Raw genomic sequence first — 117217 nt, forward strand, 5'->3', positions numbered from 1 at the left:
ATATGGAGGCATTTGTGGGGGAATGGAGGGAGCTGCCGTATGCCACATCAGTCCATTGGTCCACCTAGCTCAGTACTATTGACAATGATTGGCAGTGGCTCTCCAGGAAGGAGTCCTTCCCAAACCTACCAGGAGAAGACAGAGATTGCACCTGGGGTCTTCTGTGTGTGAGCATTTCCCACCCACCCCTCCTCCAACATTCTCCTGCACACCAGCTCCGCTTTTGTGTGTGGTGCATGAAGGTCAGACTGGAGAGTTTGTGTTCCACATGTGACGGTCATTGAGCACCAACCAGACTGTCAGGGGCAGAGCTTGTTTACACGCATGCCCTGACCCATTTTCAGCCCTTGTCAGATACACCAGACAACTTGTCAAATATACTGAAGTTAGAAGCAATAATGCTTCTGAATACCAGTTGCTGGAAATGCTCTTCTGCTTACAGGTTTCCCACAGGGAACTCTGGGAACAGGATGCTGGACTAGATGGGCCACTGGCCAGATCCAGCAGACTGGATGCACAAGACTTTTCTGTCCTACTCAACCAACAATGGACTAATAAATCACTTCTAGGAATATGGTAAAATGACTGTGTCAGGCTGGAAAACCAAAAGCGACTGGCTGGAAGAGCTGAAAGTGACAAAATGAAATTCAGCCTAGACAAATCTAAAGTTATGCATTTAGGCACACATACATAAATAACAATCATATGCACAGGCATACGATAGCCACATATGTACATGGATTGCTGTTTGGACGTACCAAAAAGATCTCAAGTTTGCAATCAAACACAAGCTGAAAGTGAGCCAGATGTTCTGTGAAATGGCTGCAAAATAAAAATAAAAAATAAAGCTAATGTGTTTTCAAGCTGCATTAATACAGCCATAGCTTCCAAGTCACAAAGCAAGTAATCATTCCACTTTACGGAATCTAGTCACATCTCACTTGGCGTATTATGGGAAGTTCTGCACAACATGTGAAACAGGTTCAGAAGGAGGGTGATGATGGTGGTCAGGGGCATGGGGAATAAGCCCTATCAGGAAAGGCTGAAGGACTGAGTGTGCTTCACCTGGAAGAGACATTACCCTCGTAATCCCTGTAAGCTTCTATTATTTAAAACAAAAGCAACAAAAAAGTGACAGAAAGGAGCAGAGCAACAAACGTGAACTTTACAAAGTGCAATAGACTCAAACCAGTGACAGTAGACAAGGAGACGCATTTGCACCCTACATTTGAATTAGTATCATACCCAGGGCCTTTTTTTCAGTTGGAACTCTCTGGAAGTCAGTTCTGGCACCTCTCAGGTAGGCACCATTGCTATTCCAAGAGAACAAAGGAGGTGTTCATGGTGAGTTCAAGCACCTCTTTTTCTAGGAAAAGAAAGCACTGATCATACCACTTTAGACGTCACAGCTTTCTCCAAAGAATTATGGGAAATGCAGTTTTCTCACTCTCTCTCCAGAAACTAATTCTGTCTCATCTCTTACACACAGGCCACATTCACACCATACATTTATGATTCCACTTTAAACAATCATGGCTTCCCACAATGAATTCTGGGAGCTTTACTTTGTTCAGGTTGCTGCAAGTATCGAATACCTCCTTCACAACAGGCTGAGAGTCAAATGTGTCCCTTTCCTTTGCACTGTTTGCATATCCTTCTGTGAAGGCTTGGAATCTCTTTTCACACTTTAAATGCCATCTCTAAAAAAGGGTGTAGAAATTGTGTGGCCAATATTTTCCCACTGCCTAAAACATTCTCTCCTGTCCTATAGAGCATTCACTATATATAAGTTTTAAATAGGACAGGATTTGGGACACTCTCACACAAGCTCTGGGAGGCTCCTGCAAAATCTTTCAGGGCCATTTGAGTTCTCGCAGGAGCCTCCCAAAGCCCTGTAAAAAGTCTGAGAGCTTGGAAGCTCTTTTTGAGTCAGGAAAACCTTGTGCAAAAAGAGCTTCTAAGCTGTCTGCCTTCTGTGCATTCAGTTTGTATGATTTCAGACATCAACTACCTAAAGGTTTTGTATTAATTTTAAAAGCCCTGAAGAGTTCAGGTCCAAGGTGTCTCAGGGGTTGCCTGAGTCCTTCTATCCAAGCTCAGTCACTGTGATCACCTGCAGGAACGTTGTTGGTCATTCCCAGAGTTGGTGAGGCTTACTTGACAACAATGAGAAACTGACCCTTTGGTGTCATTTGCCCAGTACTGTGGAACACCTTGCCAATAGAGATTAAGTGGGCCTTCTGTGCCAACTTTTAAATGCCTGATGAAAACTTTTTTTAAGAGTGTATCTCCCACAATGATTTGTTGATGCTTGCCTTTAACATTTTTTTGCTGTTTTAATGCTTTTATTATATGGTTTCTATCATTTTAATGTTGTAAACGGCTTTGATATGTTAGGCGAATTAGTGGTGTATTAATATTAGTAAAATGTTATTATTTATTAAATTTTTATACCACCCTTCATCTGAGGATCACAGGGCGGTTTACAATATAGCAACACAAAAATACATACCATAACAACAAACTAAAACAATACACACACACACACACACACACACACACACACCAGTTTAAAAGGCCAAAAATTATTTAATTAGCCAAAGGCCTGGGAGAAGAGGAATGGTTATCCTGGTGCCTATAGATACTTAATGAAGGCACCAGGTGAGTGTCCCTGGACACTTGTAGGATGCTATAGAAGTGGGAAGCCACCACAGAGATTAGCAATTGGCCAGTAGCTACTTAGGTTTTGAAAAACCAGCAAGGACTTCCTGAAGAGTGGTTTTAATACAGCCTGCTTCATGCAGGCAGGGACTACCCACTCTCTCAATGAGACATCAATCACTTCTCCGGCCCAGGTAGCTAACTTTCCCTGCTAGTTTTTGTCAGACAAGGGGGGCAAAGGTCCAGAGCACAAGTGCCCCGACTGATCCACATTCTTGAGGCTTATTAGCGGAAACTCATCCAACATAACAGGACTAGACAGTGTTCCAGACACCTCAAGATTTGTCTGCTTTCGGGATCCCTTTCAGCTCTACTATTGTTTGATTATATGACCTTCAAGTCTGCCCTGATGCTGCACCAAGTATCCAGGTGGCCACGGCTGGATGAGACCAATTCCAGCCTGTTCACCCACCCAAGTCTCAGTGATACAGACCAGACCAGTCTCCTCATCCATAATGAGATCATGGATGAGGGAGGTCTTACTCAGAGCCATCCTGGCATTCAACAAGAGCCATATACCTGAAGGCTGGCTGATAGGACAACTGCAATTCTCCAGGGTACTGTCTGCCCCTTACCTGGCCTGCCCCACTTCTTACACCTTACCTCCCCCTACCTGAACCACTGCAATTCAGTGCCCCCTGCTCACCTGAACTCCTCTACTCCCAGATACATCTCCCTCAATAGTACTGGGGTGAAGTGAATATATTGTTTTCCTCCTCTTACTGTTTCCATCAGGTCCTGCTGTGTTATTTGGTTTTCAACATTAGATTCTAGTCTGGGTTGAAAAACTTCCTTTGGAGGAAGCATCTAAAATGGTGTGCAGCTATTTCTACTCAGGAAGGTTCCTTGGTATACTTACCTGACTTCTTATCTAGAGGTGGGAGCTCTGCTGTCCATATGCTTTTATTCTAGAGATCTTCAGGTTTTGAGCCTGGATTTGCAGAATGTCACCAAGCCCAGGTCCAAATCACTGCACATCTAGTTTGTTGGAAGGGTTGCACTGGCCACACAGACATGGGTGGTTGTGGGGGGGGGTATAAATGCAGGGCGAAGTGACAAAGTGGCCAGAACAGGTGTCCCTGTTCAAAACGATTGTTGTGGGATCTCGCCTTAAAATGGAGCAGTATGCTGGGGCAGAAAGAGAAAATTGTGCTCCATTGGGAAAGCTTAGCGGTCCTCAACCTGTGGGCCCCCAGATGTTGTTGGACTACAACTCCCTTCATCCCTGAGCTCTGGCCTTGCTAGCTAGGGGTGATGGGAGTTGTAATTCAACAACAACTGGGGACCCACAGGTTGAGAAAGGTTGTAAGGCTTAGAATATCTGCATATCTCTTGGTGGTACCAAAGGTATGACCAATTGCATTATTAGAAAAACTGGTTAAAGAAGTAAGGGCATTAGCAAGGACATGGGACTGATGACTTCCTTGAAGTCTCATATCCTTCCATTACATTTTCAATCAAACATGGTATTCACAAGTCACATTTACAATTATTGTGTGGAGTATTTCCTTGATTCTCTGTTCCGATATTAGGAAGCACAGAGAGGAGTTTACCGAGATGTTAAAAGAGAGGGAGAGAGGGAGAAAGAGAAAGAGAAAGAGAAAGAGAAAGAGAAAGAAAAAAGAGAGAGAGAGAGAGAGAGAGAGAGAGAGAGAGAGAGAAAGAAAGAAAGAAAGAAAGAAAGAAAGAAAGAAAGAAAGAAAGAAAGAAAGAAAAAGAAAATGGCATTCCCACTCAATGATCAGTCAATCTGGGGACCCCTCCTCTGACAGTATGAATGTGGGGGAGGGTTCCAAGATTGACAGGGAAAGGCAAAATAAAAAGGAAAGAAATCTTTTGGTTTTTATTTTTTATTTTTATGAGCACATGAAAGAAGGAAAGGTAAGGCCTGTAAAGGAACCCCCCCACTGCCCCTAGGGAAAACTTGTAGGGAAGAAAAAAAAACAAAAAACACCCAGACAGTCTCAAATACACCGAATACACCAGATTTAGGAGGAAAAACAATAGAAAAAGAAAAACCACGCATAAAATGTTCACATATAGGGAATTCCACCAGAGGGGGGTGGGAGCAACACAACGAACGCAACCGCAGTCAGGGTTTAGGTCTGGAGGGTGGGACGCCTCCTCCTACTTGAAGAAGCTCTGAAGACCCTGCCACCGAGCCCAGAGGGAGGCTTCATCCTGTCCACAAAATGCCTTCCAATCAAATCTAGAAAATGTAGCATTTGCCAGCCTAATCGATCAAAGAGCTGCAGTAGGATAGCTGGGTTTATAACTCATGAAACATGAGTTCTTTGCAGGGTTTAAGGATGGCCCCCGGGGAGAGGAGGGCACATGCATAGTGGGCAAAAATTCAGCATGCTCACCCTTTTCTAGTGGGAGTTTCAGAGAAGGTATAATAGCTGACATAATAGAAGTTTATAAAATTATGCACGGCATAGAGATTTTCTCCCTGCCTCGTAACACTAGAACTTGTGGACACCCAATGAAGCTGAACGTTAGACGATTCAGGACAGAGAAAAGAAAGGACTTTCAGTTATGGATCCCACAAGAGGCAGCAATGGCCACTAACCTATATGGCTTCAAAGGATCATTAGACAATTCATGGAGGAGATGGCCATTGATAGCCTATGATGGCAGCAATGCTTCTGAATGCCAGTTGCTGGGAACCACAGATGAAAAGGTTCTTGTGTTTGGGTGCTACTTGTAGTTTCCCCCCAGGCATCAGGGTGGCCAGTGTGAGAACAGGATGCTGGACAAGATGGGCCACTGGCCTGACCCAGCAGGGCTCCTCTGATGTTCTTGTGCATGTGCCCCTTCAATTCTGGGTCTCAAGCATTGCTGTCATTTGGGGTTTCTCTTAAATCTGAAGCAGAGCTCTTCAGTTGTCATTATGCCTCATTAGAGCACTGGAACCATTAAACCGAAAGAGCCAAGAACTCTTGGGGTTCAAGCGCACTATAAAAGGAACTTTAGCAGCTGCCATCCTCCCCGCACCTCCTGCACCCCCCCAAGAGAATCAGGATACCCTTCTCTGCCTGCAGACCAGTTAAAAGCAGCTTGTTCTGGTCTCTATGACACTGGGTTCTAGGCACATTCAACACAAGGCCAGACTTCCCAGCATTTCTGCCACGTTGTTTGCAAAATGTTACTAAGTTAAATTTATCATTGGCCACTGGGCCAAAGCTATCAGAACCACCAGCAAAAGGTGATTAGATTTCCTTCAGCACCCGAGACCTGCAGCTCTTGATTCATTTTAAGCTCTGGACCAGAGTGGAAAACGTCTTTCAGCCCAACGGCCTTATTTCCTTCTGGGCAACTTTCTGGGGCCTACATATCACTGGCGGGAGGGCTACAGGAGGAAATCGGCAGAGCAACAAATGTGAACTTTACAAAGTGCAGCAGGCTTGTTCCCTTACAGGCAAGAAAAAGGCACAAAAGCAAGAGTTCAAGGGTACGTTCCATTCAGTCAAAAAACCCCAAGGGGGGATAAGCTGGCTGGTGCAGGGTGTGGTTTGGCTAAAGTTCAGAGGGCCATAGAGGCCTATGTGATCATATTTGGTCCCTGGGCCCAAGGCTCCACATTCCTGCTCTAGACAATGCCAGTATGAAAACCCAGTACCCGCTGTACATTGCTACCCACCCCATGGCACCGAACTGCGAGTTTCTTCCTGAGGTTCCAGTACTTGTGCCCCCCTCCCCCAAAAAACAGATCATGTGGCAAGGCTGATTACATGCTATTTGCTTCAGATCAGTATTCCTCCAAGATATGGTGGTATGATTAGGTGGAAAGATTCATGCAATAGATCTTATCCACCTGGTTGCAATATGCATGTGTTCCGCACCACGAAAGCAGCAGGTAAGTGGTTGTGGATGTTTGTGAAAGCAAAACCGAGTTTCCCCATTTCCGGTACTAGTTTTTAATACAGCTTATATTTTAAAGGGTTTTTAAATCATTTTTAAAAATCTGGCTAAACCTCCAAAGATTAGAGAAGCAGCAAGATGTACAGGCGGTGTACAGTGTACACTGGTACAGTGTACAGGGTGTGCAGGATCAGAGAAATGGTGTTGCTGGATCCAGCTCAGCTAAAAGCATAAGTGTATAGTATTAATCCTTCCTCTCTCACACACAAAATTCACAATGGCATCTCTCTCTACCTGTCTTTTTGAATCCAGCAAAACTTTTGTGACCGTGAATATGAATGGAAACACTTGGGATACCTTTGTCTTGTTAGGATGGATATTTGTTATTTTTTTAAATTGGTGTTCGAATAGCAAAAGTTGAGTTCCATGAACTGTTTCTATGAACTGAATTGAAGGTTCTCCACAGCAATTAAAACTAGTTATCTGGTAAACCTGCAAAGGAAAAGCTGCTCAAACTGAGCTTTACAGGGAGCTGTTGGAATAGATGAACTAACAAGATCATAATCCATATTCAGGTGCATCTCACAGTACAGTGGTACCTTGGTTCTCGAACAGTTTAGTTGTCGAACAAATCGGCCCTTGAACGCCACAAACCTGGAAGCGTTCCAGTTTGCGAATGTTTTTCGGAAGCCAAGCATCCAACACAGGGTTCCAGGAGTTGAACTGACTCCCGGAACTGATTAAGTTTGAGAACCAAGTACCTCTAGTTACGAACATAATTCATTCCGGAGGTCCATTCTTAACCTGAAACTGTTCTTAACTAGAGGTGTGCTTTCACTAATGGGGCCTCTTGCTGCTGCTGCTGCGCCACCAGCACACAATTTCCGTTGTCATCCTGGGGCAAAGTTCTCAACTCGAGGTAACTCTTCCAGGTTAGCGGAGTTTGTAACCTGAAGCATTTGTAACCTGAGGTACCACTGTATAGAAAATGCAGCTTTTGGGAAGTACATTTGGCCATGATGTATATGGGTCATAAATATTAGTGTTTCAGGAACATTACTATTCAGACAAAGTTTATGGTTTATCAAAATCTAGGGGTCTCTCAAATCTCCAGATCTGGCACTGGTTAGCTATATCAAGAGCTCCACTTGTCATGTTAGCAAAGCAGCACAACAGAAATTAATCCATTTTGGTCACTTTATTAAATCAGATATTAAATAGCTTTAACTACCAAACAGCACTTCGAATGGTGAAAACACAGATAGCGTATTGCCATACTTGAATGCTTCTCCTTAGAAACACGTTTCCAGTCCTTAATATATATTTTACAAAACAGCCTTATAAGAAGTGACATATTTTCTACAGTACTCTTATGATATTTAATACACAACTGAAAAACTGTCTTAAAAACAAAATAAAAACATAGGCCAAGTCTTAACAGCTGTATGATTTCAGCAGCCAAAGCTGGTCAAGGGACTGAAACATTACTATGCAACTGGGACAAAAACATGTACAATATCACAATACTAAGCAAAAACGCTTTACATCCAAAGGAATAAACAGGTTACAAAAGGTGGAGAATTTAGCAGGCAAAACTGTATTACGAGCAACAAGTTATCATCTTATATAAGCTATTTCAACTAGGTAAACATTTAAAACAAATATAAAAATGAGTTTTTTTAATAACTGATGACATTTCTGTCATTAAATGTTGGTTAAAACGTGACGCTATACTAAAAAGCACGTTATTATGCAGCTATATGCCAAGTGAGAAATATGTATGAAAAGTGGTCCAAGTTTTAGTTCAATGCTTCTTGTCTCCAAGACATCCTCATCCACACCAGTTGCCTTTTTTCTGTTGTTGTTGAGGTTGAGAAAAAGTGTTGTCTTTAAAAAGTTGGTGAAAACTTTAGTCTCCTGAGTTGATGTAAAAATGCCACTCAGATTCCCAGCTCTATTTTACAAAATGTAGGAATATCCTGGGCAGCTACCATTTGCCTTCAAGCATTTGTCTAGGAATCTTTATTTTCACTTCCTCTGAAGCAAATATAGCAATCTTTGAGCACTTCCCTTCTCACCAAATTAAAGAAATGAATCATACCACTAGCTGAACAAGGGCTCAGGATGTCTTCCCATTATTAAAAGAGCTGAAAACAGCAACTTATGGTTAAATCTGCTGCAATGATCAAGCTGTGCTCCTATTACCAACCAAAGCATTTTCACTGCAAAATTGAATCTTTCCCAAAATTAACATTGCCTGGGTGCTGACTGATTCACTCAGATAGGAGAAATAAAACGTAACCATTCTTCTAGAATGATTCATAAAACCAAACTTTTATTATTATTATATATTTATTTATACCCTGCCTTTTTCTCTGACAGGGACTCAAAGCACATTATAGATAAAAAATAAGAAATTTTAGACTACAAATTAGCAACTCTTGCTTTTTCAGTGGTGTGAATCCTACCTAGCGTTTATAAATCTCCAAAATAACCCTACTCTTTACTTGCTCCTTCTCCAATGCCTCATATGCACCTGTCATTTAATTTTATGCCTGCGTTCCAATAGCTGTATTTTCTTCTGGAGACATCAGCTAGACTAATGCGAGAAAAAGATTTAGTGGGTCTTCATAAGCCCAGAAAACAGACAACTATTCCACTTTCATGTTGTAAAAGTAGCTGTTAATGAAGCATAATTATTTGGAAATTTACTTCTCCCTCCAGCACAGAAACAAACAAACAAAAAACAAAACAAAAAAACCCAAGCTGTTTCTTCCACTTTCATATTTATATTTTTTAAAGGGGGGAAATAGGGTGGGAAAGGAATACAGGGTAAAATGAAATTCTTATCTATAAAACAAGGAATTATTTCACAACTCTTGACAGTACTGCAAACTGTGAAAGCACATTCCTTCATGTGGTTAAAGAGCAAATGGTTCTAGCCATTTCAAAACTGCTTACTGAAGACAGGCTCAATCCCAACCACTGCCACCATATTTGAGCGCCAAAGTACCAGGAGTATATTTCTCTTAGCCCGTCCACAACCATCCTACTGCCGGCAACAGGATGAGACCCTAGCACCAGTATAAAGGAGTCAAAAAAATGTGCTTTGTATCGGAACGAGCACATGGTGGAAGTATACTGGTGAAGGATAAAAAATTATTGATATTATTCCATCACATACATGAAATAAAAGTGGCAGAAGGCTAGAGGAAACAGCAACTTCTCAGGCTTTAACTTAAGGCTGCAGAGAGTTTCTAAAAAAACCTGCACGACTTGGAAGTTCAAAAGCAGTAGTATTTAAAAATATTGCACTCAGTTCTGTTTTAAGATCATTTTTAAATCTTATGGTTTTTTCCCCATCACAAATTCTAAGATTAGAATAAATTTCCGTGTCAGTTCTGTCTTTACACTTTATATTTTGTGAAAGATTATAAAAAGTTCCATAATTTGAGGAATCAACTTTAACCAAGAACTCAGCTGTGCACCTTTGTGTGTGAGACAACCAAAATATACAGATCTGTGTTACTTCACTAAGTTTCTCCCATTTAATGGCTGTTTTTATGGCTATTAACAGCAAGCATAGGAGTTTAAACAGGAAACCTGTACAGCCCCTAATGTTATGGAAAGGACCTGTTTTCACTGAAAACAACTGGATATCTCCTGTACTCAACACATGTAAGAAGATTCTAGGCAACACCACTAAATATCGGGGAGGGGGCTTATGTCTTATTAAAACAAAGTGAATAATTACAATGGAACGTGCCGATTAAGCTGGGGGGGGGGGCGGGCGGCGGAAATCATTCAAACTATTTAAACAGTTGAGTTCTGTTAAGCCATTGATTCCTAAAAAAATAAAAAAGTTCTCTCTCACTCTGTGATTTTAACAATCCTTAAAAACTTTTAGTGCAAAATAATCACATTGGTTTCCCTTGGGATGGTCCTGGGCCTTTGCCGCTCATTGGAAGAGGAGCCCGCTGCAAGGGGGGTGGGTGCTGCATTGCACCAGCAACAGATTGATACATCCCTCTCATATCTATCTGTTGGAAGTTGGAAGGATTCATAATCAAACCCGGCTTTGGCATCATTGCATGACTCATGGCTGCTTGCTGAGCCACATGCTGCGCTGCTTGCTGGTAGGTCAGCTGCTGTGGCTGCTGCTGGCTGTACTGCTGATGGAGTCTTCTGCTCATCAGAATCCTCTGAACACAACCGATTAGCTGTGGAGGGAAAAGTGGAGCTGTTATAAGGGCATGACCTGTCTCAATAATGCCTTTCCCTTCAGCCACAGTATCCCTGACAAATTGATTTTAACCTGAAACTTGATACTTGTTGCACCGCTACCACCATCACTAATGTGGCGGCATTTTCAAGCTAGTGACTGGAGGCACCAGTTAGCAATACCATTTCGGACCACAGTCCCCTAATGACTCACTCATTGTGTTGCAAGCAACCTTTATCTTGGTTGCCATCGGGGCAAGCACTCTCTGTGAAATTGCTCCCATCTATCAGTTACAACATTCTCTCCTCTAGTACCATTTTCCATCTCTCTACCCCACCCCCCGTCCAGCAACCTGAAAATTCTTATGTGAATGACCAAGTAAGTATTTTGTGGCAAACACCACACGAGAAAATACTTCCAGTCTGACAGTACGCCTCGGAAAAAGTTTCAGATTTCATAATATAACATGAAAAACCCTGCAAGACTTTACATAACACGCATGTTAATTCCTTAGTGTTAAGAAGCACTGATTTCCAGCCAAAAGTATTTGGTTAGCAAGGAGGTAAACTTGAAAAGAATATCAATAATGTCTGGTGAAGGACTACTTCAGTTCTGCTCATTCAAGATTGTTTATATCTATTTCTAAAGAAATTGATTTTTCTTTCAGAAGTGCTATGAATTATATTGACTTTATACTGATCATCAAGATCTGCATAGCACTTTTAAAATAAAATACAGAGAATGAAACAAATTTCCTTGTTGCAGTAGTATTTACATAGAATTATTATTATTATTATTATTATTATTATTATTATTATTATTATTATTATTATTATTCCACCATTCATCACTAGATCTCAGGCTGGTTCAAAGCATAAAAATACAAGAAAAAACACAAAATACATAAAAAAGAAGAAAAAGCACAATATCCTCCACCCCCCTACCCCAAGGGCTCAACAGATTACAGTGGTATCTCTGGTTGTGAACGGGATCTGTTCCGGAGGCCTGTTCACAACCTGAAAAGAACGCAACCCGTGTCTGCGCATCGGCGAGTCACGATTCACCGCTTCTGCACATGCATGTGATGTCATTTTGCGCATCTGCAGGAAGTAACCTGTTCCGTTATTTCTGGGTTGCCACGGGACACAACCTGAAAACACGCAACCTGAAGCAAAAGTAACATGAGGTAAGACTATCTCTGAAATTCTTACAACAGCCTTGTTAAGGTAGGGCAGCAAAACTATCTTCATATTACAGGTGGGAGGGTGGATGGAGGATGAAAGCAAGTCCCCCCCCCCCAACACTAAGCAGTGATACATGCCATCTATAAATTAGCTTATGTGGGTTGATACTGATTTTAAAAGGTTTTTTTGCCCGCAGATTGCTCCAGTCAGCTTCTTCAATTTTAGTGTCTAGGTCAGTTTCCCAAAGTTGTTTAGTAGCTGAGCATCACTCAGTGGCCAGAACACTGAGTATTTTATGTAGTGTCAGCAGAATTTTTTTGGGAATGCTGAGTTGTATTTAGAAATATTTTTTCAGAAGATGCCATGATGTGAGTGCTTGGCATTTAATTGCTTGGTTTGAAATAAAATGTATATAACCTGATGTATGAATAGCTAATTCACATTGTACCCTCTCATTTTTTCCATAATTTGGTCTGCTGTAATAGAGTTAGCCTTTTTATAGAGATTAGCCAAAGTATATAGGCCTTTTACTTTTTTTCACATCAACTTGGGTTTGTTTTTGTAGGTGAGTACATGGAAGGATGCAATGCAATTGGGATTAGCGGTGATACAGGTGGGGCTAATTTGAAGACCCAGTATCATTAGATTTTCTTTTCTGTTGTTATAACTAGCTCTCATTCTTGAGCCATATAAAGTTCCTCTTCTCTTTAAAACTAAAAAAATAATAATAATCTTTTCAGTACTACATATGGTTAAAACTCACTTGAACAGTACCTGCGCATGACATCTTTTTTTCTGCAGCAGGACTTCTTGGCAAGGTGATAAACACCCAGCTCTCACCAAGCTAAATCTAAGCTGCTAAAAAAGAGCTTGTGCAGATTAGGAGCAAGAAAGGCAAGCTGCATCACACTATGTAAATTACAGCTCAAGCAACTGCAGGGATGCCTCTAACCTGCAAGTGAGACCTAGGGATGTGTAAGATTGATATCCACAATGCTAATAAAGGTCTTGTAAGCACTTGGGGTGGGATAAATCAGTTAATAGCTCCCCTTTTCAAATGTGCTTCTACATTACTGCCCTGTTTGTTTTTTCCATGTGTCTACCTGACTCAAGAAGTGTTTGTGAGTCTTACCATCTGCTGCTTTGTCAGGACATCATTGTAGATGGCCTCCCGGCGCTTAACATCCAACTCCTGGGTTGCTTGTCGGCTTAGAGCTAAAGACTGGACCTGGGACTCTGTGAGCGTCAGATTCTCCTTCCACTGAAAGTGAGAACACAACAGGGGGTTTTAGCAGTAGTACTTATAGAGCCTCAATTTGTCCTGAAATGTGTCAACAGAGAGTTTTTGCCTTGAGAATACAGCAACTCAGTTTTTAAAAAATGGTCTAAAATAAATCTGCTGAGACACTGCAACAGACTGCTCTGGCTGAAGACAGGCATAATATGGGTCACTGGGATTTTTCCTTCATGTGCAGGTTTTGTCTATCCACATATTCTTCATCTCTACCGGAGTGTCTTGTTTGGTAGTAATGCTGTAGAGAGGGAGGGGTGGTGCTTGTTCCAGTTCAACAGCTGCAGAAGGGCTGCTTGGAGGTCAGGGGCACCCACCTTGGACAAGACATGTGAGAACAGGTGAGAGCAAGGTGTCCCAAAGGTCTTGGATATCAGGTGGAGAAGGCAAACTGAAAGACGGGAGGAGAAGTAATGGTTCTCTGGGTAATCTACCATTTCCTCGAGGATTATGCCTGCTGAATGTACCAGGGCTACAATTCTAAAGAGGATCTAGGGTTCTAAAGCGCTCTGTTAGGTACATCTCTGACCTTAGCATGCCCAACAGATACGTGGAATTTTCCTCTTTGAATGACAGCTGGTAGACTGGGGAGAGGGAAGGGAAGAAGGGAGAGAGTACAAATTGCAAAGGGATAAGGACTATTTGGAAATGCAGATAGAGAAGTATCTGGTATTCTGCAGAAATGTAAACAGACAGTTATTTTATTAAGCTGCTCATAAAAAGAAGCATTCATAAAAATTAAAGTAGATCATGCTGATACAAAATTATGCAAATACAGTTTCAGTTCATAATATAATATAAATCCTAAATCTTTTACAAATTGAAAATGGCATATCTTGCTTGGCTGCTGACAGGATGCTGATTTAGTAAAATTTTAGCACAAACCTTATTTATGAAGTCCCCCCCCACAAAATCTATAGATGTCATCCATTAAAATAAGTGCCAGAGTTGACAATCATTGTCTGCAACAATCTTAACATAACCTCATGTACAACCCACAACCTGCAACTCCAAAACACTTAAAACATCCACTGATTTTGACTGATGGATTAGAAGTATGTGCTTACATCTCCAAAGAAAAAAATAGAACTTAACTATGGCTGTATTGTGTTCAGATGTCATTCATCCCATTTAACACTTAACTGAATACTATGCGATATTATAACAGAAATCAGTTTAGAAGAGTTTATTTGGCCAAGACAATAAAGAAACAAATTAATGGAGTCATCCTACATAGGCCTTCCTGAAAGAAAGCTCCTCCATATACAGAAGGGGTAGGCAACCTAAGGCCTGTGGGCCGGATGCGGACCAAATGCCTTCTAAATCTGGCCCACAAATGGTCCGGGAATTAGCGTGTTTTTATATGAGTAGAATGTGTACTTTTATTTAAAATGCACCTCTGGGTTATTTGTGGGGCATAAGGATCCATTCATTTGCCCCCCAAAATATAGTCCAGCCAACCACATGGTCTGAGGGACGGAGGCCGGCCCATGGCTGAAAAAGGTTCCTGACCCCAGAGATACAGTATAGTTTATGAGTAAATTACCATAGGACTGGGCTTTTTAAATGCCTGAAACAGATTTCTTCCTCACAGCACTGCAGCCAATTGATTAATCTGCAATCTCAGTATTACTGAAGGAAGGGGGGGAAACATACTGCAAGCTATAATCAGCATTTAATGCAGTTCTCTGAAATGTATGCAACCTCAGAGCAAAAATGGCTCTTATCAGCAGTGAGTTTACTTACTATACTGGAAATGATGTCTTCAAGGGGTTGAATTCTTGCTCCAGTAACATTGTTGGTAGCTTCCAAAACTTTTTCTCTGCCTTGATTAATGAGGTCCTGAAAGAAAATTATGATTAAGAGTTGCTGAATAACTATAGATTAAGATATCTACAAATATAGTGAAATTCCATTCCTACCTAGCTTCTTTATAATGCTTCCATATGATACAACTACCATGTCCAATCATATACATGTCCAATCACATGTTGGGCTACTGAATGGAAAATAATTTCAAACACTACTGTGTTTCTCACGTAAACAATTTAATTGTGAGAGGCAACTCTGCTCCTCTGGTTTTTATTTAACTACATTAAGGAGTAATTTTCACAAAACAGCCTAGAAACAAGCATCTTACAAGTCAATGCACACAGCACTTTCATTGTGAAGCGAAAGAAATAGGTTCATGGTCGGGCACAATAATATGACTATGTAAGGCATCCTCAGCATGAAGCAACTATCATGTTAATGGTATTTGAAACTTTCCAGCCTACCTCAAGCTGCTGGTTGCTCATAGCAGACAATGCTGCCAAATTGAAAGGAATATATGGAGCCTGAGCATTAAAGTTGGTGGGGAACATGTTTGCCCCCACTGGCATGTTGAAACGCATCGTCAGGCCCTGAAAAAACAGAGGTAGCTCTTCTGAGTATTCAAAGCTGAAGGTTTGAGAATATATGACTGGTACTCACCTGAATGATCACTGCAGATGGTGACAGCAGTCACGAAATTAAAAGACACCTACTTCTTGGGAGAAAAGCAATGACAAACCTAGACAGCATCTTAAAAAGCAGAGACATCACCTTGCCAACAAAGGTCCGTATAGTTAAAACTATGGTTTTCCCAGTAGTGATGAATGGAAGTGAGAGCTGGACCATAAAGAAGGCGGATTGCCGAAGAATTGATGCTTTTGAATTATAAGATTACTACTAGGTTGGACTCTGGCGCCATCCCATTGAAGAATGTAGGAGTGTAGTTTAGGAAATAGGCTGCTACCTTCCTCAGTTCTGCAGACTCACCAAGCACAAGTAGACATCAGTCATCACAATATGCTTATTTCAATAAACCAAACCAAAATTTTGGGAGGGCTTTCTAGTAATTGGAGGGGCAAGGAGATGTTTGGTCTTTTACAGATAGCAATGGATAACACTTATTTTTCTGGAAATACAGTGTGCAGTTTTGTTTAAGCCCCAAACCAAATGTGTGAAATCATAGTAAATGCTTTAACAAGGCACTGAAATGATATATTCAGAACTGGGGCATGAAGAATTCCTGATTTTTGCTTATATTTATTTTAACTGTGTCTTCCTTCTTGTGTGGTTTATATGAAGCAGTGCTTCACTGCCAATCCAGTCAATAAGAAATTAGTTGTACTGGGGTAGGGCAGTGAAAACAATAAGAGCTCTTCACATTTAACAACCAAACTCTACAAGGATTCCTCTAGCAAATGCATTTTTTGATCACAGGCCAAATCCATCTACTAAAGTCTGTCTATACTGGAAACTCAAGGCTCCTGTTTTCTGAGGTATACTCCTTGCCCAAACATACTGAAGATGCAGAACAATTGTCTGAGTCACAGAACGAAATTGCTCTAAATGGCTTAAGGCATCCTACCTTCTTTTCAGCTTCATATTCATCCCAAGCCGCCTTCCTCTCCTCTTCAGTCAATTCTTCTTCCTCTTTGTGGTCCAAGAGGGAATCATGTTCATGATAGCCCACTATATGTTCTTTGCAGATCTGGAGGATTTCAGCTAGAATTGTATCCTGGTAAATAAAAATGCCAGAACATTCAGTAAGCACATATAAAAATTCTTTAATGGCAAGTGGCGGGTCCTGATGCATGCTTCTCATCAGGGGATATTAAAGCAGCGGAAGGAGGAAAGTTTGTTTCCTCCGCAGTCTCATTTCTATGGCCTAATCAAGCTTTTGGTGAAATTTAGCTTTTGAAGTCCAATTTGGTTCTCCCCGGGCAGGGAATTCAGTTTTTAACTGTGCAAATGCACTCCTGCCCACCGCAAAGACCTGGGCATCCAGCCTTAAAGCTGATTCCAGGAGCACACCCAAACTGTGAACCTGTTTCAGGGGGGAGGTGTTACAGGGCTAACAGGACAGATAGGCACCTCATCTTCAGGTGAGACATAACCTCCACTTTTAAGTCACAAAGCCCCAAACACATCCATAGAATAAAACTGATCACAAAGCGTATCAGTAACAGGGAAGAACAAAAAAGTAGAGTAGCAAAACTATATGTAGATGGAAGTTGAAAAAAGGCCAGATTCAAAAATTAAATTAGCACAAAGGAGCTCTCTTCCATGCTACGTAAGAGGACTTAAAATGGCTGGAGAATTCTCAGACATGCATTTGCCTTCGTTCCTATGGTAACAATACTGTTGAATACAGTGCAATTTAATCCATATATACCATGCCAACAGAGTCATCAAAATGTGGTTTAAATTATACGCAACTGGGTAGATCTGCATTTCTTTGTCTGAAATGCAACTTGTATTCAATAAAGGTCAAGGCTTGAAAGGTAAAAACTTTATAAACTATTTATTGATGGTCTCCCACAATTCAAAGTGCATGTTTAATGAAGGAATTTGTGTGAAGATTTATTTCAAAAATGTAAAATATCTTTGCTAGAAGATACAGCTCTCTATATTGATGTTACAAATGGCTTTTATACAGTATCATACAAAATCTCCCCAGCTGCTTTTCAAATCTGTACATTAAAAAATTCTAAGTTTCAATATAAAGACAGCTTGAGCAAAAGCAACAACATGTGTAGAAAAGTAAGAACCACGAAAGTATCTCACTAACAACTTCAGCTTTGGGACGCAATGTATGTCCATCTTTTAAAGCCAATTTCTAAAAAGTTGCCCCCCAAAATCATCTCTATTTTCCAACTTATTTCCTCCCAAAATAAAACTTTGAATTTTTTCATAAAGATGATATCCCAAGAAAGTTTTCAAGTTGTGTTCTTTCAATTTTCCTTTAAGCACAGGATAAAGATGTTTACTTTTTCATTAGTTTTTTCAGTTGAGATATCATTTTAGATGCTTCTCAACTAGTGAGTTCATGAACCAATCTGAAAGTTGTCCAATAATTTCAAGCTCATAATCTTAAGAAGCACACTGCAACATCTCTTTCTATTTAACACAGGGTTAGGCAACGAAACCAACCTGCCAAATATTCAATCTTCAAATTGATGAGTGAAACTTGTTGGGTGCAATACTATCAGAGAATGTAACATTAATTATGTAAGTTATGTAATTTCACCACAGCAGATAACAAGATGAATAATGAATTTTGGCAACAAATACCATTTAGAATGGAAAGTTATGCCTTCTCAACATCTCTACTCAGCAGTACTTTAAAAAAAACCTCAACAACCACCCACCAACATCTATACTGTTCAGTACTATACCACATTCAGCAATATCTGGTTTCTTTATCGCACACTGTGGTGTAACATCAGTACTTATGGAACTAAGCATGGAAACAAACTAAGGAGAGCTGAAGGGGGTGGGGACTAGGAGTTGTGACCTTTTATATTCAATTTACTTTTACCAAAGTGACCAATTAAGGGCCAAAATAGTGAATCTAAAAGGCTGAACTTTTTGTTCTTGTATAGATAGAAAAAATGTATGCACTGATTATTTTTTTTAAAAAAAAAATTGGAACCCTAACCTGCAATTCTGGAAGCTTCACCAGAAGTTAAGCAGCATAGGAAATTTGTAAAATAAGGTAAAAACACAACAAACTGCTGGCAGAGCTTCAGGTGTGGCTGCATTGTTCTAATCATTAGGACTGCTTGGTAATGTAGTATTAAGTGCAACAAAGTGAACCATCACTAGATATTATGGGAGTCGTGAGTCAGAATTCGTCAGGGCATTCTATTCAAGGAGCAATCTCCCAGGACTCAAAAATTAGCAGGCAATAAAAGCCAGCAAGAGTTCCAAGGAATGTACAATATGGACTGGAACTGGGACATTGTTAGGTAGCTCTCTTGGTCAGGCAGCAATAAATCAAAGTGAATGAAATGAAGTATTTAAGAGTTCCTAATGTACAACTGAGGACTCAGGTGTTAAAAAAGGAAACTTGGCAGAGAAAGCCAAGCCAGCTAAATAAATCCTCCAGGAAATGAATCCTCATACACATCTGAGAGCATTATTAAGCCATTATGAAACTAAGAAGCTGGATGCTCTGCAATCCCACGAATAAGGCAAGAGCGCAACCCTTCACACTTTGAGGCACTTGTCAAGGGAGTGACTTGCAAAAACCACTTCTGCGAATTAAACTGTTATGTGGAAAGCAGTCCAGGGATTAGCAGCAGAATGATGACTCTATTTCATTATTTTTCTCAGGTCACGCCTTTTATTCTGGTGTAGATTTTGTAATGCTAACCCATCCCCCGTTTCCTACTTCAACTTCACAGTGCCAAATTTGCAAGTGAAATGCCTGGACTTGGGAAATGCAATGTAGAAAGAGGCCCTGATTTGTCCGATCTCTCCTACTCTCTGGTTCATCCAATCTTGCCCCCTTCCTCCCTGCTTGGTTTATGCCAGAAAATGGCTGCTATCTACTATCAAACAAGCAAGAAAATAATGAAGTGAGCAAACTCCTGGCGTTCTGAATTTATAGTGAGGATTAGGCATAATTCTTTTCACATAGCGAGCAAGTGGATCGGGACCTGCATGCACTGCTCAAGACAGACAGAAGGGCTAAAAAGATCCTTGGTTTCATTCTGCATGACAATTCATATTTACTCCCTGCTCCCCCCACAAAAAGGCACATACCTAAATATTTTGGTATTGTAGGTGCTAACTGTACATATTGACTTACTTTTGGTAACATAGGTGTATCCCTTTTTTTCTTCTTTTCTGAATTAGGATCATCCAACAAGTCTGGCTCAAAAGTATACAGCTCAGTGAGTTCATTCATGGTAAAGTGGCGTTCAACCTGTTGCTGATCAACCACCCGGAAAGATAGTGACTGTTTAGTTACTTGACGATCGTAGATCTTGTCTTCCATTGTTCCCTTCAAAACAAAAATACATTACAATTTATGTCCACACGCACATTTGAGAGACCCCAACCACCAACCCAGAGTTCCCTCAAGCTCTCTGCCACTGTTTTGCAACACACACACACACACACACACACACACACACACACACACACACACCCTACTGCTGATGATACCCAATGAAGCTGGTTGGCAGTAGTTTCAAGGTGAAAGAAAACACTTTAACTCACTTGATGCAAAAATATGCCATTCAAACCTTATTGAATGCAAGCAAGGTAGCAAGTAAGTAAATAATAAAAAAATATTTAAAAAATCGGAATTCATTGCAACGAAACATGTGGCGACGGCTGCTGGTTCAGATGTCTTTAAAGGGGGAATATGACAAATGCATGGATAATTGGATGGAACCTCTGTCTTCAGAGGTACTGCACCACTGAGTTGCTGAAGGACAACTTTTGTATGTGTGTGCTAAAATTTCTGAGAATGTCAAGTCACACAGTTTGAAAGAATATACAGTGGTACCTCGGTTTACGAACTTAATCTGTTCTGGAGGTCCGTTCTTAAACCGAGGGGCTCTTTCCCTAATGAGGCCTCCCACCACCAGTGCCCTTCCACCTTTTGGATTCCGTTCTTAGATCGAGGTAAAGTTTTCAAACCAAGACACTATTTCCGGTTTTGTGGAGTTTATAAACCGAATAGTTCGTAAACAGGGCTGTTCTTAAACTGAGGTACCACTGTACATGGTTGGTATGGTTGATTTTTAGAGCTTCATGATTTCTTCTGGAAACTTGCTTCAATTTCTTAAGCCTAAAACTACACTGAAGCTAACAAATATGAGAAGACAAAAAATAAGGATGAATCTAGTCATACTACACTATTTTCTAGAATTTATTGTTGAACTTATCTAGAACTATACACACATCACATGGAAAGCATTTAATTCAAACCTACCTGAGCCAAGAAGCGGTACACAAACACTGGTTTATTTTGCCCAAAGCGATAAACCCTGAAAATACTCTGGATATCATACGATGGATTCCAAGAAGCATCAAAAATAATTACTCTATTTGCAGCCACCAGGTTTATTCCAAGGGATCCTGCTTTAGTAGAGATAATAAACAAACGGCCTCTGCAAAAAGGAAAGTAAATTTTAATTCCTCTCACAATCATTCCTAATTAATTTAAACAGATACTTCCCTCCCCTCCCCAAATCAAAGGAATATTCATGAGTGACAAAACAAGATGGTGGTTGTTTAAAAATGTGATATTATTGTGTTTTATTTTTGCAATATTTATAGTGTGTAGTGTTTTTCATCTACTGGGAAATTCTCATGCCCATACACAACCTTGTACCTTATTTCACATTGGCCCATAAGTTAAATTTGTTGCATAAGTGAAAACAACACTTGGCAGTTACTGTAGTAAATGCCACTTTGAAGTCATAGTAAACCATGAGAGCAAGACGGAGCAGATGTGCCCATAAGGAGCTCCGAATCACCAAGCCATGTCCCAAGATATCTGAACAGTTTGCCAAACTAAAAAGCAAACAAAATTTTAACAGGCTGCGGTGATTGTTGGTTATACTGCTGAAGCAATCTACATTCTGTGGAAGACAGTTATGAATATACATCAAAAAGTTTGAGTGGAACACTTGAAATCTTGGAAAACTATATTTAGTGAAACAGACTATGTGCACACAATACTAAACTCGTTTATCTGGGGTTTCTTTCCTTTTCTTTTATCTGTATTTTATTTTGATGTTATGTCACTTTAAGGCAATTCTTTTTTGTATAAAACACCTAACAAATGCAATAAGAAACAAACATTGGGGGTGGTGTTAGTGCCGCATAGGTAAGCCTGATCAAAACTGAGCAAAGCATGGGGGTTGAACGCTCCCAGTCTCCCTGCGAAACTGCAAGTTACAATAAGGATTACATAAGGATTTATTTATTTGTTAGTTCAGCACTCACATGCAGAGGAATACTAGAGAGATTTACCTTACTATGGTCAAAAATTGTCTAAATCCACACATGTGTTGTGAACAGCAAGTTTGTCACATCAAAGGGCAGGACATGTGTCAGCACAAACCTATAATCAACTAACTCAACAGGAAGCCTTTAACAAAGCGACAGAAGCCCTTTCTTAAATGAAATCCAAACATCAAATGCATTTCTTCTCATTAAGAGAGGAAGTAACTAATTATGCCAGCAGCAGGGACCAAAGCAAGGCCAGAAAAACAAGGACAGGAACTGAGTGGGTTAAAACAGGCCACAACTTTATTGATGGCAGATGGAACAGCAACCCCAAGTCTCAGAGTGCTGGACTGCTGCTGTTGCTAAGATGGCTATTAGGGAAGGACAGTTACTAAGAAAGTCGACAGTGTATGCTGCTCCACCCACTGTTGTCAACTAGAGTGTGTGGCAGGAATATCAGTCCCCAAATTGAACTGGTCCTTACCCCAAGGCCCCCAAAAGAGGGAGAGGAAGTCAAAAGGCACTGAACAATGCCTAGGATGGATCCCCAATAAAAGACCCAGGAGTTAATAAGAGGGGTGGGCAGGGAATTATGTCTTAGGTCTACTCCAAACCAACCACGCACCACTAGCCAATGACAGGCTGGCTCAGAACAGTCACATGGACTCTGGGTGTAGTAGAATGGCCTAGCCCAACTGGGTCTTCCTGCTCTCCCACCTTCTGCGTGGTCTGGTCCCAAAGGAGATTCTTGCCAAAGTCAGAATATGTATTAACTCTTCAAAATATTTTATTGAAATTAACTGTTTTTAAAATGTGCTTTAATCTAGTTTTTAGCTTATTGTCGATTTTAATTATTGTTTGAAGGTTACAATTTTTTTACAGGTAAATTGTTCTTTTTGTAAAGCATGTTGAGGGTTGCTTTTTTAAAAAAAAATCAAGCGCTATATAAATTTTATGAAATAAATAAAGCAAGTATGACTTGCTGCAGTTAAAGATTTGTAATTCAATATTAAACCTACTTACATATAAGTTAATTCCCATTATTTTTATTTCCTGACAATGCAACACAGGCTTTTTCCTGGGCAAGTGAATATAGGACTGCAGTCTGTGGCATTTATAAACTAGCTTGGGGAAACAAAGTGCCCCAGCACCAACGACTGCTTCACAGGGCTCATTTCCTAGATGCATTACAATGGTTGGAAAAGATATACTTTTATCACTTATATAAATTTACAAGCAGAAAAGAGTGTGGGTTTCTTTTACCTGACATTCGTTACATCATTAAATTCTTCAGCCCACTTCTTTCTTGATTGTGCTGTTGTAGAGCCATCTAAACGATAATAATCTATATTTCTGAACCATTTCCCTTCACCTGGGAATTAAAAAAAAACAAATTATTATATATCAATTGAATAAGACATAGGGGCAAGTCTTATGCTTACCGACCCCCATAGTTCTTCCTCTTTAGCTTCCCTGCTGAGCAGCATAATCCAAATCTTTTGCCCACACTGTATCCCTGGAAGATGTGTTTACAAAGTCCAGTAAGATATATTTTCACAATCTAAGGAATTCACATTTATGGAGGGGATAGAAAGGCAAACTGTTCAAATTTGACTGACCCTATTTTGGAGAATAGGAGTCAGATGAAACCTACTGGAAGATAAGCAGGATTAGGAAAACATTTATTATGAATGAACTTAGTAAATAATGATATGGTTTACAAATTCAAATGTGAGCTGCTTGCATGATATGCATGCTTCAAACAAACGAAGTTGTGATGGAAAGCTTAGCTAGACCAGAGTTTAGTGGTGCAGTGCAGCAGAATTTCACCACGGTGCTTAGCTGGAGCCTCTCTCTGATTGGCTGTGGGTACAGCTAGCCACAGAGGGGTTGAGCTAGCACTTTGGGAACAGAAAAGCAGTTTGAGGCGAGAGCTGCAGTTCTTGGCATTCAGCTTGATAGGAGTATACTTCCTGAACATCCACTCTGAGGAAAGTATCTGCAGCCAAAGAAGAATAACTGGGAAGCTCGATTGGGGACAGGAAAAGGAGAGCTGTTACAGAACACTCTATATCTCAATACAGTAAGAAGGGAAGAGAACGTTTAGAGAAAGAGAAGAATCCCAAACCAGTTAGGAGAGGTATGGGGATCGCTTGATCTGTTATACTGCTAGAGGAGCCTCTGGGTTGTGATTTATAGAAGACTGGGAAAGTGACAGAAAGTACCACCTTGGAGCCCAAGTATTAAGACCTAAGCTATAACACTCAAACAGTTATCTTAATAAGCTGAAATCAAAAGAAGCTGTGTGTTTACCACCTTGTTTAGAAGCCTATAACACACACAGTTTCTTGAAAGAATCCTATCTCCTAATACATCTTTTGTTTTACCAATTTTGTTCTGTAAAATCAAAACCTTTCTCCTGTTGAACTTCCTTAAGTCTCCAAGTACCAGAGTTTTTTGTTTAAAACCCAAAAATTAAACAGTACAGTGGTACCTCGGTTTACCTGGGACGCAGGTGGCGCTGTGGGTAAAAGCCTCAGCGCCTAGGGCTTGCCGATCGAAAGGTCGGCGGTTCGAATCCCTGCAGCGGGGTGCGCTCCCGTAGTTCGGTCCCAGCGCCTGCCAACCTAGCAGTTCGAAAGCACCTTCAGGTGCAAGTAGATAAATAGGGACCGCTTACTGGTGGGAAGGTAAACGGCGTTTCCGTGTGCGGCTCTGGCTCGCCAGAGCAGCGATGTCACGCTGGCCACGTGACCCGGAAGTGTCTCCGGACAGCGCTGGCCCCCGGCCTCTTGAGTGAGATGGGCGCACAACCCCAGAGTCTGTCAAGACTGGCCTGTACGGGCAGGGGTACCTTTACCTTTACCTCGGTTTAAGGACAGCCCTGTTTTCGAACTATTCCGTTTACAAACTCCACAAAACCAGAAGTAGTGTCCTGGTTTGTGAAGTTTACCTCGGTCTAAAAATGGAAGCCGAATGGTAGAAAGGCAGCAGCGGCAGGAGGCCTCATTAGGGAAAGCGCGCCTCAGTATAAGAATAGATTCGGTTTAAGAATGGACTTCCGGAAGGGATTAAGTTCGTGAACCGAGGTACAATTGTAAACTGAGGTACCACTGTAGTTAAAAAATGACTTGTCTCACAATTCTTCTAGTTCTGCAAATCTTGCATTTCTACACTTGCCTTTATATATAATAGGTTTGTCTTCTTCTTTGTCCCGGTTTGCCAACTCCAGAAAATCTTCTATCAAATCCAGTGATATCAGAGACTGGCTGAACACTAAGCTGAAAGTTGAGAAAAAGAGAAATAGTTACTAGTTTTCAATTTAACTAGCACACCAATTTGCCTCACCACTCTTAGTATCATTGATACACTTTATGGATACAAACCAGAATGTTAATCTAAATCTGCCAATTCTAAAAAGCCAAGTCTGCTTAAAACACAAATGCTTTGGAATCTTTCCAGAATGACTCTTACACTTTATCCCCGAGCTCCTCAGCCATGCGAAGAATTTCAAAAAGAAGCACCATCTTTCCAGAATGCTCCAACACTTCAGCATCTGCATCAGTGACAAAATCCTTGTACCAATCTGGAGCTGGGCTGCCTGGGTTGGAAGCAGTTTTACCTACGGGAAAATACAAAAATCAAACAAACACCTTAATATATGTATCTTAAGACATTTTTCAGGGTTTTTTTTTACTGTGGTAGATTTTATGCTGCTTTTATCCTGTTTTAAATGCCTGTAGCAGTAATGCTGTATGTTTTGCATCATGTATTTATGTCTGCTTTATTGACATATTTTCCATAAGGCATAAATCAGTAAGCAATACTTTTTCAGCCTTGACTACAAGAAATGCATTTCAAAAAAGCAAAAGGGAAGCATCTTCAATGTTGGTTTTAACTCAAAATTGCTTACCAACTATGTTTTCTAAAATAGTTAACACAATATCTGGATAGCTTACACAACTGTCATTTCCTCTGAAACATGAATCATTTACAACATTTGAAACTCAAATTACAGCAAGGGCTTAAAACTCTTCAGGAGAAGGCAATATTCCCCGAGCCCTGCTAGCTTGTGCTGGCGGGGGGGGGGGGGGGGCTTGCACACTTCTCTCCAACACTTTTTCCACCACTCTCCCACTGTTCACAACTGATGTTAGGGGGTGGTGCACTACCCATCCTAAACCCCCAGAGGGCTCTTTTCAAGGAACTCAAAGGCTAAGATATCCCTATGCCAAATTCATATAATCACAGAATTGTAGAATTGGAAGGGTCCTGAGGGTCATCTAGTCAAACCCCCACAATGCAGGAATCTCAACAAAAGCATTCAAGATAGATGGCCATCCAACCTCTGCTTAAAAACCTCAATTGAGGGAGACAAGGGAGTCCATTCCACTATCTAAAAGCTCTTACTCTCACAAAGTTCTTCCTGGTGGTTTAATCGGAATCTCCTTTCTTGCAACTTGAAGCATTGCTTTGGGTCCTACCCTCTAGAGCAGGAGAAAACAAGCTTGGTCCATCTTCCATGTGACAGCCCTTTAGAAGTTTGAAGATAGCTATCATATCTCCTCTTAGCCTCTTCTTTTCCAGGTGAAACATACCCAACTCCCTCAACTGTTTCTCTTAAGGCTTGGTTTCCAGACCCTTGATCATCTTGGTCTCCCATTTCTCAGCATACATTCTAGCCTTTTAAAATTGTGGTGTCCAGAATTGGGACACAGTACCCCAGGTGTAGTCTGACCAAGGCAGAAGAGAATAGTATTATTTCTTCCCTTGATCTGGCTGCTGTACTTCTGTTGATGCAGCCAAAACAGCATTAGCTTTTTTTGCTGCTGCATCACACTGACTCATGTTCAGCTCGTTACCTACTGAGACCTGTAGAACATTTCCACATGCCACTACTGGCAAGCCAAATGTCCCCCATTTTATAATTTTAAAGCTGGTTTTTCCTACCTAAGTATAGAACCTTACATTTGCCCCTGTTGAAAATTATTTTGTTAGTTTGGACCTAGTCTCCAATCTGTTAAGATCATATTGAATCCCAATTCTGTCTTCTGTGCCCCTCACAGTTTGATGTTCTCTGCAAATTGGATGCTGCATCATACTGTTGACTCATGTTAAGCATGACTTGTTTTTTGAGAAACACATGCTGGGTCTTAGTAACCACAGCATCCTTTTCTAAGTGCTCACAGAGTGAGCATTTAATCATCTGTTGTATAACCTTTTCTGGTTTCAACTTCAAGCTCATCAATAGAAACTTGGGTCCTTTCTTCCCCTTTTAGGACATTTGCTTATCCCCAGTCTGCAGTCTGGCCATAAATAGACAGGCTCTACAAGCTCTACAAGAGTTAATCTACAAGCTCCTTTAGTACCATTGGGTCAGCTCATCAGACCCTGGAGATCTGAATTCATTTAAAGTAGCTAGCTGTTTCCTTACCAGCTATTTCCTAGCTTGGGAGGAGGTCTGCTATTTAAAATTTAGTGAGGGAAAGGTTTAACTGTTGCACTCAAGAGTTAGCTGTGGTGCCTTTTGGACTGTGGAACTATTTTGATGCGAAACTTTAGATCTGAATTGAATTAAAATTGGAAAATACTGGAGGTCCATTAGCTATCTGCATTCCTTTCACTGTGATGACTTCCAACTCATACACAAATACATCTACAAATTTATAACCTGCTACAAGATTCCAGGGCTGACTTTATTTATGTTACCTACATTCTTTAGGCAGTGGCTTTAATTTTGTGGCTTTAATTTTACTTCAGTCGTGTGTTACTTATTGTTAATTTTCTTGGGGGGGGGGAATCTTGAAAACTTTGATATGGTTACTAATTGCAGCATGCTCTTCCACAGAATTCTTTCATTGTATTATCTTAGTGGTAGTCCAAAACACTGACTTGCTAAAAATAAGATATACACAATAAGATGATCAAGAAATAAGGCACAAATATACCTAATGCTCTCCAAATTAAAGGTAAGAAGCCTGGGTGAATTTTTTTTTGCCTGATGTATGAAAACCGATAAGAATGGCACCCTTGAGGAAAGCATTCCACATGTAAAGAGTCACCACTGAAAAGGCCAGTTCTCTTGTTGCTATGCTCCATACCTCCCTTGTATGGAATGCAAAGGGCATATGGAATACAGCAATCAAGTAACTTCTTAAGGCCCTGGATAGTGTGGGGAGATGAAACAGAGTTCATATAAGTGAGAGCTCTAGACCTTCCAGCTACTTTTAAGACAGAATTGTTTGTAATGCTCCCAACCTAATACATCTCTCCAGCCTGACTGGCAGACTGAGTTCAACAGAATGCACTTCCTAGAAAGTAGGCCTTAGATTGCAGTCCTTGATCACAATCCTAAAAGCATATGCATGGGCCATAACGCCCCCCCCCCCAAAAAAAAAACCTTCCCAGACTTGTTTTTCACTGAACTGTCCCTATCTATCCTCATTATCTGCTTGGCTCCCTGGTACCTGCAATCATTGGTACCTGCTACAGACTGCTTTTTGTCATTTGGATGCTTTGATTACATCTTCAATTTTAATGCACTTCCAGTCTCAAAGCCAAACTAGAAGGGATTCTGGCTGATCTGAAAAATTAAACATATATCTGTCCCAAGCATATACTAAATACTAACTCTAATGAGGAAAGGGGTGCAAAGGAGGGGGGATGTATGCAACTTTTCCCTACCCACCAGCCCTTCCCATACAATCTGTCACCTTTAGACATTTTTCTCCTTAGAGAAGCTGCAATTATCAAATGTTAGTTCAGCTGGGAGAGGAGCTGCAAGGGACAGTTCTGCAATCCTCTTCTCAAGCAGTCCTTTTGGAAATTTACAAAATTGCTTTAATGCCGTCTTAACACATTCTACTTCAGGTTGCCTTTAAAAAATATTCAAAGTTACAGCTGGTGAAAAATCAGGTGACCCAACTAATCTCTGGTGTCAGCTTTTTGGACCTTATGACACTACATTCCTGTTTAATTTTCACTGGTTTCCAGTTTATTTCCAGGCCCAATTCAAAATGCTACTTAATACCAATAAAATTCTTAGATGGATGGAACCCAGAAATTTGAAGGACCTTTTGTTCCTGCATGAACAAGTCTACAAACTGCATTCACCCTTAGAAGCTTTGCTATGTGTTTTGCTACTGAGAATATGGGGTGCAATGTTTTCAGTCATCGCACCAAAACCTCCCAAGAGAAATCAGAATGATTTCCCCATTAATTGCTTTCAGGAAGGTAGTAAAAACATATCTCTTCCACCTTTGGTTTATTTTACTTTAACAGATTCATAAGCTGCCTTTCAAAAACCATTCACCCCCCAGAAACAGAAACTACTACTGGCTTGTTTTAACCCTCTCTGATTTTGTATGATTTACAATTTATTTTGATTGTGTTGATTTAATCTAAGCTTTGTGGGGCCTTCTGAGAGCTGAAAGGCAGTGTTTAAAATGCAGGATGAATCACAGGTGTATGGATGAAAGGAAGATCATTATGGGCCTGCACTGGAAGTGTTTCAAGTTTTGTAAATTACTTGGAAGCATAACTTACATCAAGCTAATAATATTTTTACTGAGGGAGGGCTTTACCCAGAAAGGTGTCGTATAAGTACTTTCTGATTGACTGATTTACTTTGTTTAAAACAGTTTTTAAACACTTCAGGTTACAAACACTTCAGGTTACAGGCTCCGCTAACCCAAAAGTAGTACCTCAGAGGTTAAGATCTTTACTTCAGGATAAGAACAGAAATCGTGTGCCGGCAGCACAGCAGCAGCGGGAGGCCCCATTAACTAAAGTGGTACCTCAGGTTAAGAACTGTTTCAGGTTAAGAACGGACCTCCGGAACGAATTAAGTACATAACCAGAGATACCACTGTATAATAAGCTGATATTTTGAGTGAGCTTCAGAGTAGGACACCCAACATTATCGTTTCTACTCAAGTCCTGCATGGTGAATTTCCTCTGCAATGGTGTCTAAATTTTGAAATTTAGCTGAAATCCCTCATTACCTTCATCTGACTTTGCAATGGTTGGAGGATTGTTTATTGGTTCTTCTGTGTTTCCTTCTCCACCTCCACGAGATCTTGAATTCCAGACTTTAATCACTTCAACATCATTATCACTTCCACTTTCACTGCTGCTACTCTCCTTTTTTTTACCCTTCGATTTTTTCTTCCTATAAGCATAACATTTGATGCTCATTATTATAAAAACAAAAACTTGCAAAGTTAGGGTGGGTTTTTTTGGGAGGGGATTGTATGTTGTTGTTGTTAAAAAATGCAATTCTACAACAAACACAAATTTCACCAACTCAGAGTAAATACATTTACAGTTTATGTGGAACGGTTCAACTTACTTGATCTCTTCCTCAGAGCTTAAGCTCACTGATGTTTCTTCAGAATCAGAAGCTATGAATTCATCAAGACTATCTTCATCAAAATAGCCCTGAACAAAACACCAAATTGCATATTTTTAGAAGAGAAGTTTAGCTGTCCTTGCTTAAGCGTTTAGAACATCTGTTCACTCATCTGAACAATACCAGGGTGAGCAAGGGACTATTTTGGTAATGACAAAACACATAGGAAAAATGGTTAACAGTTACAACTAAAATATATTTTAAAAAAAATAACTAGCTGTCATACCGAAAATAAATTTCAATTATTTCAGTGAAACTGTCTAGGACTTGGCATGTCTCACTGAAGCTTTCAATAGAGATGTGATTTACCTTATTTTCTTTGCTAATATAGTCCAGCTGCAAGCACCAAGGATGAGTCCAAATTCTGCTTAACATCTGGAAATCCTGGAAGAGCTTAGCTCCAGCTTTGCCTCTTCCACCTTCACTGCTGTTGCCGACACCTGACAATAGAGTTCAGAAGTTAAACTAAAATATTCATACTTGAAGTTAGCCAAATTAGCATTTGCTTCTTAAGAATACATCTCTCCTGCCCTCCTCTCTCTCTCACACAAACTTCTTCCACAGATACAACATCTCTTGTAGCAGAGGAAGTTATTTAAATGACTGAATCAACATTTTCTTCTGCATAAATTCTTAAAATTTTGTAATTCCTGCTGTTCCTCATATTTGATAATCTGTAACAACATATCTACACACATGCTGTTTAATTTCTTGTTTCTAAATTCCAGTTTCTGGAAACCATGCTGGGTGGGTGGGTCTTGCACTTCGGTCTTGCTTGCAAGATTCTCACAGACATCTGGTTGGCCACTGCGAGAGCAGGGCTCATTAGTAGGACTAGAAGGCCTACTGCCCTGATCCAGAAAGCTCTTTTTACTATCTTAACTAAATGCCAGCTTTATTTCTATGGACTTAAACCTGGTTTTAAAAATATAAAACTGAATACTATATCCCTAACTGATGTTTGTCTGGGCTGCAAATTATAAGAAAGTCTATAAACATGGTGTTTTTAAGTATCAGGAATGTTAAAATTATTGGACCTTAACATTTTAAGCTGTGGTCTATAATTGTTATTCAGTAATGATCAGAGAAGTATAGCTTTTCTGGATATTAAGCAGCAATATTGATGAGATATAAATCTAATTCAGACAGCAACACAAATGTCTATTTAACAATTCCGTGAGTGGCAGAGATTATGGAAATAAACCCAAAGAAATAATGAATGAACTTATCTACAGTGCCTCAAAAATTTCCAGAATTTCTGAGTATGTAAATGCTATATGTAAATACTTTAGCTTGTGCGACATTCAGTATATTGGTGGTATTTTCCCCCAACATCTTAAAACAGTAACAATTCCTTCTGAATGGTGCATATTGGTGTACTTGGGCTTGCCACTCCTCCTCACACTGCTCACCAACCCTGCCAGCCCACACACCCTTATTGCCAGCCCCTCCATTTACATCTGGCCAAGAGGGTTTGAAATTAGCAGGGTGTCAGGAGCATTTTGCGTCTATAGATTCTCCATTTGTGAGCACCCCCAAAAGACTGGGTGCCATTTTTTTGCGCCTGGCTGACACTCAAGGATTGCTGACATGTATGTGCTTTGAAGCCTCAAAGTATATGTTAAGGATAGACGATATGTAAAGGAATATAACAAAAAAAGAGTAGAGAGCTTGGGAAACTGGAGTATGGTACCAATTTTTTATTGTCAGCAGCAAATTAAACATGTATTAACCATTTCTACTAAAAATGTGATATTAACAATGTGTCACTTATGTGAATTGCTTATCAGTTCACACTTATCACAATAATAAATACAAAGTGTTGCTGTCCCCCCAGTGGCAACTAGACATTCTGTTTTGGCACCCACAACCCAGGTCCCAGAAGCCATTTGGTTCCTAGCTTTTCTATCGCAGTTTCTAACACTGCTGGCCAACCCTGCTCCCACTACACTTCATCCAATCCTCCCTCACTTAACATCTCAACTCCTCCCTTTACACCTTGCCCTACAAAAACATTCCCTTCACAGCTTGTCCAAAAATTCAAGCTCCCTTTCACAGCTCATTCCCACAATATCCTTCCCCCCCCATTCCCTCACAGCATGTCCCACTTTGCTCACACTTTGCTCAGCCCAACTTCCCCCATAGCTTTTTCAATCCCCCTCCTCTCATGCCCTTAAAAGTTCACTCAAGCCCAACCCTGAATCACTTTAGAGCTTGTCCCATTCCTGCCCCCCCCCCCGCCTCTGCAACCTTGCTGGCAGAGGGAGAGGGGGAATGGAGAAAGATTTCCTCTCCTTCATTCTGCACTCTCCCATCAGTGGCAGAAACAGTGCAGGAAGACTACCAGTCTTGGATACATTCATACTCAATCACCAGCACAACAATAAAGGAGTCCAAATATAATATAGAAATATACTCTACTTTCCATATGAATGAAAGTTCAGTATGATCTAAGGCAGCCCTTAAACAGAGAATTCTCCAAGCCCAATAAACTGAAAAGGACCTTGGAGACAATCTAGTTCAATGCTCTTCCCAATATAGTTAATCCTGACCTAGAGTATTCCTAACAGATGGCTGTCCAGCCTCTGCTTGAAGACCTCTAGCCAGGAAAGTCCCACAATTTCTCTAGCTCATTGGTTCCATTGCCAAGCTACTTTTACTGACAAGACATATTGTCAGAGTTGCTCCCCGATCCTAGCTCACAGAGGATCACGCTAGCCAGCGATCATTAAGTAAAAGTCTTTATTGAGTTACAGTTCCCATTCTCAAGCTGCTGCGTGCAACTCTACGTCTTATGGTTAGATCGGCGAAGCTCTGTCTGGGTCCCCGCCTCCTGTACACCAACTTAATATCCTAGCCCTGCTCCACCTTTTCCGCCTGACTGTTCTCCTCTGGGTCCCTCTGCCCCCCGGGGTCTCCTCCCTCCGGGACTCCTCCGACGCCGACCCCCCGGACCCTTCTGTCTCCTTGCGCCGGGCTTTAGGACCTGGCTCCCTCTCCGGGCTGCCTACTGCGTCACTTCCCTGTGCATTTGAACTTGGCGCGCACGCCCAACCTTCCACTTTCCGTCTGACCGTTTCTTCGCTCCCTGATGGAGGTGTGGCCACTCCTGACTCGTGCCCTCCCTCCTGTTGTGAGCTGCCAGCGCTTGATCCCTGGCCCCCTTCCTCTTCCCTGCTCTCTGGCGGTGACGCTGGTCCCGATCTCCAACTGCTCCCCTCTGAGCCCCCTTTGGCCCTTTCCTCCTGGGGTGTCCCCCTAGGCTCCCCCCTTGCCCTGGCCACTGGTGCTCCTTTCTGTGAATCTTCTGATTCACTGGAAAGACTCAGAGATCTCGGGTCGTCGTCATCACTCATCTTTTCTTCTGCCTCCTCCTCCTCGCTCTCTGTTTCCTCCCTTGCCCTTGCCTCTGCTCCTGAACCCCTGACACATATATTCTCACATTCAACTAAAATCTATTCTCCTATAACCTAAGCCAATTAGACCTAGTCCTGTCCTCTGGGGCAGAAGATCAAGGTTCTCCTGTGCGAGAGCCCTCAGTCTTCTCTTCTCCAGGCTAAACCCAGTTGTTTTTCATACCTTGACCACCTTTCACTGCCTTGTGGGATTTGATTGTGCAATCCTGGATTACACACATTCAATTTTTTGCTAATAGGCATTATCAAAATGCGCTGCCCACGTGGGCTACCTATGGGTCCAGCAAGTAAGTGCAAATCCACTTCCACACCACACACCGTCAACAAGATCCCATGGGTCAGCTCCTTGTTGGCATTAAAATCTGATGACAATAACTGACTTAAACTTTCAAAGCAGCCTTTCCCCTGAATGCCGGCTGAACACACAAGCTGCAGCATTTCACATGCAGGGTCTAATCTTTGAGGCTAGTATAGAAATTTAACAAAACTGTCACAGCAAAAAGTCTCTGGACAGTTAGACCTGCATCCACACATAGAGCTCAAGGATGCAATGGAATCAAATAAAATAAAGCCCAAAGTGATAATGGATCATCACTTACCTGTTAGATTATCCAAGTAGAACTGATACAGTTTACACTGAAGAGGAGTCATTCTAACAGCCAGAACATATTCATATTTTGGTGGCAGGAACTTTGTTAATGCTGTATAATCTTTCCTCTGTAAATTGGAAGAATTTTTTTAATGTGCCATAGAATATTAGTACAATTAACAAACCAACTAAACATTGGACAGCTCCAAAATCTAAACTACAGAAAACAAAACTTGGTGAAAGACATTTATAATGTAGGAATCCACAATCCAGAATTCAAATGTTTATCACATTTTTTTTTTTGCTGGCAGCCATGTGTCCGACCTTGCGGCCCCCGTGACCCCTGTCCCTCCTGGCTTACTAAATCCAGCAGACTTGTTCGGTGCAGAGTGTGATGAACACTTTGCTAGTGAAGGGGTGGTCCCTGCTGCACTGAAAGAGGCAGTAGTGCAACTGCTCCTAAACATATCAGCCCTGGACCGTTTGGATTGGAACAGCTATTGGCCAGTTTCCAATACCCCCACCCCCCATTTTAGAGAACGTGGTGGATAGCGCTGTGGTGGGGCAGCTGGAGGCATTCTTGGAGAACACAGATTATTTAGCTCCATTCCAATCTGGGTTCAGGCCTGGCCACGAGACTGTGTCACCCTTGTTTGCCCTGATGAATGATGTCTGCTCCATAACATCTGGATCAGGAAAGGCAGTGCAGTCCCTTGGCAATTACCTGGACACAGGAGTGAAATGGATGAGGGAAAACAAGCTGAGCTTGAATCCTGGCAATATGGAGGAACTATGGGCAAGCAGCTCCTCTGAGAAATTGATCAGTTGCCTACCCTGGATGAAGTTACACTCTCCCTGAAGTTCAGTTTTGAAGTGCTTCTGACTCTGGAGGTTCAGATAACCTCAGTGACTATAAGTTCCTTTTACCAACTGCAGTTGGTTCAACAGCTACAGTCATTCCCGGACCTGGCTACAGTAGTTAAGGCATTGGTTACTTCCAAGACTAGATAACTGAAGTGCTCTACGTTGGACTTCTCTTGCACTTGATCTGGAAACTGCAGTTAGTGCAGAATGCTGCAGCATGACTGATGACAGGAGTGAGGCCTTGTCAGGATAGAACATCTGTGCTCAGAGATCAGCACTGAATGTAGCTTTGCTACCAGAGCAAGTTCAAGGTGCTATTATTAGGATATAAAACCCCCTAATAACTGGGGGCAGTTTAAGTATGAAATTATCCCACCTCACATGTGCCCACTTTGATTGGCAGAACTGGCACTACTACAGCTGCCACATAATACCTGTTCCACAATTTTAAGAACTCACCAATCATATAGTGTAGCAACACCTGCACTTTGGAACTCCCTGCCCACTGAACCCTTTTCGGTGCCTGCTAAAAACTTTCTTGTTTAGACAAGCCTACACAGTTGCACTGAGGTAATTTTAATCTGTTCTGGTATTTTAACTTTTGTATGTACAGTATTTAAAATATTGTTATTTTTACTCAATTTTCTTTTTGTAAACTCTTTGAGGTTTTCTACAATCAATCAGTGTATAAATTTTATGAAATAGTAAAAAATTGTAATTATTTTGTTTTAGGCAATGAAACACATTGTAATTACATCAATTTCCTCTCAGATTGTAACACATCCCTTTCCTCTCAGAATGTTTTACTATTGATTCTGTAAATCATAAAGCTGTATTCTATACTCCTTTATAAGCAACTGTATCAACTTATAGTAATTTTTCTTCTTTTTTCTGCAAATTCCTATTGTCATTAAAGAACTGAAAGAAGTGTATCTTTGGTCAATACAAATAAACAGAATTCAAAAGCTGTTAAAAGTTAAGTAATCTTTAACTCTCAGATTGCAAGGCAATAAAAAACAAAGATTCACATACCTGAACGCATCCATTTAACATTTCATACAAGATGTGGGCACGTTTTTTCATCACCCTGACATCAGCCAGGGTAGAGTCCGCACACTGACCATTCTGGATGGGATTTATAAATCGATTTCGGAACTCCTTAATTGACCCAAGCAAATTCTCCTTGATAAAGTTAACCATGCAGTGATCTAAGGAACCACAAATTAAACTTTAGATATAGGTTTCTACGCCAAAATAGCTCCCATGAAATATTTTTTAAATGCACTATGTCATTTCCTATTTGGCAAGCAAGTTCAAAAGAAAACTGTTTAAAGGGGCACTGCAATCTTGTACTCTGCATACATTAATACTTCTGGAAGCCCTGGAGGGTCCAGCTAGGACTCTACTCTCTGCCTACTGCAAAGCTCTTCCAGGCATCCAGTTCAGTCACACCATTTATGAGGTGACACACTCCAGTCCCTTCCTTTCAAGACCTCTAGTCTACATATTGCAGAAGCAGGAGTTGTGTATACAAGGGAGAGCACACTCTGTGGGACAAATAGAGTAAATGTGCGTGAGCATGCATACTGGGACCCAACAGAAGATCATTTGTATCCTGCCCTTCCATGGCACAGGATTGTAGCCTTGCCTGCTTTGCAGACTACTTCAACCCTGGTAAGTATACAATGCTTGCATACACTTATTAAATAACATGAAGTCAATTGCTAAACAAAGACAGGGAATAAACGTAAGAAAAGTTCTCTCAGGCATATTTGATAATTTGATAAATGTGGTAACACTGTGCAGGTAATAACAGCTGAAGCACAGGCACATGTTTTAAAAAAACACCATGCACTGTATCCAACAAAGCTTTGCCGAAAGTAGACCCAGTAAGTTTACTGGACCTAAATTAGTAAAGTTTAATAATTTCAATGGATCTACTCTGAGTGTGAATGACAAAGGAAATAACTGAATACACCTGAGGATTACAAGTGAAGAAGAAAATCAAGGCTTCAGGAATACTCATTTCCTCATATTAACAAGGCTTTTAAATTTTATTTTACTGAAATCACATATATAAAATAGATGTTTACTGAAATCACATATATAAAATAGATGTTCAGGCAGGAAAGAAAAAACTGAGGGGACTGCACCTGGCTCCCAGAGTTCTTTGCTCCCCTGCCTCCATCATGTGTTGAGGGATGATACCCAACCCATTCATGTCATCAGCAACCAACTCAAATTGTACTTACATTCTATGAGGTTGTTTTGCAATGGAGTTCCTGTAAGAATGATCCTCCTCCTGGATCTTATAGAATTCATAGCTTTAGAAACAGCAGAAGCTTCATTTTTCAGTATGTGTCCTTCATCACATATGACAAAGTCAGGGCCTGGTTTAAAAAAGGGCGGGGGGAGATCCTACTTTGAATCTTGCTGATACCAAGAAGAAATACTTGACAGGCTTCTTACAAACATGCAGCTTAACTGCCACTTCTACTCTGAACCAGAGGTAACTACACCTACAAAAGGGAAGCATATGTGTAGTCTTTTGATGTGGCAAAACATTCACTCATGAGAGTCCAGATGGAAGAGGGAAGTTCTCTATCTGCCCTGTACTGCCATGGCACCTCTGTACTCAAAGTAAGATCTTGCAAGGAATTGCTCATGTGCAACAGCTTTTCAATGTGCATAATGTGACCCTCCTGAACGTGGTAGAAGATTACTGGGTATTTCATACTAGCTATGATTTTCCTTGGCATTTTCTCAAATAGAAAACTAGAGGATTACCTTTGGTAGTTTTTAATGCCTATAGGCCAGAAAGGCAAGATAAACATGATAATCACAAATTTAATAGATATATGCAAGAAACAACATCACTTGATCCAACAGCTTATTGAACATTATGTGTTGGTCCACGGATTACAAAACACAGCATTCTGTAGCAATTCCCTTGAAAAATGTCCCAAGAAATTAACCATGCAGATTCTCTCTAGCAGTATTTCTCAATATGCATTTATAATTCCAGGCTATGCCACCATCTACTGGAACCTAGAAATAAAGTCAATCTTGAATATAATCCTGTAAAAATGATTGTTCTCCATAATTAATTTTCAGCGATATCCGAGTCAAGTTAGCAAGATGGGCAACACCTTCTACAAAACTATGTCTTGCAGTTAACCATTTCTCCAAGCTGAAAGAAAATGCCACCTGGCAGATCTATTCAGTACATTACCCTTACCCTACAGGTACATGTTAGTAGAAGGGCAGTCATTAGGTGACAAGGCAGCCTTTCAAGTATTGGAGGGAGGGTAGACAAATATACGGGGGAAACTGAAGCAAAAATGAAAACAAGGCAACAATTCCTACATACTCAGGGGACTCCCTTGGTACACAGGAATGCATATAGATACAATGACTACTCACATACCATGATGGAAAATGCAAATTAAGAGATTACGATGAGATCAAAGACCACTTTCAGAGTTGGTCACATTAATGACAACTATATGAAACACATAAAAAAGACAGCAAGAAAGGATTCAGTTACACAAGATCTTGGTTTCAAATGGAAGTGACCGAAGGGAAAGTGAAATTACTGAAGGCCGCATACAGCATATTATTAGAATGGGAGACGAAAGATGAAGAGGTAAAATCAGTTATGATTAAATGGGCACAAGATGTAGGTCACAACATTATGATGGAAGATTGCAGAAAATTATGGAAAACTGATTTAAAATTTACAGATTGTTCCCTACTGAAGGGGAATTACATGAAGATGGTGTACAGATGGTACACGACACCAGTGCAGTTAGGGGAAATGTACAAAACTAGTTCAAATATATGTTGGAAGTGTAAGGAAAAGGAAGGGACATTTTATCATATGTGGTGGGATTCTAATGTATTTTAAAAATTTGGGAAATGATATACAACGAATTGAAGAAAATATTCCATTTAACATTTGTTAAAAAAACCTGAAGCATTTTTGCTAGGGACTGTAGAGAAAGATCTGCCCCAAAAGCTGGAAAACATCTTCATGTACAGTGGTGCCCCGCAAGACGAATGCCTCACAAGATGGAAAACTCGCTAGACGAAAGAGTTTTCCGTTTTGGAGGTGCTTCGCAAAACGAATTTCCTATGGGCTTGCTTCGCGAGACGACAATGTCTTGCGAGTTCCTGCTGGTTTTTTTCCCTTCCCCCTCCCCTTTTTTCTAAGCCACTAAGCTGCTTATCAACTGATCTGATCAGCAGATAAGCCACTAAAAGCCGTTAATAGCGTTAATCCGCTAATCCTTCAATGGGCTTGCTTCGCAAGACGAAAAAACTACTAGACGAAGAGAATCACAGAACGGATTCTTTTCGTCTTGCGAGGCACCACTGTATACGACAACGGCAGCAAGAGTTCTAATAGCACAAGGATGGAAGACTGAAGAAACCCCAACTAAAGAATCATGGCAAGAAAAATTGATGGACTATGCAGAACTGGCAAAATTGACATATAAGCTACGGGACAAGGATAACTGTGACTTTAAAGATGAATGGGAACCCTTTACAAAGTATTTGAAGACACAACAAAGCGAACTGGACTCCTTGGCTGGCTTTGAATAAACATTCACAAACCTTTCTATTGAGGATAATCAGCTAAATAGTTTGAGGATCTATACAACTGTGTAACATGCAGAAAACAGCATTCTTAGAGAAACCAAAGACTGGAACTGAGGGAAGCCAGGGGGTGGGGGTGGGTGGGTTTTGTGTGGGATGGTGGTGGGAGGGAGGAAAAATGGGGGGGGGAATAAGGATGAAATGTTTCTGGATAATATGTTTTGTTCTAATTTTGAATAAAAAAGTTTAAAAAATATATACCATATTTTTCGCTCTATAAGATGCACCAGACCACAAGATGCACCTAGTTTTTGGAGGAGGAACACAAGAAAAAAAATATTCTGAATCTCAGAAGCCAGAACAGCAAGAGGGATAGCTGCGCAGCGAAAGCAGCAATCCCTCTTGCTGTTCTGGCTTCTGGGATAGCTGCGCAGCCTGCATTCGCTCCATAAGACGCACACACATTTCCCCTTACTTTTTAGGAGGGAAAAAGTGAGTCTTATAGAGCAAAAAATACTGTAGTCACAGAAAAAGTAAGGATTGAATACAACAGACTACAGAGAAAAATTTCAATCCTCAATCTAAGATACTATGCAGAAACATCATCATAATACAGAAATAAACAACGAATCATATATAAACAATTGACAAAATAGGAAACCCCAAATGTATTGCTGCAGCATTTCACACATCACCATTGTTCCAGGAATTAATATGAAACCCCAAAACAGTCTGATAAGAAGATTGTGTGCTTCCAAGACATATGACATATTGAGGTATCCATTGAGAAGAAAGAGGGGAGGAGAATGGGAGGAAGCTGAGAATATGTGGCCTCTTCCAACTCCTATCAACTTAAAGTAAATGATCCTGGATGATGAGGCTAGAGTTGGGGAGTTGCATGCCATGAGGTACAAAAAACTTCCCTTCCTGAACTATACAAAAAGAAAAAACACCTTTCCCCACTCTCCAGAACCCCCAAATACCAGCATTTTATTGCAGAAGGGGTGGGAGTGTAGAAAAGAGGAGAAGGGAGACCACCTCCTCTCCTCTTTTCTGAGATTTCATTTCATGTGTAGTCTGAAGCAGGTTTCAATGCTTCTGTTCTGGCATGGTTGAAATTCCTCTGGGGAAGCTGGAGAACACTGCAGAGTTGTGTTTGTGTGTGGAACTCCAACTGCTAGAGGGACCCACTTTACACATACCTGCTTCCAAATATGTAATGGACGAAACTACCTATCCATCAATGTCCCCTGCAACAGAGGAAGCATCAAAGCGATCTGATCACTATGACCAGTTCACATAAAACAATTTGCATAATATTCTGGCTTACCTGGATCAACCAGTGCTTTGATAAATATTTCCTTGAGTTTCCTGCTCTTCACATTTCTCCCTTGTGCAAGGTTACGGTACATCTCATAGCCTATGATCATTACACCCCCTTCATCCTGCCATCTTTGGAGCAGATAGCTTCTCTCTTGAGGGCGTTTCACTGTTGCTAGTTCACAGACCTTGTGAAAACAGACAAAAACCCTGAATTTCCACCCCCAACCAAACATGCCATTAATGTACTTGCAGAATGTTAAATACTGAAAATGCTCATACTCAATGGATAAACTTCTCACACATTTAACACAAATGTTATTGTTTGCATTTCTTAATTATGTAATTTTTCATGATTGAAACTGAATGTACCCTGAAGTCCATGCATACATACATACCTCAAGTTTCTCATCGTCTTCTAAGCCTTCTTGCCATTTCTCAAATTCATTCAACCAATTCAGGGCTGTGTTCAGCGGACAAACAACAAGAGCTGTCCTGAAATCCATCTTGTCGCACAACAGAATAGTATGAAGAAAACTAACTACCTTCAAGAGAGAGAAAGTCAAACAAATCACCTTTAATATATGTCTTCACATTTTTATAAAGAAAAAAGCAGCTACAAATATGCTTTTTTAAAAATGTGGCGACTAACATGGGGCAAAACTAGTAGATTTTCATAATGAATTATTTATTAGGGGTTTGTGTGTGAATCAAAGCCTTTCTCCTTGTATTAAGCTTCCTGCATGTATTTGCTATGCAACCAACTAATTTTGATTTCTTCCAATATAGCTGTTTAGTGGATCATCTCTCTCTAGGTAGTTAAATTAACTGCCAGATGTTTGTGTGTGAAAAGGGGCTTGTGTGTAGCATGTTAATCCATTTCAAGATGTACAACTTTAGTGTAGGAAAACCCAAGGAAACTCTGGCACTTAAAGGTATACTTTGTTTGTATTCAGGTTGGGGGGGGGAATGCTACCCAGAGAGGCAAAAGATACCCCCTCAAACACGCAGCCTTCCAAACTTCTGACTGTAGAACAACACATGTATAGCCTTTTACTCATTTATTAGGTGCAGTCCTGATATTTTCCTATTATGTTTTCTCCCCTGCAAGGTTACAGCATTTTCCCAGTACAGAATGCATTGTTATACCTGAAAAAATGCAGTATTTCCCTAAGATAGCACATCTACTGCTTTGAGACTTTAAGGAACAAAATTTCACAAGCATCACAGGGAGCCAACCATCGATCATGCTATAAGCTGTGATGGGCATGTGCATGCCCATGATATTTTGTGAGCAATTTCTCAATTTTCTTTTTTAGTTTTTTATTATTGTTTTAGGGGCTAGGTATTCAATGACTGTAACACTACAACAAAGGAACATTCTTCCAGTAATCAACACAGCTACACTATGCTTCTGCCACTGTTCTTTTTTGAAAGAAGTAACATCATGTGCGCACGCACGCACAGTGTTAGAAACTCAGATATATGAGCTAGGTGCCAAATTAAGGTTACAGTCCCAAAATGGAATGTGTAATTGCCATTTTTGGGTAAGACAACTATAAGGTCTTACTTTTCAAATGATGGACTGACTGTGATTGATTCTCAGTTAAACATCTGGCTAGTTCAGATGACCACCTTGAGCTAGGTTAAGAACTTTGAAAACTTAAAGAAAAGTCGCTTGATCCAGGGACAGTCCACTTATATGTTGGCCTATTCCTACCTCTTTTCTTAATGATGACTGCCCCTGCTCAGGCTGCACAGAAAAAGTGTTCTGGTTCTTGAAATTCATTCTGATTGTGCAGATAAAATACAGAATTCTACAGGATGTGGTATTAGTGCGTGCAAACAGTCAAGATGCAATAATCCCAAGGCATGCACCTCCTAATGGTGGAGATATCAGGTGCCATCCTGGCACCTCGGCATCGTCACTTGATCACAAGTGGTCAATAGCCAGGTGCAAAATGAACCTAGCTAATTTCAAACTGTGTGTGTGTGTGTGTGTGTTTAAAGTCATGGTATGTATACATTCCCATACTGAAGAGGGAATGAACCACAGCTGCCAACGTTTCCCTTTTCTTTAAGGGAAATTCCCTTATTCCGAATAGGATTCCTCGCAAGAAAAGGGAAAAGTTGACAGCTATGGAATGAACTGCAACACAGATGCAATATGTGACTGTAGTATAAACAAAATGTTGGATCAGCACAGGGGAAGCTAAAGTTCAAATTCCCAGATCAACTATCAAGCTCACTGGATGATTTGGGGACAAGCTGTCTTCTCAGTCTTACCTACCTGACACAATTGTTCAGAGGATAAAATTGGATACCCACCCTTCAGGGAAAGTGTTTGAGCCCCTTGGAGGAAGAGTGGTATCAAGATGTAATAAAATCTCTCCTCCCTGCACCAAGCTATTCTCCCTACAACGACTACAAATAAACTGGATATTGTATTATTGCCTTAAGATGGAAACTATAACAATAAGGCTAAAAAAGGCAATGGGAATACACACACAAATAGTCGGGAGAAGGCTTTTACATTTACATGATGCTCCAGCTTTAACCAAAGCTAAAATGAGCAAGTTCTATCCCTGCCAACAAATCCTTGAAACATACCTGCAAGGTCTTTCCCAGACCCATACAGTGGGCAAGAATGCATCCAGAGCCTGCAGATTTCCTTGTTTTTTTCACAGATTCACAACAGCAATCCCACATAAACTGTACACCTAGAAGTAATATTTTCAAAAGATCCTTATAGAAATTTTAAATACTACTACTTATTTTTTTAAAAAATCAGAAATAAACAAGCACTATTTCTTGTTTTGGCTTATAATGGCCGTCACAGAACACGGCAACATCTCTCTAACCCTACCAGTTAAAAAGGTAAACTCATGGAAACCCAGAGTTTTGGGGGCAAAGCTCCTGCCAAAGTTTCTTACCATCAACTTGATGTGGCTTCAGCTTTGTAACTATGTCACGATGAACTTGTACTATAGGTTCTTTGGTTTCTTCATCTTCATCTAAAACCAGCTTAGTTGTAATTGGACATTTCATTGGTGTATCTTCTAGTTCTATCACCTGGAAAGATTTTTGTATGCAATTAATTCAAGCTGTTACAGAAACAACAAAACTACTCAGAGCTAACACCAGAATAAATATTGTGAAGCCTTACTTTTTCAGTTGCAAGAAAATGGATTTATCCCAAGATATGAAACAATTACTCTGTATTTGACAGGGAGCATTCCATGCCAAGTCAACAAATGAGGCTTGCATCATAGTCACGGACTTCATTGGAAAACTGCAAATTGGTGCTTCATATGTGTGTGGGGACAGTGTTGGAAAATGGAGGCACTCTGGTCAAAAGAAATGAGCTAAAGCATAAATAATAGTTAAGCTAGAAATGAAAGTGCCCTGGGTTAAATCTATATCCTGTTTCTGGGGAATGCAGTAATGCTTGCTTCTAACCTGAAACAGTTGGATCTTTGAATAATTTGTTCCATGCAACAACAGGAGATTCTCTTAATCACAAGCTAGGAGACGTAATAAATAACAAGATGAAAGATAAAGAAAAATTATTAAAAGATAATCCAAAAAGAACTCTCTTAAGAGAATCTAGTATTTTTGTTTTTTAAAGACAGTCTTTAAAAGAATCTTTAAAAAACAATTCCAGTAGCACCTTAAAGACCAACTAAGTATAAGCTTTCTAGGTATGAGCTTTCGTGTGTATACACACTCCTTCAGATACTCTGAAGCAGAGGTTGCTACCTCAAATACTCTGAAGCAGAGGTTGCTATGAGGTTGCTAGCAGATGCTTGTGGCTGTGCTTGGCTTTACATAGATTTAAAGCTTGAGAAACAAGTATCAGCACAAAAGTAGATTATGCTAACTGCAAGTTAGAAAAACAAAGGAAGACAGGGAAGGCTTAGAGGGGTCAGAGAGGTGTAGTGGAAAGTCCCTTCAAAATATATAGTAAAGGTGGCTTATAACCACTGCATTAAGGTGGGACAAATTAGGGTGGGGACGCTTTGCAAATGGGTGACACCGGAACTGTGGGTATGTGAGTAACCTGTAATTGGGGTCTCTTGTATTCACCCTGAAGTGAATGTGACACAATTCTTGCACAAGAACAAATCCTTCTTTGCTTCGTTACCTGTTGCCTAGTTATTAGTCTCTGCGAGATAAGGAACCTCAGAAGTTCCACATTGTGAGACTGCCCCAAAACTTTGGAAGGCATTTTGGACTAGACAAAATTATCAACCAAATCCTCGATTGACATCCAGTCTTAGCACTCTTCTCGATTGGAAGTGGTAATAATAATGGAGTTCAATATAGAGAATTACTAGCAATGTTACCGGCTGCTGCCCAGCTGGAACTAGCTAGTCATTGGAAGGGGTTTTCTATGCCCACAGAGAAAGAAGGTGGGGAGGGGGAACAATATAATATGAACTCTTGTCCCAACACAGGCAAGTGGTTAAGGTGCTTTACAATAAAGCAGAGTGTAAATTTTATGAAATAAATAAAAATTAAGTGATATGGGCCAATTTTGATGTTACATGGTTTCTCTTCATTAGGTATACAGTGGTGCCCCGCAAGACGAATGCCTCGCAAGATGGAAAACCCGCTAGAGACGAAAGGGTTTTCTGTTTTTGAGCTGCTTCGCAAGACGATTTTCCCTATGGGCTTGCTTTGCAAGACGAAAACGTCTTGCGAGTGTTCCGATTTTTTTCCGCTCCCCCCCCCTTTTTCTAATCCGCTAAGCCGCTAGTAGCCTTTTAGCCGCTAAGCCGCTAAGCCTTTAATAGCCGCTAAACCGCTAATAGCGCTAATCCGCTAATAGGGTTGCTTCGCAAGACGAAAAAACCGCTAGACGAAGAGACTCGCGGAATGGATTAATTTCGTCTTGCGAGGCACCACTGTATCAATAAAGCTCATAGTCTCCCTGGGCTACCAGTGTCCCAAACAACATGACATTACCTCTAATAATGAGAATGACAACAGTAGTACTTTTTATGGTTATTTACATTTCATTCAGCAGACAAGTTGTTATCTTCATACAAAGTTTTGTGATTTTGTATGTATACATTTTGTGTAAAAATTTCTAATGTACCTCAACAAAAATTCATTAAAAAGAACTGCAATAATTTTGAAGCGTTCATTGTTGAGGGCAAGGGCTATAGTTCAGTGGAATAACACATGATGTGCATGTCTATGTTGCTGTGTTCAACCCCAGTACTCCACGTAGGTCTGGGTGAGATTTCTGTCTGAAACCTTAATGAGCTGCTACCAATCAGTGTAGAAAACACTGAGTTAGATACACCAACAACCTTAACAGTTCCATGTTTTTACAAAGGATTGGATAATCAATAGTAATTTTTCTTAAAGTTGTTAAATACATTCAACAAGTGTTTTCTGAACATTACTGTACTTTTCACACATGGGTACTATCCAGCTTGTGTTGCCCCATTGACAGAAGGCATCCATGAGCAAAACAGGGAAGGAGGCTATTTGGGAGGATTCATCTGGTCTGGAGGACAGCTGAAAACTGTCCTCCAAAGGAACACAGGAAGCTACTTGAGATCAATTGCTGCTGGGCCATCTAGTTCAGTATAGTTAACACTAACTAGCACTGGCTGTTCAGAGTTTCAGACAGGTTTTCCTAGCCCTACCTGGAGGTATACCTATTGTTTAAAATATCAACTAGAATGGGCTTGGGTAAATAAAAATATCGTAAGCATGTGTCTGAAAGAGTAGATTGTTGGTAAGAGTAATAATAATAAATGAATACGTTTAAAATGTTTGTAACATTTTACATTTCCCAGGAAATGCTACTGCACACTGAAGTTTTCTATTATAATTCCCTCTTAGTGCTTTCAAGGTACTACCAGCACCTGGTAGGATTATTAAGATTCCCCAGCACCAAAGTGTTCAAAGCTAACAACAAACAGACTAATCCCTGATGCCCTTTGTATATAATTAGCAAACTTACTTCTCTTAGCTTCTCCCTCTCACGTTCCCTTTCCGCAATGCGCCGTCTTCTCTCTTCCTCTTCTTTCAGAGCATTTTGAGTTTCTCTTCTGAGCTTATCATCTTTAAGTATCTTCCGTATTTTTTTCCTGCCTTTCCCAGGAGATTTTGAATCATCGTTATCATCATCATCAGAATTACTCTGTCAAAATCAGAAGAAAATACTGGTTGAAAGTCTTCCATATTTTCATGCACGTTGATGAGTGTTGTAATAAAAAGGAAACAATGAATAGTCTTGTAAATAAAGACACTAATATGGATCTAGCTACTTACTATTATTTTAAATGGTGCCAAGTATTAGTAGTATACAATACACGGCAACCGTAGCTGAATAAAGTGCATGAGAAAAGAAGTTTTCAAAACTGAATGGCTAGTTTGTCACAATTGTATTTACTTATTCGTGTGAGCACTTACCAAACAAGGATGCCCTTAGTGTATTTCAGAAGCACCCTAAATACCACAAAGTTGCAACACAAACTGTTTTTGAAGGTCCTCCTGTTTAAAAAGTGGCTTGCCATGCAGTGTAGGACAAAAAGGAGGGAATCGAAAGTAAGACGTGCAACAGTGGCAAACTACAATTTATTCTGAGTACAGCAATTGCAACGTGTTGCAGTAATAAACTCTTCCTGGGGCATATTTAATTCTTTCAGAAGCTCCACCAAAAAAATACTACCATATGGCAGTTGTATCAAAGCATATTCTATTAGATACTACTAATTGAATCCAACCATTTGTCTTACCTGAATGGGTGTAGCTCACTACCTATTGTCCAAGGCAGAAAACAGGGTTCAAGGCTGCTTCCTGCCCTCATTCAATCCATTTTCTGACGAGAATGACACAGAGCCAGAGCAGATGATTAACAAAATGAATACTGGAAGAAGAGAAGTCAACTCATGCACAAACAAACTTGAACCAATAGACAAGAGAAATGGACCTTGGCAAAGGAAAGAGCCTACATAGATTTGCAGCCCACCCATAGAAGGGGGTGGGGGGTAGTGGTGGTGTGACATCCATGAAATTGACTATTCAGGTGAGACCAATAGTCCACTTTCTATGGGTGGCAAGCCATCACATGGAATGTACCAAAAGAGATATTCTCAATAGTTGGGGGGGGGGGGCAGCAGCGGATGTATGAATTAGATCTGCAGAAGCACCTGTTGTAAAAACTAGCCACCCAAGAGAAGCATCTGCATATGCAAATTTATCCATTTTGTAATGCTGGGCAAAAGATTTTGAAGTAACCCATGCCGTGGCCTTGCATATGTCCTGAAGCAAGGCACTGGTCGCAAAGGCCACCACAACCAAAGCTGATCTAGTAGAATGGGCTATGATATTTGAAAGCACAGGTAAATTAGAAGACTCGTAGCCAAAAGAAATACAGGCTTTCAGCCAACAAGTTATTGCAGTTCGAGAGACCTTCTTGCCCAAGGATTGTGGATGAAAGGAGACAATATTTTATGCAGTTAATATACACCTCAACTGAAGGTCCACTGGACAGTGAGGGAGTACCATTCCTTCTAAAGATCAAGGGGATGACTTAGATTTGAACAGAAAGAAGGCAAAAAACAGCAGTAAGTAATTCCCCTTGCAAATGAAGGCTGGGTCGGTTCAGAGAACCACAGTCTTTGAAGACACAGAGGCGCCAGTCAGTAGACAGGGGTCCCAGGTTGGAAACACACAGAGCTGATGTGATGGTGATGAGGAAGAGCACCTTAAAGGAAAGAATTCCTAGAGGAACAGTGTGAGGCTCAAAGAAAGCCACTTGCAGCACTTTGTGAAGACTCCTAAGATGGAAAGCAGTGTGCTACAGGAGGCAAGAACAGGGAGGCATCTTTCAAGAAGAATTTCAACAATGGATGGGCACTAAATGAATTATACCTTCAAACCAGCACCACTCATGCTCTGGTTTACCACATGCTCTGGTATCTTCTATTGGTCAATGGGATGCTGGAATAGAAGTCACCACCTATGCAGTCCAGAATGCTTTAGATGGCACCACTCAAATGCTAGGCTGTCAGGTCAAAATAGCACCAGCAGTACTGAGGCCATTCCAATCACAGCTACCTGAGAGTCTGGGCCAGAAGTGGAAGAGGAGGAAAGGCAAACAATAATCAGGAGGTGGGGGCTAGGTAGACTGGGCACTGATGCCCAGAGCCCCTTCTGCTTGCTACCTTGCACTGAACTTTGGCAGCTGAGGCTTCTGAGGTGTGGCAAGCAGATGCAGTTGTTCTAAAAACTCACCCTGGCAATGGACACCCCCCCCAACCTTAAGAGACTAGCATCTGGCATCCCGAAATGGGACCCCTTTGTTGAGATGTTGAATGGAGGTCTACCAATAGTGAGAGGCAAACTGATAGAGGAACTTAAAGGAGCTTGTGCTGAGAGTTGGGAGCGTAGAGCTGGTATGACCATTGGTTTTACCAAGTGTGGTGAAGAGCCCAAGACATGACCGGGATGGTTGACAGAAAGAGGCCTTGAGCTAGCAGCTAGGCTGCTTCAAACAAAGTGAGAAAAAAATAGTGAGAAATTCAGCCAGGGGGAGGGAGAAAAACCACAGAATAAAGGTGAACTTTAAAAAAAAACATATGATCAAGGGAATAAAAAGCTAAGACAGAGTGGTGGAGGAAAGCTTAAAAACAGTAACACACTCACCCAATTTAGAAAAACTCACAATGGGTCCACCCCAAGATGAAGGCAGGGAATGGACTGAATGAGGGCAGGAAGCAGCCTTGAACTCAACTCTATAATCATTTATTTCCTTGGATAATAGGTGGCGAAGCAACACCCATGTGATGGCCTGTCACCCATGGAAAACACCAAAATTATAAGAAAGCCTTATAAGAAGCTGAAACAGTAGGGGGAATGTGAGGAATGGTGTTTCTACATTGAGGGTGAAGCTCAGTCATTTTTGCCACTGCCAGGAAATACATTGATAAATTCAATGTTGTTACATATACAGCAAAGAAATATTACTTTTTTATGCTGTTACTTCTGTCATTATTTTGTTATTTTAGTCTTCCTGTTAATATGAAAGTGTTCCTGAGGTTTTAGATTTTGTGATATATTTCTGTTCTCCTTGGTGTAAGCTGCTTTGAGCAACTCTTTTTTCTTTTTGTGTTTGGAAAAGCAGCATATAAATAAAGTCATGGTAATTTATTTCACAAGAATAATAAAGAGAGGCCAGGATCCAAAGAGATTCTTAGGATCATGCAAAGGACTTAACAGCATCTTACAGAATGACAGTTCTGACTCCCTCACTCACCTTGAAGAGCTGACCCATCCCTCTGCCATACTAAACTTTTTTTAGAAACTCTCTTCAGGTTTAAATGGAGTTTGCCTTTTACTGTGGGGAGAGGCGCTATTTGACATGTGCACTCTAAATCCTCAAGGCCACAGAACTTATTTCTGTGCAATACCTTGTTCTCACTGGATGAATCCTCCTGGACTTTTATGCGTCTTCTTTTCTTCTTCTGCTTGTAACTTCGCTGATTTTCTTCTAATTCAGCTTTCTTGGCAGATCTGAAACATTGAAGAGGATTCACAGATCTTCTGTTCATGGATTTTCTGCTCAATTACTACTAAACCAACAGATCTAAAACTGAACTTAACAGTGGAAATGTCATTTTCACTTCCTCTGACAGAAGATTAAATATATGATGCATCAGTTTGAACACAAACTGTAGCGGTTGTTTCTGCTACTTGTTATTAACTAATTAACGCCTCTAATTTCAACTGCACCAACATTTCATAATGAAGCACTATGATGATGGCCTCTTTTCCTATGCTCTACTCAAAAACTAATGACTCAGATAACCAGGAATGCACTCCTGCTTAAGGAATTAAGAAACTGGTAGTTGCAACAAACTTGAAATTAATGACCCCTTAATAATGTTTATAACACAATGAACTGTTTTGGTATAAGAACATAAGAACAGCCCTGCTGGATCAGGTCAAAGCCCCATCTAGTTTAGCACTCTGTTCTCACAGTGACTAACCACATGTACCAATGGGAAGCCACAGGGATGTGGGTGACACTGTGGTCTAAACCACTGAGCCTCTTGGGCTTGTCAATCGGAAGATCAGCAGTTTGAATTTGCGAAATAGGGGGAGCTCCTGTTGCTCTGTCCCAGCTCCTGCCAACCTAGCTGTTCAAAAGCACAGCAGTGCAAGTAGATAAATAGGTACCACTGTGGCAGGAAGGTAAACAGTTTATCTGTTTGCTCTGGCTTCCATCAGTGTCCCGCTGCACCAGAAGTGGTTTAGTCCTGCTGGCCACATGACCCGGAAAGATGAGTGCCGTAACCCCATAGTTGCCTTTGACTGGACTTAACCATCCAGGGGTACTTTACCTTTACCCTTTTCCAATGGAAAGCCAGCAGGCAAAACACGAGCACTACAGAACTGCAACACCAGCACTTTATATTCACCTGCAATTGCCAGCACCTGTGATACCCTGCACTTGGTATTCAAATCCATGCTGCCTCCAGCAGTAGAGGTAGAACATACTATGCTAAACTTGTGGTAAAGTATTCATATTAATGAACTCCTTGTTGACTAATTGTTGACCTAATATTATGTATCGCAGTAGAGGAACATTGGTCTGAAGAGATTTAAGGGTTGTCTGTTTTACAACTTAAGCTGAAGATATATTAATTTTTTAGAATTGATAAACTGCTTACAACTCTTTAAAATCTGCAACATAAAAACATTATGCAGGATCATTATAAGCAATATGGACAGTAAAAACAGTAGAACTGCAGTATACAGTAAAATAGTAGTATAAAGGCAAATAAAAACAATGTCTGATCCATTTCTGATGGTTTATTAGCTAAGCCTCACGTGAAGTTTGATGCACTGGCTTCGGGATTTCCTATCGACCATTGCCTGGACTATGGACCAGTTCTGTTCTATTTTGGGGTGGAGTGGGGGATTTCCTGTGTCAGTTTCACTTTGTTTGCATTTTGTCCAGAAAGGCATGTTATTTTATATGCATTTTGGAACCTTTCTGAGCGAAGGCCTACATCAGGGGTCAGCAACCCACGGCTCCAGAGCCGCATGTGGCTCTTTTACACCTTTGCCGTGGCTCCGGGGCGGATACTAGTGAGGGGAGGAGACGCATTGTGTGCCCCGACACTCCCCACTGTGGCGGGCGCTGTACTGGCTGTGACGTCGCATGGGGGCGATGCGTGCGTTAGTCACGCACCGTCCCGACGTCACCTTCCCGCCCGCCCGCCTGCTACATTGTAAGGGGCATGTACGCTGGTCACTGTTTTGAAGGGGAGTGAAGAACACACACACACACACACAAAGGTAACTTGTTAATTTAACGTTTATTTCTATGAGGAGGAGTAATTCTGAGGGGTCAAACAAAGAAATAATAAAAAGTGACAAAAAAGTTATTTTTAAAATGATGAGTTTTGCGGCTCCCAGGTTTTTTTTCTTCGGAAACTGGTCCAAGTGGCTCTTTTTGTCTTAAAGATGCAGACCCCTGGCCTACATCAAAAATCTGTAGATGTTTAAAAACAGAAAAACGGCATGCTAGTTTGGGAAGTGCAAACCAGGTTGGTTTACTTTAAAACATGGACTGAATGAGTTATCCTTCAGTTTTCACATCTTCCCCCACCCCAGAAAGAAAGATATGCAATACAGTTCTTGGCTGAAAATCAAACTCTCAAGAGCCTATTTTTAGAGTGAAGTACCTTGTTCTAGGACGCTGATCATCTTCAGATTCACTGACTTCTTCACTGACTCCAGATTCATTTGCTTCCGAATTATCTGAATCCTCACTGCTTACTTTAAGGTTAAACAAAAAATGGTATCATAATTGCTGCATCAGTATCAAAGCACTTGTAGTTAAGTACTTGACCATCATTTATCAACATTTTAATAGAAAGCCACTAGAAGTACAGTTGACTCACATCTTGAATGCAATTAATTTGCAAATTTTCAACTTTTTTTGTTTTGGTCCAGGAACCAAGAGAATTCAGTTTGTGGCAAAGGGCAAACAGGAGAGAGGGTAATAAGAGAGATTTCAATCCTTTCACCAACCACAGTTACCCACTCCCTGCTACTAACATTGCAACTGCTGAAATACTCAGCTTCACGCAAGCCAGCCCACAGCTGAGAGCAGGAGTAATCTTGTAACCTCTGCACCTGACATGTACATCTCTGGAGTGTGGAACCAGTTAAAAGCAGAGACTGGACCACTGCTACATTTTGACTGTATTAGTGTTTTTTAATTGTTTTAACTGTCTTCAGTTCATGTGGGGTTTGTCCAGATAAGACTGAGCAACTTGTTGGTGGGTGGTTCCCTAGACTAGATGGATGGGGTGTTGACTGCTCTTGATGAGGTTACACACCCTCTGATGCAGCTTGGGGATACTTATGGATCCACTGTTGTCACTTGTGGCACAGGTTGCCTCAGTGGGGCGGCATGCCTTCCAACAGTTTCAGCTGGTGGCTCAGCTGTGCCCCTCTCTAAACAGGAGTAGCCTAACTTCTGTTGCCTAGGCTCTGGTAACCTCTAGGTTAGATTAAATTAGTTATATGTAGAGCTGCCTCTGAAGGTGGTTTGGAAATTTCAGCTAGCGCAGAATTCAGTGACCAGATTGCTCACCAAAGCAAGATGGTTTGGGCATATATTGCCTGGAAAGTACTGGTTTCAACTTACACAGGCTTCAGCAGCTCAGGACCATTATACCTCAAGGACTGCCTCTCTCCATATGAACCCTTAGATCATAATTTAAGACCTTTCTTTGTGTGCCTCCTGCACAAAAGGAGTATTCCACAGAACTGAGCTGATGACACAAAATGGTCAGTTTCTCATTTTTGCCAAATAAGCCTCACCAACTCAGGGAATGACAAACAACAGTACTGCAGATGATCACAGCGACTGAGCTGGGACATAAGGACTCAGGGAACCCTTGAGGCACCTTGGACCTAAACTCTTCAGGGCTTTAAAAATTAATACAAAACCTTTAGGTAGGTGATGTCTGGCCAGTTGAAATCACACAAATCAAATGCATGGAAGGTGGAGAGCTGAAAAGCTCTTTTTGCACAGGCTTCTCCAGCCACAAAGAGCTTTTAAGCTTTCAGATTTGCTTACCAGGCTCTGGGAGGCTCTTCTAAGAACTCAAATGGCCCTGAGAGATTTCGCAGGAACCTTCCAGAGCCTGGGCCTTACTTCAGGGGGTAGGACTCATTCAGTGTGCCGGCTCCAGAAGGTAAGGGTGGCCGTGTGGGTATGTTCAATGGGGTTCTTTTTAACTATATGTAATTTTGACTACGTCCCCAGAATGTACCCACCCCCCCACACAAGTTGCGAGTCAACTGTAGAAATATGTCCAATATTACAAAAAATAACAAAAAGAGAAAAGTAGAACCTGTGCCACCTGCTGATCACACACTGGCATGTTTCAGAAGAAACACTTATTTCATTATTTAAATATGGGTGAAGAATAATGAGGGTTTAGGACTTCTGAATTTCTAACAAAAAACAGGGGAAAGGGGCTAAGAAAAGTACAGAAGATACTGCTGGTATTTACCTGTAAGGTATTTCAGAGGTACTAGGACACTACCAAGTGGGTATTACGATCCTCCACTTGCCTGAAGGCAGTTCATTTTTTCCTACCTTCAAGCAAGTGAAGGATGGTGGCATCCTAGTGCTTCCTGAGTAAAGATATAAAGCTGTTTGAACAGGTATATTATTTTCAGTGCTATCCAAAATAAAACTTATGCTAAAACAGTTCAGCAGAATTAGGCAGAATAATGAAATGTAATTATCTTATTTGCATAAAAATAAAACAAACAGTAGTAGACAATACCTGACTTTGGTAAACTTCTTTTAATTGTGAAGAAATGGAAGAAAATAAACAGAGAAAGTGACACCGGATGCAAAACACCAGTGCAGTCTCAATCTGCTTGCATTCATGCCCTCTAAATACTTATTAAGGCCAGAATCCAAAGAGCTTACTTAACAGTGAAATCCTAGAAATGTCTACTCAGATGTTAGGCCCAACAAGGCTGCAACACCATACACACCTACCTGGGAGTACGCTCTATTGATAACGAGACATACTTCCAAGTAGATATACATAGGATTGCACGGTATGTGTGTCTGTTGCCTGGCACGTATCCAGTGGGATTTCCTCTTCCACAGTAATCTCCCATCCCAAACAAAGAACACAAGTCAAGAGCCTCCTGGGGATGCGGAAGCTAGTTCTAAAACAGGAAGATAATTTAAAGTTCTAAATTAAGATTAGAATAAACATTTGGGGAAAGGTGAGAACTCCCTAAATCTATGTATTTATCATTTCAAGACATACAATGTTCTTAAGTTCGCATGCTGAATCATCATGATTTCAACTATCAAGTAGCAGCTGATTCAACAGAATTCTAAACTCACTGCTCAATTATTTTTTTATAATGACCAGGACGCAGAAGTAATTCCACAAGGTCAAGGGGTTTTAAGCTTCTGCATGTTCAACAACAACAATCTGTTTCACATGGCACTTGTGAGATCAGATAAAACTGGCCATATTCAGGGTGATATGGTTGTAGTTTGGGTAAGTGATATGGACTGCCATTTTTGTTTTTATGTTTTATACTGTAATGGTCATCGGCCTCAAGCAATAATAATTTGTCTCAATGTCATGGCTAAACAATTTTGGAACTAAGGAAAAGAAGTTTGTGAATCATTAGATCTGCTGTTCAAAGTAAACAATTCTCACTGGGCATTCCCAAAACCTTGGGAAAACAAAAATGCTCTAAAAATACTGGCCTTTCTCTCCGAACCCAATACACAACTAAATTATCCCTTTCCTGAATTGTTTGACATTCTGCATCATCCTACCTGATTTCATCTACTCTAATCAATGTGAGACCCCTTGGAGATATGCTATTATCAGTGAGGGATTGGCACACACATCTTAGAGGTTTCTGCTGCATCTACCCCACTACTCCATGCTCATTTGTCCAATAGTACTGGTATTCTATTGTTGTACTTTATTGATATACTTCAATGAGACTGTAAACAACTTTGAAAGACCATTTCCTGAAAAGTGGTAAATAAGCCTTTCATGTGAATAAATAAGCATTTTTAATTCTTGCTTCAAGAACTGCCAGAGTATGGATTATCAGCTATTTGACAGATGCATTCCAATAAAGTAGCAATAAGAATTGTACCACTATCTTCAAGGACCAATATGTTAGCAAAATAATGGCTGCCTATACAGCCCCTGATATGTAGACACACACCACACATTTTAGATTTTGTACCTTTCCTTCTGTTCCTGCGTTTAACTTCTTTTGCCTCTTTAGCTTTTTCCTTTTTCTCTTCCTCAGACTCTCCATCACTCGTGGTCAACTTATGTCTTAACAAGCGGTGTCTGTATCTGGGTTTCTTAGCCCCATCAGCATCTGAATCAGAGTCAGACTCATCTTCCTGTTCATTCTCTCCTGTCACAAAAAGGGGGGGAACCAACATAAAGCTTCTCCCATACATTTTTTTTCCAGCTCGTATCAGTATCAAAGGGAGGTAATGACAATACATACCATCTACATTATGAAGGATCTGAGCTTAGCTTAGCAGTTATTATTTTATTATTATTTATTAAATCTATTCACTAAGAAGAACACATTTCAGTTCTTTTTAATATGTGAATGATATTGTGCAAATAATTAAGTATTCAAGTTATATTTAAGAGTGTCATAGGATTGAAGGCATTATATGAACGCTTCAGCACAACCTTACACTGTGAGCAGATGGCTATAATAGCTATCTGCTCACAACTAGCTGCCATATGAGTTCAATTAGAGCTTCTTCTGGTCTAAAATGAGGTGCTGATACTCATATATTGATGAAAGTGCTGTGGGTACCAGCACAAAATGGCTGCCACATGTTCAGGAAAAAAGGGAGTGTCAGTACTTACCGTTAAGTACAGTGAGAAATACAGTTCTAAGTTCTATGTTTGGTCAATTTACATATTTTGTTTAAAAGGTGCTTTGCTGATTGATTAGTCACTTACTAAATATTTTGAAATGACAATGAATTTGAAAATAACAGTCCCTCTATATGGTAGAATGCCCACCCAGGTCACAAATCACATTTTAGTACTCTTATTGTACTACTATGTGGTGCTCACCATTGTCACCTCTTTTTTCATAATGCTTTCCTTTCCTCTTTTTCTCTTCATCAGATTCTTCATCAGAAGAAGTTTCATCCTCTGAGGAAAGATTGGCTTTGATTTCTTCTAAAAGCATTTTCTTGGCAATTCTTTGAAGTAAAACAAAAAAGGTGTATTCCATTGGTTCAGCAATAAAAATCAGTAAATGCCAAAGTAAATGCATAATAACCAAGCAAGATTAATGGTTGAAAACAAACCTGAACAGAGAATTTTAAGAACTGAGCAAGAGTAAAGCTGGAAATGGTAGAGTAATTTGGTGGATTAACCTGCTTGTGGAAGAAAAGGCTGATTTTCCCCCTAATAATGTCAAACAGCCTTGCAATTTCAGAAGTATTTATTTTGCTGACTTGGTACCATGACATGGTACCATGGTACCATGACATGGCCTCCTTTCAGTGTCACCCTCTCGTGAGTCATAATCATAGCTGCACAGCAATATCTAACTGAATATTAGATTCCCGCATCAATCTTGGTAGCCTCCAAAATATCACAAGAAATCCGTATCTCTGAAGGGCAGAAAACCACATCCCAAGAAAGCATTTTTTTATTATAGCACTGGCCTATCCCTGAATCTCCTTACAGATTTAGCAGTTTATAAAAAAAGACTGTATTTCTATGGCCACCAAATGCAAAAGTGAGTCGCATGCATTATAAAAAATAAAGTGCATTCAAGCAGAATTTAGTTACTGAGTTCTTGATAAGGATTTGTGAATCACCTTTAAAAAATAACTATCCCACATCCCTTGACCAATCAAGTGAGCTTTATTCACTCATTTACTTACTCATTTATTCATTTGTTTGTTTGTTTGCATACCTATGGAATGACTTTAATTTATTTATTTATTTACTTATTTATTTATTATGTACTTATTTACTCACCTATTTATTCACTTATTTGCTAAAAGGTAAAGGTACCCCTGCCCAAACGGGCCAGTCTTGGCAGACTCTGGGGTTTGTGCGCCCATCTCACTCAAGAGGCCGGGGGCCAGCGCTGTCCGGAGACACTTCCGGGTCACGTGGCCAGCATGACAAAGCTGCATCTGGCGAGCCAGCGCAGCACACGGAACGCCGTTTACCTTCCCGCTGGTAAGCGGTACCTATTTATCTACTTGCACCCGGGGGTGCTTTCGAACTGCTAGGTTGGCAGGCGCTGGGACCGAGCAGCGGGAGCGCACCCCGCCGCGGGGATTCGAACTGCCGACCTTTCGATCGGCAAGCCCTAGGCGCTGAGGCTTTAACCCACAGCGCCACCCGCGTCCCTTCACTTATTTGCTATTAGCTTATTATTAAGCTAACATTTACTTCCTATTATTCATTTATTTATATATATATATAAAATTTTTAACTTAGTTAACTTATTTACTTGCCTACTTGTTTGTTTGTCTGTTTGTTTGTTTGTTTGTTTGTTTGTTTACAAGAAGAGACAAACCATCTCCCTCACAGTAGGATGGCTTTGGTGGATGTAGGGAACAATTCTGAAAGCAACAAGTCTGAAGCCAGCCAAATTAGTCCACTAGATCCCAATTCTTTTCAGGCCACCACCCCCATGGTTCCATAAACTCGTTTCCAGTGCCCCCTACCCTATAAAAAGCAGAATTCAGAATAAGGGTCTTGCACAACCCACTAAGGAAGATATTAACACAATAAAATTCAAAATGGTAAAAACTGCACATTTATTCAAAATACAATTAAAACTATTTAGTTTAATTAATTCAAGAATTTGATCCATTGATACCAGATATTGCATGAAAAATATTTTACGATTATTAAAAAATCGTAAGGTGAAGGAAATTTATAGCATAAAGTGTTTATATATAACTACTTACCAAACATGCACAAACCTTCACCTATCACAGATGTACTGTAACTAATTTATAAGAAAATCAAAAGCTATTACCAATGATTGGCTATCTTGTGATTCATGACAACTCAAAATCATAAATACAAACAAACATTACCAAAGGAAATAGCTTTGAAAGTGAAAAGACCAGTAAAACTTTAAAAATAACACAAGGCTCTAGTGATCAACATAGTGCCCCCCTAGGAAATCGCATCGCCCTCCTGGGGGCAGTACCATTCACTATGGGAACCACTGTTTTAGTCCCAACAGTTCAATTTATTTATTAATGGGACTTTAGTTCACTTCTTTCTCTTGCTTGAACTTTATTATATGTATTAGCACAGTTTGCATGTCATGGTAAATAATAATTATTGCTTTAACATAGACATGGAGAACCCACTTTGCAGAAGTAACAAATCCATGATTTCTGGTTTAAGTGTTGTATCCAAATTGGATATCATGGTTTGTTTGCTCAAACCATGACTGGTAAGCTAAGAAGAAAACTTGGTTTCACCTCATGACTTGCTGCTCTTGCCCATTCTAGGACAGGAGCCATCTATGCATTCCTGGTAAATCATTAACTTTGTTTACCCTAACATGTGAACAAAGCTACTGTTTTAAATCATGGTTCTGGTCAACCACTGTACTGTAATAAAACAATCATTTGTAAAGTATTTGAGGGATGAATTCCTGCTTTCATACAGAATTTGATTAATGAACTGGCACTCCTTTGCAGTTTTATCAGAGTTTAGGACCTCCCGCCTCCGCCCCCAATAAGCATAGCTGATTAGCACATTGATACTTGATCATTGCATTTACAGCACTGAAGAGAGACTACCTTTTGCCCCATTTCAAATTCTATGCAGTCATTTGCGGTTATAACTACAATGCAAGATTAATACCACGCATGTGCCTGCTGCCTTTTCCATAGACACCAATGGCAGCTCCTAAGCTGACTCACTCACACAACCAACAAATCAATGCAATACTATTGATATTGTGGGAAGGAAAGTGTTATGCAATTTGCCAGCACATGCGCTTGCATCATGCAGGCTATTGCATCTGAAAGAAAATGATAAATCCTTAATGCATGCACAAGTCTTCTGAGATATGTTGGCAACTCCAACGATACACAAATTCACAATTATTTCTTTTACATGCTCCTAAATAGCTTTAAAGTAGCTTATAAATAAGGTTCAACAGTGTGCAAACTATACACGTTTCGTTTATTAATTATGTTTCATGCTTTAACACAGCTTTAACCTAGCGGACCACAAAAATGACTAATATGTGGACACTTTTTTAATATGAAAGAAAATACCTCAATAAATTGTGCCCTACCATCTTAGTAGAAGAACTGGCAGTCTACATTTCTTAAATTAAATGCTTGGACAAGAAACATGTTTTACAAAAATTTATTGCATCCATCAAATACTTCAAAGTCATTGTGCATGAATACACTATGAATCTCTTAATGAACAAAAATAACTCCAAACATTTTAAAACAGTACTATTTCAAATTTCAGACAAACCAAGAAGAAACAAATACACACCACAATGAAATATGACACTGTGTTATATTATGACCCACTAAAATATTGCACTTTGGCAAAAGATTATTTCTACACTTTAGGAAGAAACATGTTAAAATAATAGTTTTGTCAGAAAAAGGAAGCTGTAGGTACAGCCTAAGCTGTAACATTACAACAAATATCTAGCATCCCTCTTTGGCCTGGTGGAAATGGGTCTTTTGACCAAAAAACAAGCAACCATTAAATTGCAAACCTAAGTGCATTTACTTGAAAGTCTGGGATTGGTATATCAGGGAACAAGTCACCAAACCCTTAACAGTAATCACTATGGTTGAGATCCGAACAGCCCCATATGCTGGAAGAAAGCATTTTGGTGTGCAAATGGGATGGGGAAATACCCCAAGCTGCATCCCTTTATTCCACAGCAGTCACTGCTTGGGGATGAAGGGTTGGAAGGAAGACCAGAAGTGCTTGTGTCTTATGGAAGTCCTTAGCAGCTCTTTGGATCTATCTAACATACATAGTCAGTGAATAGACTCTTTAAATTGCATTTTCTTAATTATGGTACAACATGATTTTCTTAATTCTGGTACAACATAAAGCATTGCAAAAAGATATAATACAAGTCAGCCAAAATTCACCTTGCATACTGGTGAAGACTATTTGATGAACACCAACTCCATCTAAGAGAGGTAGATTTATTCTTTCCTGGATTAAACAGTACAAGCAGGTCCACTATTGGAAAGCTCGTTATCCAAAATCTCAGTTATCTGAACATACCCAAACCTCACTACAAGAATGTCTAATTCAGGTATCTTAGCAGCCAGTTTTGCTGTTTGGCAGAAGCCATTTGGGGCAGAAACCATGGATAGAGAAGTGCTTTTCTTCTAGGAAAAAAAGTGCCTGTACTGCCTGTACTCTGCATGACGTTGTTACAGTAAGTGCCACAATTTAAACCAGTATTTTTCTTCTAGAAAAAAGTGCTAGTGCTGTACACCCTTGAGTACCCCCAGAAAAAAGCACTGGAACGGAAAAAAGCATTGCTTCATCCATGGTTTCTGACCAAAATGTTTGCTGCCAAACAGCAAAACTGGCTGCTCAGATATCTGATTTAAGGATCTAGGGGGCTTAGATCCATAAATTAGATGCACACAAAAAAGCTAACACTATTCTAGGCTGCATCAACAGAAGTATACTGTCGAAATCAAGGGAATTAATAGTGCCACTCTATTCTGCCTTGGTCAGACCACACCTGGAATACTGTGTCCAATTCTAGGCACCAAAATTTAAGAAAGATGTTGACAAGCTGGAACGTGTGTAGAGGAGGACAACCAAGATGATCAAGGGTCTGGAAACTAAACATTATGAGGAGACCTTGAAGGAGCAGGGTATGTTTAGCCTGGAAAGAGGAGACTGAGAGGAGATATGATGGCCATCTTCAAATATTTTAAGGAATAACACATGGAAGAGGGAGTGTGCTTGTTTTCTCCTGCTCTGGAGGGTAGGACTCGAACCAATAGCTTCAAGTTAGAAGAAATGAGATTTTGACTAAATATTCGGAAAAGCTTTCCAACAGTAAGAGCTGTTCAGCAGTGGAACAGACTCCCACGAAAGGTGGTGGATTCTCCTTCCTTGGAGGTTTATAAGCGGAGGTTGGATGGCCATCTGTCATGGATGCTTTAGCTGAGATTCCTGCATTGCAGGGGGTTGGACTAGATGACCCTTAGATCCCTTCCAACTCAAATTCTATGATTCTATTAAAAAGATCGGACATATTAGGGAGCAGGAGTGACTGAACAAATTAAATTTTCTTTTGTTTGGCCTTTGTTAATTGTCTGCAGCAGTTTCAGGCAAAAAACATAGGTTAGAAATGTTTCCATAAGAAAAAATGGAAATCATCAGCTTGTTATGAAATGCTCACCTGACAAACAATTTGCTGGGAACGCATTTTGTTCCGATAGCGGGACCTGCTTGTATTCATTATCTCCCTCCCCCCTTAAGTAAAATTTCAGGAACTGATGTATTAGATATAATTATTCTTCATGATTTCAAGATACATCTGCTATGTATTAAGAAATAAAGTATAATACTCCATGCTATGTATTAAGAAATAAAGTATAATATTCCAAGCAAGCACCTAACAACTTTCTAACTAAAAATACCTACTAAAAATTTAAAATCTAGTAATTAAAAAGGGACTCAAGTTTGCATCTTTTTTTAAAGTCCCATTTTGTTCAAAAGTATGCTCATCGTTTTATACTGCCAATCTTTAAACAATTATTTTAAACATTCCTTTATACATTTGTTTTAACGCTGTGTGTGAAAAGCAAGTATCAGCTAGATTAGCAGCATTTTAATCTATAGCCAGGTGCATATAGCAGAACAAGTATTAATATTCACTTTAGGGAGAAACGAAAAGCTCTCCTCTGTATGTAAAAGCCAGATAAATTGGTAACAAACAATTCTTAACCCCACAAAGCTGATTGCACATATCATTATCAAAGACACCTCATTCCAAAACATAGTTATTGAGTTTTGTAGAAACAGTGCCCATAAAAGCAACTTCCTGGTAACCAACATTAGAATTTAGATGCCTTGGTAGTAAGTACTCTTGGTATTCTAACAAATCTCCCAATAAAAAATTCACTTTACTCAACTGTTTCTTCTTCTCTTCCCCCCACTCTCTGGTCTACTATTTAGCAATTTCTTCCATTGCAGAATTTAGGTATTAGGAAACCATATGGTAGGGCTGGGCGATATCTGATTTTCAACACTGTGATCTATCATTAGCTAAACACGGCAATATACTGATATATCACAATGTCTGAAATAAGGATAGAGATATGTAGAGACAATGGCTGGCTTCATGATTTTCCCCACATTGTGACTTTTCCAGCAGCTGCTCTTGTGATTCGCTTCCTCCTGCAGGAGACAGCAGAAAGCCAAGCCAGCAGAGTTAAGAGAGGCTGCAGGAATGAAGAGAAGCAGTGGCGGGTTTTATGGTCTTTCGCACATTGTGATTTTTGTATAGTGCACACGCATGCACACATCATGATTCACAATATATTGCCAGGTCAAAAATTATGAAACCATTATTACGATATGGACTTCAAACCTGTTTTGCACGATGTTTTGATATATCGCCCAGCCCTATCGTATGGCCTACGAAACTAAAAGCTTTTGACTACAGCAATACTTTAACATTGAACTTCAATATCATATATGCATATATGCACGTTTAATTTAACATGTGACTGAACACCCCCAAACAATGCCAATAAAATCTCAATGACAGGAATGGGTGTGTGTGTTTTTTAAAAAACCCAGTCATTCATTATATTAATGCCACCAGATATTCACTTTTAAATTTTAAAGTGAATCTTTCTGGATACAGCAGAACGGATTTCTTCAAAAGCATGGCTCTACTTTCTAATCAGGTTTTCTTAAGAATGAGCAAACCAATTCAAAAATATTGAATACCCAAAACAAAGATTTGTGTCACAATACCAGCTAAACGGTATTTCTTATTCCTACAGGTAGCCATAATTATCAAATTGTGTTAAAGTTACACAAAATCTGCATTTTACATGGAAACTTAAAACAGACAGTGCTGCAATGCATTTATAACACACCCTATGCAAGGTGTGTGAATTATCACTATTTTCTTAGTTTCTTTTCATTTCTGGATTTGGGGGTTTGTTTTCTGGCCCCTCGTTCAAACTTGCGGGAAGCCTGTGAGCGAGTCTTTACAAGGCAGGCACTTCTGGTTTTTACAACCTGCTTGCTGTTCCGTTGCTCTTGTTTGCGCCCACGCCTAGGGTGTGTTATAATCTTTTTAAAGTCCTTACGGATGGAATCATACCTATTCTCAGGATCGTCGTCATCATCTTCCTCCTCTTCCATTGGTACAGTCTGCGATTTATTGTCTCCTTCGTCTCCTTGGGAAGGGGGAGGGGTAAAAGGAATATATTTGGCACAAGCAGAATAAACTTTTGTCACATCAAATGCTATATCATCAATCACCTGAATAGTGATCATCAACGTTTCTTACAATTACTAAATGCAACTCATCCTTTTCTAAGAACTGGTATATAAAATTAAGAACAGAATAATAAAAGTAATAATAAACAGAGGAAAAGAAAACTAATACCATTTTTGTAACATCCTTTGTAATGATCACTGCAGTTTACATGCACACAAAAAATAGCTGCCAATTGTAGATTAACCAGATTCACTGTGTGTAATATACTGGTACTCTACAGATTTGGGTCAATTCGCACTCATCCAGAAAAACCAGCCCCTCCAATTACAAAGCACAGCAGTGCAAGAAACAGGAAGAACATAAAGAGGGTCCACCATTCTCAGCTTAGCTCCCTGCAGACTTGGCGGTGGGAGGAAGGAAAAGAAACAGTTAGAAGGGTAGGCAAGACCTCCCACTCTCTTACTCTTATAGGTGTGTCTTCTCTTTCTGCCCACCTCATCCCAATGTTTTCATTCTGATCTCCCCATTCACAATCTTTTAAACTAAAATTCATATGCTCTAGGAATAGCAAATATTATTTAAATGTCTATGGTAATTCCAAGTGAATTCAGTGCCCCATGCCAATAGAAATTGAGCTATAAGAAGCTACTGAGAAGCAAGGAGGAAGTATCAGCATAGTGCCACCCCTCTCTCGAAAGAAAATAACCAAATGAAGATGAAGCATGATCAGTCATCACCATGCGCTACATAATGTTGTCAGTTTGTAAGAGGGGGGTGAAAGGAAAGCAATTTGTCCTGCTTCTACTGCCTACAGCCCTGAGAGGAGCTGTAAGTCACCCATTTGAGAGGAAAGGGTGCTTGGCCAGAGCTGTGATTGGGAACGCTTGTTATGGAGTGAAGCGGTATTGCAACTTTCTATGCATGGCTATTCTGTGGCTAAGGTGGAATTAGTTAGTACCCTGAATACTTCCCTCTTCCAAATTACCAAGAAACTGTCAACACACAATGCAAATAGCTGTTCCAATAATGACAAAATGAACTTTCAGTTTTAGAAAAGAGACGGTGCACCATCATCAGAAGCTGCACTGCAGTTAACTAGGACACATTTAAGTTTCCTACCTTCCATGTGTGTTGCACTGCTGTCCATTCCTCATTTACATATTTTCCTTCCTATAACAGCACTCTAATCCTAGGCCGCTCTGACCGGAATCCATTTGCTTTTAAAAACCCCAAAACTTCAAACATCAACATTTTGCAGTACAAGTATCTACTAGATTTCTATTCACATGTTCTATCTAAAGCTATTATCCTTCAACATTTAAATCTAACAGTGCTCCTTTCTCAAGTATTTCAGTTACATAAGGAACTATTATCATCATCATCAACTGAATTTATGTACCGCCCTACCCGGGGGTCTCAGGGCAATTCACAGAATAAAATCAAGATATAAAATCACAAAATACCTAATAAATCCAGGAGTACCCCCAAGCTATGAACCTGCTCCTTCAGAGGAAGTGTAACCCCATCAAGAGCAGGCAACCTCCCACCCATCAGGTCTAGGGAACCACCCACTAACAGTGCCTCAGTCTTATCTGGATTGAGCTTCAGTCTGTTGGCTCTCATCCAGTACATTACCGAGGCAAGGCACTGGTCCAGCACTTCCACTGCCTCACCTGCAGATGTAAAGGGGAAATAGAGCTGAGTGTCATCAGCATACTGCTGACAACGTACTCCAAACCTCCAGATAACCACAACCAGTGGTTTCATGTAGATGTTAAACAACATGGGAGATAGGACTGAGCCCTAAGGAACTCCACATTGAATGTTCCAAGGGGCTGAAAAGTAACACCCTCTGGGAGCGACTATTCAAGGACTGGAACCACCGCAAAGCGGTGTCACTCACCCCCTTGTTCGGAGAGTTGCTCCAGAAGGATACCATGGTTGATGGTATCGAAAGCTGCTGAAAAGTCAAGAACCATTAAAAGGGGCCTGTTTCCCTTGTCTCTCTCTAGACAGAGGTCATCATACAGGGCAACCAAGGCAGTTTCTGTGCCAAAACCAGGCCTAAACCCCAATTGAAATGGATCTAGAAAATCAGTTTCTTCCAAAAGCATCTGGATCTGCTCTGTGACTACTCGCTCCAGGACCTTGCCCAGGAAAGGGAGATTAGCAACTGGCCGGTAGTTAGTTAGGTTTTCCGAATCCAGGGAAGGTTTCTTAACGAGTGGTTTTGCCACTGCCTCCTCCAAACAGGCAGGGACCACCCCTTCTCGTAAAGAGGCAGCTGTCCCCTCCCTGCTGAATTTTATCAGCCAAAAGGGGCAAGGGTCTAGAGCCCAAGTGGTCGCCCTGACTGATCCAAGCACCTTGTCCAATCCTCGAGCCTTACTGAGACTCATTCAATACAACAGGACTAGACCAGGCATAGGCAAACTTGGCCCTCCAGATGTTTTGGGACTACAACTCCCATCATCTCTGACCACTGGTCCTGTTAGCTAGGGATGATGGGAGTTGTAGTCCCCAAACATCTAGAGGGCCGAGCTTGCCTATGCTCGGAAAACCCCATGATATCCATCTGCTACAACAACAGTCAAGGTCTTGGTGGATACAAGCAATTTTATCCTCAAAATGCTTTGCAAAATGCTTTGCAAAATCACAGCAAGCTACAGTTGGTTCTATCACCTCCTTTGGGCCAGCCTGTAAAGGGCCCCGTACAACCCAGAAAAGCTCTGCCGGATGACATGATGAGGATGCAATGGAGGCAGCAAAGGATGCCTTCTTCGCTGTCTTCACTGCCACTAGGTAAGCTTGATAATGAGCCCTTACCAGTGTTCGGTTGCATTCATTGAGATATTTCCTCCACTTGCATTCAAGCTGTCTCCCAGCTTTTTTCCTCGCTCTAAACTCTGGTGTAGACCAGGGGGCCAATCCTCCTAAAGGCTGATCAAACTCTAAACAAACCACACTGGGCTATACCACATCTGCTTTCTAGCCCTGATAAATTCAATCACCCAGGAATCAACTACCCAGAAACTACCAGGAATGTTTATAAATCTGAACAGCATCATATAAGTGCTCATCTTTCATACTACAGCAAAATTCAGCTTAACTGTGACTATCTTCTTGAGTATTTGAAAATTATAAACTGTGGACAACAGGATGGTATGAGAAAACTTTAGTTTACTCAGTTTTAGAGAGAATAAAGGGAGGGGGGGATCCAAAGGGGATACTCATGGTATATCCCATCAATGAACTGGTGAACATTCAGATCTCAGCTATCACAGTTCTTTACGCTCCTCTGTGAGACCTTCTGAGGTGACATTCAATATAGTAAATGAAACTGGACTCACAGCACAAGTAGACACAAGCCTAGTCAGAAGTCAGTCCCATTTTTTTCCATGCAGTTTATTCCTAAATGTGTATAGGATTGAAACCTTGGTATTTACCTTATCCCAGAGACAGGAAACCTGTAGTTTCCAGTGTTGTTGTACTCTAGCTCCTATCTGCCCCATGTAGTATGGCCAATGGCCAGGAATGATGTGATCTGGAGATAACACTAAGGCAAGAGCCACAGGTTCCCCATCTGTAACCTACTGTCCTGGTTCCTACTGTATATACTTAAAACTGCTGGACTGAATTTCACAACTGAAGTTATAATGGAAGTGCATGTTGAATTATTATTGTTACACCATGGCCCTAGGGATGCAATTCTAGGTGACTTTAGCAGTAAGACAAATTCACAACTCCATAGGTCAAGTACTTCTTTACATTGCACATAATTAACCTTTGGAATTCACCTCCACAAGATGTCTGGATATCTCTACCTTAGAAGACCACAGGAGAGAATTAGACAAATTCATGGAGGAGAAGGCTACCAATGGATATCAGTTTCTAGGGAACAGCAGGAGAGGGCTCTTACGCATGTCCTGTTTGTCAGCTCCCCAGGACTTGGGCACTATAGGAAACAGGACAGTGCTATAGAAATCAATTTGAGTGCTATAGAAATCATCAACATTTCAGCATTTTTTAACATCATTAAAAAACTAAAATGGGGTTTTGATACATGATTAACTATCAACTAAAAAATGGAAATTCACATCTTAATCTGCAAAACCCATACACACACCATACTAGTAAAGATTTCCAACTACATTCAAACTTTAAGGAACTTGTTTTGTTTTATCAGAGAAGTGCTAGAATTTCTAAATTATGCTAAAAGGATGCAAACACTTTTTTGTATTAATAACAAAAAAAAAGATTTAAAACTTTTGCACACCTGAAGACTGACAAAATCCAATTGTTGCTGGTGCCAATAAACTTTCTGTCACGGGCTTAATTTTCTGTTCATCACTGCTTGCCTCGCCTGCTGAATTCAGGTCCTCGTTTTCAGCTTCATTGGATGATGATGGTGATGTGGTAGAGGAATTGACGGTTTCATTCTTTGCCTTTTTAACATTAATATTCCCTCTCTCTTTACGATTACTCTTGGAATTTCCCTTAGTGACTGCCCCTCTTTTTTTTTCCTTTTTCTCCTCATACAAGTCTTCCTCAGAAGAGGAAAGCAAGTCACCTCTAACTTGTTTGGAATTTCTTCTTTTGGGGCTTACTTTTTTCTTTTCTTTAGCATTGTTTCTTTTTACATTTAAATTATCTTCTGAAGTATCACAGACCTGTTCATTTTTGGGAGACTTTGCAGTGTCTGAAGCATTACCCTGCAACTTCTTAGAAACCCTTTCTCTTGAGTTCTTTTTATTTTCAGCAGTACTTTGTTTCTTGCCTTTACTTCCAGAACAACTCTCTTTTTCAGGAGAAAACTTCTCCATTTCAGAAGAGGAATCACCTTGTCCCCTTGTAGAAATTTTTCTCCGATTTCCACTTTCCTTTCCTTCTGTGCCTTTTTTAGCTTTATTTCTAGCATCATCTGATGATTCACCAGTTTGTTCTGGCTTTAGTGACAGTCCTATATCATCAGAAGAAACATCACGTCCTTCCTTTGCCAGTGGTTCGCTTATCTTGCCTGAAATGCTACTCTCTTTTTCTGGAGACATATTCTGTTTACCTTTGGAGGCTCTCCCTTTGAAATCCCTTGTTCGTCTCCCCTTCAAACCTAGCTCTTTACAAGATGCATCTTCCAAAGAATTGTCTAGCTTTGCTTTTCCTGGAGCAGAGACTTCAACATCATCAACTTCATTACACACTTCACCCTTCTGCTTGGAATTTCTTTTTCCTTCTTTAATTGGTTCCTCTTCTGAAGAATCATTATCTTTCTTTGGTTCTTTTTTTGCAGCTTTTCTTGCAGACTCTGTTTTACTAAAATTCTCTCTCTCCAACTCAGAATCATTATTGGAAGAATCTGAACAGTTCTGGCGTTGTTTTTTCGCAGCTGCAACCAAATCCTGCTTTGCTTTTTCCTCTTTAGCATCGGAATCTGATCCAGAACTGCAACTTTTTCTTTTACGCTTTCCATTGTCCATCTTCACTGGCCGCCTCTTTAAAGCATTTAACACATCCTTGGGTGTTTCACTGTTGCTGTCAGTATCTGAAGTACTGTGGCTGCTTGTGGTTGCTGCTTGCAGGACTGCAGGCACCTCATCAGAATCAGAGCTTTGGTCCATTGTGTCTGGTTTGTTTGTCTCAGAAAATGTGTTAGACTGAGGACTGTGAACTGTAGTAACAGGAGAGTCTGGCTTATCTTTTTTCCTTTTAGATGGTGTGGATTTTCTCCTTTGTTTTTCACTGTATGCATCATTGCTGTCCTCTTCTGAATTACATAGTAAGGTGTTTATGTCTGTTGGGCGTCTCAGAGGTGTAGTTTTAACACGTGGAGACCTTCTGAGATCATGATCTTCTACCAAAGGAGTAATTTTACTTTCAGGTGGACATTCAGTGCCATGATTTTCTTTCCCGCCTTCGAGCTCATCTCCCTTTTCTGGCTTTCCATCTGGATCTTCAGCTTTTACAGAAGAACTAGAGAGGGAAACTGGAGTCAGTTTCACAACCAATGTTTTTGTTACTTTTGTTGTTGGTATCAATTTCATTCCTTTCCTGCTGTCTTTAGATCTTATATCTGCATTTACTGCCCCTTGCTCTGTTGCTCTACTTCCACTGCCCTGTTCACCGGCAGCTTTTTGTGCTTCCATACAAGATTCAAAAATATCTTCAGGAACTGATGAGGGAATTGATACAATATCCATATCTGTTGCCTCAGCTCTATTGGGTTCATACTGGAGATCAATTTTCACAGCTTTTTTATCTTTGCAGTTGGGTTTTTTGCTTCCTGATTGATCGATTATTGGTACATTTGGATCTGTATGTTCACTGACTTCTAATCCAACTTTATGCTCTTTTATTTCTTTCCCTTCCATTTTCTTCTCTTCACCGGTATCCAAATTAATTGTAGTTTCACTATCCTTGGTGTTTTTTTGCTTGGTTTTAAAATCTAGAGACCGAATCTCAAAATTCAGATCTTCGTCCAATGCCATATGAGCCTTTTTTATGTCACTCAACACAGATTTAAAAGCCTTCAGCTGACGTAATTGCACCGTCGGGTTTATTTCAGAATTTTCAATTGCCTGCTTCAAAAAATTAACAAAACTAGCATTCATATTTGTTGTCGTTTCAACTAGTTTTTTAGTTTTTTTAAGCAGGACTTTTGGCACCATTAGTGCTTTGTAGGAATAGGTTAGAGCACCAGAATGTGGATGGTTTTGTTTCTTTTCTTCTCCATTACAACTTGAACTATTTTTCTTCGAAGAATATTTAAGCGTATTATCATATATTTTACCTTTGTCATTGTCAACTCTGATTCTCTTTTTATTTTGCTGTAATAATTGTTCTAAATTTTCAAACACACTATCACAGGCAGTAACCAAGTCCAGCAAAGGTTCTGGTTGGCAGATATAGCAATGCCACTGACTGTTTTCATCCAGTATGGTTGACAGTTCTTTTCGTCCTAAGTTTCGTAATATACATTTTTTGCAGAAGGCGTTATGGCAAAAGTCACAGCAAATTAAGTTTCCACCTTCAGCACACCATCTGAAATTAATAAAGTTTGAATATATTTTTTAAAAAATATATTGGCATAAATTAGGAAAACTCTGTTACATAAGTATCTAAAGTCAGTTATTGGTCATCAAAAATATTTCTCAGAAGTGCAAATAGCTAAACTGGTATCAGAAAGATACAAGTATCCAGAGAAAACAAGAGAAATTTAGTGCTATTTTCACAAATACTGCTTTCAGGCAGAGCTAGTGACACATTTGCCTCAACACACATAATGTCCTGCACCGCTAAATCCACATCCTCCCCCCCCCTCAATTTTATTGCACCTGTGTTGTACATGCACAGTGGCAAGACAGCATGCAAGTTAAATAAGAAAAATCATAGATCATAGAATCAGAGTTGGAAGGGACCACGAGAATCATCCAGTCCAACCCCCTGCAGTGCAGGAATCTTTCATCCAAAGGGGGCTCAAAGTACACAGGAGCATGGAGAACTTGAATATAATTTTTTACTCCATATTAACTTTCCATTTCTTTCTGCACTTTAGAATTCAGCTATCCCCCACAGTCTAGGTGCCATCCAGTTGCCTTAGATTATAACTCCCATTCACCCAAGATAGCACAATCACTGGCTGGGGCTGATGAGAGTTCTAGTCCAAAACACACAGAGGGGAGGTACTTGGTTGGGAAAAGCTGACTTAACCAATTGGCTGGAATATACTTGTACTAGCAAGAAAAAAATGATATACAAAATGTTATATCATAACCACAGAAATGTTTTAATCAACTTTATACAGTGCTATATACAATGTTACTTTAACATAACATTCATAATTTAGGTCAGAAGCCAAAGGAGCACTTGAGACTTCGGCTTTTGACTTTTTTCTTTCAACAAAGAAACCCCAGTATAACTACTCTGATATTTCATTCAGTTTCAAAACAGCTTGCCATGAGTTATGAGGGCAAAGTGCTGTTGAAGAAACTAAAGTCCAGAAATCACTTGCAGTGCAAGTAACAAGCTGCATGGTTCTTTATATCCGGACTATAAATACTGACAAGCACTTCAAGAAATGTACTCGCTAATACTGATCAATGTAGGCTCAAATATGCCCCTGTTCACTCTATAAAATTTTAGGATATTGAGGAATTTTTATACACCTACCTACACTGTTCATCAATTCCATCTGCATCACGGCTGATGTCATCACTCATATAATATTTGAAGCAAGTCTATGAAGAAAATAAATTTCTTCTTTCAGAAACCTTAACAATTTTGCAGACTATGTAATTATATACACTAAACATTATTATTGACCTCATACTGCTGTTAAAGTGAATAAACTTTGCACAATAGAAAGAAACTTCTTCATACTCAAGGCACTGCCAGGCAAAACTTATTCTTGATGTGCAGATTAAGGATACTGGTCACTGTACTCCATGTAAACTGTACTGGGGGGGGGTGTGTTATTCTGTCATTTGCCTTTTTGAAGGACCAAGCCTGAATGTTCTGAAATATTGGCTGATTTTTTTCCCCCTAGGGCTACATTTAATTGCTCTCCTTCTCCTCAACTGGATGGCTGGGTTTTACAAAGAGCTCCACCACTACAGGAAAGGAGCAATGTAAACATTAATACATGTCCTTTTTGCAGAGAGGTGCAAAATAGATTTACTTTCATCCTACTAAAACACCAAGGAATAACTTTTGAATGGCATCTGGGCAACTTACTGGCTGACATGAACAAAATAATAATAGAAACACTTGCTAAATTTCTCTTTTCTGCTGCAAAGTTCTATAAAGATATTAATTTTATTGCATCTTAGTTTGCTTTTATACTTAGTTTATATAACATGTATTTTAACTCTTTGTATGTTACAAATTGTATGATTTTAGTGTTTTCATTTGTCTGTAAACGTATTATAAAATTTGTTCTTGCTTACCCATGGAGCGCCAAAGCATGGTTTATTGTTAAATGAATGCAAAAATAGCCTCCCCCCCATAATTAAGCCATCTCTCTAAAATACTATAGAGAGCTAGCTTTTCTGCGGGGCTATCAAAATATCTAACACTTCATTTATACCCTGCCTTCTGATTTTAAAAATGTCTGAAGTGACTAAAAATGAAATCCACAATAGAACAATATGACAATGGATTGGAGAGTGGGACAGAGACAGGACCTGCATATCACAAGTATCTGGTGGAAGCAAGAAATGAGACATATATATATATATCCTATGCACAGAGATGCATTCCTTTTTTCTTTCACGAATGCATCCAGATTGTGTCCAGATGTCACGCTAAAACATAGTTTAGCATGACAAGAATGAGCCATAGCAAGCCCCTGACATAACCGCAAGGGGGAATTCAGAACCGCTCACTTCTGGTTAAGCAAAAACCTTGCTAGGTCATCTGGATCCTAAACTGTGGTTACTGTTACGAGTAATTTGAATCAAACCATAGGTGATGAAATTGGCTTTTACAAAACATTTACAAAGTTTGTCAAACCATATAACATAGCAGACGTGAGATTAAGGAAATGGAAGCTTCTGAATACCTCCTTGCAGTGAAGTGGGAGGGGCAGGCGCACATGTCCAAGGCTCATTGCAGTTCATCCTCATCATACTAACCAATGCATCTTCCCTAGAGATATCTGCCTCAGTGAAGGCTAGGATACCAATATTTTGAATGGGAAAGATACATAAGCTGCCCTCCTTGTACGCAGTGTCGCCAAGTGCAGTAACTTAAAACTTATCACTGAAATAAAAGACTGCTGTTCCCTTATGTGAGAGAAAGTAAATGGATGTATCTATCTACACACACTGTGGGAATGGAACCACCTGTCATCTGCCTCAATGAACCCTGTCTCTTGTGGGTAGCAGGTTTTGTTCAAAGCCTGAGTGAAAAAATTGAATTCTATATACACATAAGAGGGTATACACACACATCCAACATTTACATACCTTACATATAAGTACTTTTAATGTGGGATGTCTATAGATTGAATCCTTTTGAAAATGATTCACCTGCTGACCACAAGCTGTACAGCTCACAATACCATGTAGCCCTTCCTCTACAAAAAAAGTCAGAAGGACCATATCAATTTTTCTTCTACAAAAACCTCCTTTTTCCAACACAACTTAGCTTGCATGTCATTGTTAGAAGGGCTCTGAGTGTCACTACTTCTGCAATATCACCAATTGCAGAGGTATCTTTAAAAGGCTAAAGAAAACTGTTGTAACCAGTTAAGAATTATTTTCTTCCCCCTGAAGCATTGGATTCACACATAAATATTAAATTAGCTTCTTATGGAATGGCGCAACCTAAATAATCAGTAAAAAAATCTTAAAGATTGACTTCACAGATTGCAATCCTGCATTCAGTTTTACTAGAGATTTAACAACTGCATTGGGAATTTGATTGTTCAACAGGGTGCAGAATTGCAGTCTACGTTGTGAGCATAAAAATAACATTTAATTCACCCAAGAGCACAAATTTATGAAAGCTTTTAACATTATTCACATTTCAAATGAGGAAAGACTAAAGAAGAAAACAGAGGGGGAAATGTTGTATTAAAATTATTTTTAAAAACCAAACAAAAACACCTAAAGAAAAATATTGCCCCTGAACAATTGCTGTAACCTGCTGACTCCTTTCCATCCAACGCACAATAACATACCCTTCATCCCACCTCCCATTTATCTTCTTTCTGCTTCACTATCTCCCTAATCATCCGACTGATATTAAGATTTTCTGTAATTCACAAAAGGGGCTCCTCTTTTCTGTTTGCTGCTTTTCAAAAACTAATTTTGGTTATAATTCTTCTGCAATCCTATTATGATGTAATATTAATAACATATTACTATATTATTCTTAAAGATACTGAAAAATCTTTTAAGTATTGATTGCAGCTTTAAAAAAATCATCAGTTTTGGCATCCAAAAATAAAGTTGCACATTACAGGAGGCAAATTCTGCAAAGAACTCCTCATCTAAATGTGTCCCACACTCTGTTCTTCTCTCACTATAATAAATTTATAATTTGAAATAAATTGCTAATGTAATGCTGAGCTAATGCAAGAGTCCCCAAACCTGGTGGGCCTATCAATGGTCCCTTGATCTTTCTTCCCATCAACAACTCAGCCTTACTCCTTGCTCCCAAATTCCTTTAAGGGCACAGCTGCCCTTGCACTTCTGGTGAAACTATTCTAGAATTCATTGATGCCTAGGAACACAAGAATTGCTGCACTAGGTCAGACCAAGGGTCCCATCTCATTATCAAGCAGTCTGTTTACTACAGTGGTCAATCCAGTGTCTCTAGAAAGCTCACAAGCATCAAGAATGCAGAGGTAATTCAGACTTTTTAATAATGATAATAGAATGATTTAAATGCATCATTGAACTTAATTCAAGTGCATTTACCTCCACGCTTCTTTTGAGCTTCAGGTTTCGTTCTAGCAGTATTTCTGTTCCTAAATTCAGGTCCTTTAAAGTCATCTTTGTCTTCATTACGTACTGGCTCTGGCTGTACAACAATTGTACCTAAGATGACAATTTAAAAATTACACCAAATTATTAAATGCAGAATTGTAATATAAAAGTCTAGCAGGGTTTTCCTATACTCTTACTGAAAGGACGACCAACTCATCTAACACAAAAGGCATCAAAGTTATACAGTACATGTGGCTCACATAGTGTTGGGCATACAAATATGGAGATTAACATACTATATACAAAGCCTAAAAGAGAAATTGCATTCATTCATGTTCCATATCTATCACACAGAACTTTAGCATAGTTCTGGCAAGACCATCAGAGGACCAGGAAAAAAATAGTTATGGGTTATATTAAGCCTCAGGCCACTAGCCGTCTATCCCTACTCTTATAAACAGGCGGCGATGCTTCTATTAGTCCTCATTCCTTTCACCCCATATCTTATGCTGAAAGTAGACTAAATTGCCATGTTCCCCTTACCCTCACTCCCATGAAATAGCCAGGAACATTAATAGCTGTCATAATATTAGACCATTTGAAATTAAGGTTGCAACTATTTGTCATACGTGCACTGCAGAAACCAATCACAGCAACTACAAGTGGTCTTCCCTCTCTCAAAATGCATTCAGTAATACAAAGCATGGACTATGCCCTTTCTGGGCTGTTTTACCGGCTGCCACTCGAGACAATGGGGAAAATCAAAACAGAATGGCATGTGTTTTACCAGAGGATGTTAATGGTGGTGATACATGACTCTCTACTGAGGACAGAGACAGAAAGCAACAAGATGTCCTGGGAGGTGTGCTGTTTTTCAGGTGCAAAGATTCACAAAGTTGCCAGGTCTTATAAAGTCCACTGACCACAGCCCCTTCCTTATGAGTCATGCAAGTACAAACAATTCTGTCAGTCACAGCTTTCAATGTATAGCAAAGGACTCTGGCTGGGAAATTGAAGGGCCTTGGGGCACAGGTGTTTTTTTCATCATTTCTTCCTGTTGGAAGGTCATGGCCCAGGGAGAGGAAAATAATGAGGTAGACCGCTGACTGTGCTGGTGGTGTCATCAGGAAAGGTTAGGCATAGGCATCTTAAGACCATGTTTTCCATTTCCTTGAGGAAGGACTTCTGGCAAGAGAGGAGTTGCACCTCAAAGTAGTTGGAAATGTGCTGGCTGACAGTCTCAAAAACCTGACTAACAGAACTTTAAATTAAATCCTGAAGGAGAGGGAGACAATATTAGAGATGACTAGGGAACAAATGGTACTAGGGATAATAGCTTCATTGATGCATAGGAAACTGAGGCAGTGCTACAGATAGCTGCTAAAGGGTAGAAAACTACAAGAAGGAAGCAGGTGGAGGAATTAACTCATGGTTTAAGTTATCTCTATACCAATGCACAGAGTATGGGAAACAGGCAAGAAAAATTTGAGCTCTTTATGCAGGATGTCAAATATGACCTAATAGGCATTACTGAAACTTGGCGGGATGAGACTCATGACTGGAATGTAGAAACTGAGGGGTATAACCGATTCAAAAGAAACAGACTAAACCAGGGGTTGTCAACCTGGTCCTTACTGCCCACAAGTGGGCATTTCAGAATTCTAGGTGGGTGGGTAAGGGGTTCTACGGCACAAGCTGAATCCTTCTTCCCTAGAGCACTGGTGAGCGGTAAGGAAATTTTACCATCAAGAAAGATGCATTAGTGGGCGCTGGGAATAAAAAAGTTGACTACCCCCAAACTAAACAAAAAGGGAGGAGAAGCAATATATGTAAAAGATGATCTCTTCACAAGTATATACCATTACCTGGAGCATGGAAGGCAGATTGATATATGGGTAAAAATGTACAAGAGTGAAACAAGAGTGACCTATTTCCCTTCCTACAGCAGATTGCAAAACATTCAAAAAAGTGAGATAAACGGTGGAAAGAATGGGAGACTTCTCCTGCCCTGGGGGGCGGGGTAGGACTCAACCCCAACAGCTTCAAGTTATAAGAAAAGAGATTCTGAGTAAACATCCTGAGGAGAACTTTTTGATAGTAAGATCTGTTCAACAATGGAATGGATTGCCTGTGAATCATAGAATTGTCAAGTTAAGGGACCCTGTGGATTATCTAGCCAAATTCCCTCCAATGCAGGAATCTCAACTAAAGCATCACTGACAGATAACCATCCAACCTCTGCTTAGAAACCTCCAATGAAGGAGAATCCACCACATCCTATGAGACGTGAGAAATAAACATGAGGCTGCTCTTTTAAGCAGCAGCACTCAGCAATATCGCAACATCCATTCCTAGTCCTATGATGGTGGTTCCCAATTAGCTAAGTATAGCACAGACCCCTCCCCTTCTTTTTCAAAAGCCAACCCCCTACTTTTGGAAATCATGGTGTCACATGACCCACGCAAGATGCCACCCCCCGTCAAAAAAGCAGGCTGTCCCGGAGGACAGTTGATGTGTATGTGCCATGAACCACCAATTGGGAACCATTAGTCTAGGATTTTGCAAATAATTATTTGCCCCACTTCCAACACAGTTATCATAGAAAAACATCCTACAGATGTTGCTGGGCTCCAGGATTCATATTCTCACCATCCCTGACTATGGGCCATGCTACCTGGGGCTGACAGAAGCTGGAATCCAACAATGTCTGGTGGCTACACACTACCCACCCCTAACTTGAAGTAACAAAGTAAAGCAGAGAGGGAAAACATGTTTTACAAAATGAGGGATTCGATATTTTGTTGCTCTAAAGCTTTAAGAAAATTCCCAGGGATGAGTTCTTGACAAAAGGAACAAAAATAATTTCCAGTTTTATCCCAGTTTCACTGAAATTACAAGTTTCAATGCTTCTAGGTAGCATGTACAGGCAGTATCCTAGTTAAATTTTAATATACACAGTATGCTGTTAGAATATCTCATAATTTATGGAATAAGTTACCTTTAGGCAAGCTTTTCATATCAACTTCATTTTCGGAGTTTTCATTTGAAACATCTTGATTTGTGGTTTCATCTAAGGTCTGTTCATCATCTGAGCCAACATACTTTGTTACAACTGTAGGTTTCCTGCATGAGCAGCAGACACATATATTTATACTACAACCAGTACATGTGAAGCCAAATTATCTCCACTATTTATCAAAACATTCTTTTAGACAACAGAATCTAGTGAATAGTATTAAATAGATAGGCAATATAATGGCCAATGAAACTGAGCTGTAAGATGTGCAGATTACAAACACTGAAAATATAGTGCCAAATTTACATAATGCTTTATTAATTACCCATTACTATTTTTATTAGTACGTGTACTGCTTATATGCTTATTACTAAGAAAGTCATATTTGACCCATTTTTGAAAGCTTAAATGCTGACTGAATTACATGATTAGAAAAAGAAAACAAGAAATACCGCTATCTATACCTTCATTTATTAGTTCATTCATTCATTCAATTTATATACCACCTGGAGTAGGCTTAGGCAAACTTGGCCCTACAGATGTTTTGAGACTACAATTCCCATCATCCCTGACCACTGGTCCTGTTAAATAGGGATGATGGGAGTTGCCCCAAAACATCTGGAGGGCCGAGTTTGCCTATGCCTGACCTGGAGTATTAATTCCGTATTTGTAGTGAATCTATTAAATATTTAGGTATGCCTATACCAAAATATATAACTCAATTAAAGGTAACAGTAAAGGGACCCCTGACGGTTAAGTCCAGCTGTGACCGACTCTGGGGTTGCGGTGCTCATCTTGCTTTATTGGCCGAGGGAGCCGGCGTACAGCTTCCAGGTCATGTGGCTAGCATAACTAAGCTGCTTCTGGTGAACCAGAGCAACGCACGGAAACACCGTTTACCCTCCTACCAGAGAAGTACTTATTTATCTACTTTCACTTTGACGTGCTTTCAAACTGCTAGGTGGGCAGGAGCAAGGATCGAGCAACTGGAGCTTACCCCATCATGGGGATTCGAAACGCCAACCTTCTGATCGGCAAGCCTTAGGCTCTGTGATTTAGACCACAGTGCCACCTGTGTCCCTTATAACTCAATTAGCAATATGCAATTTAAATAAAATATAAAGAGAGGTTTCTTCAGATATTGATAGATGGGAATCATTAAACTTTACTCCTTTGGGGAAGGTGACTGCTCTCAAAATGAACATTATTCCCAGATTAATTTATATTCTAATCCTAGTTCATCTATCTGGAAAGTATTTTTAGAAAATAAAAAAAATTATAGGAAGAGAATTTGTAATTTGCAATTACAAATTAAGGGGGAACGATTCAGGATTCTGAATCTGGAGCTATATTATCATGCATATGTGGTGTATGGTTAAGAGCGGTAGTCTCATAATCTTGGGAACCGGGTTCGCGTCCCCGCTCCTCCACATGCAGCTGCTGGGTGACCTTGGGCCAGTCACACTTCTGTGAAGTCTCTCAGCCCCACTCACCTCACAGAGTGTTTGTTGTGGGGGAGGAAGGGAAAGGAGAATGTGAGCCGCTTTGAGACTCCTTAAAGGGAGTGAAAGGCGGGATATCAAACCCAAACTCCCCCTCCTCCTCCTCCTCTTCTTCTTCTTCTTCTTCTTCATATTTATTGTCAAGTATTAAATGATGAAAGCCAACAATTGGTATTACAGTGGTACCTCGGGTTACATACGCTTCAGGTTACATATGCTTCAGGTTACAGACTCTGCTAACCCAGAAATAGTGCTTCAGGTTAAGAACTTTGCTTCAGGTTGAGAACAGAAATCATGCTCCGGCAGCGTGGCGGCAGCGGGAGGCCCCATTAGCTAAAGTGGTGCTTCAGGTTAAGAACAGTTTCAGATTAAGTACAGACCTCTGGAGCATTCTGAATGTTGGCGGTGGGAAGGAAAACCCTCCTCCCACCGCAAGTCTTCAGGACAGCCTTCTGAAGGCTGGCGATGGGGCGGAAAGACCTCCTCCTGCCGCCAGCCTTCGGAGCAGCCTTCCAAAGGCTGGCGGTGGGGCAGAGAGCCCTCCTCCCGCCGCCAGGCTTCGGAGCATCCTTCCGAAGGCTGGCGGCGGGAGGAGGTCTTTCCGCCCCACCGCCAGGCTTTGGAGCAGGCTTCCGAAGGCTGGCGGCGGGAGGAGGTCTCTCCGCCCCACCGCCAGCCTTCGGAGCAGCCTTCCAAAGGCTGGCGGCGGGAGGAGGTCTTTCCGCCCCACCGCCAGGCTTTGGAGCAGGCTTCCGAAGGCTGGCGCGGGGAGGAGGTCTTTCCGCCCCACCGCCAGCCTTCGGAAGCCTGCTCCAAAGCCTGGCGGTGGGGCGGAAAGACCTCCTCCCGCCGCCAGCCTTCGGAAGGATGCTCCGAAGGCTAGCGGCGAGGTCTTTCCGGCCCACCGCCAGGCTTTGGAGCAGGCTTCCGAAGGCTGGCGGCGGGAGGACGTCTCTCCGCCCCACCGCCGGCCTTCGGAGGAGGTCCGAGGACAGTGGGGAAGACGCGCTGCGCTTCCCCGCTGTCCCGGAGATTTCCCTATGGGCTTTCGTCTTGCGAAGCAAGCCCATAGGGAAATTCGTTTTGCGAAGCGCCTCCAAAACGGAAAACCCTTTCGTCTAGCGGGTTTTCCGTCTTGCGAGGCGTTCGTCTTGCGGGGTAGCACTGTATAGCACTTTTGTTTGGATAAACAGTATGAGGATCAAAATACATTAGAACTCTGGTATCTCTCGAAATAATTAGAGTGGTATCTTGGTTCTTGAACTTAATCTGTTCCGGCAGTATGTTTGACTCCCAAAACCGTTTGAAAACCAAGGCGTGGCTTCCGATTGGCTGCAGGAGCTTCCTGCACTCAAGCGCAAGCCACGTCAAACATTTGGCTTCTGAAAAATGTTCACAAACAAGAAAACTTACTTCAGGGTTTGCAGCATTTGGGAGCCAAAACGTACAGGTACCAAGGCATTTGAGAACCAAGGTATGACTGTATGTCTGTTAGAAAGTTATGGAATGTGATGCCTAATAAAAACATCTTGACCCCTTTTCCCACAGTAAATTGACTTTATGGAGAAAGCCATCAAAAATTAAGAGAAATATGGTGATAAGGAAAATTGGATGGACGTGGATGTATTGACTTTGGATCAACTGAAATATGACAATGAATTTTTACATTGTGTTATGAAATAAATATCAGCTATCGGATGTAATCCAATGGCAATATTTACAACTACAATTTACAATTACAACAACAACATTTTTTAACAATTATGTTTGGACCAGCATTTTCAGCTTCTGAGACACCTGCTTAAAAACTGCTTAAATCCTTTAGAACTAAAAAACCCATGATTACATTTTAAAGGTATTTGTTACAAATAAATCAATTTCATATGGAGATGTTAAGAAATGAATGGAATAAAGAATTGGAGGTTCCTATATTGCCTTGACAATGAGAGTGTTTTAACTTCTATAGCAAGGGTGTCAATGAACCTTAAATCATTACTTACACAACAGAAAATAATATTTATAATTTATTGGTCTCCATTACGTTTGTATAGAAAAGGACTGTCTTGAGACAGCAGTATGTTGGAAATAATGCTTTTTTAAAACACACATTTTTACAATGTCCTATACTTACTATGTTTTGGAAAAAAGTAGTGAATTATATAAATATCTCTGTGCAAAAAAAGCTAAAATTTTCAGATGATAATGTTCTTTTGAACTACATACCTACTATATGGAATTTGACAACTGGACAACGTAATTGGATTCTCCGTGCCCTTACTATGGCCAAAAGACTGATATTGCTGCAATATTCAATATTCAGTTATCTAGGGCTCACATTCCATCATACAGGATCTTGGAAGCACCATTGGCAAACCTACTTCAAAAGGCGGAGATTGCAAAGCTAGCCATACTTAGATTTTTCTTCACAAAGGGCGGCAGCCTTAAGGGTTTTCAACGCAAAACCCGTTTCCCAACTCCTGTACGCAGCAAATGTCTGGCATAATGGGGACCTGCCAAAGCTAGATGGCTTTCAGGCAAAATTTCTACAATCTCTGCTGCAGGTACCTAACTGCGTCCCCAACTCCGTACTTCTGTTAGAAGCTGGTGAATGCCCAATTTCAACTAAAGCGAGGTGGGCTGCCTTAAAACATTGGCTCAGGATTTCAGTGTTTAATCTTGGGAAGGGTTTGTACCAACACCTGACCAATGAGGAATTTGTCAGCAAATGGCAGAAAACCATGGCTAAAAAAGCCACCTCTATTGGTCTGTCTCCCCCTCCCCAATTGTATTACCTGGGTTATGAAGGCGCCCAAAAGATTTTAAAGCAAAGATTATGAGATAATGCACGCAGTGACTTGCGATCTCGATCACACGAAGTCTGTAGTCCGCTGGCAGTAGGAGTTCAATATGGGTATGTCTTTAAGTTAACATCTTACATAAAAAAACATGACAGTACCAAACTACCGAAGGCTTTTCACCAAAGCCAGACTAAATGTCTTTCCCTCTGCAGTGTTGGATGGCAGGTTGAGAGGAGTTCCCTACCAGGACAGACTTTGCTCGTGTGCTCAAGACATCGATTCCATAAAACATATTTTGTTGCATTGTGCAAAATATGAGCAGGCCAGGGCTGAACTGATACTACCCTTGCTGGTATCTTTCCCGGGAAAATCAGAGGCTCACTATGTCAGGTTCCTACTGGAAGACCGGACAAATGCTAGAACGTTAGCAGTGGCAAAGTTTTTATCGGTGGTTGCAAGAACAAATGAGCCCTATATTCTAAACAAAATGCTTGATTAACCTGGAGGTAGGCTGTATGAACTGTGTATTGATTTGTAATGATTTGTTGGGTCTCTGGACCGTAATAAAGATTGATAAATATGTCTGTGCAAAAAAAAGCTAAAATTTTCAGTTGATAATGTTCTTTTGAACTACATACCTACTATATGGAATTTGACAACTGAACAATGTAATTGGATTCTCCATGCCCTTACTATGGCCAAAAGACTGATATTGCTGCACTGGAACAATAAATGTATGGCTCCACTTATTCAATGGATTGAAGCTGACTACTGTTGCCACCTATGAGCAGATTGCTTATTGACGTAGACTTTGCATGGATATGTATAATGAGATTTGGAACTCATTTATACAAAATACAGTAGGTTTAAAATTGTGTTTGTTAACTGTTAACATTTGTTTTAGTAATATACAACACTTCTTTCTCTTTCTTCATTTTTTATATTAAAAAATTCACTTTTTATGTTTTGTATTTAAGTTTTTAAAAATAAATAAGAATTTAAGGAGGGGTTATATACCACCCTTCTTCCAAGGATCACAGGGAAGGTTACAGTATAAAAACAGAAAAATATGTAACATAGTAACATGTACTATTTCTTAAAATGACCACCATGGATTCTAACAGACAGTGAGTTGTTCCTTCAGACTCACTGTAGCAAGCAATTCAAACTGGTAAACAGAATATCAAACTAACCTTTTGGAACGTGGTGAACATAATGATTTGGACTTTTCAGAAGAACTGCTACCCTGAATATGAAAGGGAGAGGAAACACAAAATCGCAAGCCATATACAATTAAACATCCCTATGCATGCACATCAATTTATACATAACTTACTATGAAGTTTAAGGACAACTCTATCCTACTTTTATATATGTAAATGTAACTAACTGGGCTTGTGCTTTAAATATACAGTGGTGCCCCGCAAGACGAATGCCTCGCAAGACAAAAAACTCGCTAGACGAAAGGTTTTTTCATTCGCGATTTGCCTCGCAAGACGAATTCCCCTATGGGCTTGCTTCGCAAGACGAAAACGTCTTGCGACTTTGTTAAACCGTTTAAACCGTGCTTCGCAAGAAGAAAAATTCGCTAGACAGCAAAAATTGCGGAACGAATTAATTTCGTCTTGCGGGGCACCACTGTAAACTATAAAATGCAATGGGATTAAATAATTGTATAAAAGTAAACACTAGACTTCAAATCTCGATGATCTTACCAACTGCTTTCAGCCACATTAATAAAGTATAGCAAGGGCAGGAAGGTTTGCACATCTGTAAATCTCATACAGGAAAGCACCGTCCATATGAACAATATAGTTTGCATGAATATTATGAACCACAAGCCAGAACGTACAATCTTTCTAGGTTAAGTAATCCTAAAATCAATAAAATTATCATCCTCCACAAAATTAAAAGTCACAGTTGAGATGCTTAATGGGCACAAACATTTTTTTAAAATTATTTGTAAGAAGAAAATTGCCTCTGAAACAAAAAACCAGAAACCAATAGCTGGATCTCATAAAAATGAAAGAACTGAAAAAATACTGAATTTATATGCTGAATATAAGATAATTCCTCAAGTTTTCAAAATACAAAAAAATAAAACCAAGTTATTATTGTTGTGGTTCATTTGTTATCACTGGCTTATTAAAGCTGCACTATACATCCTGAGAATTTCCAAAAATATAAACAAAATCATTTCTAAATAGATGCTCTATATAAATTCACTCTTACACACCATGGAGAAAGTAACCTAAGCAATCTGCGCTCATATGAAATCAATCACCACTTTCCACAACTGTTTTTCATTATTATAAACTAAGCTACTAAATTGTTCTTACTTCTTCCCTGCAGTTTTCCATTGGAGTTGGAACTGGAGTTGGAATATTTTCCGTCATAGCAAATTTATCTGTAAGAAACAGATGGAATATGTTCACGCGTAAAGATGGATAGTAATGATTCAAAATACACAAAACAGCAACAGTGCATATAACTACACTGTAGGCAAAGTACTGTACTATCTTCCACAAACAACTCAAACTGATCCTGGCTGGGTTGTATTTATTTAGTACTAGATCAAATCATAAAGAAACACTAAAAACCAAGGATTCTCTTCAGAAAATAAAATCAGATTGTCACAGAGTACCTTTAGAAAGTGACAACCAACAATGCAGGCCGATTCCCCATTTCCCTCTGGAAAAAGTGGGGGACAAGGGAGAGACAGAGAAGAGTGTCAGCTACTAATGAACAAAGGGATACTTCTTCCCATGCTGCCCCCACTCAGTGCTTGAAACTCCCCTTGTTCTAGGTGCATTTTGCAACAGGGAATTTCATTAGTGTGAGCGGTTTCTGAGCTCTGGGTACAGTATTGCGCCTAAGATTTCATATTAAACCTGAAGAGAGGAAGGAAGACCTTTTTCTGCCTCCCCCCTTCCAGCTACTCTCTGAAGACTAGAGAAGAGAATATTAGAGGGGTGGACAAGTGAAAGACTAGACCATGTGATAAATGAACACAATATTTTAGCTGCAGTTCATTCATTTTTAGCTTTCCATTCTTGTTATAAAAAAGTATGCCTAGACATTTCGTTCTTGCGGCCATAATCTAGGTTTAAGGTGCCATTTAGCTTCTGACTTTCATATATCAATTTCTAACACTGCCCCCACCCCTCCACATTTCCATGGCAACCACATTTTTTGCTTAGACAAAAATTAATCCATATCTGCAGTTACTGGAAAAGAGTGATTCTCCAATGCAAAAACAGATGGTCATCATTTTTAGCACCAATATTTGCATAAAAATGTAAATCAGTCAGACTGTTATTGTTTACAGCCAAGGGCAATTTATAATGTAAATCAAAAAACAAACACAAGAATAAGATAAATCATTCAATTTTTCAGAACTGCAAATTATCAAAATTTAAAGTTATAAAGTTCTCCTGTGACCTTCCCAGACTCCAGTAAGCAGTCCTCCACCTGCAGGAAGGTAGTTCAGGGGTTCCTGACTTTGTGCAATTTCGCCTTTGCACAGGGACCCAACCCTCATGAAAGTGGTGGGCCTATACCTGTACCTATAAAATCTAGCCTCAAAAATCCCAAGTGCAAACTACTAGACACTAGTAATCTAAAGAGATACTGAACATCAAGTAACCTGAAAACTGAAAGAATGAAGACAGAATAAAAAGAAAACTGGAAGGCTGAAACACTTTCATCTACTTGAAATGATTGGTTTTTCTTCATGTAACATGTTCAGTTTTGTTTTCATACATGAGCAGACCTTGTCACACAGACCTTGGCCATGTCTGCCAGGATCCCTACTCTCTCAGATCATAGTAGGTGGTTTATTTTACAGTAATTAGCATTAATCATTAGAATTCCCCAGATCTGATAATGTAGCAGTTATTTCTGTTATTTTGCAACAGTTTCTGAATTTGCCACAAAACTCCTAGCAACATTCAACATAATACATGAGAACTAAGATTGGCATGGGCAGAAAGATAATACTGTATACTACTTAGAGCTATGTAAGCAGAACTAATATAAAGAACTATGGAAACACTGAACATATTAAGGTAAGCATATCTGACATATTTATTAACATATTTATTAATAAAGTGAATGATTTAGTCATATTGGTGGCAAGATCAGCCAGAATGAGCAGTTTAGGATGCAGCTGATTCCTGGCTAAACCAGCACTAAGTCTTCAACTCCAGCTCAGCCAAAGACACACCAGCATAATTTGCTCATCCTGCTTCAGCCCAGCTTAGTGTAAGGCCCCAAAAGGTGTTCCAGGAGTGTAGCAATACTAGAAAGGAGGTGCTTAGGCTGGATCTGAAGCCTGTTCAGCTCAGTCATGTGACCTAGCAATACAGCCTATAACACTATTCTAAAGGCTTGTTTTCCATCCACCACGCTTAGGCACAGCAGGGGGTTGGATCTGGTCAGATTAACTTATATAAACTGCACAAGGTTACTTCCTAAGTTACAGATGCCTAAACAATACATCAAAGAAGGTACAACTCACCTCTCAGAGTCATCAAGAACACAACAGCAGTAATTATTATTTCAGAACTAAATAGTTTTGTTGAATGGCATGACAGAATGAACATACAAGGAGCACAGATCTAAACAGGTTTTAATTAGTAAGGCTGTTTTACCTATAGTTAATCTTGGAGGAGACTTTGCATCCTCAGATTCTTCTGATGAGTGAGCCAAAAAGTCATGAAGCTTCTGCACCAATGTAGTCAACTTGCTTTCACTGTTTAAAAAAAAAAAATGCACCATTTGAATGTTTGCCTTTTTGTAAATATTGTCAAAGTGTGAAACAAGCTTTATTTCCATTATGACATGCAATCTCAAACTCTCTCAAAAATAGCAGTGTCCAGTTTTCGAGACATCTCTTGGGTTAAGAAACAAATATAAGCCTCAAGTGAAAGGGGGAGTGAAGGATGGGGGGAGAAACAAACTCATTCTGTTCTCCTATCTTCCAAGGTCTACACACTTGACTGCTATGCATGTTCTATCTACCCTCCTTGGAATGTTCTATGCCCCGATGCCTGAGAAGCCTAATGACATTCTCATCAAACCATTTCAGGGTCAGGACTAGGCCTGGGTGATGTAGCGACTTATCACCCAGGACCAGTATGAGGAACAGACCACAATGAAAGCTTCACTCAGCAATATATCGCTGGCGAAACTGCCGCTGCTCCTAAGACCCTCCGCAGTTGGCTACTGTAGCTTGGTCCAACTTCAGGGAGAGAGGTGCGGGGTAGCCTGCCAACCCTGCATCGGCGAAGGCAACCTCAGAAAGGAGCCCTGAGGCAGGGACATTAGAGCTGACTCAGGAGGTGACCAGCAGGCTGGAGCCAACTGCATTGGCCCCAGCCCGCCAGATGGTTGGGTGAAAGTGCCTCAGCTCCCACGATGAGAGCTAAAGCAGTTTCACCCCAAACACGATGTTTGGCTGAGGATACATTGCAATGTTGAATTGCCCAGCCCTAGTCAGGACCAGTGTCAGAAACTCAAATGTATGAGCTAGGTGCCAAATGGCTCCTTAAGCCAGGGTTACTTTCACCAAAACGTAATGTCTAGTTGCCATTTTGGAGCCGGAAGGCTCAAAAGTTGTATCTTTCCATTCAACTTTTTGGTTCCTGAAATTCATTCTGATTGTACAGATAAAATATCATGGATAGAATTCCAAAGGATGTGTTGGTCTGTGAAAGCCAGCAAAATCCAAGGATCCCAAGGCATGAACCTCCAGATAGTGGAGACATCAGGTACCATCCTGGTGCCCAGGCATCTTCAATTGGTCACAAGTGGCTGATAGCCATGTGCAAAATGCACCTGGTGCCTGGTTAATTTCCAAAGCTGGTCAGGACTAATTCTGACAAGTTAAATCAACAAAGAACAGTTCCATCCACGGACACAAAAAGTATTCATGTCAAAGGCTGCTGACAAATCTTAAAGAATCAACAGCCCCGACCCGCCTAAATCCAGCTGCCTACAGAAGTCATCTGTTAGGGCGGCCAGAGCCATCTTGGTCCAATGACCAGAGCAAAAACCGGACTGGAATGGATCCAAAGCCGATGTTTCATCCAGAAATCCGCCAAGCTGTTCAGCAACTGCTCTCTCAATCACCTTACCCAGGAACAGAAGATTCAAAACTGGGCGGTAATTGGATAGATCTAAAGGATCTAATGATGTTTTATTTAAGAGCAAACACACCACTGCCTCCTTCAGTTCCCCAGGGAATGTCCCAGAGCCAAGGGACAAACTGATGATCTCATCCGGGGGGCCCGCACCTCGTCTGGACATGCTCTAATCAGCCAGGACAGACATGGGTCAACTGGTGGTGGGCTTTCTGGCACAGAGGAGTTTGTCCACATTGGCTGGGAGTATCCGGTTGAAGTGGTCCAATAGTGGACCCGAGGACAGTCGAGGAGCCTCCAGTTCTGTTATTGTATTCAAATTGGCAGGGAGGTCAGGGTGGAGAGTCAGGAATTTTTCCGCAAAAAAGCTTGCAAATGCCTAACAGCTATGTGCTTGATTCATATTTAAATTGACTGTCCCTCTAGGGCAGGGGTCTGCAACCTTTAAGACAAAAAGAGCCACTTGGACCAGTTTCCGAAGAAAAAACAACAACTGGGAGCCGCAAAACCATTGTGACATTTAAAACAAATATATCTCTGGAGCCATGATCTGACAGCGGGCGGGAAGGTGACGTCGGGACGGTGCGTGACTAACGCACGCACCGCCCCCATGCAACGTCACAGCCAGTACAGCGCCCGCCACAGTGAAGAGTGTCGGGGCGCACAATGCGCCTCCTCCCCTCGCTAGTATCTGCCCTGGAGCCGCAGCAAAGATGTAAAAGAGCCACATGCGGCTCTGGAGCCGCAGGTTGCAGACCCCTGCTCTAGGGACATTAGAGACCTAATTATACTAAAAAGTTGCGCCAGGCAAGAGCTAGCGGGTGCAATGGAGGCTGAGAAGTAGGACTTCTTAGCAGCCTTCACTGCCATCTCATAGGTTTTCATAAACGCCCTATAAGATGTTCTTGAGGGTCAGTTGCGGGCATCCTGCCATACTCGCTCTAGTCGTCTGAGGTCCCACTTCATTTTCCGGAGCTCCTCGGTAAACCAGGGGGGCCAGTTTCTGCGGGGTCGCAGAGGGCGCCTAGATGCGATCTCATTGATGGCCGCCAAAAGCCGGGTATTCCAAACAAGCTCAGTCAATGAGTCGCCAGGGGGAGCAGGATCCCGCAGGGCCTGATGGAATCCATCAGGATCCATCAGCCTTCGCAGGCAAGCCCAAATAAGATCACCACCTAAGCAAGGTAGGAGCAGGAAGTCAATCCTGGCTTTCAGAGCACAGTGATCAGACCATGGCAGCTCCATAGTGGGGGATGTGATCACATCTATGCCTGCATCAAAGATCAAGCCCAGCGTGTGGACTGCTTTATGTGTGGGGCCTGAAACAAATGGAGAGAGCCCAAGTGTCGCCTTGGAAGACACCAGATCCATAGCCTGTAAGGAAGGGGCGGCATCCCATGTACGTTGAAGTTCCCCAATACCAATAGATTGGGGAACTCCAAGGCCCAGGCGGTCACCACCTCTAGCAGCTCTGACAGGGTGGCTGCTGGTACACTAGGTGGCCGGTACACCAGCAAGACAGCCAAGTTCTCCTCAGAACCCTACACCAGGCTAACACATTCAATGCCGGGGATCAACGACAATGATAGAGGCCTGAAAGAACAATCTTCCCAGATTAACAATGCCAACCCACCCCACCCCCCAACCCACAGTCTGCAACTGGTGGACGGAGAAAACTTGGGGCACCATCTCTCGTAAGGTAACTGTTTCCCCTTCGTGCACCCAGGTCTCCATTACACAAGCCAGGTCAACCCCCTGCAAGGTAAAGAAATCTCAAGGGTGGCGGTTTTGTTGCCTATAGACCTGGCATTGCACACCACCAGTGATGGAAGCAGGTGGTCCTTGCTCACCCTACCTTCGTCCCTGGGGATGAGGCACAGGTAGAAAGGGGTACAAGCATATCCATATCTCATACCCCTTCGCCTACAAGATCTGCCCCCACCGTCATACTTCCCTTGCCATTCCACGGTAGTAATTCCAAGCCCCATTAGTGCCTCCTTTGATAGCATTGGTGTTATTAGAGCCTTATAAGCTGTGGTGGTGAGTATGGGGCCCACCCCCAGGCCCAAGGTGGAGAATGGGCTTCAAGGGGGAGCGGTCCTCCCCAATACTCAAAGGCGGAGCAGCAGCAGCTCAATTCTTTCTTCAGCCTATCTATTTTGGGAATTTAATTTTGCTGGTTACTTTGTCTCTATGATGGTGATTGGCCAATATAGAGCAAAAAGAAAGCAGAGACACTGGGAAGAAGAAAGAGCAACTCAGTACCCAGGTTCTAGATATTCCCCAATTTAATCTCTGCTGGTGGTCAAAAGGAAGAGCCTATGGAAACATTTTTAAAGCATTCTGTCTATAGATAAAAAATAAAAAGGTATGGCAAAGAGATGCAAAGCCTGCTGGTAAGGAAGGAACACCAGTGTAAATAATAATCTAAGAGGTTTGGAGAGAGCAACTGTGGTGGAGTTTGGGTTTTTTAAAGGGTTTCCGGAGGTTTAGAGTGTGTTTGCAGGCTTTTTCAATGGTGCTCCCAATATGCGCAATTTCTCTAAAACGCATGATGCCTCGGAACATAACCCCAGTTTAAAGGGGGAAGTGCCTGTACTTAAGCTCTCTCCCAGTTTTTTCTAGGCTTAATTTAAAATGGAAGGGGTTGGGGGAAGAGAAACCTTGGCAAGCAAAGGCAATCAAGGTTTTCTGTAAGGCAGATAATTTTTTTTTATTTGTTCCATTTGTGTTTGGTATGTTAGCATGTGGGGATGACAGGGTTTTGAGACACGTGAAGGGATCGTGTAATTTCTGTCAACCACTAAGCCTTTTCTTTGGGGGGGGTGAAGCAGCATGGGGGGATATACAGTGGTAACTTAGGTTACAAACACTTCAGGTTACAGACTCTGCTAATCCAGAAATAGTACCTCGGGTTAAGAACTTTGCTTCAGGATGAGAACAGAAATCGCGCAGCGGCAGCACAGCAGCAACGGGAGGCCCCATTAGCTAAGAACAGTTTCAGGTTAAGAACGGACCTCCGGAACGAATTAAGTTCTTAACCTGAGGTACCACTGTAGTAGAAACTCAGGTATATAAACTAATCGCCCAATGGCACCTTGAGTTACGGTCACCACAACAGAATGTCTAGGTGTCATTTTATTTTTGCAATGAAACATTATTACAGTCATACCTTGGTTCTCGAATGCATTGCGGCTCAAACGCTTTGGCTCCTAAATGCCGCAAACCCGGAAGTAAGTGTTCCGGTTTGTGAACTTTCTTTGGAAGCCAAACATCTGGTGTGGCTTCCAACTGAGTGCAGGAAGCTCCTGCAGCCATCAGAAGCCGCGCTTTGGTTTTTGAACGTTTCTTAAGTCGAACAGACTTCTGGAATGGATTCCATTTGAGAACCAAGGTACAACTGTACTATTATTATTAATTTCATTTATATACCGCTTTATATTTCAAAGAAAAATATAATTTACATCACATTCAAACATCTTAACAATCAAGAATAAACAAATTCAAGCTTTAAGAAAAATATTTCAGATCATTCTCTTAAGTGGTATTTTCTTTCTCCATATTGATTTACCTACTTATATAGCTGCCCCATAGAAGTACTCTAGGAAGCTCACTGGGTGATCTGGGGCCAGTCACAACCTCTTAACCAACTTCACAAGGTGGTTGTAGGGATTACCTGAGGAGGAGGCTGAACTGTGTACTCCTTGGAGAAAAAGATGGGGTATAAATGCAGCAAATACCGTATTTTTCGCTCTATAGGACGCACCTTCAAAAATGAAGGGGAAATGTGTGTGCGTCCTATGGAGCGAAGACGCCATAGCCCTGCGACCCTCTCCGGGCTGGAGAGGTGACGCACGGCTATGGCAGGAACCTCTACAGCCCCGTGTCACCTCTCCAGCCGGGAGAGCGCGCGCGGGGGACTAAAGAAGCACCCCGCAACCCTCTCCGGGCTGGAGAGGTGACGCACGGCTATGGCAGGAACCTCTACAGCCCCGGGTCACCTCTCCAGCCGGGAGAGCGCGCGCGGGGAGCTAAAGCAGCCTCCCACGACCCTCTCCCGGCTGGAGAGGTGACGCGCGGCTATGGCAGGAGCCTCTACAGCCCCGGGTCACCTCTCCAGCCGGGAGAGCGCGCGCGGGGAGCTAAAGCAGCCTCCCACGACCCTCTCCCGGCTGGAGAGGTGACGTGCGGCTATGGCAGGAGCCTCTATAGCCGCGCGTCACCTCTCCAGCCGGGAGAGCGCGCGCGGGGCTAAAGAAGCCCCCGCGCCCCTCTCTCGGCTGGAGAGGTGACGCGCGGCTATGGCAGGAGCCTCTTTAGCCACACGCCACCTCTCCAGCTGGGAGAGCGCACGCGGGGCTAAAGAAGCCATAGCCCCGCGACCCTCTCCCAGCTGGAGAGGTGACGTGCGACTATGGCAGGAGCCTCTCCGCTGCGCCTTTCCGCTGCTCCCTGACCTGCTCTTTGGTGCTGGTGGTGGGCTTCCCCCCACCAGCCCCAAAGAGCAGGTCGAAAGGAACCTGAAGCCTGGACAGCGAGAGGGGTCAGTGCACACCAACCCCTATCGTTCTCCAGGCTTCCAAGGTAGCCGCCTGAACGCACCTTAAACGGCACCTTGTTTTAGAGGGGGAAAACAAGAGGGGGAAAGTCCTCCCCCTCTCTGCGCAGCGCCTCCTGCCGCTTCACTGAAGGGGCGCTGGGCAGAGAGGGGGAGAATTTTTTTTTCTTGTTCTCCCCCTCTAAAACAAAGTGCGTCCTATTGTCCAGTGCATCCTATGGTGCGAAAAATATGGTAAGCTCTTCTGCTTACCTGCATAGGAAGCCTGGGGCCAGCCTGGAGCCAGCCAGATGGAGATGTCAGTCACCACCCAGAGATCTCCACGTGGTTGGAACTGGACCCACACCAGTTGTTGGTCCAATTGAGGATTTCTTACACTGTAGAATAGTCATCTAGGCCTCTCTTCAAACTATTACAGTGGTACCTCGGGTTACATATGCTTCAGGTTACATACGCTTCAGGTTACAGACTCTGCTAACCCAGAAATAGTGCTTCAGGTTAAGAACTTTGTTTCAGGATGAGAACAGAAATCGTGCTCCGGCGGCACGGCGGCAGCAGGAGGCCCCATTAGCTAAAGTGGTGCTTCAGGTTAAGAACAGTTTCAGGTTAAGTACGAACCTCCGGAACGAATTAAGTACTTAACCCAAGGTACCACTGTATATAACTCCTAATCAATATGTTTTCATGCGCTCTCTAACAGCCGAAAGATACGGCAGGATGCAAACTTACAAATAAATAATTTAGTTTCTTTACAGGAATAGTATTCTTTTGTTTTAGCACGTTTCTACCAAAGTCCATTAAATATTGAAGATACTAATCACACATAAGATTACTGCACTCTTCTTCAAAACATTGACCATACATGTTATAAGAACTATGTAATTTCCAGTATTAGCAATTATAAAATTCAAGACCTTGTGGGAACAGATTCCTAATAAAAACTTGCAGACAAAGATTTATTTCTAATCTATGGCTGGACTTCAGCTTCCCTTCCCTTTGCACCTGCTGGCCCTATCATTTCAGTTCAGTTCATTTTCCACTTGTTTATGTGAGCTACATCCCATCCCAAACCAGCAATCAACTTCCAAGTGTGCCTTGTTTGACTCCTTTTCTTCCTTTCCAAGGCTTGTCTACCATTCTTTTTCCACACAGTACAGCAACTTTAGCAAAGGAACACATCTGTGTCTGCCACAAACCCTATAACAGCTCAGTCAATTTCCAGACCCTTCAACGCCATCACAAAAACCCCTAGTGGATTACAACCAGGGTGTATTTGATTTAAATCAAATCAATTTAAATCACGATTTAAATCACTACAGTGGTACCTCGCGATGCGAACGGGATCCATTCCAGAGCCTCGTTCTCATCCTGAATGGAACGTAAAACGTGATGGCGCATCTGCGTATGGCGCATTTTGCCACTTCTGCGCATGCATGTGACGTCATTTTGAGCGTCTGCGCATGTGCGAGCGGCAAAACCCGGAAGTAATATGCTCCGTTACTTCCAGGTTGCTACGGAGCACAACCCGAAAGCGCTCAACCTGAAGCACATTCAACCTGAGGCATGACTGTAGTTAGTAAGACTTGATTTAAATCACTGGTCAGTAAGACTTGGTTTAAATCATATATTTTTTTACAGAAAGACTCATTCTTGCTGGTATAATCTTAATATTTACCACCATATGAAGGTTTCATTTTTGGAAGAATAAATTTTCAGAGTAGTTTTTAGAGATATCAAAAATGGTTATACTATTAGAAATACACAGATAATTATGAAATTATTGTGAGGTTTAATAAGTTAACTGTTTATATTTGTACAACTTTTCTGCTGTACTTTATTGGAAGAAGGAAAAGAATCATTTCCTTAATAACAATTTAAACCATTTATTTAATTAAAGCAATAACATTATAGTGTATGTATCCATGTTTGTTAACTGATGTGGTTAAACCTTTTTTAATTAAGAAAAAAACTAAGACTGCATTTTAGCACACATTAAAAACTTAAAGCAAATCCTTATTTCCTGATGAAAAGCCTTTGGACTATAATGTAACTTAAATAGAAAACTATGTTTAGAAATATTTTTTTCTCCAGAAACATTTTATTTTAAAAATCTGATTTTAAAAAAAAATCCTTTTTAAAAAATCATTGATTACAATGATTACAATATAGATAAGGGTGGTCCAACATGCAAACCACTGTTTTTAGCGGCCCTCCATCTCCCCACCCTCTAACCCCACTCAGGGCAGCATGAGCAAGGCCGGTGAAGAGCGTGTGCCACAGCCAAAGGCACAAGATTGTTGGAGCTGCCAGGCTGTGCTCTCAGGCCAGCTTGGAGCCTGGCAGCATCCCTAGGTTGCCAGGGCTCCAGAGGAACACAACCTCCCAGGGAGCAGGTGATGTGAGTGCAGACAGCTCCAGGACACTAGGAACTGCTGCAGTGGGAGCCATCCTCGCTTGGAGTTCAACTAGGCTGGGCTGCAGAGATGTAAGCCACCTAGCACCCCCAGGGGTGGGCTTCAGACGGCCAGGGCTCATTGAGCTGGGTGCTTTGGGTGGTCCCTTTGGATGCACAGCCGTCTCTCAAAGGTTTGTGGGGAGCCTGCAGAGGGAGGAAAAAGCCTGGGGCACCAGATTCCATGGGCTGCCTCCCTCCCTGTGCCAGATTTGATCTTCCAACTTTGACACCCAGTTGATGCTTTGTGGCAGGCATGGCAGCCTCTGGCCCAGGCACCTTGGGGGAGTGTACACCCCCAAAACCCTTCACCAATGGCAGGCAGGCAAGGTGGTGCAAGCTTACCGCCTAGGCACTGAGGTTGCCATGCCTCTATCTTAGCAGCAGCCACCACCACCACTGCTGACACTTCTTCTGGAATTCTTTGTCAGGCAGACTGCTGTAGCTTTCAGGAGGAGCATTTTATAGGTAGGCTGCAAAATCATGAAGTGGGAGAGAATGGAATTTTGGTACAGATAAGAAGTGCCTGTGTAGGTGTGTGAACATGTTTCAATACAGAAGAACTCAGTTTCTTTTTTTTTTACAATGCAGAGAAGTCTGAGCTTTAGGATTCACCAATCGGTGTGGAAGAGAAAAGAAATGATATATTTATACAGTGGTACCTCGGGTTAAGTACTTAATTCGTTCCGGAGGTCCATACTTAACCTGAAACTGTTCTTAACCTGAAGCACTACTTTAGCTAATGGGGCCTCCTGCTGCCGCTGTGCCGCCGGAGCACGATTTCTGTTCTTATCCTGAAGCAAAGTTCTTAATCTGAGGCACTATTTCTGGGTTAGCGGAGTCTGTAACCTGAAGCGTATGTAACCTGAAACGTATGTAACCTGAGGTACCACTGTACTCTCTCTCTCAATTGTGAACACTATAATTTACAATAGGGAAATTTAATTCCATGTGCAGCCAACTCGTAATGGTCACATTGTGAAATACTTAGCACTACACACAAGCCACAAAAACTACATCACACACTTTGTACATATGAAACATTGTGCATATTTACACTCTGAATAATTTGTTGTTGAAGAAGAATTTATATACCAGCCATCTATCATCAATTGTGATACAACAGAAAGAAGCCTACAAAGAACTATACTGCAAGGTTAAGAGGCAATGGAAGTAACTAGACATGACGTAATTCACACAATTAGCAATTATGTTAACCATTTTTCCCAGAGTAAATAGCCATGCAGTAGGAGGGAGATCCAATTCAGGTCTGCAGCAGGGTACCCCACCCCTCCACCAGGGTCCAGATCCAGATCCGCCCTCCTTGCCTCCCAATTACTCTAGAAATAAGCTGGAAAAAGAAGGAGAGGTTACTCTCTTAGTAAGCTGTTGCTTCTTTGGTTTGTTGCTTGCATTTACTGTATTGTTTCATTTTATTATTTTATGTTATTATGCTTACTGTAATAGTCATCTTACTATTCTGCTGGAGACCATAGGGACATAAAGTTTATATACAATGTATGAGATGTTTACTTACATAATTTGCAAATAAATAAAATTTGGAAACCAATGTTTTACAATACAGTATAAACAAAGCACAAGCACTAGTTCAAAACAAGCACACAGGTAAGATAACCGATAGTCAACCTAGCATGTACATGTGATGAATCATCAGCATTTTAAATCCATTTCAGATCCCATTTTCAAGCAACCTCTTAATAACTTATTCAAAATGTTTCCATGACATGGATAATGTGCTCTACTATGAATTATTATGCTCGGAAGGGAAAATAGCATCTCTCATATGAACCAATACATGAACCAATATATCACAATAGTTAAAAAATAGGACAACAAATCTGGTATGCTTTCCATGCAAACAATTGCTCGCAGAACACACTTGTGGTGGTTAATAATTGCTATTATGTATATGTGTGTTTTTGTGTGTGAGTACTCTCTCTCTACTGCACATGTAGGTAACTATGATTTCTTCCAACTTTTGCACAATGGCACTTACCACCAGGTAGGCAACATGGAACTACAGCCCCACCCTCTCTGTTACCCTTCCAAAGATGCCAGGACTGTAATCTGTGACTCCTCCAGATGCTGTTCAGCTGCAACTTCCATCATCCCTGAGTACTGACCACGTTTTGAGGAACATCTGTAACTCAGTAGTAAGGCAGTTGCCTTACATAGAAAAGGCCCGAGGGTTCAATGCCGCCCAAGCCGCTCCAGGTACAACTGGGCAAGATTCTTGCCCAAAACAATGGGCAGCTGCTGCCAATCCACACAGAGGCAACACTGGGCTAGACGACCCTCCCCACAACTCAGTATAAAGCAGTTCCCTAAGCATGGACGTGGTCTGCAGCTTGGTGGCGGAACAAAAGTGCCCAAATTCAACCCTCGACATCTTACCCTAAGCTGAAGAGAGGGCTACTGGCGCAGTCAACGCTGCGCTACCGTGCACCGGTAGCAGGGCACGAGGCGGCTTCCTAGAATAGCTGTCAACTTTTCCCTTTTCTTGCGAGGAATCCTATTCGGAATAAGGGAACTTCCCCTTAAAAAAAGGGAAACGTTGGCGATACCCCTATTTAAAAGGGCGCCGCAAGGTCTCTGGGAAAGCGTGTGCAGAGGCCGCCGATCAACATCAACCATGCCGCCGGCCCCCCGACGACCGAGGCCTGGTTCCGGCAAAAGACAGGCCGCTCAGGAGCCCTATGAGCAGCGCGCGCGGTTGGGTGGGCGTGGAAGGGGACCCGCAACTCTGATCAGTGACCAGCAAAGGGGGGGGGTGACAGGGAAGGGAGGGGACGGGTGGCAGGATCTGCGCAGGGAGCCCCGCCCCTTTCCTCTGCAGTGGCCCCGCCCCCTCGCCCGCCAGGGGAAGAAAACGGCCTCTCAGGAGGGGGCGCAGTGGAGGGGGGAGGGGGGACGTTCGCCTCACACTGGGCATGCGCAGGCGGGAAGGGAGACACCCGGCCCTCCCCCTCCCCCACCCTGAGCTGCCGCTGATAAAATGACCTCGAAGAAATGGCGGGAGGAGCCGGCGGGAGGGGGTGTTGTCTAATTTGTCCTCCGCGCCCTCTCGGCAAGCCACGCGCGTGAGGCAGAGAGGGCGATCGCCCCTCAGCTCCGGCTCCTCCCCCACCCCCCCACGCCTTCCCATTCCTCACCGCCCGCCATGGCCGGGAGAGTAGCGAGGCGCCGCCGCGTACCTCACGGGCTCCGCAGTCATCGCTCCACAGTTCCTGTCACTTTCGTTCAGGCCCGTGGGAGGCGAGCTTCAAACCCTGGTGGGAAACAAAGCGACTGGCGCGGCCATCCCCATCGCTGCCGTCGCCATCTTGTCGGCGAGTGTGAGACCAGCCTCCTGCCGCCTTCCCTCGCCCACTCCGGTGCGCCTGATAGGTTCCCGGAGGCCCGCTTCTTTTTTTTTCATTGGACGAGGCCGAGCTCAGTCTGTTGCTAGGGTCGTTTGCGTCATCCCGGCATCGTCGCCACTCCGGATTGGCCCCAGCAGGAGCTGCCGTCATTCAAACCTGCGCATGACGTCATGGCGCGGGACGTTAGGCTGCCTCGCTCGCGCTCTGCGCTTGTGTAGCTTCAGCTCTCCAGCGTTGTCGGGGAAGGATGAGTTGAGCTTTTGACTCTGCGGCCGTACTGTCACCTGCTCTTTCCTCATCCCAAGTGAAGGTCAGCCGATTCATCTTGACCTCGCCAGAAACTTGCTTTCCTACAATACGTAGGGCTGGTGGTTGTTGCCTTTTTGCAATTTTCCTTTATTGTACCGTTTAATATTCTGTGCAATAACATTTAGAAAAATAAAAACAGTCGAACACTGCCCATAACTACCCTATAGTGGCTCTTTTGTGAGAGATATTCCAGCTAGAGTTTTTTAGGTATTCCAGATCTCATTTTTGTTTATTGCAGAAACTGTTTCCCTACAACATGTAGCTACAGTTGCTTCTGTGTGTTTGGAATTTTCATTTATTCCTTCTATAATTGTACAAAAAAATTTAGAGAGGAAAAAAAAGTCCAGCACTGTCCATGACTACCCCATAGTGGCTTGTCTGTATGAGAGATAATCCAGAATTACAGGCATTAAACATACCATTTTTTCTCATATAAGATATTATTATTTTAACTGAGGGTAGGTAAGGATTTTTCATTGCTGAGTACAGTATACAGTATATGCTCTTTCAGAGCTCTGCAATCACCGGTGATCTCCGGCATTGAATGTGTTGGTCTCGTGTGAGGCACCAAGGAGAGCTTGGCTGTCTGGCTGGCATACCGACCACCCAGCATACCGGCAGCCACCCTGTCAGACCTGCTGGAGGTGGTGGCGGGCTGGGCCTTGGAGTTCCCAAGCCTACTGGTTTTGGGAGACTTCAATGTCCATGCCGATGCCGCTCCCTCCTCACAGGCTCTGGACCTAGTGACTTCCATGGCAACACTAGGGCTCTCCCAGTTTGTTTTGGGCCCCACTCATCAAGCAGGCCACACGCTGGATCTGATCTTTGGGGCTGGCATAGATGTGATCATGCTTCCCCCTGTGGAAGTCCCATGGTCTGGTCATTACGCTCTGAAAGCCAAGATTGACTTCCCACTCCTCCCCTGCTTGGGTGGCGAGCCTTGCGGAACCCTGCTCCTCCTGGCGACTCATTAGATGACCTTGTTGAGGACTGGAATAACCGGCTCTTGGCAGCCATTGATGAGATCACGCCTAAGCGCCCTCTGCGACCCCGTCGAAACCGGGCCCCTTGGTTTACTGAGGAGCTCCGGAAAATGAAGTGGGATCTCAGACGGCTAGAGCGAGTATGGCGACGGACTCGTGACGGAGCCTCAAGAACATCTTATAGGAGGCTTAGGAAAGCCTTTGAGATGGCCATGAAAGCTGCTAAGAAAACTTACTTTGCAGCTTCCATTGCATCTGCTAGCTCTTGCCCAGCACAACTTTTTAGAATAATTAGGTCAATAACGTCCTTAGGAGGACAACCAAATTTAAGCACAAATTCGACCCACAGCTGTGAGGCATTCGCGAGCTTTTTTGCGGAGAAAGTCCTGTTGCTCCGCCGTGACCTTCCTGCCAGTTTAGATACAGTGACTGAACTGGAGGCCCCTCGACTGACTTCAGGTCCAGTGTTGGACCATTTCGATTGGATACTCCCTGCTGATGCGGATAGACTCCTCCAAGTTGGTAGGCCCACCACCTGCCTCCTTGATCCGTGCCCGTCTTGGCTGTTTAGGGAGTGTCCAGATATCGCGCGGACCCCCCTGGTTGAAATTATCAATTTGTCCCTTGACAAGGGGCATTCCCAGGGGAACTGAAGGAAGCAGTGATGTGTCCACTCTTAAAGAAAACTTCACTAGATTCCTTAGACCTATCCAATTACCGCCCAGTTTCAAATCTTCTATATCTGGGTAAGGTAATTGAGAGAGCGGTTGCTGAACAGCTTGGTAGGTTTCTGGAGGAAACATCGGCTTTAGATCCATTTCAGTCCGGTTTCCGTCCTGGTTTTGGGACCAAGATGGCTCTGGTTGCCCTAACAGATGATCTCCGTAGACAACTGGATCGAGGCAGGTCAGGACTGCTGATCCTTTTAGATTTGTCAGCAGCCTTTGACGTGGTCAATCATGATCTTCTGTACCACCGCCTCGCAGATGTGGGGATACAGGGCATAGCCCGTAACTGGCTGTGCTCTTTTATCTCTGGTTGGGGACAGAGGGTGGCACTAGGGAGGGAAATGTCGTCGCGCCACTCCTTGGTGTGTGGAGTGCCGCAGGGCGCAATTCTCTCCTTGATGCTTTTTAACATCTTTATGCGCCCCCTTGCCCAGATTGTCCGGTGCTTTGGGCTGGGTTGTCACCAATATGCTGATGACACTCAGCTCTATCTGTTGATGGATGGCCACACCGACCCGGCCCTGAACACACTGACCAGATGCTTGGAAGCTCTGGCTGGATGGTTTTGTGGGAGCCGATTGAAACTAAATCCTTCAAGGACAGAGGTCCTATGGCTGTGTTGGGATGGCATGGGGATGAGGGACCAACTCCCTTGTCTTGCGGGGGCCCAGTTAGTGTCATTGCCTTCCGTTAAGAGTTTGGGTGTAATCCTTGACGCCTCCCTTTCCATGGAGGCGCAAGTTACAGCAACAGCCAAGGTGACCTTTTTCCACCTTCACCTCATCAAGCAGTTGGTCCCTTACCTTTCCCGCCCCGCCCCGGCCACAGTGATCCATGCAACAGTCACCTCCAGGCTTGACTACTGTAATTCACTCTACGCGGGGCTGCCCTTGAAGCTGTCCCAGAAACTCCAGCGGGTGCAGAATGCTGCAGCGAGGCTCCTCACAGGGTCTCTGCCATGGGAGCATATTCACCCAGTGCTTTTCCAGCTGCACTGGCTCCCGGTGGAGTATAGGGTCAGATTTAAGGTGCTGCTTTTGACCTTTAAAGCCCTTCACGGCCTAGGACCCTCGTACCTACGGGACCGCCTCTCCCGGTATGCCCCACGGAGAGCCTCAAGGTCCATTAATAATAATAATAATAATAATAATAATAATAATAATAATAATAATAATATCATCTTTATTGTCATTGCCCCCTCTCGGGGACAACGAAATTACTTGGCTGCTCCATCCACCCAGGTAGGGCACTCCACACAAAATCAAAACAACTATAAAAACACTAATTAAAACAATACAGTATAATACAGCAAGGAAGATTAGATGACTTTCAAAGTCCAGGCTTCCCATTCAGGGCCGAGATCGCTCTGGAGAAGAAGCTGTTCTTAAGACGGCTCGTTCTTGTCTTCATCGTCCTGTATCTCCGTCCCGACGGCAGGAGCTCGAAGAGACAGTGACCAGGATGCGATGGATCTTTTACTATGTCCAGTGCCTTCCTATGGCACCTTGTGGCATAAATCTGCTCTAAGGTGGAGAGTGGGCAGCCAACAATGCTCTCTGCTGCCTTAACAACTCTGCACAACCCCAACCTGCACAATAGCAACACCCTAGTGGTCCCAGGCCCTAAGGAAGTTAGATTAGCCTCAACCAGAGCCAGGGCCTTCTCAGCACTGGCTCCGGCCTCGTATAACGCTCTGCCTCATAAGACCAGGGCCCTGCAGGATCTGATTTCTTTCCGCAGGGCCTGTAAGACAGAGTTGTTCCGCCTGGCCTTTGGCTTGGAGCCAGTTTGATTCCCTCCCTCTCTTTCTTTTTTCTTTTCCTTCCCCTCCTGCGATGAGGCTAAATTTTGATATTTTAATGTTTCAATATTTTAATGTTGAATTTTAATTTTGTTTTTAAGTTGTAATCATTCAACTTGTTTTTATTACTGTTTGTAAGCCGCCCTGAGCCCGGCCTTGGCTGGGGAGGGCGGGGTATAAATAAAAATTATTATTATTATTATTATTATGGATTCAGAATCAGGGTTTTCTGCTAAATATGTTCCTTTTCTTTGGCATTTCTTTTATCCATTATTCATAAATATTTAACATACAATGCTTCTCAAACCAAATTATCATACAATTGATGAAAACTTCAGTTTAAACAAAAATGAATTTAAATTTGGTGATTACAAATACAAGAAGAAACAGCAGGTAAAACTATAGCCATTGCTTCTAACCAGTCAGCAATGATAGCACCGAAACCATTTTCCTTCAAAAGGGAAATGAAATTTTGTTTGTCAATAGTGTTGTGAGTTTTGGATGTTAGCCTCCATGATGCCTGAGACCCTTGTAATTTCTGGGGTCCTGGATCCATCAAAGGTTAAAATATAAGGGATGGATTCCATTGTCAGGTAGTTTATTTGTGAGTTAATGGCTCTAAGTACTGTTGTTAGTATAACAAAAGAAGAGCAAATGGATGGGGCCCTTCCCTCACCTGGCTGGTAGACAAAAGCCTGAGTGTGTGACAGCTGAGAGCAGGGTAAAAGCAGAAGCTGGCTGTTTGAATCCAAGCCTGTGATAATAATAATAATAATAATAATAATAATAATAATAATAATAATAATTTTTTATTTATACCCCGCCCTCACCAGCCAAGACCGGGCTCAGGGAAGCTAAAAACCAATAATAAAAACAAGTTGATTAAAATACAATTAAAAAAAGATTAAAATACAACATTAAAACATTAGGATGCAGCCTCTTCACAGGAGGAGAAAGGAAAAAGAAAGAGGAGGAGGGAATCAAACTGATTCTAAGCCAAAGGCCAGATGGAACAACTCTGTCTTACAGGCCCTACGGAAAGAAATCAGATTCCCCAGGGCCCTGGTCTCACGAGACAGAGCGTTCCACCAGGCCGGAGCCAGTGCTGAGAAGGCCCTGGCTCTGGTTGAGGCTAATCTAACTTCCTTAGAGCCCAGGACCTCTAGGGTGTTGTTATTTATGGACCTTGAGGTCCTCCGTGGGGCATACCAGGAGAGGCGGCCCTGTAGGTATGAGGGTCCTAGGCCATGAAGGGCTTTAAACGTCAAAACAAGCATCTTAAATCTGACCCTGTACTCCACCGGGAGCCAGTGCAGCTGGAAAAGCACTGGGTGAAAATTCTCCCATGGCAGAGACCCTGTGAGGAGCCTCGCTGCAGCATTCTGCACCTGCTGGAGTTTCTGGGACAGCTTCAAGGGCAGCCCCGCATAGAGCGAATTACAGTAGTCAAGCCTGGTACTAATTGGACCCCCGCAAGAGAAGGGAGTTGGTCCCTCATCCCCATACCATCCCGACCCAGCCAGAGGACCTCTGTCTTTGAAGGATTTAGTTTCAATCGGCTCCCACGAAACCATCCAGCCACAGCTTCCAAACATCTGGTCAGTGTGTCCGGGATGGAGTCAGTATGGCCATCCATCAGCAGATAGAGCTGAGTGTCATCAGCATATTGGTGACAACCCAGCCCAAAGCACCGGACAATCTGGGCAAGGGGGCGCATAAAGATGTTAAAAAGCATCAGGGAGAGGATTGCGCCCTACGGCACTCCACACACCAAGGAGTGGCATGATGTCATCTCCCCCCCTAGTGCCACCCTCTGTCCCCAACCAGAGATAAAAGAGCACAGCCATTTACAGGCTATGCCCTGTATCTCCACGTCAGCGAGGCGGTGGTCCAAAAGATGGTGATCAACCATGTCAAAGTCTGCTGACAAATGGAAGAGAATCAGCAGTCCCGACCTGCCTCTGTCCAGTTGTCTGTGGAGATCATCTGTTAGGGCGACCAGAGCCGTCTCGATCCCAAAAACAGGATGGAATCCGGACTGAAATGGATCTAAAGCTGATGTTTCCTCCAGAAACCTACCAAGCTGTTGAGCAACCGCTCTCTCAATTACCTTACCCAGATATGGGAGATTTGAAACTGGGCGGCAATTGGACAGATCTAAAGGATCTAGTGAAGTTTTCTTTAAGAGCGGACATACCATTGCTTCCTTCAGCTCCCCTGGGAATATCCAGGGGACTATGAGAAAAGCAAGACATTTTGGGTTAATAATGCTATGAGCCCAACCCTTCCAATGTACAGTAGGCTCAGGTTGTACAGACACTGCAGTCTCCGCTGTCCCTCATTCCAAGGAGACCAAAACCTGGGAAGTTTCTGGAACCCTTGGAATTTTGTGCAGCTCTGAGATTGGGGTGGTGTGCAACAATATGATCTTAGAGCTCCTATGAAAGGACCCTGCTCCTTACTTACAATTCCCTAATTAATGGAACCTAGGTCCTAAATTGGGATGTGGGTGGCACTGTGGTCTAAACCACTGAGGCTAGGGCTTGCCAATCAGAAGGTCAGCGGTTCGAATCCCCGCAACAGGGTGAGCTCCTGTTGCTCAGTCCCAGTTTCTGCCCACCTAGCAGTTCAAAAGCACGTCAAAGTGCAAGTAGATAAATAGGTACTGCTCCTGCGGGAAGGTAAAAAAAAAACGGTGTTTCTGTGCGCTGCTCTGGTTCGCCAGCAGCAGCTTAATCATTCTGGCCACATGACCTGGAAGCTGTACGCCAGCTCCCTCGGCCAATAAAGCAAGATGATCACCACAACCCCAGAGTCGTCCACAACAGTACTTAACGGTCAGGGGTCCCTTTACCTAGGTCCTGAATTAAAATTAGCTGCAGGGGGGAAACGTTAACCCAAACAGGATCTCAAAAATACCAATTTTTAAAGAGAAATGTACAAGTTGAGCAGCTGTGACCAGAAAGACAACAGTGCCCACCCCAAAACTTAACCCAAACAAAATCAAAATCCTTGTCTTTAATTTTTACGACTTCTTAACCAAGCAGTGCATACTGGTATCAGTGAAAAGATACAGCAGAGGGCACAGCACTGCTGCCTATCATGGGTGAATGCAACAGGGAAGCAGGGGATTGGAAAAGGGTGGCCTGAGGCCCCACAGAGAGGCCTGTAAGGGCTGTATTTGGTCCCTGAGCCTCACATTTCCTGTCCGCACTCTAATTCAAAACCTTAACAATCTACCATTCCCAGGGGATGCTATTTCCTAGTATCATTCCAGGCAGCAAAGTGTATTCGGCTTTTGTTGCTAAACTCTGACACTCTTCTTACCAGCTCATACCAAGAACTAACTTAGTTGGTCTTTAAGGTGCTACTGGAAGGAATTTTTTTATTTTGACTATGGCAGACCAACACGGCTACCTATCTGTAAGTGCAAAATGGTGCTTGTGAAAAGATACAGCAGAGAGCATAGCACCGCTGCCTTTCCTTGGTGGTGGATGCAACAGGGAGATAGGGTTACCATCCTGCAAGGCCACACTTGACGTCATAGTACAGAACATGAAGTTACCTGGAACTTACCCTTTTCTGATTGGCTTATGTTTTTCAAGGTCAGCTTGGCCCTATGCTTTCACTCTTACCTGTTCTATTTTAAAGCACTGAATAATCCTTCAGGAAGACTACCAGCCTCATTTTGTAGACAACAGCATGGTGCAGATTTCCTCGCCAGATAAGGCTGTATGCATAAGCAACTGATGAAGCTGAGCTATAGTGAGCCAGACTGTTGGTCCTTCTAGCTCAGTATTGTCTACACTGACTGGCAGCAGCTCTCCAGGGTTTCAGCCAGTGCTCACCCAGTGCTGCCTGGAGATCCAGTGATTAAGCCTGGGGCTGTCTACATGCAAAGCAAATGCTCTGCCACTGAGCTATGGCTCCTTGAAATTAGTTCAGGTGTGGCGGAGGATTAAAAACAGAATATGAAAAGAGAATGAATAAATAAATAACTTTTGTCCAAAATGTACAATTTGTTATTAGACTGGTAAACAAAAGGTGAGGTTGTCAAAGTCTCAATGACACACTGGTCAATAGATATAGGTCATAATATAGATTTTAACCTCTGGGGGGAGACTCTGGAAAAGTGATTTGAAGTTCACAGCATGTTAATTCTTTGAAGGAGAACTACTTGAAAATGATTTACATATGGTATTTAACTCCAAGTAGGCTTGCTAAGATGTATAAGACTGAATCAGATAAGTGCCAGAGATGCAAAGAGGTTGAGGGAATGTTTTTTCATATGTGGTGGACTTGTAAAAGGGTGAAAGAATATTGGGAAATGATCCATAATGAATTGAAAAAAATGTTTAAAAGTCATTTCTCTCCCCCAAAAACAGAGTCCATCCTGTTGGGGATAATCCAGACTGACATTCCCAGCTGTCAAAACAGGTTATTTATGTATGCTACTACTGCAGGCCATGTTTTGTTAGCCCACAAACGGAAAAGGAGCAAGGTCCCAACCAAAGAAGAACAACAACTCAAGTTGACATAATATGCGCAGCTTGCAGACCTAACATATAGAATAAGAGAACAAGAAGAACATACGTTTAGAGAAGATTGTGAAATGTTTATTTAATATATGGGAAATAACTGTACAGCTGAAAACGCTAGCAGCATTAAGATAAATTCAACAGTGTAAATAAGTTTTGATGGATGCAATAATGGAATACTGAATAGTATAGTCTTTGTAAAATATGCAGGCATTTATGATATGTAAAATGAACCATGGAAAGAGAATAAGAGAAATCGCTGGTATTTGATGTAAAAATGAGTACTTTAAATTGTAAAACACAAAATTAAAATTAATTGATTGGTTGATTGGTTGATTGATTGATTGATTAGATCTTGTACCTCTTTCCAAAACAGAAGATAGTCTTGTGTCACTTTAAAAGACAAGCACATTTTTATGCCAGAAATATTTGTGCCATAATTCAGGTCTTTAAGGAGCTGCAAGACTTTTGTTTTTGCTGCTTGAGACTATCGTGCTTAGCTCCTGGGAACTGAAACTAGATTGAAACATCTCAAATATTGGCAAAGAACAATTGTTAAGTGTTGAGTGTGTGAGGTGCAGTGGTTGGAAGAGTGTTGGACTAGAACTGGGGAGTCCAAGATTCTAATTTCTACTCGGCCACATAACTCACTGGATGACCTTGGGAGAGTCGCCATGACAACCTAACCTGCCTCACAGGTTTCTTATGAGGATGAAATTGAGAAATTATGCCACTTTGTGGGAAAGGGGTAATATATACGTATATATAAATATTACACCCTATTATGGTTAACATTTGTCACAATCTTGCAGACTGCAGTTCTATGATCCCAGAGCTAGGGATAAGCCCAGTGAAATACAACAGAACTAACATATTCGCTGAGGGAGTAAGGTGTGTGAGACGGAGAGGAGGTATGATAGCCATCTTCAAATATCTGAAGGGCTGTCCCATGGAAGATGGAGCGAGCTTGTTTCCTCCTGCTCTGGAGGGTAGGACCCAAACCAGTGGATTTAAATGACAACATCATTTCCCACATGCCTTCAGTTGATGGGCTTCATGGGCCCTAGGAAATACAAACCAGATTTTGCAAGCATGAGCTCCTTCTGTGACTGCTATCATATAAAAACCAGTGTGTGCTTAGTTTGTGGCCCACTTCTTAAGCCTTTGGACACACCCAAACTAATTGCCGTATTTTTCGCTCCATAAGAAACACTTTTTTCCTCTTAAAAGGTAAAGGGAAATGTCTGTGCGTCTTATGCAGCGAATGTGTGTCCCTGGAGCCAAATTGCCGGAGTGCGGCACGCTCCTGAGCTGCTCTTGGGGGGGGGGAGCCACACTGCTTTGCCGGCAGCCTCCGCTTCCCCTGCAACCCTGGGAAGGTTTGGGAGCAGCGGGCAGGCTGCGCACAGATGCCCCACGCTCCTCTTGCTGTGCTGGGTTCAGCAGAGCAGCGCAAAGCCTCTTCAGCGAATCCAGCACAGCAAGAGGGAGAGCTGCGCGGCGCCTCTTGTTGTAATGCCTTAGCCTGATCCTCCCTCCTCCTTCCTCTTCAACAACATTTGATTCAGAATATTTTTTTTCCTTGTTTTCCTCCTCTAAAAACTAGGTGCGTCATATGGTCGGGTGCATCTTATAGAGCGAAAATATGGTATTTGGATCTCATACTGAGCTCTTTCTCCCACCTCAAGAAAACCAGGGCTTTTTTTCCCCAGCCAGAACTCACCAGAACTCAGTTCTGGCACCTCTCAGGTGGGCACCATGCCATTATAAAAGAAAAAGGGAGGCATTTGTGGTGAGTTCCAGCATCTCTTTTCCTAGAAAAATAGAAAAAATAGCACTGTGGATAACTATCACAATATCTTGTAACAGGATTGTAATTATGTTCACAATGCATCCTTACAAGTATTGGAAACATTAGTTTACATTATGGCATTTATTTAACATAAGGAAATTAAAACATGGGAAACAATTCTGCTGACTTTTGGCCAAAAATGTTGATTTAGCAATAATCAATCTCTAAGCTACAACAGAACTGGCCATCTTAATACTGGAAGAAACATCCAGGTAATAGACTGATCTAGCACAAGTCAGTTCATATACCTAACTTCTGAGCGTTTCAAATTGCATACAGTATTACTATTCCTCACTGCTTATCCCAGTGACCATGTGTATTTTGGGTTAAAACCGGGTTGGTTTTCTTAGCTGTCTGGGGACTTGCTTGTGTGCTTTACCATGTCCTTGATACAGTGTGCAGTCTGAAGGGGAGGAGTTGCTGCTCAGAGCAGGTGAGGCTGAAGGGAGGAGTGAGTCACTGACCTTCGAGGGAGTGGATATATCAGCCACCACACAGCTGCTCTCAGTCTCCGGGAGCTCACAACCAGGAGAGTTTGCCAGGGCATTTAGCTGAAGTGCTCGAGAGCGGACCCCAGAGAACTGCACCACAGTATACATGGCAGCAAAAAACATGGAAGTTAACGGAGGTGCTGCCGTAACTTGCGGCACCTGTCTTATGTTTGTTATTCTGCCTGAGAAGGTACAGCGCTACACATGCAGCAGGTGTAAGCTAGTTACCTTGCTGGAAGACAAGATACAACTGCTTGAAACCCAGATATCGCAAGTCATTGAGAAAAATAAAAAAGCGCTGCAGGCTACTGTGGAAGAGCAGCAAAGTGAGGGTACCCCTATGGAGGTAGACGAGCACCAAATGCAGAAGGCAAACCCTGGGGATGTGATGCTCAGTAGTGGAGCTGTCGGGAACCAGGCTGCTGCCCAGGTCATTTTCATGGACGTGGATCCTGTGCCACAGCAACAAAGTCAGCCGTTGCAGAACTCGGTGGTTGGACAAGGTTCAGCAAACAGAAGGATTCATGCCACTTCCCGGAAGATGAACCATTGCTTTTTTGCAGCCATGACTCGCCAGAAGACGCTTCCAAGATAACAAGGGAGGCATTGGTGGTAAGTTCTGGCACTTTTTTTTCTAGAAAAATAACACTGGGAGAAAGAGACGTATGGTGGTTTTAGGTGGCTGTGTGGTGAGGGGGGCAAAGGGAGTTGTGTGTATATGTGACAAAATGTCCTGAAAGGTGTGCTGTTTTCCAGGTGCAAGGATTCAAGAAGTGACAAAGAAGTTGTCAAGTCTTATCAAGCCCACAGACCACAACCCCTTCCTTCTGATCCATGTGTATAGAAATGATACTGCCAAACAATGTACAGCACTGATACTGCCAGACATCGATACAACCTACAATGTACAGCATGGGACTATGAGACTCTAGGTATGAAACTGAAGGGCTTGAGGGTGGGGTGGAAGAGGAAAATATTGGAAGTACACAACTGGCTGCACAGGTGGTGTTGTCAGGAAAGGTTTGGCTTCTTGGACCATGTTCTCCACTTCCAGGGAGGAGGACGTCCGACAAGAGATGGACTGCACCTCGCAGTGGCTGGGAAGAATATGTTTGCAAACCTTATCAGAATAACTTTAAACTGAGTCCTGAAGAGGAGAGAGACAATATTTCAGAGTGTGGGAGTGGGGGCAGGACACAAAATACTGGGCATACCAACTAAGTTTGTTCTTGGTATAAGCTTTCATGTGCATGCACACAAAAGCTTATACCAAAAACAAACTTAGTTGGTCTCTAAGGTGCTACTGGACAATTTTTATATATATTTTGACTGTGTCAGACCAACACGGCGACCTAACTGAATCTAACTTCATTGATGTACAAGAAACTGGGGTGGTGCTTTCAGAACCTGTTAGCAGGCAGGGGGAAAGGAAGCAAAATTCTAAGTGTTGCCTCTAAACTGTAACACTTCTGTTTCAAGCAGTGCAAACTGATGTCAGAGAAGGCACTCAAGGCACAACATTGCTACCTTTCATGACTGGCTGCAACAGGGAGGTAGGGCTGCCATCATGCCTGGCCACACCTGACATCAGTGTGCAAAAGATTGGGTTACCTGACTCTTACTTTGGGCATATAGGTGTATCTTGTTTATTTATTATTTATTATTATTTATTGTATTTCTGTAACGGTTCTCAGACTAAATCATAATATGGAGAGCAGACCAACAGAGGTTACACGTGATCTATAACAAGAAATGATCAGGCAGGGTTTATAAAAACTAGGCAAGCATCAGAAAATATTGGTCTAACAGATTTAAATAAAAATAAAGACCAGTTTGTGACCTTATCATTAGATGCTGAAAAAGCTTTTGATAAAATCCATAAACATTATATGCAGGATACATTAAACAGATCCAGATTCTATTTGGAAATTTATTAAATAAGTCAAGATGCTATATGGTGCACCTATGTCGAGAGTTAAAAGAACAATTGTTAGATGAGAATGATGAATTCTACAGGTACTGGTATGTTATATTAAAAGAAAAATACCAACTGGCCCAGATTCAGCCAATGGCAATACTTGCAGTTGCAACATACTGTATGTTACTATATTTTGTTCGCATCAGCAGCTTTTACAGCAACTATGATGCCTCAGATATTAGAACAATGGACTAAATCCACTGAGGTGAAAAAGCCAGTGGTTGCTTTTTTTACTGGTTTCAATTAGTCAATTTGATGTACAACTTCTGAGAAACAAAGGACATAATGAACTGATGCAGTGGGACACTGTTTTAACTTTGGTATCTAGCATGTCATTAGATTATAAACAGTGTCTTATACAACAAAAAGTAATGTTTAGAATTTATTGGACTCTACGTTTATACAGAAATGGACTTTCTACGACAGCACGCTGCTGGTGATGTGATAAGGAAAATGCTTCTTTGAAACGTTTGTTTAGGCAATGTCATACGCTTTAAAAATTTTGGAGGGAAGAAATAAGATGTATAAATGTTACTTTGGGAGAGAAATTAAAATTGTCAGATGACAGTGTTATTCTAAACCACATACCAACGTAAATGGACTTTTCCACACCTTTACTTCTACTAAAAGACTGATATTGATACATTGGGGGGGAAACGCCATGACCTTCTCTGGACGACGGATAGAAGATATGAGTACACTTGCAAAATACGAACCATTTACTTTTAGATGTAGATTGTGTGTTGATAAATATAATGATATTTAGAATCCATTTATAATAAGCATAACAATTTCTTAATATATTTACACTTGTTAGAATAATTATAATTGTTATAGATTTACGTGTTGTTCTGTGCCACAGTTTTAAGTACTTTTCGATTTGTTGTGCTTTGTGTTCCCCTTCCCTCACCTTTGTTATATTACTTCTTTACTGAAATGTTATAATAAATAAAAAAATGTTAAAAGTTAAGTAAAAAATATTTATTCCTGCATTGCGGGAGGTTGGACTATATGACCCTGGGATCCCTTTCAACTCTACAATGCTATGATTCTATGAAGAAGACCTACAGAGGACTCGGCAAGAAAGGACTCATTTGCACCACCTTGACCCGTCTGGGTTGCTCCCCCAGCCAGCAAGTGGGGTTTTTTTTGTGTGTGTGTGTATGTGTGTTCTGCCTGCATCAATCTTGTGTGTTGTCTGTACTGGTATGTTTGCTGCATGCCTGCTGGGAAGAAGTTTTTCTGGCTGATGATGGGTGGTTTGTATTGTTTGGTTGCTGGCTGAGTGGATACAGCTGGGTTGTGGGTGGGATCCAGGGCCTGCTGCATGTAGCAAGGTTGACCCCGAATGTGGTTGCTACTTTGGGTTGCCACAGGGCAGGAGTGCCCCCACTGTCAGTCAAAATACAGTGTAACACAAAACCCCACATATATTACTGTTTTTTTCACTCTATAGGATGCACTTTTCCCCTCCTAAAAAGTAAGGGGAAATGTGTGTGCGTCCTATGGAGTGAATGCAGGCAGGAGGCTCTGGTCAGCAGTCCCTTTAAAGAGCCGCATGGAGCGTTCGGGGCTTTTACCCGAGGATGGAGAAGGGCTGCCTTTCTCCCTCCATGGGGAAAAGCCCCCAAGAGCCGCACACACATTTTGCACGCTCTTTAAAGGGAGCACGGCTCCTGGGGGAGCCTTAGCCGCGTGCAGCCTCTCCTGGGCAGGGGGATGAAGGCTAAGCCAGGAGCCAGGACAGCAAGCGGGATTGCAGCTCAGCGATCCTGCTTGCTGTCCTGGCTTATGGGATAGCCCCGCATAGCCTCTCCCGGGTAGCGGGATGAAAGCTCCCCTTGCCTGGGAGAGGCTATGCGCGACTATCCCATAAGCCAGGACAGCAAGCAGGATCGCTGAGCTGCAATCCCGCTTGCTGTCCTGGCTTCTGGGATTCAGAATATTTTTTTTCTTGTTTTCCTCCTCCAAAAACTAGGTGCGTCTTATGGTCTGGTACGTCTTATAGAACGTCTTATAGAACAAAAAATACGGTAGGTAAAATAGAAACATCACCACCCAATCCCAGCCACACTCATCTTTTCCCCCTCCACCTCTTTCCTCCTATTCTTCCTAATATCTCAACAAATGAAACCAGTTTGTAAAAAAAATCAAAATCAAAAATGTTACATGGGGGAAAAAAATACGAGAGAGATTGCACATACCTTTGTAAATCAAGAAAATCTTTAATAAAGAATACATTTAAAAAAATACAGTGGTACCTTGGGTTAAGAACTTAATTCGTTCCGGAGGTCCGTTCTTAACCTGAGGTACCACTTTAGCTAATGGAGCCTCCCGCTGCCACACGATTTCTGTTCTCATCCTGAAGTAAAGTTCTTAACCTGAGGTACTATTTCTGAGTTAGCGGAGTCTGTAACCTGAAGCACCTGTAACCCGAGGTACCACTGTACAGAATTTGCAGGCCACTGTGGTAGACAGGCCTGTGACCCTGACCCGGGGTTAAAGCCTGATTGAGGGGAAGTTTGGTTTAGTGGGGTTCCCCTTGAGAGGCAAGGGGAGGAGAGTTGAAGAGGATTTATCATCTTCTTTCTGACAATGTGGGATGCACATACTACTGGGCCTTCATTTTCTGCCTGTGGCCCTCAGCTGTATACAAGGATGAAAAGTGGTACACTAATGTCTCTGAGTGGGCAGGTAGCAAGAAGTGGTGAAATTGCTGCTCCAATCTCATTAATTGTGGGCGGAGGAAGGTACAGTTGGAGTGGAGGTGCTGACTACCACCCAAGTGTTTGGTCTCCATTTCTAGTTCCAGCCCTTTGACTCCTTTAGCATATCCACTGAGCCCTCAGGTCTAGTGGTGCTGCTGCTGAATGCCAGTCCACCATTAGACCACGCTTATCCATGATCTGATCATGGATGAATGGGCAGATCTGCATTACCAAGACTTGGTTGAGTGTTCTGGGTCGGACTGAACTTACCCAGCTGTGCCCAAATGAGTACATGGTACAGCACCAGGCTAATCAAAGGTTGCCATTCTCCATACAAGTACAATCTCCTTGACCAGAAAATCGCTTGACCTCAGAATGGGCTTAGAGGGTCTGCAACTGGAGTTGGATGAGAGAAACAGATTGGGGGTGCTGCTGGTCTACTGATCACCCTGGTGCGCAGCTGCATCCCTGACTGGGCTGGCTGAGGTAGTCTCTGGGGCACTGTTGGACGACCAAAACACAATTGTTTGGGATGACTTCAATAACCACATGGAGGCTGCTGAAGAAGCAGCTCAAGACTTCATGGTCTCCATGCCAACTATGGGTCTCACTCAAATGGTCACTAGTCCAACACATCAGGCAAGGCACATGAACTTAAGGTGCTGCTGTGCAATGCCAGGTCAGATGGGCCTGTACTTTATGGTTACTAGATTTTTTTCAATGAATCCGGGGACCCTTTTTTTTTTTTTTTTTTAAGCCGAGTAGCAACAGGGAGTCAGTAGTGGGGATGGTGAGGCAAAAGTTCCTGGACCCAAGCACTCATGCATATTGTATAAAGGTGCAAAGCCCTTCTTTCACACCCTGTGAAACATAAATGCACAGAACTGGGCAATGGTGCGCTGCCCGCCCGTGACTCCTGAGCCTCCCCCTGCCCCCTTCCCCCTTTGTTTTGATTGGGGGAGGCTCAGGAGTTGCGGGCTGGTGGCTGTTGCCCAGGAGGGGTGCAAGGCGCAAGGTTTATTTGCCAGGCAAGGTGCAAAACCCTTCTTTCACACCTTGTGAAACATAAACTAGGCAACAGCTGCCCACCCGCAACTCCCGAGCCTCCCCCGATGAGTCAAAACAAAGGGGGAAGGGGGAAGGAGATCTGTACTGCCGTACGTCCCCGGTTCCCCTTTGGCTGTGGCGGTGGCAGCAGCAAGCAGCATCCTGGAGCAAGCCTGGTAGCGCAGTTGGCTCTGGATGGCTTCGGGAGCTGCTTGCTGCTGTGGCGCCTGCCATTTTTCCTCGCCGGAAGTCCACATATGATTTGTTGTGCACAAGACACATCATATGGGAACTTCCGGCGAGGAAAAATGGCGGGCGCCACCGCAGCGAGCAGCTCCTGAAGCCAGTCAGAGCCAACTGCGCTACCAGGCTGGCTCTGGGCTGCTGAGGCTGCCGCTGCCACATTTCCCGGGGACAGATTTGCAAATCCAGGGACTGTCCCTAGGAAGCGGGGATGTCTGGTAACCCTACTGTACTTGCCACTGCTTGCCCACCAGGCTTCTCTTACACACAGCAACCCAGGTCATATGGGCGGGAGGATGGGTTGCAGTGATTTTTAGGAAGTCATTAGCTTATAGCCGGCATCCTATTGGGAAGACCCAGTTTTCTGAGTGCATGTTCTGGAAGGTGGGCAATAGGGGCAGTACACCTTTTGGTGTACTGACCTCCCCACTGCACCAAGGATTCTCT

The 117217-nt window shown here is 41.9% G+C and overlaps 1 protein-coding gene and 1 long non-coding RNA gene across 7 annotated transcripts; both read right to left on the reverse strand.

Annotated features, from left to right (window-relative positions):
• Window positions 1–7768: 7768 nt before the first annotated feature.
• Window positions 7769–100531, reverse strand: ATRX (ATRX chromatin remodeler). Of its 6 annotated transcripts, none has more exons than XM_082208191.1 (35): window positions 99883–100531; window positions 88209–88309; window positions 85896–85963; window positions 84750–84802; window positions 79239–79363; window positions 76232–76351; window positions 74774–74883; window positions 72978–73045; window positions 69091–71849; window positions 64695–64770; window positions 57419–57549; window positions 56553–56732; window positions 52976–53069; window positions 50693–50795; window positions 47239–47418; window positions 44192–44330; window positions 43869–43978; window positions 41657–41803; window positions 41269–41446; window positions 37592–37729; window positions 36372–36547; window positions 34486–34603; window positions 30780–30910; window positions 30411–30499; window positions 30064–30230; window positions 25535–25682; window positions 25235–25341; window positions 23324–23426; window positions 21039–21216; window positions 19905–20099; window positions 16677–16826; window positions 15559–15684; window positions 15029–15124; window positions 13124–13252; window positions 7769–10805 (listed from the first exon to the last, which is right to left on the reverse strand). In XM_082208191.1, exons 1-35 carry the CDS (start codon window positions 99942–99944, stop codon window positions 10503–10505), a joined length of 7158 nt encoding a protein of 2385 aa, XP_082064317.1. In that variant the 5' UTR covers window positions 99945–100531; the 3' UTR covers window positions 7769–10502. The 6 variants fall into 6 exon arrangements, with proteins under 6 accessions (XP_082064317.1, XP_082064316.1, XP_082064318.1 ...); XM_082208190.1 differs by having other exon boundaries at window positions 23324–23432; window positions 25241–25341; window positions 99883–100530; XM_082208192.1 differs by having other exon boundaries at window positions 23324–23432; window positions 25241–25341; window positions 99925–100529.
• Window positions 100532–103277: 2746 nt separating this feature from the next.
• Window positions 103278–103696, reverse strand: LOC309523997. The gene is made up of 2 exons (XR_014215730.1): window positions 103381–103696; window positions 103278–103339 (listed from the first exon to the last, which is right to left on the reverse strand). It is a non-coding gene; the product is annotated as an uncharacterized lncRNA (long non-coding RNA).
• Window positions 103697–117217: the final 13521 nt, after the last annotated feature.

The sequence above is a fragment of the Podarcis vaucheri genome, assembly GCF_965113315.1.
Source record: "Podarcis vaucheri genome assembly, chromosome: Z".
Lineage (NCBI taxonomy): Eukaryota > Metazoa > Chordata > Lepidosauria > Squamata > Lacertidae > Podarcis > Podarcis vaucheri.

Bases quoted from the DNA above. Each gene is read 5' to 3' on its own strand.
- ATRX (XM_082208191.1), bottom strand. From the start codon at position 99,944: ATGACTGCGGAGCCCGTGAGGTACGCGGCGGCGCCTCGCTACTCTCCC. The intron at 50,796-52,975 runs GTACTTCACTCT...TCAATGTTTCAG, and splicing joins GATCAGCGTCCTAGAACAAG to ATCTGCCAAGAAAGCTGAAT. The intron at 21,217-23,323 runs GTAAAAGAAACC...TCCTTTTTGCAG, and splicing joins AATGATGTAACGAATGTCAG to AGGCCGTTTGTTTATTATCT.